The 121896-nt window shown below is 40.6% G+C and overlaps 4 protein-coding genes across 12 annotated transcripts; 1 reads left to right on the top strand and 3 right to left on the bottom strand.

Annotated features, from left to right (window-relative positions):
• Positions 1-3397: 3397 nt before the first annotated feature.
• On the bottom strand, positions 3398-29306 carry SPA17 (sperm autoantigenic protein 17). Of its 3 annotated transcripts, XM_045370831.3 has the most exons (6): positions 29255-29306; positions 27778-27958; positions 21396-21466; positions 11180-11266; positions 7972-8058; positions 3398-7062 (listed from the first exon to the last, which is right to left on the bottom strand). In XM_045370831.3, the coding sequence occupies exons 2-6, from the start codon at positions 27929-27931 to the stop codon at positions 7042-7044; spliced, it is 420 nt and encodes a 139-aa protein (XP_045226766.1). In that variant the 5' UTR covers positions 27932-27958; positions 29255-29306; the 3' UTR covers positions 3398-7041. The 3 variants fall into 3 exon arrangements, with proteins under 3 accessions (XP_045226766.1, XP_065385233.1, XP_045226765.1); XM_065529161.2 differs by lacking the exon at positions 3398-7062 and having other exon boundaries at positions 7787-8058; positions 29106-29306; XM_045370830.3 differs by lacking the exon at positions 3398-7062 and having other exon boundaries at positions 7787-8058.
• Positions 27803-67533, top strand: SIAE (sialic acid acetylesterase). Of its 6 annotated transcripts, XM_045370827.3 has the most exons (11): positions 29493-29590; positions 30364-30591; positions 33768-33929; positions 42591-42766; positions 48524-48662; positions 53524-53701; positions 55099-55208; positions 55775-55908; positions 63362-63519; positions 64495-64690; positions 66075-67533. In XM_045370827.3, exons 3-11 carry the CDS (start codon positions 33806-33808, stop codon positions 66324-66326), a joined length of 1467 nt encoding a protein of 488 aa, XP_045226762.2. In that variant the 5' UTR covers positions 29493-29590; positions 30364-30591; positions 33768-33805; the 3' UTR covers positions 66327-67533. The 6 variants fall into 6 exon arrangements, 5 of the variants coding, with proteins under 5 accessions (XP_045226761.2, XP_045226762.2, XP_045226760.2 ...); XM_045370826.3 differs by lacking the exons at positions 29493-29590; positions 30364-30591 and adding an exon at positions 27803-27938; XM_045370825.3 differs by lacking the exon at positions 30364-30591.
• Positions 67534-71194: 3661 nt separating this feature from the next.
• On the bottom strand, positions 71195-80693 carry TBRG1 (transforming growth factor beta regulator 1). Of its 2 annotated transcripts, XM_005580027.4 has the most exons (9): positions 80329-80693; positions 78585-78655; positions 77688-77920; positions 76987-77123; positions 76546-76692; positions 73141-73238; positions 72776-72886; positions 72217-72359; positions 71195-71534 (listed from the first exon to the last, which is right to left on the bottom strand). In XM_005580027.4, exons 1-9 carry the CDS (start codon positions 80476-80478, stop codon positions 71389-71391), a joined length of 1236 nt encoding a protein of 411 aa, XP_005580084.3. In that variant the 5' UTR covers positions 80479-80693; the 3' UTR covers positions 71195-71388. The 2 variants fall into 2 exon arrangements, with proteins under 2 accessions (XP_005580084.3, XP_073871619.1); XM_074015518.1 differs by lacking the exon at positions 76987-77123.
• A 2043-nt stretch (positions 80694-82736) lies between these two features.
• PANX3 (pannexin 3) lies at positions 82737-90647 on the bottom strand. Its single transcript, XM_005580026.5, has 4 exons — positions 90379-90647; positions 89018-89160; positions 87003-87217; positions 82737-85197 (listed from the first exon to the last, which is right to left on the bottom strand). Exons 1-4 carry the CDS (start codon positions 90557-90559, stop codon positions 84558-84560), a joined length of 1179 nt encoding a protein of 392 aa, XP_005580083.1. The 5' UTR covers positions 90560-90647; the 3' UTR covers positions 82737-84557.
• Between the last annotated feature and the right edge of the window lie 31249 nt (positions 90648-121896).

Raw genomic sequence — 121896 nt, 5'->3', positions numbered from 1 at the left:
CGAGTAGCTATATTTGTAAAAAGCACTTCAGATTGGAAATGAGTTTATCAACATCATAAATTGATACAAAATGGATTATATGTTCATTACAGATAGCAGGAAAGGGAAAATAGGAATAAAAGTAGAGTCCTAGTCCTGTTTATAATGCACTCTAGAAATATCCTCAAGCCAAGAAACCTACAGGTAGGGAATTAGTACCTAGTTTCTGTATTACCCCCACCCCCAGGCTGCCCACCCAATAAAACAAGAACATTGGAATAATTTTACAGGGGAAAATCCAAGTTTGAAGATTATATGGCATCTGCTGAAATATTTCCAAATGTTAGAAAGCTCAAGTGGAATACCTAGGAATTCATCTAACCAAGGTCAGAGATCTCTACAAGGAGAACTACAAAACACTGCTGAAAGAAATCAGAGACAAGGCCAGGTGCAGTGGCTCATGCCTGGAATCCCACCACTTCGGGAGGCTGAGGTGGGAGAATCACTTGAGCCCAGAAGTTTGAGACCAACCTAGGCAACATAGGAAGATCCTATCTCTACAAAAATAAAAATAAAAAAATTAGCCAGATGTGGTGGCATGAGCCTGTGGTCCCAGCTACTTGGGAGGCTGAGGTGGGAGGATGGCTGCGGTGAGCCATGATAGTGCCACTGTACTCCAACATGGGCAACAGAGAAAGACCCTGTCTCAAAAACAAACAAACAAACAAACCCAAACAAAAAACAAATTAACAAGCAAATAATCCAATTTAAAATGGGCAAAGGACATGAACAGACACTTTTCAAAAGATGATGTACAATACAAGCAGCCAATAAACATATGAAAAAAATGTTCAACATCACTAATCATCAGAAAAATGCAAATCAAAACCACAGTGAGATAGATCTCACACTGATTAGAATGGCAATGATTACAAAGTCAAAAAAGAACAGATGCTGGTGAGGCTGAGGAGAAAAGGAAATGCTTATACACTCTTGGTGGGCATGCAAACTAGTTCATCCACTGTGGAAAGCATTTGGATATTTCTCAAAGAACTTAAAACAGGACTACCATTCACTCAGCAATCCCACTACTGGGTATATACCAAAGGAAAAGTATTCATTCCATCAAAAAGACATACAGTCATATATTCAAAACAAAGACATGGAATCAACCTAGATGCCCTTCAACAGTGGATTAGATAAAGAAAATGTGGTACATATATACCATGGAATACTACATAGCCACAAAAAAGAATGCAATAATGTCCTTTGTAGCAAAATGGATGGAGCTGGAGGCCCTTTTCCTAAGCAAATTAACATAAGAACAGAAAACCAAATACTGCACGTTTTCACTTATAAGTGGGAGCTAAACACTGAATACACATAGACATAAAGATGCGGAACAACAGACACTGGAGGCTACTAGACGGGAGGGAAAGAGCGGGGAGTGAGCTGAAAATCAACTATTGCGTACTATGCTTACTACCTGGGTGACAGGATCATTCGTAGACCAAACCTCAGTGTCACACAATATACCCATGTAACAAACCTGCACATGTTCCCCTTAATCTATAATAAAAGTTGAAATTATATAAAAAAGGGAAAGCTCAAGTCGTTTTGAGGTATAGAAACTATTGGGTTAATTTTATTGTGGAATTGGGGAAATTACTGTTTAGTTTGCTTTAGAACAAAGAAAGTGAATGATGTAATAGTTTAGAGGCAGAATGACAGCGACAATTCAAGACCTTATTGTGGGTTCATCTCGGAATCACAGAGACATTGTTTGACTGAGCTTCATATCACAGTAGAACAGAGAAAAATTCCCTCCAAATTATGCTGGGTTTGTGTCTATTAAAAAGAACTGCTTGATGATGTCGACGGAAGACTCCTTTTCCATAGGTACAGCGTTCATAAGAATGTTTTATGAAAAATTCATGTTGACAAACTCTCACACTTAGCTTCCCACAGAGAAAAATTTTGCATATATTTCTAAAACAGTTCAAGTTCTCTCTTTCTCTCCCTCTCTCATGATTTTTCATACTCTCCTACACCCAAAGCTCTTTCTATACAGCCTATAGTCCTCTGTTCTACCAGCTGAGCTATCAAAGGGTGCACCCAAAGCTCTTTCTTTTGGGAGAGTCTCCTTTTTGCATTGCATGGTTCCAAGAAGCACCATTAGCATTGCAATTTATGTGGCAGGCTACCCAAATTTCCACATTCCCATGTCTTGTTAACTCCTCCTATGCTGTTTCATTTTTCTTCCTTTTATTCTTGATACTTCTCTAATCTTTGGTTTTGATGAATAATTCACAAATGCAGTGTAGTGAGAAGCCAGGTGGTGATTGTGGTGGATATTTGTTATTTGACAACATTCCTCTATTCCTCTATTTCCTATAGGAGACTTCAAATTTCCTCCACTTTCAGGAAAAATATTTTTGGGCAAAACTGACCTACTCCAGGGACAGGTTTTGATAGTCAAATGCATACATTTATTAGCATATTCCTTTCCCCTGGCCTCAATAATCAATTCAAGGATAGATGTATTACCCAATCAAAGCTAATTAGATGGAAGGAGATTTGCTAGGACTCCTTCAACTTCTGTATGAGCCACTAGAGGTGATTCACTCCTTCCCACTGTATGTAAAAAAGGCACTAGGCAGTGAACAGAATAACAAATCTTTATCTTCATGGAGCATAGATTTTACTGACGGAAGCAGGCTGTAAACAAGATATATTAGATGGTATCTAGAACTAAGGAGATACATAACAAGGAGAAAAACAAGTGCTTTTTTTAAAAGCTGTTTTTGGTAGGGGGTGGTTCAGGGAAGGTCTCATTGACTTTTGCTCATTGACTAAAGACGTGAAGGAATGGGGCAATGTTTGGGGAAAAGCATTCCAGGCAGAGGGAATAACATATGCAAAATTCCTGAGACAGTAGCATGCCTGGAATGTCTGAGGAAGAGCTCTGAGGCCAGAGTGGCTGGAGCCAAGTGAACAAGTGATATGGGGGTCAGAGGTAACAGGAGGAAAGATCTGCACAGGGTTTTGTAGACTATAAGGAAGAATTTTACTGAGTGAAATGAGGAGCCATTGGGGGTTTAAAGCAGAGGAGTGACATGATGTGACTTAAATTATAATAGGATACTCTGGCTGATGTGTTGAAAGGGGAAAAGGGTGTGTGATGGTTCATTTTTTTGTGACAACTTGACTGGTTAAGGGATGCTCAGATAGCTGATAAAATGTTTCTGGAAGAGAGTAGCATTTGAATTGGTAGACTAAGTAAAGAAGGTCTGCCCTCACCAATGTGGGCAGATTGACATTGAGGACCTACGTAGAATGAAAAGGCAGAGGAAGGGTAAATTCTCTTGGGAAGGTGCACCACACTTTTGGCACATGGAGTTGACTGTAGTCAAATTCATAGGAAGTCCACAAAGTTTAAAAAAGAACTTTATTGGCAAAAGTACCAGTACCAACTAAAAGGCAGAGGAAGGACAAATTCTCTTTTGGAGCTGGGACATCCATTTTTCTCTGCCCTTGGACACCAGAGGTGCTGGTTCTTGGGCCTTGGGACTTCAGGACTCACACCAGCAGCTCCCCTGGTTCTCAGGGCTTTTGCCTTGGACTGAGAGCTACACCACTGGCTTCCACAGTACTCAGGCCTTCGGACTCAGACTGAATCACACCACTGGCTTCTCTGGTTCTCTGCTTACACACAGCATATTGTGGGCTCTCTAAGCCTCCATAAGTGCATGAGCCAATTCCCATAACAAATTTCTAGTCATATATCTATATATATCCTATCGGCTCTGTTTCTCTGGAAACCCTGAGTAACATGGTGGAAGCTGGGAGAAGAAGGGATAGTGAATGCTCGGCAATTATGATAGAAGTCTTTATATATTGAAATATTGGTGCCAATTTTTCACTCTTAATAGAATTGGAAACAGAGAGAGATAAAGGGAGGCAAATCTTGAAAGAAATTGTGGGCTCACCACACCTTTTGACATGTGGAGGTGACTATAGTCAAATTCATAGGAAGTTCACAAAGCTTAAAAAAGAACTTTATTGACAAAAGTACCAGTGCCAGCTAAAAGAGATTGACATTCTACAAGGTACAAACAGATTATTTGTCTCTAGTTTTCTACAGGCAGAAAGCAGGTTGAAGAACCCATTTTTCCACCAAAAAAGGCATATTCCCTAATGTCCTTTGCAAGTGACTAAGGAAGATGAGGGAAAAAGAATGATTCCCTAGAGTGCAGAACCAAGAGCTATGGAAGATAGACTGGAAGGTCATTCTTAGGGAGTAGAAACAGTGTGTAATCATGAAACATAATTCCCTCCAATAGAGGAACCTGACAAGCATTGTCCAATGAGGTTTCCTAATTGCTATGGACCAGTGGCTGTCACCTGCTTCCATTTCTACCCTTTGTGAATAAGAGTATTTTTTGTGATTATTGTCTCTATTCCATCATTTGTTGTATGTGATAAAAGGATACTTGCTCTTTTAATTCACAGGTCTCTATATCAAGAAGGACTATATCAGGACCTGATGTAGATCATGAGATCCTGGACTTCAAAGATGTGATGGAACTTTTAGGGGTTTTGGGATAGGAGTGGGTCTATTTTTACATGTGGTAAATATATAATTATAATCAAGAAAGCAGATTGTGGTAGATTAAATTACTGGTCCCAATTCTTCACTACCCTGTAGTAGCATTATGCACACATGAGCCTTTGCTATGGCTGCATGGTGAACAGTGTACTTCCTCATCCTCCTCACTTTGGGCTTCATTAGATGACTTTCTTTTGTATATGGGATGTCAGTGGAAGTGATATGAGCAAAAGCTTGAAATACTCTTGCATGCTGGGTTTTCCTGCTTGTCTGCTGTGACCAGCACGAAAAAAGCTTGTCCTGGATAACGTCTTTCAGCAGGGGCTCAGAATAGGACACGTGAAGTAGAGGCACTGTGCTGCAGCTGACCCTTGGGCCCACAGCCTGAAGCAGACCTTCCTCTGTCAACCCACAAACGCACAGCTTAGAGCTGACCTGAACCTAACCTTGCGGTTGTAGTCCAGCCTAGCTCAGCTACATTACCACTGACCTACAGACCCAGGAGAAAAGATAATTGTCTTAAACCACTGACTTTGGAATGGGTTGTGCAGCAGTAGTGAGATAATCACTGACCAATATAAGTTATTGCAATAATTCGCAAGGCTATCATGGGAACTAGGACCAAGGTGGTAACAATGGAAGTGGTGAGAAGTAGGCAGATTCTGAGTATCTTTCATGGGTACAGCCCACAGGTTTTGCTGATAGATGGTATATGGGGTGTGAAAGAAAGTGATGCATTAAAGACGAATTCAAGGTTTTTGGCCTGAGCAAATGGAAGAATGGAGCAGCCATTTTTGAATGGAAGAACTTGGGTGTGGGGGAAGTTTCAGATTTGGGGGCAATATCAGGAATCATTTTTCATATGTTACTTTTGAGATGCCTACAGACATCCAAATAGGGATGTTATGTAGGCAGCTGAATATAGAAGTTCGCAGGTAGAGGAGAGAAAGGTCTGGGAGTAATCATTAAGAAGATTGGATTTTAAAGCTACGAAACTGCAGGAAATCAAGTGAGTGTAGAAATGGGGTCAAAAGACTGAGCCTAAGGGCACATAGCATTTAGTGGTTGGGGAGTTGAAGAGTTACCAGTAAAGGGAATTGAGAAGGAACAGCCAGAGAGACAAGAGGAAAACCAGATAAGTTCTAATAAAGTGTCATTCATACGTGTTGTTCTCGTAATATCACATCCATTGCTCGCCTTTTCCTTTTCCTCCTTCACTACAAGTATCACCACCACTAGATCTGTGTGTGTGTGTGTGTGTGTGTGTGTGTGTGTGTGTGTGTGTATGGAATGCACAGTGTTAGTCACTTTATGTGTGTAACAAGAGAATTTACTGAAAAGGCTAACTCATCTCTTTTTTTTTCCTGCTATATACTCAATAGGGAAAAAAATCCCTTTTTTTCTCTTCTGGTCTCCTCTACAGGTCAGGGAATCTAAGTCTTTGCATAAATTCTGGGTCCTCCCTTGACAATTCTCTAAGCAGCATGGCTCTGTCTGAGAGGGGAAGGTGTTAGAAGCTGGTGCTTTCAGTGGAATGGGAGGGACGAACAGCTGGAATCCTGGAGGAGAACTGATTTCTTTTACTCTGTAAGCCTGGAGGAAAGGGGTTAAGGAGGGGAGGAAGGGGGATATTAGAGACTTGTGTTTAGCTAGCATGAAACTCTCTATAGTGGCAGCAAGATTTTGGAAGGAGAAAGGCTGCCTGTATGAGTGGACATTAGAGAATGAATGCCACAACCTTGGAAGCGTTGGTGTGAATCAACTGTGTTTGAGTGGCGATCACTTGGGGGAACCTCTGTTGCAGAGTCTGATAAAGGCTCAGTGCCAGGGAAGGGCAGTGAGGCACCTGAAACAAAACTGCTTTGCAGAAAGAACATGTCTAAGCCTAGGACAAGGATCAAAGTATTTGTAGGAGAGTATTTGTTGTGACAACATATACCTGGTTTTAGAAGCTCCTCAGGACTGAGCCATCCTGGCTTGTTTTTGAGTTTTGGGGGAAGACTGACTTTGTGACTATAAACCAAGAGAGATGTAATCCTGGAACTAAATCATGGGTCATCCACTGTGGTGCAGGCAGGATTGGAACCAGCCAGAGAATCGCCTTAGTCTGCTGGACTATACTACAACATTATGGTAGAAGGCAACAGCGTTAACTAAATGGTAAGACTCCACTTTCCACCCTTAGTATTGGGAAGAGAACTGCACCCTTTGGTCTAAGACATGAACTCTCAGTTTCTTCGACAATCAAGGGTGGAGAGGCCTCAAAAAGGAGAGACTGAACTTTCTAAAAATAAGGCGCTGGGGATTTGAATGGTTCATTGAAAACATAAAAGAGATAAAGCCTCTGAGTTTGTGAAACAGGCATTACCATTTGTATACTTAAAAACTTGGGAAGTTTTAACTGAAGAAGTCAGCATGATATGATAGCTTTTGCTTTTTCCAATATGATGTTATTAGTCTTGTTCTGTGTGGTTCTGGAGAGCAAAACAATAAAGAATTGTAAATTGCATGAGTGTAAGAACAAATATTCACTATTAATTCCCAGCACATGAATAGTGCTCAATACATTTTCAATAAATGATTGAATACATGTATGAAAAATGAAAGCCAGTGGGTTAAACTTACAAGGAGGCAGGGTTTCTTTCTTTTCTTTTCTTTTTTTTTTGAGATGGAGTCTTGCTCTGTCGCCCAGGCTGGAGTGCAGTGGTGCAATCTCAGTTCACTGCAACCTCCACTTCCCAGGTTCAAGCAATTCTCCTGCCTCAGCCTCCCAAGTAGCTGGGATTACAGGTGTGCGCCACCATGCCTGGCAAATTTTTGTATTTTTAGTAGACATGGGGTTTCACCATGTGGGCCAGGCTGAAGGAGGCAGATTTTTGTCCCAGCTTATCTTTCTAAAAATTCCAAAAGAAAATAGACTATCATTAAGAAGCAGTGAAATTTTTTATCACTAGGAGTGAAACAGGAGCTAAAGAACATTTTTGGGGGATGTGATAGAGAGGATTTATTCATTTGATAATGGTTAAAACACATAACCTCTGAGATCTCTGTAATCTCAGATGCTTTTGTTCTGTAATTCTAAATCCAAGGGTCTCTATAGATAGGCTTGAGACAAGTGTAAACAAACTCATGATCTCAGAGAAATCTTCAAGTGGCATGTTTCAATGGTATGCTTATTAAACAAATGCTCATGACAGATTTTCACAACAGCAACGAATGTTATTTCACAACATCAAATCTTCCTTCCTCAGGAAAAAATGACATTAACAAGAAGGTTGATGGATTTGGATTATTTTTCATGTGTCCTGGAGGTAAAACCAGTGTCCTCACTTGTTTTCCTCTTTTTCCTCATTTTGAAGACTATCTGTTTTCATTTTCTTTACCTCCTCTCTGGCTACGTGTCCCCGGAAGGCAGCTTGGATTTTGACAGCAGCAACCTCTTCTTTTTCCTTATCTTCCTCAGAAGAGTCCTTCATCGAAAGGAGAAAAAGTAAGAGACTCTTTAAACATGCCGTATTTTTGATGCCATAAAAATAATGCAACAAATTTAATCAATTTAGGGATGCAACTATCTGAGAGTTGTTGCTTCCTGAGGGAATTTCATATATTGTCACATTGTATATGTACCAAATAGCAAATGCCAAAATAGCAGACATTTTGTTCGCCTGAGACACAAAAAGGAACTCGGAAGTTTGAACTTCGACATTGTAGAGAGTGAGTTCTTCTTTCTATGAGGACTAGTCCACAAGAGTCTGGAGTATGAAGAATACAGATAGATATTAGAAGACATATCTTTTAATATGTCTCTGCAATGAAAGATCATTGCCAACTTTCTTTCCCCCAAAATAGTGTCTATTTAAGTTTCCTGAGCAATAATATTTTTTGGGGGGTTTGGGGGGACAAGAAAGAATCTTTGAGGCATAGTAAAAATGTTAAGGAGAAAGAATAGTAAATGTTATGTTTCAAAATAATCACAATGATATATAATGAATTAGAATAACTTCTCAATTTCTCAATGATTAGCTAATCATAGTCATACATTTAAAGTGAGGTGCCAAAGAGAAATCCATTTAGTCCAATAATGTCAGTTTTAACATGGTTGGTTGAACTATGGCACATACCCTCTTTTAAAAAAAATTGGGTATAAATTTTTAGCTCTAAATTTACAGACAGTAAAATGCATGAATCTTCAGAGTACAATTGAATATATAGCTTTTAATATATCTTTTAAAATTATAGAAATGACATGTATACACTTTAAAAAACTCAAATGTCACTGGCAGTGATAATTTTCTCCCTCTATCCAAATCCTGCTCCTGGGAGATACCCATTATTATGAGTTGAGTATCTACATCCTTCCAAAATTTCTCTATATGCAAATATATTCATATGGGTATATATATATATGTGCCTTTTTATTTTAAAAATGAGATCATGCTAATCACAGAGTTCTGCAGCTACTTTTTCCATGTAACGATATATCTTGGTTCTCTTTTTCTGTGTTATTAGTCAGTGTATAACTCTGCTCATTCTTTTTTTATGACATCATTATATTATACTGATGTACTTTTATTTAATATTTACTCAATCTCATATTAATGGACCTTTGGGTTGCTCAAGCCTCCTATCCCCCCATTATAAACAATGAGACAAATCTAGCTCTTAAACTTTTAAATGCAAACAGAATGGTACAAAATTCTTTGAGACGACATCCTAATATAGGCAAACAAATACACTCAAGTTTGAAATCAATGAGATCCCTACTCAAACTCAAACTCATGAAAACCTGTGTAAGAGCACCTATGAAAGATGTAAGGAAATAAAACTCCCTTCTTGCTTGACTTCCTGTTACATCTTAATGTTAATCTTCCTGTTATATCTTAATGTTATTTCAGTACAACCTAATAGTAAATAAATAAAATCCATTTAGTCCAATAATGTCAGTTTTAACATGGTTGGTTGAACTTTGGCACATACCCTCTTTTAAAAAAAATTGGTTATAAGTTTGTAGCTATAAATTTACAGACAGTAAAATGCATGAATCTTCAGAGTACAATTGAATATAATTGAATACAATGGAAATTGAATATAATTGAATATAACAGAAAACAATACAATTGAATAACCTGTACATCTTTTTTTTTTTCTTTTTTGAAACTGAGTCTTGCTCTGTCGCCCAGGCTGGAGCGCAGTGGCCTGATCTCAGCTCACTGCAAGCTCCGCCTCCTGGGTTTATGCCATTCTCCTGCCTCAGCCTCCTGAGTAGCTGGGACTACAGGTGCCCGCCGCCTCGCCTGGCTAGTTTTTTGTATTTTTTAGTAGAGACGGGGTTTCACCAAGTTAGCCAGGATGGTCTCGATCTCCTGACCTCGTGATCTGCCTGTCTCGGCCTCCCAAAGTGCTGGGATTACAGGCTTGAGCCACCGCGCCCGGCCACCTGTAAATCCTATAAGGAAAAGCAATGCATCACTAGGTAGGAAGTAGGGTATTCCTTGAGGGGATATCCATTCTGGCTGCCAGTTCTTGGGCAACTACCTGGGACCTAAGACATAAAAAGGAACTCAGAAGTTTGAACTTCGACGTTGTAGAGAGTGAGTTCTTCTTTCTTATGAGGCCTAGTCCACAAGAGTCTGGAGTATGAAGAATACAGACAATGGTGTACTGGTAAGTGTTCTAACAACTGGCTCTCCAGAAGAAACAAAACCCTGATTTGCAGTGTTTGCCATGGTCTTAATATTCTCACTGTTGCTGACTTCAAGTTATTAAAGTGACATTACCGAACATAGGCCTTTTGGTATGTCCTTTTTTTTTTTTTTTTTTTTTTTTTGAGGAGTCTTGCACTGTTGCCCAGGCTGGAGTGCAGTGGTGTGACCTTGGCTCACTACAACCTCCGCCTCCTGAGTTCACGTCATTCTCCTGCCTCAGCCTCCCAAGTAGCTGGAACTACAGGCGCCCGCCTCCACAGTCGGCTAATTTTTTTGTATTTTTAGTAGAGATGGGGTTTCACCGTGATCTGCCCGCCTTGGCCTCCCAAAGTGCTGGGATTACAGGCGTGAGCCACCGCACCTGGCCTCTGCTATGTCTTGACTGCTTGGATGTAGTACATCAGGCACAAAGGCATTTTTGTAGAGGGTTATGCATGGAAGACAAATAAGCCACATTGTTGTAAAGCCATTATTTTGGCTGTATGTAATTCCCTGTGATTTTTCCTTTTGTTATCTCTGAACATTTGCTATTGTGTAGTGGTGACAGCACCAATTAGTGAAAAATTCCCAAAGTGGAAGATGAATCTGAAGGATCATGACTAGGGCTGTGAGTTCTGTCTGCCCTTCCCCATAGGGAGATTTTTCCATCCATTAACAATCTTGAAAAATAAGATTTAATTTTTAAGGGAAAAATGAGTTTGTGATCATAAGAGGCATGGCTGAAAATGATCTACCAGTTAGTTTATCACTGATGTTAATTATCTGGAAAAGTAAAATCATAATTTTGACAATAAAGATAACAGACATTCATATTTAGAGTTCAATTTTAAATTGGGCAATATCATTGTTTGTAGGAATCCAATAGTACATGAAAAATGTTACATACTAAGATGGTGACTGATGCCTCTTCCTCCTTCCCAGGTATCTGAGATTCTTCTTGTTTAGGGTCACTTTTCTCAGGTGGTTCTTGCTCCTGGACAGGTAGAAGAGAGCCAAATCAGCAATGTTTCCAAAATAACAAAATCTGGTATCAAACTGCTTAGAAGTAATGAAATATTACTTTAAATTACTGAGAAATAGGGGGAATTAAATACTACATATTTATCTTTTAATAAGGAAAATACATGGAAACAAGAAGAAATAATAAAAGCTCTTAAGGGAATATGTGTAAACAAATATTAAAGACCAAATAATTGGCAAAAATGTTTGATCTATTGCTTTTGGAATGTGTGTACCACTGTTTTATGTTAAAAATAAACCACTGTCCTATACTAAAAGTTGGTAAGATGATGTAATGAATCCTGAACAAAGTATAAAAAAGAGGTTCCAATAGTTTCTAAAATAGGAATAAATGACATTGTCTTCCAGAATGTGACATCAAATTGACTTTTTAGTGACATTTATGGATTAAAACTAGTCAAAGAAGTAACTTTTGCTGTGGAGTTTTGCTTTATGATTTAAATATAAAAGGAGAAACCACCTCTGCCTATTTTGACGTGGCTATTTAAGTCTTCCTCCATTGCTAATTCACACCTATGGAAAGAGCTTCTTTAACCCATAAAACCAAAATTTAAGTATAAGTTAATCAAATAAAGCCTTTAAAATTAAAAAAAGAAACATCCCAAAATTGCTATGTGACGCAAGGATTTTAACATTTTTCAACATTATTCCTTTGATATCGATAAAACGTGAATACAACTAAAACATGAGCACAGAGAATCTAGTAACATGGAAATAGACAGAACGCGCCCATATCTGCAGGCACAAATGGATGGAACTTCACTTTCAAACTCGCGTACTAAGTGACAACTCCTTCTTCAGGAAATTCCCCAAATCTACTGGAGAACACCACCAAAACCTGAACTTTGTGAATTCTTTTCAATTCTAATATCTGCTGTGCTTTGTGGCTAATAGTACTACCTCAGTTGTCTAGAGCAGTGTTCTCAAATTTTAATGTACCTACGAATTATTCTGGTGATCTCTTAAAAATGTAACTTCTGATTTGTAGACCTGGAGTGGGGCCCAATACTTTGAATTTCTTCTTTTTCTTTTATATTTGTACACATTTATGGAGTACATGTACAATTTTGTTACATGTGTGGATTGGTGATCAAGTCAGGGCTTTTAGGGTGTCAGTCACCCAAATAATGTACATTTTAGCCTTTAACCAATTTCTCATTATTGTCCCTTCTCCCACCGCTCCTCACTCTTCTGAGTCTCCATTATCTATCATTCCACTGTCTATGCCCATTTAAACACATTTTTTCAGCACCCACTTATGAATGAAAACAAGCACTACATGTCTTTCTGTGCCTGGCTTGTTTCACTTAAGATAATGGCCTCCTGTTTCATCCACGTTGCTAGAAAAGACATGACTTCATTCTTTATTATGGCTGAATTGTATTCCATTGTGTATATATCCCATATTTTCCTTATTCATTCATCCATTGGACAGACACTTAGGTTGATTCCATATCTTTGCTGTTGTGAACGGTGTTGCAAACAACATAAAAATGAAGGTATCTTTTGATGTATTGATTTATTTTCCTTTGGGTAGATATCTAGCACAGAGATTGCTGGACTGAATGGTCATTCTATTTTTAGTTATCTGTGAAATCTCCATACTGCTTTCGTTAGAGGCTGTACTAATTTACATTCCTGACAACAGTGTATAAGAGTTCTCCTTTCTCTGCATCCTTGCCAGTATCTGTTATTGTCTTTTTCATAATAGTCATTCTGAGTGGGGTAAGATAATATCTTATTGTAGTTTTGATTTGTACTTCTCTGATGATTAGTGATTTTGAGCATTTTTAAATACACCTGTTGGACACTGTATGTCTTCTTCTAAAAAAATCTCTATTCATATCCTTTTCCAAGTACTTTTTCCTCCCTTCTTCCCTCCTTCCCTCCGTCCCTCCTTTCTTTCTCTCTTTCTTTCTTTTTGAGACAGTGCCTCGCTCTGTTGCCCAGGCTGGAGTGCACTACAGCCTTGGCCTGTGGGCTCAAGTGGTCCTCTCACCTTAGCCTCCCAAGTAGCTGGGGCCTACAGGTGCACACCACCACATCTGGCTAATTTTTTGAAGAGATGGGTTTTGACATGTTGGGCATGCTAATGTCAAGCTCCCGGGCTCAAGCAGTCTTCCTGCCTTGCCTCCCAAAGTGCTGGGATTACAGGCATGAACCACCACTCCCAGCCCTTTGCCCACTTTTTAATGGGATTACTTATTTTTTGTTGTTGTTGAATTGTTGGACTCCCTTGTGTATTTTGGATATTAGTCCCTTGTTGGATTAATAGTTTGCAAATATTTTCTCCCATTCAACAGCTTATGTCTTCACTCTGTTGATTATTTCTTTTACTGTGCAGAAGCTTCTTAGTTTAATTAAGTCCCATTTGTCTATTTTTGTTTTTGTTGCCTGTGCTTTTGTGGTCTTAGTCATACATTCTTTGCCTAGACCAATATCCAGAAAAGTTTCCCCTAGGTTTTCTTCTAGTATTTTTATAGTTTTAGGTCTTATGTTTAAGTCTTTAATCCATGATGAGTTGATTTTTGTGTACAATGGGAGATAGGGGTCCAGTTTCATTTTTCTACATATGGCTCTCCAATTTTGCCAGCACTATTTATTGAAGAGGATGATATCCTTTCCACAGTATATGTTCTTATCAGCTTTGCTAAAGATCAGTTGGCTATATGTACATGGCTTTATTTCTGGCTCCTCTCCTCTATTCCGTTGATCTATGTATCTGTTTTTATACCAATTCTGTGCTGTTTTGGTTACTATAGCCTTGTATTAGGTTGGTGCAAAAGTAATTGGGACTTTTCCACTGAAAGTAATAGCAAAAATGGCAATTACTTTTGCACCAACCTATAATATCATTTGAAGTCAGGTAATGTGATGTTTCCAGTTTTGTTCTTCCTGTTCAGGATTGCTTTGGCTATTTGGACTCTTTTTTGGTTCCATATGAATTTTAGGATTGTTTTTCCCAATTCTGTGAAAAGTGAGTTGGTACTTTGATAGGGATAGCAATGAATCTGTAGATTGTTTTGAGAAGTATGGTCATTTTAAAGTTATTAATTCTTCTGATCCATGAGCCTGTGATGTTTTTCCATTTGTTTGTGTCATCTTCAATTGGTTTCATCAGTGTTCTGTAGTTTTTCTTGTACAGTTTTTTCACCTCCTTGGTTACATTTACTCCTATGTGTTTTTTAAAGGTATTATAAATGGAATTGCCTTCTTGATTCCTTTCTCAGTTAGACTGTTATTAGTGTATGGAAATGCTACTGATTTTTGTGCATTGATTTTGTATCCTGTAATTTTATTGAATTCATTTAACAAATCTAAGAGTTTTATTGTGGAGTCTTTAGATTTTTCTAGATATAAGATTATATTGGGATTCAGGCATGGTGGCTCATGTCTGTAATCCCGGCGCTTTGGGAGGCCAAGACAGGATGATCGCTTGAGGCCAGGAGTTTGAGACCTGCCTGAATATAGCAAAAGCCCGTTTTTACAAAAGACAAAAACATTATTCAGTGTGGTGGCACATGTTTGTAGTCCTAGCAAATTGGGAGGCTAAGATGGGAGGATCCCTTGAGCCCAGGAGGCCAAGGCTACAGTGAGCTATAATTACACCATGGCACTCCAGCCTGGATGACAGAATGAGACCCCATCTCCGAATATATATACATATATATATCAGCAAACAGAGATATGTGACTTCCTGTTTTCCAGTATGGATGCTTTTAATTTCTTTCCCTTACCTCATTGCTCTGGCTAGGACTTCCAGTACTATGTTGAATAGGAAGGGTGAAAATGGGCATCCTTGTCTTGTTCCTGTTCTTTGGGGGATTGCTTTCAACTTTTTCCCATTTGGTATAATATTAGCTGTGGGATTTTTGTATATGGCATTTATTGTTTTGAGGTATGTTCCTTCTCTGCCTAGTTTGTTGAGGTTTTTTATCATGAAGGGATGTCAGATTTTATCAAATGCTTTTTCTGCATATGGTTTTTGTCTTTCATTTTGTTGATGTGATGTATCACATTTATTGATTTGCATATGTTGAACCATCCTTGCATCCCTGGTTTAAAACTGATTTTATCATGGTGTATTACCTTTTTGATGTGCTGTTGGATTCTGTTTGCTAGTATTCTGTTGAAGATTTTTGAATCTATGTTCATCAGGAATATTTGTCTGTAGTTTTCTGTTTTTGTTGGGTCCTTGTCTCGTTTTGGTATTAGGGTGATACTGGCTTCATAGAATGAGTTAGGAAGAATCCGTTCTTCTCAATTTTTTGGAATAGTTTCAGGAGGCTTGGTATTAGTTCTCCTTTGTATGCACAACTGGGTAGAATTTGGCTGTGAATCCATCCAGTCCTAGGCTTTTTTTTGGTGGTGTTGGGGTGGGGGAGATTTTTATTACTGAATCAATCTTGCTACTTGTTATTAGTCTGTTCAGGTTTTCTATTTCTTCCTGGTTCAATCTTGGTAGGTTGTATATTTCCAGGAAATTATCTATTTCCTCTACGTTTTCTAGTTTGTGAGTGTATAATTGTTCATAATGGTCTCTGATGACCATTTGTATTTCTGTGCTATCAGTTGTAATATCTTCTTTTTCATTTCTGATTTTGTTTATTTGGGTCTTCTCTCTTCTTGGTTAGTCTAGCTGGCCATTTATCAATTTTATTTATCTTTTCAATGAACCAAGTTTTTGTTTTGTTAATCCTTTGTATTGTTATTTTAGTCTCTATTTTATTTAGTTTTGCTCTGATCTTTGTTCTCTCTTCTGCTACTGTTTGGTTTGTTCTTGCTTTTCAAGTTGCTTGAGGTTCATCCTTTGATTATTAATTTGTAATCTTTCTGCATTTTTGATGTAGGCATTTATTGCTATCAACTTCTCTCTTAGCACTACTTTTTCTGTATACCATAGATTTGGATATGTTGTGTTTCCAGTTTTCATTTGTTTTAAACAGTTTTTAAAAATTTCTGTCTTAAGGTTTTTTTTAATCCAATAGACATTCAGAGACATGTTGTTTGATTTCCATGTATTTGTATCATTTCCAAAGTTCCTCTTGGTATTGATTTTTAGTTTAATTCCACTGTGGTCTGACAAGATACTTGATATTATTTTGACTTTTTAAAATTTGTTGAGACTTGTTTTGTGCCCTAACATAATATGGTCAATCTTTGACAATGTTCCATGTGCTGATGAAAAGAATACATATTCTGCAGTTGTTGGGTAGAATGTTCTGTAAATGTCTGTTAGGTCCATTTGCTTAAAGTCAGGTTTCAGTCCAATGCTATTGTATCAATCCATTCTCACAGTGCTATGAAGAAATACCTGAGACTGGGTAATTTATAAAGAAAAGAGGTTTAATTGACTCACAGTTCTGCATGGCTGGGGAGACCTCAGGAAACTTACTATCAAGGCGGAAGGCACCTCTTCAAAGGGTGGCAAGAGAGAGAATGAGAGCAGGGCAAAGAGAGAAAAGCCCCTTATTAAACCACCCCCCAACCCATGATTCCATTACCTCCACAAGATCCCGCCCATGATATATGGGAATTATGAGAACTATAATTCAAGATGAGATTTGGGTGAGGACACAGCCAAAGTATATCATTTGGCCCCTGGCCCCTCCCAAATCTCATGCTCTTACATTTCAAAATAGAATCATGCCTTTCCAACAGTCCCCCAAAGTCTTAACTCATTCCAGCATTAACCCAAAAGTTCAAGTTCAAAGTCTTATTTGAGACAAGGCAAGTTCCTTATGCCTATGAGCTTATAAAATCAAAAGCAAGTTAGTTACTTCCAAGATACAATGGGAGTACAGGCATTGGGTAAATACAGCTGCCCCAAATGGGAGAAATTGGCCAAAACGACGGTGCTACAGGCCCCATGTAGGTCTGAAATCCAACAGGGCAGTCATTAAACCTTAAAGTTCCAAGATGATCTTCTTTGAGTCCATGTCTCATATCCATGGTGTGCTGATGCAAGAGGTGGGCTCCCATGGCCTTGGGAAGCTCCACCCCTGTGGCTTTGCAGGGTAAAGCTCCCTTCTTGGCTGCTTTCATGGGCTGGCATTGAGTGTATGCAGCTTTTCCATGCGCACAGTGCAAGCTGTTGGTGGATCTACCATTCTAGGATCTGGAGGACGGTGGCCCTCTTCTCACAGTTCCACCAGGCAGTGCCCCAATGGGGACTCTGTGTGGGCTCCGATCTCACATTTCCCTTCTGCACTACCCTAGTAGAGGTTCTCCATGGGGACTCTGAACCTGCTGCAAACTTCTGCCTGGACATCCAGGTGCATCCGCTGCAATCTAGGTGGAGTTTCCCACACTTCAATTCTTGACTTCTGTGGACCCACAGGCTCAACACCACATGTAAGCCACCAAGGCTTGGAGTTTGCACCCTATGAAGCAATGGCCTGAACTGTACATTGGCCCCTTTGAACCAGGGCTGGAGTTGAAGCAGCTGGGACACAGGGCACCATGTCCCGAGGCTACATAGAGCAGGGGAGCCCTGGGTCTGGCCCAGGAAACCATTTTTCCCTTCTACACCTCCAGGATTGTGATGGGAGGTTGCTGTGAAGGTCTCTGACATACCCTAGAGACATTTTCCCCATTGTCTTGGTGATTAACATTTAGCTTCTCATTACTTATGCAAATTTCTGCAGCCAGCTTGAATTTCTCCCCAGAAAATGGGGTTTGCTTTCTGTTGTGTCATCAGGCTGCAAATTTTCCAAACTTTTATGATCTACTTCCTCTTGAATGCTTTGCTGCTTAGAAATTTCTTCTGCCAGATACCGTAAATTATCTCTCTCAAGTTCAAAGTTCCACAGATCTTTAGGGAAGAGGCAAAATGCTGCCAGTCTCTTTGTATAGTAAGAGTGACCTTTACTCCAGTTTTCAACAAGTTCCTCATCTCCATCTTAGACCACCTTAGCCTAGACTTCGTTGTCCATATCACTATCAGCATTTTGGTCAAAGCTATTCAACAAGTCTTTAGGAAGTTCCAAACTTTCCAACATCTTCCTGTCTTCTGAGCCCTCCAAATGGTTCCAACCTCTGCCTGTTACCCAGTTCCAAAGTTACTTCCACATTTTTGGGTATCTTTATAGCAGTGCCTTACTCTCTGCAGTACCAATTTACTGTATTAGGCTGGGAGCAGTGGTTCATGACTGCAATCCCAGTAATTTGGGAAGCAGAGGTGGATGGATCACTTGAGCCCAGGAGTTTGAGACTAGCCTGGCCAACATGGTGAAAATACAAAATACAAAAATTAGCTGGGCGTGGTGGCACGCACCTGTAATTCCAGGTACTCGGGAGGCTGAAGCAGGACAATCACTTGAACCCAGGAGGTGGGGGTTGCAGTGAGCTGAGATTGTGCCACTGCACTCCAGCCTGGGTGACAGAATGAGACTTTGCCTAAAAAAAAAATCACTATATTAGTCTGTTCTTATGCTGCTATGAAGAAATACCTGAGACTGGGTAATTTATTAAGAAAAGAAGTTTAATTGATTCACAGTTCTGCATGGCTGAGGAGGCCTCAGAAAACTTACAATCATGGTGGAAGGCATCTCTTCATAGGGTGGCAGGAGAGAGAATGAGAGCTGAGCAAAGGGGGGAAAAGCCCCTTATTAAACCATCACCCCCCATGATTCAATTACCTCCCACTGCATCCCTCCCACAACATGTGGGGATTATGGGAACTACAATTCAAGATGAGATTTGGGTGGGGACACAGTCAAATGATATCAGTTACTTTGTTTATTTTCTGTCTAGATAATTTGCCTAATGCTTTCAGTGGGGTGTTGAAGCCTCTCACTATTATTGTATTGTAGTCTACCTCTGTCTTTAGACATAGTAATTTTTTTTTTAATGAATCTGGTTGTTCCAGTGCTGGGTGTATATATATTTACAATTGTTATATTCTCTTACTGAATTGATCCCTTTATCATTATAAAATAAACTTGTTTGTTGTTGTTTTTTACTGTTTTTGACTTAAAGTCTGTTTTACCTAATATAATTATAGCTATGTCTGCTTGCTTTTGGTTTCTGTTGGCATGGAATATCTTTTTCTACCTCTTTACTTTCAGTCAATATGTTTTTACAGGTAAGGTGAGTTTCTTATTAGCAGCATTTAGTTGAATCATTTTGGTTTTTTTTAAAGAAATCCATTCAGTCAGTCTATAGCTTTTATGTTGAACATTTAATCCATATATGTTTAAAGTTATTATTGATATGTAGAGTTTTGTTCCTTTTGTCATATTGTTAATTGCTTTCTGGTTATTTTATACATTATTTGTTTCTTTTTCTCTTACTGTTTGTCACTGTGGATTGGTGGAATTCTGTAGTGGTGCTATTTGATTCATTTCTGTTCCTCCTTTGTGTGATCGCTTTAACAGTGAATTTCATACTTTCATGTGTTTTCATGATGCTAAATGCCATCTTTTTGCTTCCAAGTTTAGGATTTCCTCGAAGACTTCTTGTAGGGTCAGCCTCGTACAGACAAATGCCCTCAGCATTTGCTTGTTTGGGAAATACTTTATTTCTCCTTCATTTATGAAGGCTAATTTTGCTGGATATAGAATTCTTGGCTGATGGTTGTTTTCTTCCAGCTCTTTGGCCTGTCAGCTTTCTGCTGAGAAGTATGGTTATTAGTCTGATTGGGTTTCCCTCACAGTTGATGAGATGTTTTTCTCTTGCTGTTTTTAGAATTCACTCTTTGACTTTAGATAGTTTGATTCTAATGTGCTGTGGTGAAAACTTTTTTTTTTGCATTGTATTTGTTTGGGGAATCACTGCACCTCCTATATCTAGATGTTTAAATCTCTTGCTAAACTTGCGATGCCTTCATCTATTATTGCATTAAACAGGTTTTCTAAGCCTTCTGATCTTTTTGTCCTTGGGGATACCAATAATTCAAATATTCAGCTGATTTATGTTGTCCCAAATGTCTTAAAGGCTTTGTTTATTCTTTTTTATTTTTGTCTTACTGGATTGTTTCAGACATGTAATCAAGTTCTAAAAATTTTTTTTTCTACCTAGTCTAGTCTATTATTAAAGCTTTTGAATGTATTTTATATTTCCTTCAATAAATTCTTCAATTCCAGAACTTATGTTAGGGTTTTTTTAAAAATAAAAATCTATCCCCTTGTAAAATTTTTCATTCATATCCTGAATTGTTTCACGGAGTTCTCTGTATTGGTTTTCAGATTTATCTTGCACCTCACTGACCATATTTAAAAATCAGTATTTTGACTTCCTTATCTGAGACTTTAAGAATTTCATTCCAGTTACGATCTATTGCTGGAGAATTGTTGTGTTCATTCTGGGGTGTCATATTTCCTTGTTTATCATGTTTCCTGTGAGACTCTGAATTTCTATCAAGTTTCCAGTTGATGCCAATAATGCTGATACCACACAGCCTTTCTCAACCAGCATTCATTATCTGAACCATGGAACACAGAGAATATTTTGAGTGGCTCTTTTCTCAATTCTCCCAAGGATGGTACCTAACCAGAACCATTCTAGATACAAAGCAGGACACCGATTCCTTACATGCAATTAGTGCCTTTGGTTTAGGCCTTAATTTTTTTGAGGAAACTTGGTTGAGAAAGCTGTCTTTGTAAAGCTGCTGAAGAGAAAGATAGGCTCAGACTCTGAAAAAACTATACCATTGCCATCTTTAATTCTAACCAGTCTATTGTATCAATGATATAATATCAATGATAATGAAATAATTGGACTAATAGTGTTTTGGTCTATGAAATATCATCTATTAATTCAGTAATTATTTGTGGAGTACCTGCTATTTAGCACTGTGATGCTGAAAACATTTGAAGAATAAATGATGAAATAATTATTCATAACTTTTAAGCAACTTCTTCCTGGTGTTCATTGTTAAACTTAAGTGAAATATCTGTACATGACTCAGATACTTTAGAAAAATATTCTCATCAAAAAATCCCAGCACAATTAAAAAGATTTAATAAGGTATTTGTGATGCCTCCTCACATAATTCTCACAATTCTGGGGATAGCCTAATAATCACTAGCTGTTGACAGAGAGAAGAAATAGCCAAATCCAATAGCTTCAAAGGACCATACCTCGAATGCATGATTGTTATAGAAGCGGTCTTCTACCTTACTCCCCCATTCTGCTGGATCAAAGTTGGTTTCTAAATAATAAAAATATAGTAACTTCAGATTTACTTGATTTCATTAAGGTAAATGTAGAATTAGTAACACAAATATAAGTTTCTCGTTTCAAATTATAGGTTCTTTACTGACAGTCCAAAATCTTATTGACATTGTACATAGCCTAGCACTGCAGACATTACCCGTGATTATTAAATATATAATAACCAACTGAACATTGGATAAGCCTTTGGGGATATTTAGAAAAGCACTAAAAACATAATTTCTGCCTTCATAGAATTTATAATAAAAAGGGAAAAAGAACAAATGCCAGTACTTAAATATAAATGTAGACACTTAGAACATGTATTAGTAAACACAGAAAAATGTATAAAACTAAATGCTAAGTTGTCAGAAAGTTTGGAAAAGTGAAGGATGGGAGAAATTTTTTTTAATGAAGTATATTAGGTAGACAGTTGACATAGACAAGGAGAGGTATTTATTTTTAAATAATTTTTTCTTTAATTTTATGTTATGAAAAATTTCAAAGCTAAAAAGTAGATAACAAACTCCCATAAGCATATTGTCTAGATTCAATGATCAACCCATGATTTATTTTATCTATAACCTTTTCTTCTAATTATTTTTCTGCACTTTCTTCTGATTATTTTTAACCCAACCCCTCCCTTGCATCCTGTTATTTTATCTACAATTATTTATTTCACAATGTATCTCAATATATACTCTCTTAAAATATAACCACAACACCATTATCATACTTCAAAATACTAAAAATATTAACAATTCCCTAATATCCTCAACTATTCAGTCAACTATCCAAATTTCTTCCATTGTCTGTTTATTTGTTGGTTCAAATCAGGACCCTGAAAATGGGCATGCACAACCCTTTGTATGTCTTTTAAATTTCTTTTAAAGGAAGATCCCCCAGTCCCTATTCTTTCCTTGCAATTTATTTGTTGATGAAATTAGGTCATTTTCTCTTTGGAGTTTTTCACAGTTCAGATGTTTCTGATTATCCCCATGGTGGCTTTTAACAAGTTCTTCTGCCTTTGAATTTCCTGTAGACTGGCAGCTAGATGTATAGATTTGATCTGATTCAGGTTTGATGGTTTGATTTTTTTTCTGCAAGTATACTTGATTGGTAGTGCTGTGTAATTCTGTCATAAAATTTATAATGTCTGGTTACTCTTTTTATAATTTTTATCGGCCCCCTGATGATCTTTGCTTAGATCAATTTCTTTAGGGGATGTGAAATGGTAAAGCTCTAATTTGATCAATACTTTTTTATTTTCTGGAGTACTCATTAAAGAAAACTTTTTCTCATCAACTGTTTGGTTACTCTGAAGAACAGTTCTTACAGAAAAGAAAGGTTAAAGGTTTAGTTCTTTCCTTTTATTTATCAGTTTTCAGAATAATCAGTTGGATTCCTAGGATCCTCTCAAGATGACCAATGAGTTTTTTCTTTAACCATCACAAATTCATGAATGTTTAGGAAAATGGATTCATTTCAATCCAATGCACATATTATTCTTATTGATGCTCTAATTATTAAACATTTGTCTAGTGGTAGCTTATTCAGGTGCTCAAATGTTCCTGAGTCCTTTGGAAACACCTCTAGCAACCTTTGATAGCTTCCTTGTTTTCTGGTATGGCAAGACGTTCAGCCTAATCTTGTATGTTTCCTGCCAAGTTCATGAAATTAGCTTGTTCTCCAAGAAGCCCTCATTCCTGGGAATGGTATTTAGAGATGACAACCTAGAAGCTGAGTGCTCACTGGTACTAGGTTGGTCATTCTTTTGAGGCCTTTAATGTACAGAGCTAGAAAATACTTCTTTCATTTTTTAAAGAGAAAACATGAGGTTACACTGATATTTTTCAACTCAAATTTAAGATTACAGGATTTTATTAACCTCTTTCATCTTCATAATTATATGTTATTTTTCCTACACCAAAAATCTTATTCCTAATAACACTAGCTTAGTTCCTTACTTGCTTTGTTCTACAATACATAAATTCAATATATAATTTCAGAATAACCATACCATAATATGATTAACAATGATTACTGAAAGCAGCTTAAGGGTTTTTTTTTTTTAAAGTTCATTTTGTTTTTAGGATATATGCACTAGGCACGTACAGTCAAATTGCTCCATTTTAATATCACTTGAAATAATTCCTTTCTGTGTGGTTATGTCACCCAATCTATACTAGTTAGGCTCATATGTTTCACATTTTAGAAACTGCTTTTCTTGGCCGGTGTGGTGGCTCACGACTGTAATCCCAGCACTTTAGGAGGCCGAGGGGGGCGGATCACGAGGTCAGGAGATCGAGACCATCCTGTCTAACATGCTGAAAACCCGTAACATGCTGAAAACCCGTCTCTACTAAAAATACAAAAAAAAAAAAAAAAATTGCTGGGCGTGGTGACAGGTGCCTGTAGTCCCAGCTACTCGGGAGGCTGAGGCAGGAGAATGGCGTGAATCCAGGAGGCAGAGCTTGCAGTGAGCCGAGATCGGGCCATTGTACTCCAGCCTGGGTGACAGAGGGAGACTCTGTCTCAAAATAAATAAAAATTAAAAACTACTTTTTTTTTTTTTCAATTTTTATTTTGAGACGGAGTCTTGCTCTGTCGCCAAGCTGGAGTGCTGTGGTGCGATCTCGGCCCACTGGAACCTCTGCCTCCCGGGTTCAAGCCATTCCCCTGCCTCAGCCTCCTGAGTAGCTTAACAATTTTAAATTTAAAATTATAACTATGTAAACTTTTATGATTCCAAAATCAAGATATTTTCTATAATGTTCTCTCTAATCTACCCTGTTCACTTTCTCCTAAAGGTAAATGTTAAGTTTTTAAAGATTTACTTTTCCATTTAAAAATAAAAACAAAGCTGGGCATGGTGCTTCATGCCTGTAATCCCAGCACTTTAGGAGGCAGAGGCTGGCAGATGCTTGAGCTCAGGAGTTCAAGACCAGCCTGGGCAACATGGCAAAACCCTGTCTCTACCAAAAAAACAAAAAACAAAAAACAAAAAACAAAAAACAAAAATTAGCCCAGCGCGTCTGTGCATGCCTGTAGTTCCAGCTACTTGGGAGGATGAAGTGGGACGACTGCTTGAGCCTGGGAGGTTGCAGTGGAGCCACGATCCACAATTATACCACTGCACTCCAGCCTGGGCGACAGAGCCAGAGCCAAACCCTGTGGCAAATACACACACACACACACAGATATATATATTTATATCAATCTCTTTTGTTAAATGATAGCACACTGGCCAGGTGTTGTTTCTCACAGCTGTTATGCCAGCACTTTGGGAGGCTGAGGCAGGAGGATCATCACTTGAGCCCAGGAGTTTGAGGCCAGCCTGGACAACACTGTGAGACCCCCCGTTTGTATCAAAAAAATGGTAGCACACTAAGCACACTTTTCCCCATCTTGCTGTTTTCACTGAATATATCCTGAAAATCACTCTACAGTATCATCCATAGTATTATCGAGAGGTCTTTCTCATTTTTGAAAACAGCTATATATATAACTCAGTTGTGTAGATGTATTATAGTTTGTTCACTCAACCTCCTATGGATATTTGGGTTGTTTCTACAAAGAATGATGCACTGAAAAGTGTAGAAGTGGCACTTCTGGGTCAAAGGTTTAATACATATATAATTTTGGTAGGTATTGCTAAGTTCCCCTCCTGGAAGTTATGGCATTTTGCTTATCTACCAGCAATGTATATAAATGCATATTATCCCACAGCCTACAGAGTATGTTGGCTCTTTGCCAATGTAATGGAGGGGTTGTTATTGGTAGCTCAGTGTAGTTTTGATCTGGACTTCTGTTACTATGGATGTTTGAATATCTTTTCATAAGTGCCATTTATGTTCATTTTTGTGTGAATTGTTTGCTCATATCTCTTGCCAATATTTTCTATTGGGTTCTATAAGCCTATAACATACTGTTTTTACAAACTATTTATTTATTAGGGCTATTAACCCATTGGGATGTAAATTGCAAATATTTTTTGTCTTTTGTAGTTTTGTTTTCCTCACAGTGCTTTTTCTCATGTAAAAGTTTAATTTTATGTTGTCAATTTATAACAATCTTTTCTCTAATTGCTTCCAAATTTTGAAGCAATTAAAGCAATTTAGCTAGCAAAATTTTTTCTTCTCATAGAGAAATTCATCCATGTTTTCTTCTAGTATCTGTATGGTTTCTTTTAAAAAACATTTATATACTCGACTAATTTGGAATTTGTCCTTGTATATGATATAAGAAATTGATCCAATTTTATCTTTTTCCTTCTTTATCTTAAAATAATAAAAAGTCCACCTTTTTCCTAGTGACCTGAAATACCATTTAAATCATATACTAACATGTTTCCTGTCACACAAATAAAAATTAAGAGTAGTAACCACCTATGATGAATGCTGGCAAGGGAATTCTTGCATTGTGTGGGGACTGAGCCAGAAGTCCATAGTGATTATTTTTTTTTCCTTTTTGAAGAGACTGAATTCTGATACTTACATCTTCTGGATAATTTGCCTTTGGTTGACATGGGTGGAATTGGGTGTGGTGCTTACAATTTTTTCAAATGGTTTTACTCATTGTTTATTAGAGAGCTAGTGTCCTAAGACCATTAATCTGAATCATTATTTGCTTTAATTATTGTGATCCAGTAACAATGACGCAAATGTTTTTATAATGGAATGTTTCTGAGTTCTAAAATTAAATAAATGACTAAAGACTTTTACTGCATGAATTTGTAGTTAATCTTATAATAAAATTAATGTTCATTACAATTCACCTCTTTTCCCAAATAATTTTTTTCCCCTTCCAACTTTTATTTTAGGTTCAAGGGACACATGTGCAGATTTGTTACATGGTTAAATTCTGTGTTAAGGGGCTTTGGTGTAGAGACAATTTTGTCACCAAGGTAATCAGCATAATGCCTGATAGGTAGCTTTTCAATCCTCACTCTCCTCCTACCTCTGCCCTCAAATAGGCCCCCAAGTCTATTGCCAAATGATTTCTCTTAATAACTTTCCTCTTCTACATATAGTTTATCAAATGTGCTCAGTGGAAAATATTTAACATTTCAGATTGTGCAACAAATATTCCCACTGACCGGATATGGAAAAGACCAGCAACATTCAGGAAACTGGCAGAGATTTTGAGCTCTGTGAGGGCAGGGCATAAAAAGCAAGGGGTGGAGCTATGCAGTGTGTATGGGAGTTGTTTTAATTCCACCCTTGTACCAGGTTTTCTTCCACTATAAAATTATTACAATTGAATGTTTGTTTGCTTGTGCCTGTTTCTAGTCACCTTTACCACTCCGTTGGAATACTGTAATAAAAAGTAATGATGACAAGAATTTACACAAAATGGATATTCTAATCAAGAATGGCTTTCCGGGGGTTGGGGCGGGGGTCACAGGAGTGGGGAAGGGGACTCACTGTGTTGCCCAGGATGGAGTGCAGTGGCTATTCACAGGTTTACTCATAGCTCACTACTGTCTTGAATCCCTGGGCTCAAGTGATCCTCTTGCTTCAGCCCCTGAGTAGCTGGTACTAAAGGTGCGCACCACCATGCCTGGCTAAGGATAGGTTTTTAGTACCAAACTGGTAAAGTCCTGACAGTCATAAACCTTCAAGGTTGGGGATTTATAAATTTTATTATGGGAGTAAAGGAATTTTGCTTTGGCTTTCAACCAAAGAGTTATTGTTAGTGGGGATCTGGGTCTCTGTGCAGGATGGAATTTAGCATAAAGAATATAAATTACGTTTCCAAGCTGGTAGTTCGCCTTTCAAAGCAGGTTGTCTGTGCCGTTATTGCAGAACAGTTTCATATACCCCAGTGAATATCAGTTTATTTAAGGAGTGCAGAATTCTTTTTGCAGCACTTATAATACTTACAAATGGAAGGAATCAAAATTGAAAGGAAACTACAGATACTCATTTCAGGAATAATAGTCAGCTGCCAGGGATGCACAAGAACAGTGTGCTGGAACGTGACGAGGGTAGACTATATGATCTTTTTTCCCCCACTGATTTCTCCCAAGAAATGTATGTTCTTTTGCAGTTACCGTCCACACTGCATGCCCATGAGAAATACAATGAAGATGGTCTGAATAATGAACTGGTAATTTTCGATAATACGGAACGAATTTAAGAAAACATATCAAAGAGGTACATACTGTTTCAAAGAGCAAGAACTGTTAACGGAAACTCCCTGCCTCATAAAGGCTTTCTGCAGAATGGAGATGGTCTTAAGCAAGTTTTACTATAAACAAATGCTTAGTTTCTTATTTTAAAAAATGACTAATTTTAGAAAGCTTACTCTCTCTTTTCTCTAGAAGGCTCTCAAAATAGGCTGCTGCAAAAGCTGGTATATTGTCCGGTTGCTCTCTCAGAATCTCGCGTGTCAGCCCTTCAAGAAGATTCCCAAATCCTTGTGGAATTCGGTAGTGGGTGTTGGAGAATGGAATTGACATCTTCTTGGTAAGAACTGCCTATGGAACCTAAAGATTCATTAAAGAATACTGTCTTTAAATTTATCTGATTTTACTTTTATAATCACAACTATGCCAACAAATTATTTCTGAGACCCACATTTTTTTAACTTGAATTCTTTTTTCTCTAACACAACCCAAGTCCATCTATTTCTTCCAAAGGGTTTTGAAATCTCCATTATGGATTAGAAAAATACAAATACAGACCCATTCACTAGGCCAAATCATTTTTTTTAAACCCTACAAAAAACCCATAATTTTCAATATGACTTTTTCTCTTTACCCTTTGTATTCTCAAAAGGTAAGGGTAATTTTTGCTATCACACAGGAATTTAGAGAGAATGATTGTTAAAAACTTAAATTGAATTCATTATCAATTGCTGAGAAGACCCTCTTTGAGGTCTATTTTTTTTTTTAAAGAGTAGAAATTAGTCCTGGTTCTAGAAATTAATTTGTTGAATGAAGAAATTGCACAACCTTTCCCTTTGCTGCCACTTCTGAAGCATGGCCCACAATGCTTCGAACACCTTTGTACTGTGGAATGGGGTTGTGCCTGCATGTGTGTGAGGGAGGGGAGGGATGGGATGGGATGGGGCTGTGTGCCATGATTTTGAAATCCCAGCCTCTAAAGTTTTAGAATTCTTATATTTTCCGGTTTCTTCTTGACTAGGCTGTCTCTCTCTGTCTTGCAATACAAGGGCCAGATTAAGGGTAGCTGCTAAGCAGTGGGCTGAGCTGCTGAGTATGAAAAGACCTGGCCTGTTAACCTGGCTGAGTATGAAAAGACCTGGCCTGTTAACGTGAGAGTGTGCGTCAATGCGGAATAGAGGTGGAAGCCGTGGTAGGGGTGCAGGTTGGGAGAACTAGGCGGTTTGATGAGACTATGGAGGGTTCTCGTTTCATCGCTTTTTTCTTTTTTTCCTTTGAGACGGTGTCTCTGGCCTGGAACTCCTGGGCTCCAGCGATGCTCCCGCCTCAGCCTCCCGAGCAGTTGGGATTACAGGCGCGCGCCACCACGCCTGACTCCTCTCTTTTGCTTTTTCTGAGGGAGCAGTAGATAGAGGTATCGAACCATTCTAGGGTGGTGAAAAGGGCTGGCGAGATTCTGAACCAATGTGGGCAGAGGAGGGCTGGCGGGGGGGCAGACGTTGAGGACCTGGGATTTCAGATTCGTGCAGAATGGGCTGCCTCGGCTCCAAACGGCCCAGGGCTCCGAGGATGTGTCTGGGATGCAGAGAGAGTACAAGAGACGAAGGGAAAAGGCTAGGTCTCGGTGTCGGAGAGGAAGTGGGGAAGCGGCCTCACCTCCTTTCTCTCCAAGCAGGTGCCACCGGTTCCGGTTGTTTTTCTCGTTGCTGGGTAACCGTTTTTACTTAAAAAAAAAAAAAAAAAAACAAAACTACGGCGGCCGAGAAGGGGAGCGCACGGCCCAGTCCTGAGGTCGCGGGAGGCTCCGAGGACTGCAAAAGGGTGGAGCCGGCCTCACCCCCGCCCAGGCCCCGCCCCTGCCCAGGCCCCGCCCCCGCCGGGAGCCCACCTTCCCAGTCCCGAGCGGCGGGCGGATCCTTGCAAGCATGGTGGCGCCGGGGCTTGTACTCGGGCTGGTGCTGCCATTAATCCTGTGGGCCGATCGAAGTGCAGGTGAGGCGGCCCGGCTCGGCCGGACCCCTGCCCCTCAGCCTGTGCGGGCTCCGAGACCCCGTGTCCCCTGGGGGACACGGATCCGCGCCCCTTTCTCAAGGTCGACGAAGGAACCTAGCTAGGCTAGGTGCTCGCGTCTCTGACCTAGGCCCGGTCTGCAGGGGTCTGCTGGGTTGGACCCCGGCCTCTCCACTTTCTCCACCCCCACTCACCATTCCTAACAGGCAGCCTGTGCGCAGGAAGAAAGTGCGGTTTGTCTTAGTGGGGAGGCCCAAATGTGCCCAGAAAGAGGCTTTCGGGGTCCTGGAGTAACTGCAGGGGAGCTCGGAGGAAAGGAGGGGAAGCTAGTTAGATAATATTTGGAAACAGGTGACTGAATCTTCCAAAACATTTCAGCGCTACCCCCTCAGTGGTGCCCTTGGGGAGGGTTTGCTTCAGGCGGGGTTCCTTAGGGGAATTAAATTTTACTCGTTTGAGTGGTTATTAGGGCTAAGAAATACAACCCCCTCACTAGCTCAGACTATTTAAGGCTCAGTTTTGATTTCTGGTGCAGCTTACAGATATTGGTGGTGAGATAATGTGAGTGGCATAAGGGAGGATGCTGGCTCGCTTTGGCTGTTGTGCAGGTCAGATCTTGATCTTGCCATTTGAATACCCTAGGCTGGATACTGGGTCACAGTATGGAGAAAGCAGAAGGTACAATCTGTCTGATAATGCAAACTAAAGTGATAATAATGTTGGATTTCTTCCTTTCTTTTTAAAAACTCTCAAAGCGTGGACCCCAGCGATCCCTGTTAGGAAATGAAAGTTTGGGCAGGAGAACAGCCTGCAGAAAAATGAACGCTGCTCTACCTGACAGCCAGAAAAGTACCTAGCTTCAGACAAACTGCAGGCCATCAATGATTGTTTAGAGTCTAACAAAAGTGCAAAATGCTAGCACTCTGTATGCCATTTCCTGACTCTTATCTCCACTCAGTGACCTTTGAGATCCATCTTATGAGGTAGGGAGAAGATATTTTATTAGATTTTCAGTTAAAGGCTGTTTATTTTAGTGTCAGTATTTTATCCTCCTTTGGGTCGTATTGTTACATCACCTTCATTAACATTGATCACATTTTTCATTCATTAGTACTCTACTTGGTTGCATATTCTGACATTTTTCCTTTAAATCATTCTCCCTGTGCCCATGTTTACCATGTAATACTTGAGATGTACAAAATTATATGTAGCAATAACACAATAAAATGAACACCCATGAGAGCAGCACCCAACTTAGAACTAGAACACTGCCAGTCTATTGAGCCTGGCATTGTGCTCCTTGTCAGTGCCACCGGAACTCCTCACCAGAGGCAACCACTGTCCTAATTGTGTTATTCCACTTTTAATGATTGTCTTTTCCCCATAACACTCATTCCTGTTTTTCTACTCTAGCCCCAAATGAAGGAAAAAACTGAAGACCTAAAAAATCCGAATGTTGGCTCACACCTTTAATCCCAGCACTTTGGGAGGCTGAGGTGGGCAGATCACTTAGAGTCAGGAGTTCAAGACCAGCCTGGCCAACATGGCGAAACCCCATCTCTACTAAAAATACAGAAAAATTGGCCAGGCACAGTGGCTCACACCTGTAATCCCAGCACTTTGGGAGGCCAAAGTGGGCGGATCATGAGGTCAGGAGTTCGAGACCAGCCTGGCCAACATGGTGAAACCCCATCTCTACTAAAGATACAAAAAAAAATTAGCCATGTGTGGTGGCACACGCCTGTAATCCCAGCTACTTGGGAGGCTGAGGCAGGAGAATCGCTTGAACCCTGGAGGCAGAGGTTGTGGTGAGCTGAGATCGTACCACTGCACTCCAGCCTGGGTGACAGAACAAGACTCTGTATCAAACAAACAAACAAACAAACAAAATCAAATGTTAAATGTATATGTCTTGTGTTTGACACAAGGAATGACCAGCCTTGCTCTCTTTCTCGTTCTCTCTCTTTTTTTTTGTCCATTGTACAATTCCTTGATGTTCCACTGTCTAATGAGCTTAGAATTTAAACATTACAAAGACAAGGAATATGATTTTTTCTTTGATTTGCCGCAAGTATCTAACTTAGGCAAAGAAGGAATTTCAAGTTTGGAATCAAGTGACTTGTTTTCTAACTTCGTCATAAACTATGTGACTTGAGACCAAAGGACATTAATGTTTGTGGTGTGTTTAGCACTGTGCCTGCCACAGGTAAAGTCTCTAGTAGAGTGGAAGCTCCCTGCGGGCAAGGATTTTTGTCTGTTATTATTATTATTATTTTGTCATCGTTATATCCCCAGTGCTTAAAATAGTAGGTATCAATAAATATTTGTTGAATTAACTAATGAACATGCAAGCTATTTTAAAAAATTGTTTAATCTGCCTTTGGTCTCAGTTTCTTGATCAGTAATATGATTATGCTTCTTGATCAGTAAGTAACATGTTTATACTACGATTATGAAGATCCTTTCCACCTCTAAAACTCTTTAGCCCAGCACAGAGTCATTCACAAAGATGTTCATTAAGTGTATATTGCTGAAAACAGACAGACTTGGAAAGGTATTTCTCCTAGCCTATGGGCTACTGACTGCACACAAATGTGCAAGCTGCAGCCATTCCCCTACCCCCACCCTCTCTCTACTTAGCTCTTATTTATGTCTGTGGTTTTCCTTTTTTTGGTTCCATATGAAGCACCTACCCAAGACAAGGCCCTCCCACACATGTGCCTCCCCCTTCCCCCCAGCAGGCTGCCAACCTGCTTATGCAATTCTGGGGCGTTGTATTCTTTTCTTAGAGCATTTTGCTCATGGTAGCTGTACATCTCCAACCCAGTAGGCCTTCTGGGTGATCTTTCATTGTCATGTAGGTTTCATGATCACAGTAGGTTTCATGATATTTGAGCTGAATCATATATAGCTCATAAGAGAGAGCTGAAGATTTTTAGTGACTTGCCTGTTATTCCAAGAGCAGGATAAATAGGCCACGGAGCTGTGTAGGCGACTCCATTAGCTGTGCTGCCCTGTTAAGTATAGCCGAAGGGGCCCTCATCATTTGTAGCTTCCAGGGAGGAAAATGTCAGCCTTGTTAATTCTGATTCTCTTTTCTGCCTATCATTTTTGTTTAAAATGCTTAAAAAGATCTTAATTTTGTTAATTATTATCTTTTAGGTAATTTGGGGTCTGTTTTATTCAGCTACATTGGGATATAATTTGTTTTATTTTTTTCCTTGTTAAGTTTTGATGAGGAACACGCTGAGATAATTTGGATGGATGTTTGTTATTAATAAAATACTTCTATATAGGCTGGATGTTAAAAATAGGAACGATCTCGTTAAAGCGAGTTCTTATTCAGTCTTGTTAGTGACTCTCTAGAATAGAATCCAGTTTCTAGTGTGCTTTATCTTGTCCTTTTAGTATAATTTAGCTTGTGGAATGGGTAAAATTGTGACTGAAGACTTTTGTTCAGACATGTTGACCTTCTGTCTCTCACTGACCTTATTTATGTGTCTTGATTTATTTGAATTTACCTGAGAAGGATGCTGACTTGTCATGAATATTTATAAGGGCTTATTTAGAATTTTTGATGCAGTACACTGGTTTGTCAAAAAACTGTGATAAGGGGCATTATTTGAAGGAAATTGGCATTAGTGCCATGGAAAAGGGGAGATAGGGAAGGGGAAAAAGATTAGGGAAGGCTGTTTGGAAAGAGGCATGCTGCTTTATTCCCAGCCATTAGGAGTGGGCGTGGTAATGGAAAACAGGGAAAGGAAGTGGTTTATTTTTCTCATAAACACCATCTATAGGGTGCATGAAAGGAGCATTTTAGTGATTTAGCGGGACAGAGCCCAGCGTTAGGGCCAGGCCTGAGAACAAAGACAAATCAAGAGCTCTGAAGGGGAGGGAAGACTATGGTCTGTTGGTTGCTTTGGGCTCTGGGAATTTTCCTTAGTGGTCATCGTGTACTATGATGCATCTGTTGGAAACTGTTCTTGTTATGTTGCTTGCCTAATTAGGAGGGAGAAGATCCAGTTTTAGACGATTAAAGGGACTTAGTATGTTAAAATTCTCGTGCATAAAGACTGTATGTTCTTTGCTGTTTCACTTGATCCAGTTGGTGTTGTATCTCTCCAATGATGCTCCCCTCAGTGTTTGCTAAATTTTTTAGGTATTGGTTTTCGCTTTGCTTCATACATCAATAATGATATGGTGCTGCAGAAGGAGCCTGCTGGAGCAGTGATATGGGGCTTCGGTACACCTGGAGCCGCAGTGACCGTGACCCTGCACCAAGGTCAGGAAACCATCATGAAGAAAGTGACCAGTGTGAAAGGTAAGGCAGCCCATCTTCTGTTCAGCTATTGCCCGCTTCTGCCACCTGCTGGATTATCTGAAAATGAATGCTAATGCTGTAGCTCACGTTATCCATCCATCCGTCTGTACATCCGTCTGTCCATTCATCCATAAAAGTTATTTGAATTTTGCCATGTGCTGGGCACTGAGGATACAGAGAAAAATAAGACTGAGTCAAAGTTCCTGTTCTCAAGGAACTTACGGAATAATGGGAATAGATACCAAGTTATATAGGACAGTGTGATGAATGCTATGATGAAGGTACATGTGGGGTGTCTTGGGGTACAGAGGAGAAACATTGAACTCAGACTGGGTGGTAAGGGAAAGTTTCCACAGAAGATGATATTTGAGCTGAATCACATATAGAGGACAGGCAGTATGGAGGAGAGGGTAAGAACTCTGGTAGTTCTTGCCCAACAACATTCTTACCTTCTTACATTCTTACCTTAAAAAATCTTTTTTTTTTTTTTTTTTTGAGACAGAGTCTCGCTTAGTCGCCCAGGCTGGAGTGCAGTGGCGCGATCTCGGCTCACTGCAAGCTCCGCCTCCCGGGTTCACGCCATTCTCCTGCCTCAGCCTCCCGAGTAGCTGGGACTACAGGCGCCCGCCGCCTCGCCCGGCTAATTTTTTGCATTTTTAGTAGAGACGGGGTTTCACAGTGTTAGCCAGGATGGTCTCGATCTCCTGACCTTGTGATCCGCCCGCCTCGGCCTCCCAAAGTGCTGGGATTACAGGCGTGAGCCACCGCGCCCGGCAAAAAATCTTAAAACCCAAGACTAGCACCATGTAAATCCCATTTCTTATTTTTAAACCACAGCAATTCTTTGGATTTCTAAGTCAGCATCATTTACTGACAGTGCCATAATGTAAGAATGTAAGACTTCATATTGGTAGTCTAAAGCTCTGGAAGTTACTGCTCTCAGGTCCTGATTCTGTCATTTCTATGGCTGAATAATCTTGGACATGTAATATAACATCTCCGTGTCACAGTTTATACGTAAAATGGAGATCGTCATGATACCTACAGGATTACTGTGAGAATTAAATGAATTAACACTTGTGAGGTACTTGTAACAGTGCCTGGCACACAACTGCAGGGTAAGTTTTAGTAGTCATGATTGTTACTATTACTATTCTTATTTAGTCAGTCATTCAAATATCTGTTGAGAGCCTACCATGTGCTCTCATGATTGAGACATTGTGCTAGGTACTGGGGATACAGTGATAAGTAAAACAGGTATGTCCTCTCCCTTAATGAGGCACGCGGGTTAGACAGGAAGACAGTAAGCAGTTACAATTCAGTGTGATAAGTGTGTTAAGTGTGATAAGTGCCACAGTGAGGAAGAACAAGGTGCTTTGTAGAGAATAGGGATAATTATGTAGTCTGAGGCTCATCTTAAGAGGTGAGCAGGGCACACCAGGTAGTGGGAATAGCCTGGCAAAGGCATGGAGGCCTGAGTGTACCTGGGCCATGGGAGAGATGCCAGGCAGGTTGGGTGGTCTGGAACACTGGGGGTGTAGGACTGGGCAGATGACAGGAGATAGGTTGGAAGGGCAGGGAGGCTTGTCTGTCATTGCTAAGGAGTGTATGTTTTATTCTAAACAGACAGAGTTTTAAACAGCAAAATAATATGATCAGATACTTTAGAAAGCTCACTCTGGCAGCACTGTGGAAGATGGATTGGAGATTAGTAAGATAGAGGTGGTGGGCCCTGTGGGCAGGCTGCTATGATATCCAGGCAAGAGATGATGACGGTTTGACCTCATAGAGTAGCTGTGAGGATGTTCAGGAAGGTGAGAATTTTCAGTTTTCATGAGCAGGGAGATCTTACAAAGGAGTGAGTCTCTGTCTAGAAGAGGTAAAGATGTAGAAGCCGGCGTGGAGGAGATGAAGCTAGAAGTTATGGGATGCAGGAAGGCACGCTCAGGGCTGGATGTTACAGATAGCTCTATAGCTGTGTGATGTGGAGGTGAGAATGAGACATATGAGGAGGCTGCTCAGAGGTGGAGGTGGAGTTCAGGTGCAAAGTGGTGGTTTGAGCAGTGGCTAGCATATATATGTGACAGGGATGCTTGTGGGAATTGCACTGGCCCCCGAAAGCAAGGATTGTCCGGTTAGTTTTATCAGTATACAAAACTGGTGATCCAATCCAGAGTGATCCGGATCCTGATGCAGTCTCTTCAAAATTCATTTCCATTCAGCAAACATTTAAAAATACTATATGCCAGGCATTGACATAAGGTAAGTGCTTCTAATTCTTGGGTTTTAAGACTTTTTAAGGTAAGAATGTTGTTGGGTAAACTAAAAGACTGAAAGGGAAGCTTCAGCTGATTGAGACATGCTTCTCTGTTGGATCTAAATGCTGTCGGTGACTTGCAGGATATCCTGAAAGTGAAGGATTCAAGGGACTCTTCGTGCTTTCTGTTTGTGCTGGGCCACCTTAGAAATGAGGAGCACTGTGTACAAATAATGGCACTCTCAGTAAATGATGCTGACTTAGAAATCTAAAGAACTGCTGTGGTGTAAAAATAAGAAGTGTGATTTACATGGTGCTAACAAGTTACCAATAAATATTTAGGCGACAGAGAAAACACAGTGCTGTAGAGATACATACAGAAAGCGTACAATGTTGTGTAGCATTTCAGTTTAAAAATCCTCGTGCATTGTTTTTAGATTTTTCTCTCTTCATGCCTGTTTCAGAAAACACAGTGCTGTAGAGATACACACGGAAAGCGTACAATGTTGTGTAGCATTTCAGTTTAAAAATCCTCGTGCATTGTTTTTAGATTTTTCTCCCTTCATGCCTGTTTCAGAACTAGTATTTGAGGTGGGCAGAGATGAGGCAGGAGGCTAGGTGGAATGAAAGGTAATAATTAGGGGAGGAGCCTCCCTTTTCCTTTACAGTGATTGCGAAGCTGCTCATTTATCTTGAGTTGAATTTGATAAACACCGAGTGAGGGCTTACTGTGTCTAAAACACTGAGCCAGAAACCCTAGGAAAGTAGAGAGAAGAATACAAATAGTGCCCATCTCTCAAGAACTCACTCCCCCATTCCATCCTTTCACATTTAGTAGTTTAGGCTCAAGTAGTGCTCCAGCTGCTTCACTGCAAGGGGATGTATCATTCGTAGTTAAAAGAACCAGCAGCAAGTTAAGAGAATTGAGTGATTCATGGGTACGAATGATAATTTCACAGGAAAAGGGGTTGATGTTATTGGTGGTGGTGGGGACCTGTTTATTAGACTTTCCACATTTACTTGGTAGAAAAGGGGAAGATATTTGAGTTTAGAGAGATCTGCAAACCTGCTGCAATGGGTATCTTGCTTTGTTCTGCCCGTGAAGCAAAATAGATGAAGTGTTAATTGGAATAAAGGAGGTAGACATGTAAGAAATTTCATAGGCAAAATATGTCTCTCAAAAGACATACCACAGAGAATACTGAAGGGTGGATTTCTGGTTTAGATTTTAATGAGGACTCTGAGATTTTCAGCAACATTACCTGAGTTTGTTGCTTTGTCTACCTCTGGTAATATTTAACTTATTACCCATAGTCCCCTAGAAACCCAGAACAAAGTAAGATATAACAGCATAAAGGTGGTTGTCCAGCAGACTGACACTGAGACTTTGGGAAAATTAACACCTGAGTGATAATTGGGACCATGGTCAGGTACTGGGTTGGTTCCAACGATGTTGTCAAATGAGGTAAGAGGATTCTTTTAGACACGAGGAATACAAGCAGGGAAAACCAGGCATATCCTCTCACTTTGACATACATGGTAGGGGTGTATGTATGTAGGTGATAAAATGGGGGTGTGTCTGTCTATATTTGTCATCATGATTGAGGTAAATAGATATATTTTCTCTACCTTAAAATAATACTAAAGCCTAAAACCCTCCCTGCCCCTGGTTGGCATGCATACCAATTTTCTTTTCTTTTTTTGAGATGGAGTCTTGCTCTGTCACCTAGGCTGGAGTGCAGAGGTGTGATCTCAGCTCACTGCAACCTGTGCCTGCCAGGTTCAAGTGATCCTCCTGCCTCAGCCTCCTGAGTAGCTGGGATTACAGGCACCCGCCACCACGCCTGGCTAATTTGCATACTAGTTTTCTATGCTGCATAATAAATTGCCACAAACTTAGGTGCTTAAAACAACACTCTTTTACTATCTCACAATTCCTGCGGGTCTGAAGTCTGGTTATGGTTTAGCTGGATTCTCTACTCAGGGTCGCACAAGGCTGAAATCAAGGTGTGGGCCAGGCTGTGTTCCCGTTGGAGGTGCGAGTAGAGAGTTACCTGTTTCTAAGCTCCCTTGCGTTGCTGGTAGAATTCATTTAGGTGTTGAGCTCATGGCAGCACCTCTGCTGTTTCAGATCTCTGACCTCTAGATCCTCTTTGAAAGAGCTCACCTTATTATGTATGCCAACCCAGGAAAATCTTGATTTTTATTAAAGTCAAATGATTAGGGACTTTAATCACATCTGCAAAATCCCTTCACCTTTTCCATATAACATTATCTAACACAAGAGTGACATCTCATTCCCTTTGCCATTTTCTGTTGGTTGGAAGCCAGTCACAGATTCTGCCAGCCACACAAGCATGTGACTTTGGGGTGTCACCTTAGGATGTGTCTGCCACCACAGGCTATAGTGTAAGTAACTTGCATGGGCAGTTTTAATGATATAAAAGCACTTAAGCTTTTTTTCCTTTGCATTCATATTTGGTGGTGGAGATGAACTTAAGATTACAACAGAATAAATGTAGTTTGGTGAGGGGCAGTGTAGGCAGTAAGGCCTTCTTGACTTCCAAGCCATTTCCACAAACCACTGAGCCACTTTGCAGCTAGTGAGGAACTAGGGTTCTGTTGGGTGGGGGTTGGGGGGGAAGTGAACGGGGCCTCTTTTTTCATCTCTAGGTTGTTCTCGGGAAGGGAATGGTCATGGATAATTTTCCTTTTTCTCTTCTTGGCATCTGAGATTTTGGCACAATAATAGAACAAAATAATTAACATCTGATATGAGTAGCAAAAAGAAAAAACAAGAAAGCACTTTATGACTATGTCTCTAGACAAATTATTTTCCTTTTTTCCTTTGATCGTGTGCTTGTTCTTCCCATTTTGAGGTGGGAGTGAATTGTGAGGTGGAGAGAAGGTGGAGACAGAGAGTTTTTCACTGCCCTTGGCTGGAATGTGAGAAGAGCAACAATAAGAAATAGGCCACCAGAGGCCAGGTGCGGTGGCTCACGCCTATAATCGCAGCACTTCCAGAGGCTGAAGTGGGTGGATCATGAGGTCAGGAGATCGAGACCATCCTGGCCAACACGGTGAAACCCTGTCTCTACTACAATGCAAAAAAAAAATTTAGCTGAGTGTGGTGGCAGGCGCCTGTAGTCCCAGCTACTTGGGAGGCTGGGGCAGAAGAATTGCTTGAACCCAGGAGGTGGAGCCTGCAGTGAGCCGAGATCGCGCCACTGCACTCCAGCCTGGAGACAGAGTGAGATTCCGTCTCAAAAAAAAAAAAAAAAGGAAATAGTTCACTAGAAATGCTAACCCTTAGACATGAGAATGTAAGGCCCTAGTCAATTTGCATGGCTCTCTTGTCAGTGTAACCCAGGGATGGGGTTTACTACCTACCATTTAATTGATGGAGTACATGGCATACTAAGCACTCTAAGTAGCTGTATAATGAAGGAAGGGAATTAATCTTCCTAGGTGGCACAAGAAAAAATTTAAGGAAGCAGAGATTTGAGTGCACTGAAAATGAAGATTTACAGAAACCTGGGCCTGGCCTGGAATTGCTGATAGCAAGTCATTAGGGCCCAAAAGAAGGATGGAGAGCAACTTGTTCAGAAAGCCGATCCACATCAGTAGAAAAGCAGCTAGATGGTGAACTCTTTGTGGTTAGTGACTCAAGTTTATTATTTGGACTCAAGCTTATGGACTTCATGGGTCACCACTGTTTCTAAAAACTCTTAACCAAACTTGATTGGCCTGTGGTGAGCTCTATTTCAACAAACCAGTCCTGAACTGATAAGCCAAGGGCTAGGCAGTTCTTATGAAACATGGTGGCTTTTTGCCTTTTTAATCCCACCCTTGCTTTTGGTCTAAGAAACAGTCTTCACAGGTGCTGCTGTCCTTTGTATAGACTTACATAGGAGCAAATCCTTATTGTTTTAAATGAACTGTCTCTGAGTTGGTTTAACCATTAGTAACCTCTCTGGAGTGCATCAGGGTTTCCCTGACTTGCCTGGAAGTTAACTGTTCTTAACACTTGTTATTGTCAGAGTTTACTTTACTTTTTTTTTTTTTTTGAGATGGAGTTTTGCTCTTGTTGCCCAGGCTGGAATGCAATGGTGCGATCTCAGCTCATGCAGCCTCCACCTCCTGGATTCAAGTGATTCTCCTGCCTCAGCCTCCTGAGTAGCTGGGATTACAGGCACGTGCCATCACACCCTGCTAATTTTTGTATTTTTAGTAGAGACGGGGTTTCACCATGTGGGCCAGACTGGTCTCAAACTCCTGACCTCAAGTGATCCACCTGCCTTGGCCTCCCAAAGTGCTGGGATTACAGGCATGAGCTGCTGGGCCTTGCCAGAATTTTCTTTTATCAAGTAGGAAAGGAAAAATACTAGAAACTAACATCTTGAGGACTAGCCCAGGAGGAAGTTTTCTGAGGTCTTTGTGGAAGTTGGAAGGCGGTTCCTCTGGGAGGCAGTTCTTGGGAATAAGGCTCAGGTCTTGATGCCTAGTTCTCTCTACTCCTTAGGCCCTAGAGGGAGTCATCCTCTGGTTGTAGTAGGATGGTATTGCCATGTTTTGCCCAAATAGTTTGGCATTGTCTTTTTATTACTAGGTAGCAGAGTTTTTTAGAACCTCTGGTGAAGGTAGTTTTCTTCACCAGCCATGTTGTCTGGGTTGAGGCTAAGTGTAAATACCCAATTAACAGCAGTGAATAGGAATCAATTGTATAGCAATAGAAGGCTAAGAAATAGTCCTAGGTTTTCTGGGGGTTGACCTCACCATCATAAGTGAATAACGTTGGTGGCAGAAGGGCAGAGCTCCAGTAAGATGTGTCAGTACAGGAAGCCTGGAAAGACCTTGGCAAGCCTGGAGTTGGGACAGATTGGAGTGTCTGCCTGCTCAGAAGTGTGAGCCATATGGAACACATCACACCTGTGCGACACAATCTGTCCTAGCTGCCCACTGTTTCCAAAACAGTGATTTTTCTGGTTTAGGTGAATTATACATTTAATACGTTGACGTGTGGCTACTGATGGTATAAAAACAATACCGAACATTTGGTTTTAGATTTAATTAACCACTTAGGGATGGGAGTAGCAAGCTCAGTTGCTTATGCTTTTAAGAGGAGCAAGCATGCACCCTTCCCCTGATGTCTTAGGGCTTTTGGACATTTTCCCCAGGACTCTGAGAAATCCTGTATGAATTGAGTTTTTATTAGTCACCTGTTGTACATTAGGACATCTCATGCTTCTGCTTAGCTCTTGCTGATTGGAAAGAACTTTGCAGTGTCTAGTACATAGTAGGCCCTTGGATGGTATTTTTAGAATTATTATTCCTCGTAAATTGGATGTAATCATTTTAGGATGCTCCATTTCCAGTTCTTATCAGTCTTTCCCTTTGAATTTACTTTGATCTGATGGGTATGAATTATAAATCAGTTCATATTCTTTGGCATAATGCCAAGAGTATTTATTTTAAAATGTTAATTCTCATTTTTTTTTTTCTGTTTTCCCAGTCTTGTTTTATCAACCTTGTTCATGTTGTTTGGTTCTCCTTGGCACAATTTTTGCCATTTTGAAGATATTTTCCTGAAGCTTCTAAGTATGTTGTTGGCAGGGGTGGTCTGGTGAGTGATGAGAGGTAGGAGGGTAATAGGGTGGTTCTAGGGAATATGCTATGAATTTCTGAAATAGGGTCTCAGATAGCTTCTCATCTCCCTAGTTGAGTCCCAAAGCCTTAAGTCTTGTAAATAACTCTGTGAAAATAATTAATTGGGCAAATTGGAATATCTTTTTCACAGAGACATTAATTTATATGCCTCCCACTACTTTTTGATGTGTCAGTTTCTCCACTCAACAGTTTGCTGTTCGGAAAACCCAGACCACTGGTAGTGTTAATCCTTGTTAGCAACACAGGAGGAGGTGGGGAGTGAAGGCACAAGGGTGATACTGTCAAGCCAGGGGAAGTTCCAGATTATCATTGATTTTCTCTACCCTGTGGTCACATTCGATTGAGTAATTGCAAGTTAGTTTGGGGCACTATAAGATGAAATTATGTTAATTTTGACAGCTGGATAGTATAATAAGAATTTCTCTTTTATGTTTTCTATTAAACTCTTGAATTTTAATCTGCATGTATTTTTGTCTATCCTCATTTAGGATTATAACTGGGTAACTTACTTTTTTTGTAAATGCTTCAGTTAAAAGTAAGGAGGGATTGGTACAGATTAAGGATAAAAATGCTGCTGCTCGTGTTAGTTCTATCCTCTTAGCTGAAATTTGGCCAATCTTCATAGCTTTGAATTCAGTTTATTACAGAGGCTGGGAATAGCCACAAATGAGTATAATTGGGGTTTAATTTCATTTTAATTGATTGATTAATTCCTTGGCGTCCTGTTACTATTTCAGCTCACTTTGATACCTGGATGGTGGTACTGGATCCTATGAAGGCTGGAGGACCTTTCGAAGTGATGGCACAACAGACTTTGGAGAAAATGAACTTCACCCTGAGAGTTCATGATGTCCTGTTTGGAGATGTCTGGCTCTGTAGTGGGCAGAGTAACATGCAGATGACTGTGCTACAGGTAATTTGGAGAGTCTCAGCAATAATACATAGTGTTGGTGATGAAGAAGGAAAAGAAGGAGGAATAAGGGGACAACAAGGAGAAACAGGGCTGTTTCTATTTAGTGAGTACCATGAACCAAGATCTGTTCTAAGTGCTTTGAATGAATTCATTACTTTGACTTAACAATCTTAAGAGATAAGTTATTGATTAAATTGGTAGTTATTGATTGGTGTTAATGTATTCTATATAGGTTAAGAACTTAGAGGCAGCATTGTTTTCTCTAGCACTTTCTCCAAAACTGAGGTTCTTCTCAAGTTGATTTTTATTTTCTTGCCTTTTTTTTTTTTTGAGACGGAGTTTCTCTCTTGTTGCCCAGGCTGGAGTGCAATGGCGCAATCTTAGCTCACTGCAACCTCCACCTCCCGGGTTCCCAAGTAGCTGGGATTACAGGCATGCGCCACCATGCCCGGCTAATTTTTGTATTTTTAGTACAGATGGGGTTTCGCCATGTTGGCCAGGTTCATCTCGAACTCCTGACCTCAGGTGATCCACCCGCCTCGGCCTCTCAAAGTGCTGGGATTACAGGCGTGAGCCACTGAGCCTGGCCTGTTTTCTTGCCTTTTAATAATTCCTTTGAGAAATATTAAATTTGAGATGTAAACCTGAGAGTTGAGAACTAGACCATTACTTCAATTCATCTCTTTTAGAAAAATTTATGAAATACAATACGTTCATATACTCTATGATTTATTTTGTTTCTATTTCTTAGTTTTTTCTGTTTTTTTCTTTTTGTAGTCTACTACTACATAATGCTACTAAAATGATCTTGCTCTGAACCTATCTACTTCATTTCATCATTAGTTTTCTGATTTAGAATTTAAATTCTTGCATTGAAGTCTTCCTTATCAACATTTTATTTACTCTTATGTTCTGTCTTACTTGTATATATGGAAGGCCCCCCCCCCCTTTTTTTAAGAGATAAGGTCCTTCTTTGTCACTCAGGCTGAAGTGCAGTGGCATGATCATAGCTCACTGCAGCCTAGAACTCCTGGGCTCAAGGGTTCCTCCTGCCTCAGCCTTCTGGGTAGCTGGGCTTACAGGTGTTAGCCACCATACCCAGCTGATTTTTTATTTTTTATAGAGATAGGGTCTTGCTATGTTACCCATGCTGGGCTTTTTGAATTAAAATGTTTATTAAACTGAACTTTGACTGGACTCTCTTTTATCATAAGAGAGTGGGAGCAAAATCAAAGTTTTATTTCTCGATAGAAAGGATGGTTTTGTATAGAAGCAGAATTGCTGTTAACTCATTAAGGAAAACAGTGTTTTTCTTAATGCTGTAATTGCAGTTCCCTGTTTGCACAGAAAGGCATAGACCAGATCTGTTTGTATCTATATAGTCGCTTTCTCAACAGCAGTCTATGCCAAGGGATCCCATCCCATTTTCTGTCAAGCTAAATCAGATTTTGATTGTTAAGAGTAAACATATTTTTTCTGCCTAGAATTGACCCCTAAGCATCTTCTGTATAAAGCTAGGTCTCCAAGCTCTGGGATATAGGGGAACAGAAAAAAATTCCATCTGAAACATCCAAGTGTTAATATTTATTTTTTATTTTTGTTTAAATCATGCACTTAGTTTGCAAGATAACATTTTAGGTGCTGACAGTACCAAAAGCCAAGTTTCCAGTCTCTTAACAGTCTGTGGAACCTTATTTTTTGATTAAAAGGATGTTCTACATGGTTTCCCCTTTATTCCTTTTGCTCCTTTCCTCCTACAAACCCCCAACACACACATACATCACACACACATATCACACACACACACACACACACACACCCGCGAGTCTTTCTCCTTCCCTCCTTCCATGTGACTTTTCTGAGGAGGTAAGATTTCCACTATAACCTACCACTCTTCACATTCAAATCGAGGAAATGGCAGATTGTATGCCCATCTTGTTGTTAGGGTAAAGTGGAATTTTAAAATTGAGTGTTATTTATAACGCTGAGTGAGATGTTTATAAATGGAGAAGAGTCTAAATGTTCATCTGTCGCCTCCTAAGTCAGGGTAGGTCTTAAGACTTGGATATTTCTAGTTATGCTCAGAAAAAGATGGCCAATATCCATCAGGAAACCCATTTTCCAATATCTCAGAACTCCCCACATTCCTGTTTTACAAACAGAGAAATTAAGATCCAGAAGAGAAGGGCTGGTACCACATTCCAACAAAAGATTCACAGGACTTATGAGGCTGGCTTTTTTTTTTTAATAGTTATCTCCTCAATTTTAGAACTGCTACCATAGTAGAAGGTAAAATAACTTACAGAATTTCCAAATTCTTTTAAGTAAATAAAATTTCTGTCCTTCTGTGTGTGCGCACAGACACACACTCACATGCATGCTTTGCTCCCCCATGCAGACCCCATGCCAAGATTCTCTGAGGAAATAGATTCTTGACGTGTCTTCATTAATTCAAGAATGTGGTATAAAGGTTGCAAAATGAACACCAGTGAGCAGCTGCTTTGATGGTGAACGGTCCAGTCCCTAGAGAGGAAGCAGTGCTCTCTCCCAGCCTCTGTGGCGTTAATGACTTCAAATACCTTGGTATTCATTTACATCCTCATTTAAATACTTGGTAGAAAAATAATTACACTGCGGTGTTTGATGAGATGAAATCTGATCTCAGCAGATGGAGTAAGTCTTCCCCTTTCATCAGCAGGGGAACCAAGTGTCATTTAAATGAAAATCTTCCTGCAATCTCTTTATTCCTAAGTTTGCTGCCCATATCCCCGAGGAAATGCTTTCATCAAAAAGGCCTAGTCATTGGGAAAGGATACCAATTTCTGAAGTAATTGTCATTACATTGTCAGGTACGGAAGGAATGGTCCCCTCCCCCATTTTTGTTGACACTCTCTGTGGCTTTCAAGTTTGGGCTTGAAATTACACGCAAATGTGAATTGGAAAATGGAAGTTTTCCAGTCAATGTTTTGGATCCAGTTCCGTGTGCTGGTATCAATACAGGAGAATGCCAACCATTCTGACTCTATCGGCCTCACAGTACTCTACAGTGTTAGCAACGGGTCTAAAAGACAAGTAGCATGTTCTCCCATGCTGCCTCCCAAGCTGGCGTCTCACTGCGATGAGGCACTTGAGTTCCCAGTCAGTGCGGAAGCTAGTGTGGGTGGAGAGAATGAAAGCAGTTTCATCCACTGTTTCCATGGAAGCAACATAGGATCCTGAGTGCTTAGTGCAGAATTGAATTCCAAAGGAGGTGGCTTTTTACAGGTACTTGCTGCTGAAAAATAATTTCCCTGCCAGATATACTGTGAGTGCATTAACCTGTTCTTACTCCTTCGTGTTTACTTCACATTAACCTGCCAGGTATGATCCTGAACAAACAGGTCTGGATTTCCTATGGAATTTTCTTGAGAATGGGAAGACCAGTAACCCTGATAGCCTAGAGCTGCTGCTACCAAGGGAGCATTTCAGGTTGTGACTCCCACTGTGACCAAAAGAGCTATCTCATTTCCATCTGGCCATCTTATTGGGCACAGCCGGCTCACTGGCAAGTCCAGAGAGATTCAAGGGGCAGCATCTTTCAGTGAAATGCACCATGGGACACTCGGCTGCTTCAGTGTTTCTCTTACGCTGTGGCTGGAGGGCCAGCTGTATTCTCTGCGGTGGGTGGGTGGGGGTGGAAAGCGAGCCAGCTGCACACTCTGTGACCAGTGGCCAATGGAACGTACCCAGCCTCCTGTGCCTCTCACTGCTGTGGCAGCCCCGACTCAGCTGGAGCACCTGCTCCCTGAGGCGAGCGGTAACTGGGCTTCCTGATGCTCCTGTTGGCCCTTTGTTTTGGGAGAAGCTGGGCCGGTCCAGGGGGATAGGAAGGACTCAAGAAGAAACACACAAATAAAAAAACAAAACAAAATATTTCTGATATATTTGTTTTAAAATAAAAAAATAACTGAAAAGTCAGGATGAGAGGAAATAGCACTTGTGCATAAGTTCATAGAGCAATGATGCTTTACTGGACTAACAAAGAAAGAACTGAGGCCAGGCGTGGTGGCTTATACCTGTAATCCCAGCACTTTGGGAGGCCGAGGTGGGTGGATCACGACGTCAGGAGATCGAGACCATCCTGGCTAACACGGTGAAACCCTGTCTCTATTAAAAATACAAAAAATTAGCTGGGCATGGTGGCAGGCGCCTATAGTCCCAGCTACTCAGGAGGCTGAGGCAGGAGAATGGCATGAACCCAGGAGGCAGAGCTTGCAGTGAGCCGAGATCATGCCACTGCACTTCAGCCTGGGCAACAGAGCAAGACTCCAAAACCCTAAGCCACTCCTCTCATACTCCTGACAATTGATGAGGTTTAATAAAGTGATTTGGGAAAACATGATTTATCTTTGGATGGACCCTTTTCTTTAATTCCTTGGGACTGTTCTGAGCTGTTACCCTGAATACCATCTTTCCAGTCTCCATGCCTCCCTTGCTTTTCTTTGGTGAATTACCAAGACCGAGATGAGGATACCGTCAGCCTGTAGTATCCACCAGTTCCACATGTGCAGATTCAACCAGCCATAGATAGAAAATATTTGAAGAATTAAAATTAAAAGTGACACACAACAATAAATAATACACATTGAACAAACAATACATATGGGTTGAGTATCCCTTTTCTGAAGCTGCTTGAGATTGGAAGTGTTTTAGATTTCGGATTTTTTTTTGGATTTTGCAATATTTGCATAGACATAATGAGATATCTTGGGGACAGGACCCGAGTCTAAACCTGAAATTCATTTATGTTTCCTATATACCTTATACGCATAGCCTGAAGGTAATTTTGTACAATATTTTAAAATAATTTTGTGCATGAAACAAAATTTGTGTTATTTATGTGTGGAATTTTCTGCTTGTTGACATCATGTTGGCACACTAAAAATTTTGGATTTGGGGGCATTTTGGATTTTGGATTTTCAGATTAGGGTTGCTTAACATATATAACAAATATTTACATAGCATTTACATTGCATTAGGTATAAGTAACCTAGAGATGATTTAAAGTATACAGGAGGATGTTTGTAGGCTATAAACAAATATGCCATTTTATACAAGGGGCTTGAAAATCCTCAGATTTTGATGTGCTGGGGTTTGGCCGGGGGTGGGAGTGTGTGGTTCCTGGAACCAATGCCATGTGGATACAAAGGATAACTGTATATGCATTTTGAGACTTATTCCAGTATGGTTCAGTTGTTCAACTATGTTTCAGTAGTTCAACAGTCATTTCTCAGCTGTGTTTCTTTTGAGCAGGCTTCTCTTGTGTGGTGTGGATTAGACAAATCTACCTCCTCACGGCCTTTTTGGTTCCACATAGTATCCTAAGCACCATTTTAAAAAGAAGTTAATTGGTCTGGTTTTGTGTTATGAGATACTTTTTCAGAGTAGAAGTATTTAGTTTCAAGGTATCAGAGTGTTGTAAGTGCTGGGCAATATTCTTTAGCCTAAGCTACTTCACAGCTCCTCTTGTCTAACATAGACCTGCTCCTTAAGATCACAGATTTCATTATGTTCCTACCCTCTTTGGGAACATGATTCATCATGGTCTCTTTTGGTAAAAGTGGATCAAGGTGATTCAGTCCAGCCCATTGATTTTGGTTTATTAATATGATCTCAGTATATTGAAGGCTTAGCAGCTCAGAGGATTGACGTTTACTAAGAGGTGTCAGGCTAGTTCACCACCAGCTAGGTTAAATGATGTTTCAATTTCTTTTCCAGGTATTTAATGCTACAAGGGAGTTGTCTAACACTGCTGCCTATCAGTCTGTCCGCATCCTCTCCGTCTCTCCCATTCAAGCAGAGCAGGAGCTGGAGGACCTTGTCGCTGTTGACTTGCAATGGTCTAAGCCCACCTCAGGTATGTGACAGCTTGAACGTGCTGTCTCTTATATAGTGGGTTAGTGCCCTAAGTGGATTCTGTAAGGCTGAATTTGGTTCTTATATGTCTATTTATTATTACTCATGCCTTTTATTCCTTTCTTATTGACTCTTCATCCTTCCTGGTGGTGACTATTTCAGGTTTCTTCCCAAGACTACCAACAAATCTTCCCTCTTGCTGTGGGGAAATGACTCTTCCTTCAACATCTTCAGTGAAAATATCGAGGCCCTTCGGCATGGGCTCTGCCAGCATCTCTCGCCAATGTCTTCACTCCAAATCCACTCCTCTTTCTTCCCTTGTTTCTATGTCTGTAGACAACTGACTGATCTCTTTTCAGGGCTAACTCTGATTTGGGTTCTCCTTTCTCCAGAGCCTTCTTTAATCCCTTAGGCACTGTGGTTTTCCCTTCAGTCCATTCAGCATGAGCTCTCCATTTCTTTCTTTCTTTTTTTTTTTTTTTTGAGACGGAGTCTCAGTCTGTCACCCAGGCTGAAGTGCAGTGGTGAGATCTCAGCTCACCCGCAACCTCCGCCTCCCGGGTTCAAGTGATTCCCCTGTCTCAGCCTCCCCAGTAGCTGGGAGTACAGGCTAAGTTTTGTATTTTTAGTACAGATGGGGTTTCACCATATTGGCCAGGCTGGTCTCGAACTCCTGACCTTGTGATCCACCCACCCCAGCCTCCCAAAGTGCTGGGATTACAGGTGAGAGCCACTGCACCCAGCCACTCTCCATTTCGTGACTGCTTTGTGTCAGGATCTGTGCCAGGCCCCAGGAATACAGCAGTGACCAAACAGACACACAGTCCCTGCTCTCTGAGCTTAGCCTTTCTTTTATTCTCAAAACACAAAACAAAACAACAGTAAACATCGCAAACACCCTTCTCAGATGCTTCATCTTTCTCCTTTGCTTTGTTAAACCTTTCTAGAACATCTTCCGTTTTCATTCTTTTCACTCTCTTTCCCTGTGTTCACTCTTCAGCCTTTGTCACCTGGCTTCTGCTTCCACCCAACAATTTGTTCACCTTGATGTTACTATCCTTCTTTTAATGAGAAAACTGAGACGTCTGCCACATTCGGCACTGCGGACCACCCCCGTTAGAAACTGCATGTCCCTCCTTGCTTGCCTGGTGCTTTCTTTTCCTAATTCTCCTCCTCTGTCGTCTCCGTCCCTTTTTCTTTGCTTCTTCATTCCCTTCCCTCAGAGGTGGTCCCTGTGCTCCCCCTGGACTTTTTCTTTTTCTCCTGTGCATGCTTTCCTTGGTGCTCAGAAGTTCCTACATTTACAAGTAGTAATTCACTTAACAAATATTTGAGTGCCTACTATGTGCTCAACACTGTTCTAAGTGCTGGGGATATCGTAGTGAGTAAAACAGGCCAGAATACCTGACCTTGTGGAGCTTACAGTCTAGTGTAAGGGAATACTGAAAGTGAATCATAAAATAAGTAAATTATAGACAAAGTGTCTGATGCTATCCAGTCTTACACTATCTGAATTCTCTCTATAAAAGAGCTCAGGAACTGAATGGATTCAGGTAAATTTTTGGATGAATCCTTTGCTCTATGAACTCTTACTACATGGTATCCAAAACTCAGGACTCAATCACATTTGGATAATGTATTATGCCTTGCTATCTGAACTTGTTTTCACTTTGTGAAATCAGAAGCTGAATGAATAAATGTGGATATCACAGGATAGGTTAATGGGTGACATGTGCTAATGAGACAAAACAAATAAATATGTGAGGGAAGGGAGGCAATAGGAAGTGTTTGTGCTGGGATGGGGAAAGGCAACATTTCAGTAGCAGCCTGAAAGAGGCGAGGCAATGCAGATATCTAGGAAGGGCACAGAGGATCCATCTCTCCCACTTTGGGAATCTCTCCTGCCTGCTCTTCCCATATATATATATTTTTTTGACAGAGTCTCACTCTGTTACCCAGGCTAGAGTGCAGTGATGTGATCTTGGCTCACTGCAACGTCCACCTCCCAGGTTCGAGTGATTCTTCTGCCTCAGCCTCCCGAGTAGCCGGGATTACAGGTGTGCCCCACCACACCCAGCTAATGTTTGTATTTTTAGTAGAGACGGAGTTTCACTATGTTGGCCAGGCTGGTCTGGAACTCGTAGCTTCAAGTCATCCATGATCTGCCTGCCTCAGACTCCCAAAGTGCTGGGATTACGGGCATGAGCCACTGTGCCCGGCCTCCCACCTCTTCTTCTGTTATCACATCACTGCTGCTGGGAAAGGTTTTCTGATTTTAAGGACTCTTGTAATTAGATTGGAGCCACTTACATGAGCCAGGACACTCTCCCCGTCTCAAGGTCCCTAACCTTAATCATGTCTACAAAGTGCCTTTCACCATGCGAGGTAACACAGCCGCAGGTTCCAGGGATGAGTGTGTGGACGTCTTTGGGATCTATTATTTTTCCTACACCCCACATTCTCATTCTCAAACATTTTCAAGTGGGTTTCCATTTTCTTTACTCCAAGATATGACTCCAACCTCCTCTCCAGTCTTATCTTCCGCTGTTCTCTTTTATAATCTCTGCTCCAGCCAAATACTCTCAGAATATTTCCTATTCTGTGTGGCTTTTCACGTATTTTTCCTTCTGCCTAGAGTGCCAGCTCTGTTTATTAAACTCCTGTTGATGGTTTAAGGCTTCCCCAGCTCTCTTCTTCCCTCCTGTTTACCACTCCCCTCTACCTACTGTCAGTGAAACCACAGCCACTCTCAGTCAGTCAGCAAACACTGACTCTCCATCATGTCCTGGATGCTGGGGATACAGACGTGAATCAGGTGAAGTATCTGCTAATAGTGTAGTGAGCTAAGGGAAACACTGAGCAGATGGTTATTGCAAGGTCTAGTGATGCACAGAGTATTGCGGAAGCGCGGTGCGGGGCGGGGAGGTCAGTCTTTATTAGGCCTTTTAGGGTCTGCCTCTCATTTGGTATTCTTTCTTTGTGTTAAAACTCTTTAATACTTGTTTGTACTTCTTGAGGCACTTACCATCTTTTGCCATATATTTTATTCAACTAAATACTTGTCTTATTCTTTTTTCTTTCTTTCTTTTTTTTTTTTTTTGTTTTTTTTTTTTGAGACAATCTTGCTCTGTCACCCAGGCTGGAATGCAGTGGCGCCATCTTGGCTCACTGCAAGCTCTGCCTCCCAGGTTCAAGCGATTCTCCTGCCTCAGCCTCCTGAGTAGCTGGGATTACAGGCACACACCACCACATTCAGCTAATTTTTTTGTATTTTTAGTAGAGACGGGGTCTCACCATGTTGGTCAGGCTGGTCTCGAACTCCTGACCTCGTGATCCACCTGCCTTAGCCTCCCAAAGTGCTGGGATTACAAGCGTGAGCCACCATGCCCGGCCCTATTTGCCTTATTCTATCAACTATAAGACCTATGAGGAGAGGTTCCATGTGTCTCTGTATCACTTTCCTCACTGTCTCCCATCCATCTAGTAGTTCCTGACACATGGTAGGTGCTCAGTCCATTTTTATTCTTTTGGAATTGATTTGAATCCTCACTATCGCACTGTCTACTTTTGGAGTGCCAGAGACTTAGCCATAGTCGGTCGTTAATAAACCTTGGGCTGAACTGATCCCATGCTGGTGTGCGCATGCATGCCCCCCTCTTCACCAGCTTTCTCCTAACATGAAATTGCTCACTCTTGCCTCTGTTGGTTACTGGGCAGTGTAATTGGATGAATGGGTTAGACTGTGCTGAGAATTTAAACACTGGTTTTGGCTTCTGTTGCTTTCCCTTTGGGCCAAATTTCCCATCACTTATCTGTCCGTGTTTTCTTTACCATAGCTCTTTATTTTTATTTTTTTACTTTTATTTTTTATTTATTTTTTTTGAGATGGAGTTTTACTCTTGTCACCCAGGCTAGAGTGCAATGGCATCATCATGGCTCACCGCAACCTCCGCCTCCCAGGTTCAAGTGATTCTCCTGCCTCAGCCTCCCGAGTAGCTGGGATTACAGTGCCCACCACCACACCCAGCTAATTTTTGTATTTTTAGTAGAGACGGGATTTCATCATATTGGCAGGGCTGGTCTCGAACTCCTGACCTCAGATGATCCACCCACCTCGTTCTCTCAAAGTGCTGGGATTATAGGTATGAGCTACCGCGCCCAGCCTCTTTGCCACAGCTATAAAATTGGATATAAAACCACCCAGAAAAAAAAAAACAAAACACATTTCTTTTTAAGCTGCCCCCTGCTTGCTTTTTCCCTTCCACAGAGCTCAGTGGGAATGAGTGGCTGAGTAAGAGGGGACACATAGAAGAGAGTAGCATGGGGACGTGATGGCCTTCCCACCTCTCACCTATTTGCGGGAGAGCGTTGATTATCCGAGAGTCTGTGGATCCTGTAAGTGATGGGAAGCACAGGGAAGCCTATTGCCTAGCCAGAGAGTTTTAACTTCCATGTTATGTAAGTGAATTATTTATACTCAGACTGAGAGCAAAATCGCTATCATATCTGCCTCTCTCCCAGGCAGAGAGTGCTATCTCCTTGTTATGAGAACAAGCGTTTTGAGCAACTGAAAAAACATGAAGACAGCTAAAAGGAAACTATCACTAAGGTTACGGTTTTCTCCCTTGGAAAAGATTCTCCTTAGGGAAGGTTTGGAAGAGATAATAGTGTTCAGACCAGCATATTGGTCTTGATGCTGTGTCTTCTCTGTGCCTCTCAATCTTATCCTACTTTTGAAAGTCTTAGAAAAGAACAGAAGAATGACCTCTGCCCACCCTTCTCACCTAGACCCACCTAGCAGCTGCAGTTTGTATCCATCGACCTTTCTCTGGCTCTTTTTCTTTAACCGTTTCTCTGCACAGAAAACTTAGGCCACGGATATTTCAAGTACATGTCAGCAGTGTGCTGGCTCTTTGGGCGTCACCTGTATGACACTCTGCAGTACCCCATCGGGCTGATCGCCTCCAGCTGGGGTGGGACACCCATTGAAGCCTGGTCATCTGGACGGTCACTGGAAGCCTGCGGGGTTCCTAAACAAGGGTAAGACAGCATTCTCCAGTCTGAGAAAGAGCCTACCAGGGAATTATGTAAGAGAGAGGGTCATGGTCCTCTGTGGGGAGTTAAGTGTCGAATGTATGTAATTTATTCATGCACAGGGAATGCATTATTCTCACGTCATTGCCACCACAATCGTTTGAGAACATGTAAAAAAATTATCTTTTTCCCTAATAATAGTAATAGCTGGTGGTTACTGAAAGCTTTTTATATGCCAGACACTGTGCTAAGCACTTTATATATATTCATTATTAATATTTTGAATATATATTATTATATATTAACATACTGAAGTATACACATTAGAGACCAAATTTCAGAGAGATTTAGTAACTTGCTCATGGGCGTGACTAGTAAGTGGCAAGTCTGGCTTCAAGGTCTGTGCCCCTCACCATTGTGCTGTATTGCCTAGAAGAATAAACAATCTAACAGGAAGAACAAATGTTGTAAACATGTACTCAAAGAAATGTATCAGTACACTGACTGAACACCCGCTTAGGAAAGGCTGGATCAGGAAGAATACTTGGGGAGGGAAAGGGCTAGCGAATACAAATCCTGATACTAACATCGATGTAGAGATGAGCAGTATGTGACCTGCTTTCCCGGACCGTGTCTCATTCACGCTGGGAAGGCCTGTGGGAGGAGGATGGGTTTGAGCTCTTGGTATAGTTTGGGTAAAAGCTTGCCTGTGGGGGAGTGAAGATATTCAACTTGGAACAGGAAGAATGGCCTGCAGTAGAGTAGGAGTGAGCGTTAGACCAGCTCTCTGGGGGTGGAAGGGATAATCCTGAGGGTGTGGGGATGTGGGCTTCTCACACGCAGCAGCTACAGGATAAATTCATATAAATATTCCACAGAGAAATCTGAGAACGTGTTCAGAGCCTTAAAAAAGATGCCCTTTGCCACAGCAGTTTCATTTCTGGGAATTTGTCTTATGGATATAGTTAAGCATATATGCAATGACTTAGCTATAAGGAAGATACTCCTGGCATTGCTTATAAAAGCAAAAAGTTTAAAACAACCTAAATGTCTGTCCATTAAATGAAGGTTTATTTAAGAAAAGTTAAGTAAATGTATTGCTCCCCCCTCCATGTGAGATACTGAACAATAAAACACTCCTTCTCTGTGGCTTTAATTACCTTAGAAATTACCTTTAATTACCATAGAGAGCTGACTGATACACTTATTTTGGGAATAACCCGGAGGTGAAATTCGGAGAATATTCCCATGTTTTCAAGAGAAGGAGTTTCCATTCAGTTTTAATTCTGTGTCGCTTTCATCAGAAGTTTGCCACAAGTGAAAGTGGATAGATGCCCAGTTAGGGACCCTTAGGTGATCAATCACTGGCTCTCTGGTGACACTTGTGCATCGTATGATTTCAGGTCCGTTCCATATAATTCCGTAACTGGTCCCAGTAAGCACTCTGTCCTCTGGAATGCCATGATCCATCCACTGCGCAATATGACTCTGAAAGGGGTGGTGTGGTACCAGGGTAAGTGTTTAGTGTACTCTTTCTCCATTGTATCAAATAGCGTTTGCTGTGTAACACAGCACCCTAGAACGTAGTGGCTTAAAGCAACAATCACTTTATAATTTTATTCAGCTCACTGTTCTGCGGGTTAGCAGGTAGTTTTTATGTCTGGGCTGCTTCAGCTCATTCCTGCTTGGACCTCGTTTGTGTCTTTGCCCACCTGGCAGATTGTCTGGTGACTGGATAACCTAGGATGGTCTCTCCCTAGATGTATTGTCTGGGGGCTGTTGCAACATCGTTCTGAGGTGGCCTCTTATCCTTTAGCAAGCCAGTATAGACTCATTTGTTGTTCGTATAATAGTCTCAGGATTCCAGGGTCATCAGGAGAGGGCAGAGCCCAAACTTGAAGTACTTTTCAAGCCTCTGCTTGTATCACATTTGCTGATGCCCCATTGGCTGGAAAAAGGCCAGTCCAGAGAGACTGTGGGAAGACCACTACCTCAGGGCATGGATAGAGGGAGGAGAGTAATGTGCGGTCATTTTTGCAGTCTACTCCAAACTCCCCTTGCAATTTGGACTGTTTTTAGGGGAGTCCAATATAAATTATAACACGGACCTGTACAATTGCACATTCCCTGCACTCATCGAAGACTGGCGCGAAACCTTCCACCGTGGTTCCCAGGGGCAGACAGAGCGTTTCTTCCCGTTTGGATTTGTCCAGGTACGATGTGGGTAAAGGCTTCTCTGTCCGTGTCAACACCTGTTCCTGTGTTGAGAGGAAGAGGTTTAGGGGCATTGGTGTGGGGATGTGCTATTTAGATCTCTTTCCTGGAGTTCATCTTCCTTTTTCATCCTCATAACGTGCTGGTCAAGAACTGAATGTAAGGCTTACTTCATCTCAGTTCACTGATAGGACAATTAAATCTTCAAAAAAGTTGTAAGTAACTAATATTTCTTATTAAAAAAGGATTACAGTTTCATTGAGGAAATATTAAAAAGATAAGCAAAAAAGGAGCTAAAAACATTGATAATGTTCCAATCCAGAAATAAGCAGCTCTCTTCTGCTCATTTATTTTTGAAATAGATCTATACTATATCTTGCATTTTTCTCTTTAAGTAATATTTCAATTAGAGATAAGTAGTAAACATTTTTTTCATGTCAATAAATATTAATCTTCAATGCAGTTTGTAATGATTGTAGAGTCTGAAATATGGTTATATTGTAGTTTATTTAACTAGCTCTCTATAGATTGGGCATTTAGGTTGTTTTAAACATTTTGCTTTAATAAGCTTTGGCATGTTTATTTTCCTTGTTGCTCATTGCATGTATGCTTGATTATTTCCATAAGGTAAAGTCCCAGAAATTAAATTTCTGGGTCAAAAGGTACACCTTGATAAGGCTTTGAACATGTCCCCAGATTTCTCTGTAGAAATTCATGAATTTGTATAAATTTACACTCTTAGCAACTGTCTGTGAGAATGTCCACTTCCCCACCCCTTCCCCAGCTTGGTGTTATCCCTTCCACTTCCTGGGATCCACCATGCTCTCTCACTCCCAGGCCATTGCCTTGCTCTTTACCTTCCATACTTTCCTAGTTAACTTTAATCACCCTTTAGGTCTCAGCTTACATATTAGTTAGGAAGCCTTCTGTGACTATCCAGAGTCTGGGTTAGATGTCCCCTTTCTCTCTACTTCCCCTTTTTATTTGCATGAGGTTGCCTATGTGACTACATTTTCCTGGGTCACACTTACATCCCTAGTATGTTTGTAGTTGATTGGCACTCATTAAATAGCGGCTTAACACGTGAATGAAAAAAGATAGCAAGAGAAACCATACATTTAATTAGAGATAACTAGTCAGAAAGATTCTGCTTTCAGCCTTGCATAAAAAGAATAAACATATTTGACCAAGTTCATAATTGCCTAGCCTCCACATGTTCATATGACCTAAACTTTTTAGCAGGGTGGTAGTGCTGGTTTTTCTAGAACATAAGAAATCAAACAAGTAAGGTGATATAAAAACAATGCCCATCTTACAACATGACAACAGAGTAGGCTTTACTGTGTAAATGGGACATCCATGGTCCCAGACACCTACCTCCGCACGCCCCACAGATGCCTTCTCACCATCCTCCCAACTCCCCTACCTTGTCCTTTTCACTGTACCTTTTTTTGAATATTTGTATAGACCTTTTCACTTAAAATACCTTTATGATTATTTTCTTTCTTCTTTCCTACATTTGTCCTGACTTTGAAATGAGATCATTCTGCTCATTATTTTCAAAGTAGCAGCTCCTGTCACCAATTCTGCATCCCTGTTGGTGGAAACTACACTTGGCCCTTGGAAATACTTTTTTCTCGCTTGGCCTGTGCACGTGGTGATTTGAGTATGACTTTAGCCAACTCACACCAAAAGTATGTGTCGAATGCTTATTATATGCTGTGAATCTTGTGAGGTGCTAGAAATATAGCAATCAGGCCGGGCGTGGTGGCTCACGCTTGTAATCCCAGCACTCTGGGAGGCTGAGGCGAGCGGATCACCTGAGGTTGGGAGTTTGAGACCAGCCTGACCAACATGAAGAAGCCCTGTCTCTACTAAAAATACAAAATTAGTCGGGCGTGGTGGCGCATGCCTGTAATCCCAGCTACTCTGGAGGCTGAGGCAGGAGAATCGCTTGAACCCAGGAGGCGGAGGTTGTGGTGAGCACTGCACTCCAGCCTGGGCAATAAGAGCAAAACTCCATCTCAAAAAAAAAAAAAAAAAGAAAGAAAAAAAAGGAAAAAGAAGTATAGCAACCGGAAAGACCTGGTTCTTGTACTTATGCCTTACAATTTAGTGAAAGTCCCTTAATCTCCAGGCTTTCACTTTATTATCACCAACAAAAACATGCTGGTTACTAGTGGAAGTCTGGAAATATAAACATATCCCCTTGAAGGGAAATACCCAGCATGACAACATAATGGTTCGGACTGAGTCTGAGCGAGACTAACTGCATTCCGATGCTAGCTCTGACCCTTCCGGAGCTACGTGTTTTTGAACACGATACTGGACTTTTGTTATTTCAAATATTGAGTGAGTTCATCCATATAAAGCCTGGAACATACCAGGTAATGTTAGTGTTGAATATTGTTGATAGAGAAATCAGAAGATCTGGAGGGACAGTTGGTCTGTAAGGAAAGAGGAACTGGCTTCATAGAAGTGCTAAGAGTGAAATGATAGTTGCAGTGACTAGAATACAGCTAGAGATGGAGGATGTGAGCTCCATGGAGAGACCAGGGCTGGACACGTGTATTCCAGACTGGTTAGTAGAAAGGCCACCTGGAACCTGAGAGAGAAAGAACAGGAGGCCAGGGGCTGGAGTCCCAGGGAGTGTGGTTTTTAAACAGGGATTTCGAGGAACCGTTGAACACACCACAAACTGCAGCATGTTATTTGTGAGCGTGGCCAGCTTTATATTCTCTGGCTGGTCTAGGCCTTTATTAGCCGCAGTATTTCTACCACCCACTGTGGGAGACCGAGTAGTGCCCCACTGTGTCTCAGGTTAGGAAAACCGGAATTTCATTTGGGTGTGGAGTACGCCGGTGCCCCCATGTGGCGAGTTTATAGTAGTGCAGTCAATGAAAGTGAATTGCTGCAAGAATTCTCAGCAAACTGCCATTTTGAGAAAATTCCCTTGGCTTGAGGGGCTGTTGTTAGCATTGCTCCCTGTTGAGCTTCAGGCTAGTTTTTTACCACAGTTCTTTCCTGTGACTTGTTATTGTGATCTTCATTATGACCCTGGCTGGCGCACGTGGTTGCACTTTGTCTTCTGGGTGTTGTGTGGAAGAAGTAGGGTGACTTAGTAGATTTTTAATTCCCATTTTCTAGTCTTCATGAGATTCCACTGTGAGGCTTCAGCGGCACCTTTTATCATTTCCTATGTTAAAGCTGATTTGCCTGAGAGAATTTTAATAAGAGAATTGGAAATGGCCTATTAGTTCCATATCATATCCAAGGCTCCTTTCTGTTATTATTGCAACCTCTCTGTGTTCTCCTGATGATTTTCTCATCTTTCTGGAGCAACTCAGAGAGCAGAAAATATCCTCGATTCAAAGTTGCATTTGGCCACATTCGTAGGGATGATGTCAGGTATTTTCTGGGCTGTGTGAGTAATAAGGCTGGGTGGAACAGTCTGCGTAAAATGCAGTCCTCTGATGGGGTCAGACATTTTGAAATGGAGTCAAAAAAACCAATGTTGTTGCTGGCCCAGACTGCTTCCCAGTTTGTGGTTTGACTTACAGTTAGATCATGGTTTGTAAAAGGGAGATACTAGGTTGATGCCTCTCATTGGCTGGAACTGGTGCTAAGAATAAGATGCTATCTAAATCAAAGGACAGGGTGATCTGAGTAAACATCAGAAAAAGAAGGAAGAAATAGTTGGACTGCATGTATCATAGTAATAGTAAAGATTTTTTCTGGGAGCCTCTGTGTTTTGCAGGAGTAGGAGTATATCAACTTTCCGTTTAGATGAAAACAAATCCTGTTAACTCACTCTGCATTCAGAATCTGACCACTTCTCACTACCTTTACTCTTCCTACGCTAGTCTAAGCCACCATCATCTCTCCCTTGAATTAGTGCCTCCTAACTGGTCTTCTTCCTGCTTCTACCTTTTTTTCTCCTCCTTTAGGATATTCTCAATATATCAAAGTGACCCTCTGAAGTGTAAGTCAGGTCGGAAGGCTGCAGTGGGTCTCCGTGTGCTGAGGTCAGCAAGGCCATACATGACATGCCCACTGCCTGCATTACCCGCCGACCTCACCTCCTAATTCTCTCTGCCTTGCGTATGCCACTCCAGCCACACTAGCTACCTTACTTTTCTTTAAGCACGCTAGGCGTACTACCGTCCTGGGGCCTGCCATTTTCTTTTCCATTCTGCCTGGAAAGTTCTTTTCCCGCTATTTTAGTTTTCTATTGCTGAGCAAGAAATGACTGCGTATTTTACAGCTTAAAACAATACAACACACATTTATTATCTCAGTTTCTGTGGGTGAGATGTCTGGGCCTGCATGGCTTAGCTGGATCTTCTGCTGAGGGTGGAAGTGAAGGTGTCAGACAGAGCTGGGGTCTTATCTGAGGCTTGGAGTTCTCTCCAAGCTCATGTGGTTGTCGGCATAATTCACCTCCTTGAAGCTGTAGAACTCATGGCAGCTTACTTCTTGACGGCCAGCAGGGGAGGGGGCTGGCTTCTAGACCCTCTTTGAATGGACTCACCTGATTAGGTCAGGCTCACCATGATACTCTCCCTTTTGATGAATGTGAAGTCAGCTGACTGGGGACCTTACTTGTAACATCCGCAAAATCCCTTCACTTTTGCCATATATAACATAATCACAGGAGTGATAACCCATTACCTTTGCCATAGCCTATTAGTTAGAATCAAGTTACGAGTTCCCCCTACCACAAAGAGGAGAGGATTGTATAAGGATGTGGCTCCCTGTGAGTCATCTGCATCTCCTTCTAGTCTTTGTTCAACTCTGACACTCTCTCATCCTTCCCTATTATATTTTTCTCCAGTGCACTTGTCACTTTCTCATAGGATATGTAGTTTACAGATCTATCTTGTTATTCGTTATCTCTCTCCACTAGAATATAAGAATGGGAAGGGATTCTTGTGTTTTGTTCACTGCTCTATCTTCTAGGCCGGTATTAGTGCATGACACAGAGTAGGTGCTCAGTAAATATTTGTTAAAAGCATGAATAAATAAATGAGCTGACTGATAATACATGAGCTGTGGATCCTTCACAGGCTCTTTCTGGAACAATATTATTCCCCAGATATTCTGGTGCTACTTGGATGCCTGAGATGCCACACAGTTCATTCAGATGCCGTGGCTTCCGAATGATGGATTTTACCCTTTCTCTTGTGCCCCACATCCAGTTGGTTGCCTGGTTTTTCAGTTATTATTTCTCATCATCCCATTCCACTACTATCTCTGTAGATTAGACCTTTGTTTTTGTGTCTAGAATATTATAATAGCTGTTTAATCAGTCTCTCTGTGTTAAGTCCTTTATTGATGGAGTCTCGCCCTCTTGCCCAGGCTGGAGTGCAGTGGCACAATCTTGGCTCACTGCAACCTCTACCTCCCAGGTTCAAGTGATTCTCCTGCCTCAGCCTCCCAAGTAGCTGGGATTACATGCATCTGCCACCACTCCCGGCTAATTTTTTGTATTTTTAATAGAGATGGGGTTTCACCATGTTGGTCTTGAACTCCTGCCCTCAGGTGATCCACTCGCCCTGGCCTCCCAAAGTGGTGGGATTATGAGCCGCCATGCCTGGCCTTATTTTGTTTTTTGTCAGAGCCATTTGTATGATCACTAGAACAATCTTTTGAAATGGTCCTTTGATCATGTCAATAATTTCAGTGGCTCTGTAATTTCTTAATTGAGGTGAAATTCATGTAACATGCAATTGACCATTTAAAAGTGTTGAGTTCAGTAGCATTTTAGCACATTCACAATGTTTGCTGCTGTCACCTCTACAGTAGTTCCTTATTGCTTAATACGAAAGTATCAACTATACAAACGCTTGCCTTGCTATCTTTCCCACTTTGTCTTTCCTTCACAAATCCTCCAGTCCAGCTGGATTGCCCTTCTCTCAGAACGACCATGCTCCTCCCCACCTTTGCATCTGACATGCTTCTAACATGTGAAGTGTGAGCAGTACTGCCTGGAGTGACTCCTCATATTTTTGGTGCCCATTTCACTTGTTTTTATGAATTCTGAGGCCACGTTTTCCTATAATAATAATCTTTGCCTGTTCTAAATGTTTAGTACTTGCTGTCTGTGGCACTGATTTAACATTTAATCCATAGTATTTTATATGTTTATGAAACATAAACCCATTAAACCCTTATGTTTATTTCTTATGTGTAGGTCTGTCCTCCTCAACAAAGCTGTAAAGTACTTGTACCAGTTAGTTACTGCTGTGTAACCAACTACCTCAAAACCCCCGGCCTAAAATAGCCCTTCTTATATAGGTAGCTCTTGTCTGGGGAGCTGGCGTTTGGGTGATTTGGCTAAGCTGCAGATCCTTAGGCTCTTTCAGACCGCTGTGGGTCGGCAGGGGAGCTCTTGTCCTTCTCCAGAAGCTCTTGTCCTTCTCCAGGGAGCAGCAGGCTAGCCCAGGCATGTCCTTCTTATGGCGATAGCAGCAGTGCAGTGAGCAAGTGAAGCCATGCGGGGTCTCTTGAGGCCTAGGCTAGGAAGTGACACACCATAATTTCTGCTTCTGTCTATTGGTCAAAGCAAACCACATGGCTGAGCTTAGAATCAAGGGGTTGGGAAACATACTTGTCCTGTTAACAGGAGGAACTGCAAAGCCACATGGCAAGAGGGTGTGGATACAGGAAGGCGTAAAGAATTGGAGTCTTGGATGCAATTTAGCACGTGCTCAAGGGTAGATTTTTCTGTGCTTCCCTACAGTGCCTAGCCCTGTATTGTATACAGATATATCAGTTATCTATTGCTTTGTAACAAGCTATCCCAAAACGTAGGGGCGTAAACCATCAGCCATATTTTTTTGCTCATGATTCCTTGGGTTGGCCAGGGTGGGGCTCACCTGAGATGGCTCATTTCTGCCCTGTGTGATATCAGCTAGGTTTGCTTATGTGGCTGCAATTTGAACTGGAGGATCTAGAAATCCATATGACTGGCCCCTTGTCTGTGATTGCTGGAACACTAGAGCCTGTCTTTCTATGATCTTTCAATTTCCAAGGCCCCTCTCACTCCATAATCTCTCCAGCAGGGTAACTGGACAGTGTTTACATGACCAGCTCAGGGTTTCAAGAGAATGAAATCAGAAGGCAAGGCCTCATAAGGCCAAGACTCAGGAGCTGTACAACATCATTTCTCCTGCATTCTATGGGTCAAAGCAAATCCCAGATTCAAAGGGAAGAGAAACAGACCCCGCTGCCGAGGTGTGGCAAAGTTGCATTGCAAGAGGGCACATGGGATGAGAGGGACTGTTGCAGCTGTCTTTGGAAAGACACTGCCACAACAGTAAGAATTTCAGTAAATACCTGTTGAATGAGCATTTAAATGCAATGAGAGAAGCAGAAGCAGAGTCTGCCAGTGAAAAAGACTCCAGTTTGGGATTCTGATGCAATAAAATTAACAATGTCTCTGCTTTCTAGTTATCTTCAGATTTGTCTAAGAAGAGCTCAGACGATGGATTTCCCCAGATCCGTTGGCATCAAACAGCAGACTTTGGCTATGTCCCCAACCCAAAGATGCCCAATACTTTCATGGCCGTAGCTATGGACCTCTGTGATAGAGACTCGCCTTTTGGCAGGTATGATTGCTTCTTGGGCTTTGCATGAACAGTGTGTTTTCTCTGTAGTCTTTCACTCTGATGTTCACAGGTAAGGGGCAGATTAGACTGAGGATTGGCACTTAGAATCATGTATGCTGGGATGTGCTGCAGATGTTTGCTGCAGTAACAACAACAAACATCTCAGTTCTTTGATGCACCAAAAGTTTATTTCTTGCTCACTGTCTATGTGAAAAGAAGGTCAACAGAGACTTTGCTCACTGTAATCATTCACAGGCCCAGAGCAATAGAGGCTCCAAGTTGACCTGTGCTTCCACAGTCATCTTAAAGTCTCATACTAGCAATTCAGTGCTTACACACAAGTCATTTCTGCTCACATTGCACCGGCTGAACCAAGTCATAAGGCTATGGGTAACTTCAGTGACAGCAGAAATGGAATTCCAGCACTCCTCTGGCTGCAGAGGGGGAATACTGGGATATCTGTGAGCAGCCCCAGGGAATACTGCACAGTAACTGTAGGATGTGAGGGGATTTCACATAGGAAATAGAGTCCAACACACAGTGTCTGGATTATAGGAGGAACTTGATTGATTTATTGAATAAATGCATAAAAGCTCTAGGGGACCAAATAATGAACAGTTCATTCAGAAGAAACCTGACTTTTAGTGGTTAGGAACAATCTTATGAGTTAGCTCTCTTAGGTTAGTTCTGGTATCTTTCCTTCCTCCATGTCTCCCTCCCTCCTCGCATCCCTCCCTTTATTCCTTCCTTCCAAGCCATCTATTATTTCAAGGTTTCCAACCTATAGAAGGCCCAGAGCCCCATCTATGGCTACCATTCACCATTTCCCTTAAGTTGACTAGCCACTGATCACGGAGTTCAGTCAGCTTTATTCTTACTTTCATAAAGGGTGCTTTGTATAATCCCCCTTTTTTAAAAAATGTGGTTATTGTTGAGTTTAAACCCAAAGTTCTCTACTTGTTCCTCATCGTGTAGCATCCACCCGCGAGATAAACAGACGGTGGCTTATCGGCTGCACCTGGGGGCCCGTGCTCTGGCTTATGGTGAGAAGAACTTGACCTTTGAAGGACCACTGCCTGAGAAGATAGAACTCTTGGCTCACGAGGGGCTGCTCAATCTCACATATTACCAGCAAATCCAGGTGCAGAAAAGGGACAACAAGATATTTGAGGTGAGAAGAACAGCAGAATAAACAGGGGTTCATTTTGTGGTGGAGTCAGGATTTCCTCCACACCGAGGCCGTCTCTTTTGTTACAACATTACGATGCGGCAGGTCTTGGTTGGTTGGGGCTGAGCGTATTTCAGAGCCGCAAATAAACAGCTGTTAATTCATTAGCTTAGAGGCACTTTTGACAGACAGGACAATCAAGAAAGGGAAAACAAGTCCATATTAAAATGGACTTTAAAAATTTTAAATTTCCTTTTAAATGTTTTCTCCCAAAGCAACCATCTTTGCTAGGGCAGGGCCTGCAGCTTTATTTGTAGGTTACCTGTTGAAAGATCCTTGCTCCAGAAGATTCACCTCATCCTTGGGTGTATTTTTTGTTACACTCTCCTAAATCCTGACATTCTCTGAGTTGAGGTTCTCCTTTGAGAGGCTTATTCTTAGGTATTTGTAACTTAGTGTGACTTATATGAGACTCCTTCTAATACCTAGCAGGGGTCATTCTGCTATGGAATTGGGGCCATTGATGAAAGCGGTTATTTAGGAGTCTCTGATAGTTGAGGGTGGGGGGTGGAGTCATTCCTACGTGGAACATTTAAATGAGTGACTTTGGGAATCATGAGGCCTTAGGTTGGGAAGGGGTGTGTGAAAAGAATGCATTGGAGAAGAGAAAAGAGTATTAAAAGCAAACTTTTAACTACACAGGAGTTTATCTAGGGCTGCTGTTTCTGAAGTCCTAACTATGGTATCCACCTGCCTCAGATGCTTGGTTGGCACTTACCCCACTTAGCTTCTTTCCACACTGGGTTCCAGGTGAACTGAGAAGTCTGCATTCTGAGCTCTCCTCTTTTAGTCAGTTGCTGGTGGTCTACCCATCCTCTGTTCCAGGACAGAATTTAACCTTTGGGTTCTGGATAATTTGTATTCCCGTTTCTGGATTGCCTTCTGGCCTGAGAAAGGCTTCGTATCTAGAGTTCCTTTATGCCCCTTCTTCATTCTGCAGCTCCTTTGGGAGTGCCACAGAGCAGCAGCAGCAGCTGGGCCACTCTGTTCACTTAAATTCCTGCCTGCCTTGCTGTTTGGCAAGAGGGGTCACCCAAAGAATGTTCAGGGGAACCTTCCCTAAATGCCTCATGTGATCATGCTTGTCTCCCCCAGCAAATGTTTTATTTATTAAAATTATTTATTTAATCACATGAACATGTATTATCAACCTGTGGCTGTACTGACTAGATCCAAAGTGGGCTCAGGTTTCTTCTGGTTACTGTAGGAGTAGGTCCTTGGTGATGAGTGTCTCCTTTCCTCCCATCCATTCTGTCTGAAAGAGCAGTGCCGCTTCTTAGAAGACCCTTCTGACCTAATCATTCCTATTTTATGGCTCTCTTATTAGATCTCCTGTTGCAGTGACCATCGATGCAAGTGGCTTCCAGCTTCCATGAACACCTTCTCCACCCAGTCCCTGACGCTGGCGATTGATTCTTGTCAGGGCACCGTGGTTGCTCTCCGCTATGCTTGGACCACATGGCCTTGTGAATATAAGCAGTGTCCCCTATACCACCCCAGCAGTGCCCTGCCAGCCCCTCCCTTCATTGCTTTCATTACAGACCAGGGTTCTGGACATCAGAGCAATGTTGCTAAATGACTGTTTCAATATGATCAGAACTTAGGTATAAGGATGGGTCCTTCAGATTTTAGCATTTAGGAGTTTCAATAATAACCATTGCTTTTAAAGGAAATTAATAGAAAGCCTCATTGAATGGCTTCCAGCTAGCACATGGCTGTTTCTATATTCTGATGAGCCCAGGCTGGTAGGTAACTTGAAATGCTTGCTTTTTTTGTCCCCTAGTTAGTCGAAGGGTCTGTATTGGACTAATTCTGAACTACAGACAAATTGGACCTCAATGTCATTCACTTTCCTCATATTAATGGGAGTGAAATATCTAATACTTTTGCTCCTTGTTATCCAGAGTTGTGGGATCTCAGGATTGGAAGATTGTAAAGGCCGCATAGCCCAGCTAGTGTTCTTGTGTTCTTTTTTTTTTGAGACGCAGTCTCGCTCTGTCGCCCAGGCTGCAGTGCAGTGGCTGGATCTCAGCTCACTACAAGCTCCGCCTCCTGGGTTTACGCCATTCTCCTGCCTGAGCCTCCCGAGTAGCTGGGACTACAGGCGCTGCCACCTCGCCCTCGTGTGTTCTTTACAAAATTTCTGACAGGTGGTTACTGAATCTCTGTATGAACTTTCCATTAAAACTTTCCAAGTTTTTCCTTATGTGGAACTGAAATCTGTCTCCTGTGAAACTACTACTATCGGAGTCTTTCATATAATTGAAGACAGATCTCTTTGTATTCTCTTCAAGCCCAAACCAATTCTGTTCCTTCAATGTAAATAATGATAATATGAATGTTTAAGAAATAGAAAACATGTACAGGCACTTTGGGAGGTGCTAAGTGACTGCCCTAAGGAATGAAAAGCAAGGGCCAGGTGGGAGTAGCCCAGGGAAGGCACTTGGGCTGCCAGGAACAGGAGGGATGGGAAACTCTGGCTTAGGAAAACATGAACATAGGGGCAACAGAAGCAAATGTGTTGTTTGAGTTAAATATAAATCTCAGGCTCTTTAAAGGTAAAAGGTTTAAGGATAATCCATTTGGAAGAAAAGAGAGAGTGAGGCTGAAAGTAAAGCCACATGACAAGCATATAGAAAAATAATGCAGATGATATAAACATGAAAGAGACCTTTTGTGTTTATTATTAAAAATCTTAATGCAGTTTACTGATGGATTAAAAACAGTTAACGGTGCCTGAAAATTATGTTACCTATTAGAAGTTGGAAATAAAAGCATAATCACTAGTGATGTGTATATATTTGTATCCAGTCAAAACTTGCAAATTGTCCTTGAAGCGTGTGAAAAGGAACAAGAATGCTATCTATGGGTAGCTTTCCTCCCCTTAATGTGAAAAATGAGAACTAAAGCAAAAAGCATCACTCACTCTACATATACAATGTATTTTACGTGGTGTAAAAAATATGGTTTAGGTAGTGAATATATTAATGAAATAATATGTAAATTTATTTTTAGTGGCTGAATAATTTAAAACATTATGTGGAATTCACTCTATTTCCCCCAATTTAGGAACTGTTTACTGTTTGAAAATGAAATTTATAATCACTCTGTAGAGTGAATGATGGTTTTTGCTTTGGTTCTACCCCTCTATAGAATTCCAGGGGGTTCTGGTGTAGCTCCAAACAGGAATAACTTTGTCAGTGCCAAGATTTTATTTAGTTAAAAAACAAAAAATCTGCACACTTTACAAGGAACTTTGGCTCCCCTGAGGACTTCCTAGCATTCAATTCATTCAGTTAACTCCTGTTGCCCATGCTTTGACCTCTCGTGCATCTGGCCCCATAGAAACCATGAACCTCGGCCGGATGCGGTGGCTCAAGCCTGTAATCCCAGCACTTTGGGAGGCCGAGAGGGGTGGATCACGAGGTCAGGAGATCGAGACCATCCTGGCTAACACGGTGAAACCCCGTCTCTACTAAAAAATACGAAAAACTAGCCGGGCGAGGTGGTAGTCCCAGCTACTCAGGAGGCTGAGGCAGGAGAATGGCGTAAACCCGGGAGGCGGAGCTTGCAGTGAGCCGAGATCACGCCACTGCACTCCAGCCTGGGTGACAGAGCCAGACTCTGTCTCAAAAAAAAAAAAAAAAAAAAAAAAAAGAAACCATGAACCTCGTAACAGATTGATGCCTGAGGAAAAGTCAATCTACATGTCCACTCCTCCACCCCCAATACACATACCCCCATTGGCTGTTCTAATTCAGGGGCAGCTAGAGGTAGCCAAGAACTCTAAGTCCAGGTTCCTTTCACCTCCAGGAACCTAGAATACATAGTGTGAAAAATATGGTTTAGGCAATGACTATGTTAATGAAGTCATGTACATTTATTTTTAGTGGCAGAATAATTTAAAACATTATGTGGGAATTCACTGTATTTCCCCAAATGTAATAACTTTTTAGTTTTAAAATGAAATTTATAGGCACTGTAGAAAATCTGGACATTAAAGTATAAGCAAGTAAAAATCACCCCCAAATTCATCATTCAGAGAAACTATTTTGCTGAACTGTTCACTTGATTTGAGTTATACACTACGTATTATTTTGTAATCTGTGTTTTTGACTTACTTTACCAAAATAATTTTCTTATGTAAATATAGATTTAGAGTGTTTCAGTTTGTGGAAGCCTCATTTTATTTAACCAATTTCCTATTAATGGACATATGGATTTTTAAATAATTTTCTGCTATTAAAATAATACTGTAATGAATATCACATGCAAACATCATACCACACTCGTCCATACCACATACTATTTCTTAGGGTCCTTAACGTGGAAGGGGATAAATATATATTTAAAATTTTGATACCTACAGCTTAACCCTCCCAAAGGATTAAACAACTTACATTCTCACCAAGGAAGTCCTTTTGTTCCCTGACCTTCATTGACACTGGATGTTGTTAAAATAAAAAAAATCGTTAACAATCTGACAGATGAAAAGATAGTTTAAGTATACTATGGCAGTGTTTTTCTATTTATTTTATTTTATTTTTTTGAGATGGAGTTTTGCTCTGTCGCCCAGGCTGGAGTGCAGTGGTGCGGTCTCGGCTCACTGCAACCTCTGCCTCCCAGGTTCAAGTGAATCTTCTGCCTCAGCCTCCCAAGTAGCTGGGACTACAGGTGCCCACCACCACGTCTGGCTAATTTTTTGTATTTTTAGTAGAGACGGGGTTTCACCGAGTTAGCCAGGATGGTCTCGATCTCCTGACCTTGTGATCCACCTGCCTCGGCCTCCCAAAGTGCTGGTATTACAGGTGTGAGCCACTGTGCCCGGCTTTTCAAGTTTCTTAAATCCATGATCCATAATAAAAACATTTTACACATATCTCCATACAAGTATATGTATATGTGGTGTACGTACACACTATAGTTGTATACGCATTATAGTTGAAAAAACAGTGTCAACCTTTCTCCATGTGATACATTCCAAAAATTGTAAATGTCTGTCTAAAATGAGGCTCTTTTAATATGGGTATTACTCAGGCTGTAATAGTGGGAAAATATTTGTTATATGAAAAAAGCAGCACGTACCATTTCTGTGTTAAGTGCCAGTATGCGCAAGCAATTTATGCAGAGAAAAAAAAAACACATTAACATTTTAAGCAATCCCCTTCCCACCCGATTCACTATGATAGAAATGTTGTTTCTTTTACATTGTAAAATGTGTACAACTTATAAAAAAACTATACTCCAAATCATAAGATACCAGTTAACTTGGCTTCTGAGTTTACACCGGCCAGTGTGGTGTGCTCTCAACACTGCTGCCTGATCCCTCCCTCTGCTGGCAGATTTATTACTATAAAATACCAATCCCATTTGTGTTGTCCTCAGCTGGCAATTATGAATGGTAGTGCATTAACCATTTCATTCTCACCACTCCATCCCCATTCTTCTGGGTCCTTTTGTCCCTCCCTTTCCACACAGCCCTTGGCAACCTGGTGATGGGTACCTAAGGCATCCCACAGGTAGTGCTGAGTTGTTAGGTGATACAGTGAACCTCTACCTTAATGCTATTAACAGGGTCCAAAAATCCAGTTGCATGGAACATGGAGTTATATTACTACATGGCTAATGAAAAGACAGGACTAAGTCTCTTACAGAGGATGGGACTCACCCCCAACTATATGTGAATTTGTGTTATCATATGGTTTCAATGTATTGAGCTTTAAAAAGCACATTCTCTGAGGTGCGATAACGAAGGGTTAAAGAAGGATGTGCAAAATGTGAAGAAAAAGATGAACAGTGGACCTTAGACTGGACTTTCCATCTTGAGTTTACGCAGAAGATTGGATTTTGATGATACTGACGTGAAAATAAAGCAGCAGCCTGGGCTGCAGGGGCTGGGACTTGATATCCCTTGAATTAGGATCAGAATCAAGAGTAGAAGTTTGTCAGAACCTCCCTATCTCCCTCATTAGCTGCTGCTATAGACTTAATGTTTATATCTCCCCCAAATTCATAAGTTAAATCCTAACCCCCAATGTGATGGTATTGGGAGGTGGGGCCTTTGGGAGGTGATTAGGTCATGAGGGCAGACCTTCATGAACGGGCTTAGTGCTCTTATAAAAGAGACCCCGGAGAGCTGCCTTCCCCTTCTACCACGTGAGGACACAGCAGGAAGACGGCTGTCTAAGAACTAGGAAGTGGGGCCTCACCAGACATTGAATCTGCCAGCACCTTGAACTTGGACTTCCCAGCATCCAGAACTGTGAGAAATAAATTCATGTTATTTATAAACCACTCTGTCTATGGTATTTGTTGTAGCAGCCTGAATAGACTAGACAGCAGCTCTCTATCACTCTTGTTTGTAAGAGGCTGAAGTTGACTCTACCTCAGGCACAGCTAAGCAAAAAAGATTATATCCTGATTACAACAAGATGAAAATAAACAGAATTGACAAGAGAAATTTATTACTAAAAATAAAGCAGCTGAAATTTTTCCCAGGGAAAACCGTCACTACAGGACCCTCCATGATGAAATATGTGAATATCTTCTTTACTTCTGAATTGCTGCCTTCTTCCATATACCCAAAATTTCAGTTTAAATTAATCACGATGAAAACGATGTGGCATCTGATCCCTTCTTGTTCACTCTGAAGACTGAATTGGGCTACCCTGTGATGGAGACTTCAAGTGCTGCAGGTGAGTATCTGCCAAGGGTTCATGTGTCAGGTACGTGGGCTGGTAAGAAGACACAAAGGCTGCAGGCTGAAGCTCTGGGAGGTCCAAGGATCCTGGGGAAAACAATTCCTTAAGTTCCACTGCTGCTTGGGAGTCTGAGCAGACTGTTTTGGTCAGACACATACCTGTCCTTTCAATCAATTCCTTAACACCCTTGCATTTGACAGCTCAATTTTGCCTTTGTTACGACAGGACAGATACTTTTACAATGAAAACTGGTTGAAACAGATTAAGTGACTTGCCTAGGGTTATATAGCATATTAGGCAAAGAGTGAGAATTTCAATTCCATTTTTTAACCCAGGGTTTTCCCTATATGACCCCAAAGCCTGAACCCTTGATCACTCCACTCATTTGTGGGAGGAATTCATGGAACACAGGCAGGGCCAAGGCCTTCACCTGACCCCACTGACTTCGCTTGAGATGTTGTTCCCTGCACAGTAAACTTTCCCCTGGTGTTCTGCTCCGCTCTTGCTTAGCTTACAGAATAAGCTACCTTCGTTTCTGGGGTACCCTGCCTTACTATGATCGCAGGTGCCCCCCATGACATCTGTGAGTAACCTCGGAAGCTATGCAGGCCGCAGGTCCCCCTCTGACTCAGCACTCTGCAAGGCTGATTCCATGAAAGCTTTTATCACTCAATGCATAGATATTTAGGGTACTCGGCTATGCATGAAGGTGGGAAGGTAGCCTAAACACAGTCAATTTTCAAACCAGAAAGGTAAAGTTAAAGATACCTGGCAGAAGGGGATCATTCTGATCTTCATCAAAGGTCTGTCTCTGAAAGGCTTCAAAGCTCATAGCTGCATCATTCTCTGGCAGCCCCTCAGGTAGCTGCCCGTCTCCAGGTTTGCACACATCAAATTTCACCCACTGGTAACTGCAGAAGCAAGGGAAATCACCCTTGAGAGTTATCTGCTAGACATAAATACCCATTCCTACCTCCAAAGGGATCAGGTAATTTTTCTTTATATTCCTCCCATATATATCTAAAACACATTAGCTAACAAAAACCTAAAAGAAACAAGCAGGACTCTTTAGTGACAAATCATTCTGCGAGATTTCCCACCCCTTTTGCTGTCATGGTACACACATAAAATAGTCATAATCAGAGAACAGTGGAGTCCTGGCTCTTGCTCACCTGTCCAGAAGGCTAAGGGGCCAATACTGAGCCATACTGGTTGAGAAGCAGGCAGGCCTTGGACACAGCAGGTGAGTGAACAAAGTAGTAACTGCCAGTCCCTGGCCGGCTGATCACTGAGCTTTTCTCAAGGGAATGAATTTGACCACACTTACTTGATGCATTTTCGAGCTCCTGGACAGCTCTGGATCAAGTTTTGGATGGCTGGATGAGAAAACCCAAAAAAGTCAGCTCCAGCTGGAAGCAGGTTAGGCATTAGTTTCCCCCTAAACAGGAGAGGGATAATTTTAGTTTGAGAGCTTAGCGGGAGATGAAGATGGGTTTAAGAACAGAATAGTGGTATGAACAAACAGGATAAGCTTTCTTGACTTTGATAATGTGGAGGCTCTAGTTGGTATGACGTCAGGAGGATCCAGGATAGGTTTCCATAAAATGAGGTATCTCATTCAAAGCAAGAGAAAAGGTTTCACTGTACCAACAGTGATCTTTTAGCCTGTTTTCAAGCTTTTGGTCAACTTACGTAGTAGCACTTATAGTCCTGAGCAGTTCTGCATGACAAGCATCTGCAGAAGAGCTGACGATGGCATTCTGGGGGTCATCTTCAGGAACAATTTCAAACTGAGAAGGACAAACGAGCAATGAGATCAATTCTCACGAAGGAAGGAAAGAGGGCACACTACTCTGTAAATATTTCTTTACTCTGGAACTCGAAGGTGATGTACACCATCTTCAAAAGGGACACACATACTCTCCTACAGGGCTGCTAACAATTTAAACAAATCCAAGCACCTAGAGAAAGTCCTTGGACTGTTTCAGTTCTACCCTTCTTGGTTGATGGCTTTCCAAAAGTAAGCATTTAATTTCTTATATGCCTTTCCAATCCACTTACTTATATCCTTAAGTACAAATACAAATGGTATTTTAAAAACAAATGAGATCACTCTCCATGTAATCTTCTAAGTCAATTTTACAAGATCTAGGAGAAACAGGCTGACTGCAAACTGCCATTTCATTGTATTTGCTTTCATTTTGAATGTTAAAATATCTTGGTTATATTAATAAAAAGAAACTGTTGCATCGAAATTATACTAATTCTGAGGAATTTTTGCCAAGAAAATATTTTTGTAACAAATGTAACAAGTTAACTAGCTGATTTAATTATTTGGCCAATTTTCTATAAAGCTCAATGATTTTTTTGACAGGAAAATATTTCTGTAACAAGTTCTATCTAGCCAGTTAAATTCTTTGACTAGTTATAAAGTTCAGTTAAACAGTTTCTAGTTCTTCAATGTTTACTTCGGTTGAATTATCCTGAACAGGATTAATTTATTTTCTGTATAATTTTTTAGAATGATATTGAGCACTACTGATTGCTAAAAAAAGTCAAACCAATTTTTACTGAGTATAGGTTCTACTACTGTTAGTTTTCTTCTGTGGTTATTATTTCACTGGATTCAATTTCCTGTGTCAAATTTTAGAGATCTGTCAATTTTGTCAGAAATAAATTCTCTCGTGAGTAGTTTCAGTCAATGGTGGTTTTCTTATTTCAACCAATGGCATATCTTGCCAGGTTAAGATTCTAATGTTTTATATTTATTTCTCAGCTAATAAATGAAAACACTCTTTGCAATTAATTTCTTTTTTTTCTTTTCTTCCTTTTTTTTTTTTTTTTTGAGACTGAGTCTTGCTCTGTCGCCCAGGCTGGAGTGCAGTGGTGTGATCTTGGCTCACTGCAAGCTCCGCCTCCCAGGTTTATACCATTCTCGTGCCTCAGCCTCCCCAGCAGCTGGGACTACAGGTGCACGCCGCCAGGCCCGGCTAATTTTGCTGTGAGCAATTAATTTCAAATAGTCCAGGACTGCTCTACTGTTTAGTATCCGTCATGTCAATTTCAATTATTTTTGTACTGAAATTTCTACCTTATTTGAGTAAAGAGCATTAAAGGTAGAAATGTTATACTTTAGTCTTGAAGATACTTCCTTGTTAGTACTAATGTATAAATCTACTTCATTCTTTTAATTGCTGTACATACAAGGGTGGATATATTTTACTTAACCATTTTCTCATGATGGGTATTTAGGCTATTTCTAATTTCTTGCTATTGCAAATACTGCTACAATGTACATTGTTACATGTTACTTGGTTCACATTTGCACATTTCTCTAGGTGCAAATATGTACCTAGTGCAGTCTAGATACTAGACTATCTAGACATATTCTGGGTCAAATGACACACATATTAAAATTGTTGATATTGCCAAGTTGCCCTCCCAAAAGACTACCAATTTTCACTCCTACTAACGAGTACTCGTTTTCCTCCACCTCGGCCAGCACTGGATATTATTAATCCCTCTGATGTGTGCCTATGAGCAAAATAAGATCTCATTTTTGTTTTATTTGCATTTCCCCATTTACTGATGAGGCCCACACTTTACCATCTGCACTGTTTCTGTGAAATGCCTGTGGGTTTTTTTTTTTTTTTTTTTTAATATTGCTGTTTCTTACTCTACAGAGCACTTTATCTGGTATTAATACTTTGTCATACGTTTTCTTCCTGTTTATTGCTTGTGTTTTAACTTTGATCATGGTGTCTTTTGCCATTCAGAAGTGTTTACATTTTTAATAGTTAAATATGTTATTATGTTCCATTATGGTTTCTAAGTTTCATGTCTTACTAATAAAGAAAGCTTTTTCACCTCACCCTAAGATTACAAAAAATTCTTTTACATTTTCCTTTAACATATTTATAGAATATTCAATAAAGCTAAAGTAATAAAAAGTCATATTGACATGTATAGACAAATAGATCAATAAAAAGGAATCATCTGGAAACAGATACAAGAATTACATATATTTAGTGTGTGTGTGTGTGCGTATATATATATGTGTATATATATATATATATATATATAAAACAGCTGCTTGACGTTAGTTGTAACAAAATTTGAAGCTAGATTCCTAGCTCACAAACCTAAAAATAATGTCCAGTTAGGTTAATGACCTAAAAAAGAAAACTAAAAACTCCAGATTCTTCTTTTTCAAAAATGTCTTAGCATTTTGTTTTTCAGAGACAATGAAGAATCAGCTTGTCAATTTCTACTTAGGATTTTGACTAGATTTGCATTGCATTTATAGATGTATTATACATATGGTATACTGTTACAATAATGAGTCTTTCTAAAGAAACTGTTGTATAATGGAGGTCACGTGAGCTCTCAACTATGCCTAACAGTGCTCTGATAGGCGTGATGCAATATTATCTACAAGAAGTCAAGCCGTCTCAGGGTTCTCCCAGCTTCTGCTCAGAGGTTCCTTACCTTGCCTCTACTTCCTTCTACCTTACTTTCTAGGGATCTGTAAGTTCCTCAGTGAAGCTTAGAACTCTGAAAATGGTCTATTTTTTTGTTTTTCCCCAACAATCAGGAGATGATGGTTGGGGAAAATGAACCGTCTCAAATCTTAGCACTGAGAAGGATGAAAAAAGGTATTTAGTAAGACTAGGATTTAAGACTCTCAGGTCCTTAAGAGTATTTGCAGCCAGAAACTAATATGCAACTTCTTTGCTAACTCCATCTTGGTCCAACTTGACATGGCAGTGTATCAAACTAATCTTCCCTCTATTTTGGCCTGTACCTCACATAAGTAGGCTTGATCAAGCCTCACATAGTCACAAAGTCAGCAGCTGAAGTAGCATGGTTCAAGGGAAAAGGGCATCAGTTTTAGAATGAGACAGATAATAGATTCACATCCAAGCTCAACCACTTATTAGCAGAGGTGCGACTTAGGGCCAGCCACTTTTCAGGATCTTGGAATTACCCAAATGGTGATTATACGTATCTACCTTGTAAGGTGTCAGAACAGGTAATACATATCCTGGCATAGAGAAGGTTCGAAAGACAAACAATGGTTATTATTAGAGGGGGTACCTGAGGCTGCACACCACCATCCTTGATCTGACAGGTATATAGACACTTCTGGTCTGGGCACTTCATGCTGGCATATATTCGAGTACTGCAGTAGCCCACAGGGTAGATGGCACTCTTATCATGAAAGCCAGGTCGGTCGGTGATGATCTATAAAAAACATTCCCCCAACCTGGGATTGAGGTCACTGAAGAAATGAGAAGTCCAGTTTCCTGTGGTAGCCTTTAGAACCACTTTGGGGCTGCGAAGAGTGACAAATCACACAAAGACAGAGAGTAGGCTGTGTAGCAGACAACGCTGACCTGGGTTGGCAGGGACTGGAGACATTCTGAGGTTGGTATGGATCAGCAAGGGGCTGCTGCTAATGGGAACAGGGAGGGAAGGCTCAACCCCATTCCCATATTTCTCTGATTCTCCTCTCTAAATATCGCTGGTCTCACTCACCTCCCCCAGGCTATATACTGTTAGACCCCCTAGTCCGATGGGGAACACAGGCCGTCCTGAGGGATCCAGGGCAATGGGCTGAACCAGCTTGCGAGCACCTCCCTCCATTTTCTTTTTCTTGCATGTTTTCTTCAGAACTGAAACGCAAATCTGGGGTCACCCACTTTAGGCCCCTCCCAATGTTGAAGGGAAGGGATAAATTTGCATGTGAATGGTAAGGGTAATAAGCCAATCCTGGTTTTATATACTTACTGAATGGGCACGTGGGGCTTTCGCCCAAAGCCCTGAGTATCTTTCTAACTTGCCCAGATTCGTGCTTAGGAGCTAAAGGCCTTATACTTTTTAAGGCCTCTCATTTCTTTTGTAAGATCAGAAGTTTGCCAAGCCAGCAGTGTGCTCCAAAGGCCACCTAGCCCATTTCCCTGCCTCTAGAAAAGACTAAATGGAATGCAACCTAGAGAGTTGGGGGAAGGGGAGAGTCTCAGTCTGCTCCCCTTGCATTTAACAAAGACTAGCTAGGATTTCTCCACCCAAAGTGGCTCTAATACGTTTGACATTTGTTTCTCAAGGGCTCTTAGGGCTCCTTAAGAACCAGATGAAACTCGAAGTATATCTGTAGCTGTGTCTGTCTGTTAGTACCAGGTCTAACTGTCATTAGTAGGTGAGTCACTGGGACAACTGATATCATCTCCCCAAAGTACCTTCCAGTTTGTTGTTCTCTTTGCCTTTTTCTTTTTTCTCCTTCTTCGATTTCTTCCCAAATGGTTCCTCAGCCCCAGTGCTGGGCCCTGAAATAGGCCCAGCTCCCTGTATAGTTCCCACAGAGCTGGCCACACCATAAGTCAGGGGCAAACTGGAACTGTGGGAAGGAGCTGCAGCCTGTACTTCCCCTTCAGTTAGAGCCTGAAGCTGGAGGAGCTTCTTTAGCAAGTACCTGAGGTCAGGAAGGAAAGGAGCAGAGAAATGAACTTCCATATTGTCTCAATTCAGTATTTTACTCAAGTGCTGGGAAAAGCCAGAACTGTATACAAAGATTACTATGATCATAAAAGAAAGGTTCTTATTAGACCCTATGAATCATAAAGCCCTGGAGGATAATCAATACTTCAAGAGGCCAAGGATAAGAACTGTAGCTTATCTCTTGCATCTGGACGGTTCCTCTACCTTGATGTTGGATGGTGTTAGGCTTCTGAAAGGCACGTTATTTACAGATGTGTATATACCCATTGTGCTTTGCACAGAATAGTATGTACAGAATAAATATTTGTAGAATAAGAGGCAGTTGCTTTTATCACTTGGCTTTTATAATTGGGCCATAAGATTAAATAATCTTAACAAGATTATTTATGAGAATGTGGCAAGACAGCTTTTTCAGAAAGATGAGTAGAAGAGCTGTCTCATCACGTAACTTGAGCTGGCTCAACGTAATTTGGGTGTGCAGGAACCAATGCCATAGGTTAAGTTTCTCTGTACTTGATCAAGTGGCCAAGGGGCTGTGTGATGTGCATAAATCCCACTGGGAAAAAAATCTCCAGAGCAGTAACACCATTATCAATCACCAAAAAGGTGATGCTGAACACAAAATGAAGCCAGCTCACCTTCTTTCTTCTTTTGCTTTAAGAAATTTTTCTTCAAGACGAGCAATTTCATCACAAATAGCAGCATTTTCCTTTAAGTAAAAATTTGAATATAATCATATAAAAATGAATAAACAATCACATTATTATGCTGGGAAGAGGATCCATATTTCAAACCAAAAAAGCTTGTATTACTGAGTGAGGAGGAGGAGCTATTCTACCTTGTGACAAACTATAAATAAATCCATAGGTAAAGGTAGTCAGGTTCTACTATGGGCAGGGTAGCTATGTAATTTATTATCCAATCTGGGACACCTTTGAGTGAAAAGGGGGTACTATTAATGCTTACGTCAGAACAATATGGTAAACCAGGACTGTCCTGGGCAAGCCAAGATTAATGGTCACCCTAATTAGCATAGCCTTTGGCACAGAAAAAGGCATACTGCTTAAATCCACAGATGCTTACATTAAATACTATAAATATGAAGACTATTCTCAAGTGCCTCAACTCTTGAGAAACTTATAAAGCCAGTCTAACCCAAATAGAGAAAAACTGGACAGAACAAATTCAAATTTAGGGTGTAAAATTCTTAAACTTCATAATCTACTTATATGAATTCAGGTATTATCTTTTTTTTTTTTTTTTTTTTTTGGTAACTTATGACTCAGTCTATCTCCCAAGCTCCAATCCTGAAGGGAATGATGAATCTGAATGCTCCATAGGTGGAAACTCAAATTCTCAATGTTCAAAACATCCCTTTTTCTTCACAAAATCTTCTTTATTGATGGAACCAACATCCTTGAAATAACATAAGTTCCAAGCTTTAGGTACTTTGACATATAGGGGATAAAAGACAGGGAACAGTCAATCAGATGCCAAGTTCTCTTAGTTCTACTTTTCTTGTTTCTCTCCAGCGCAAATAGCAAGCAATGCACATAGCGAGTGCTGAATAAGTGTTTTTGGAATGTGTATTCTAATTTCTAAACTTTTCCTTATGCTTCCAAATATGCTGAGAGATGTTCAAGCTTTTGGTAGAGAGATGAACTGTTGACTTGGATGTGGGGGGACATTTGAGGACTCCACCCCTATTTCCAAGCACTGAAGCAAGCCAAAATATTCTAATATACAGTTATGGCTGGCAAGCTATATTAAGTTTATTCATTCAATAAATCCAGTGCTTCTACAATAAAAGAAAGGAAGAAACACTTGGAACACTCAAAGGATAGAGGGGGGAAATTACTGAAAGTTTCATGTACCTCTTTGGGCAAGGGGGCAGTTACGGGGATGTGAGGTGCTCAGAAAATAGTCTGTGTACTGGAAGTCATAAAATGGAATCAGGGTTATTTAAGTTGGAGTCAGGGCTCTGACACAGTAGCCTTGGGCAAATCATCTCTTTCTTCAGTGTTCTCATTTTACAAATAATGCCTCATTCTCAGGGCTGTATCTCAAGAATCAAATACATTTCCTAGAGTTCTGCAGTAATAACGATGACTAAAATTTATTGGCATGTCTTTTAGGCACCAAGCACTTTTCTTTGCTCATTTAATATTCATTATTCTGCAAGGTAGTTACCAGCTCATTTACAGATGAGGACACAGAGAAATCACGTAATTTGTCCAAGGACACAAGGCTAACAAGTAGTAATGTATACGGAAAAGCCAACCCTATATTAATACTGTCATCCTGGGAAGGGGGAACAGCTTGGGGAAAGATTTTGTGAGGGGGTCTCCAGGCGGGGACCGGCTGGACGCGGGTCAGACTCACAAACACAGTGGCCTTGGCCGCTTTGCGCAGCCGCAGGTACTTCAGCCGGTACTTCTCGTTCTGGCTCTTCTTCGGGAGCTTTTTCATCCTGGCCTTGCTGGACTGCAGCAGAGCCCGCGGGGAGGAGGCGAGGCCGTCCAGCAGGCTCATGGTCCAGCCCCGCTACGGGGGCCCCAGGACGCTGCCGGCATCGGATCCTAAGTCGGGGGAGCGGGCGGGAGCGCTGGCTTAGTCTGTTCGGGGCTAGCGGAATCGTGGCTCTAGGAATCTAGCTCTCCGGGACGTTCCCAGGGTTGACCGCAGGGCCAGAGACACCGGCAACCCAACCGGCTCCCTGCGCCTCCCAACACTTCCGTGTCTGTCTTGGAAGTAAACCCTTCCCGGAAGTTACGTCCCGGTGTCGGCAGCGTGTAACTTCCGGGGCAGGGAGAGTAGGGCGGTCTGGGCGGTGCGATCCCGGGGGCCAGGAGGAAAGAGACAGCTGGGGGCGAGTGCTGGATGAGGAAAGGAGGGAGGGCCGGCGGCTGGAATCGAATCCGGGCCTCGGGCGTCTGTGTGCTTAGCTGAAGGGTACTATAGTTGAACTAATGAACTAACAAAAATCTTACCAACGCTAGCTGTCCTTCACGCTCCCCCAGCGGGCCACTGCCTTTCAACACGTTTTTCATGCTTCATGCAGACAGGCTTTCCCAGACTGTCTGGGAAAGAGTCCCAAATGCTGGGACTCTACTTCTTTCCCTGCTTCGTTCCTTTCTGTAGCTCACAGAAATGTGTTTGCAGGGCCTCCTAATGCTATGATCTTCCTAGGAGCTGGGAACACAGTCGTGAATAGGGAGGAAGGCCTTGGCTCTTTCTAGTAGGGAAGATGAGAGATTTAACACGCAGTTTTAATACTGTCTCTAAGTAGGCACTCAGTAGATGTTTGTCTAGTGAAAGCAGAAGTGTATTTGTGTACATAGTATGTACATTTATACGGTTCTAACTTTACAACCGAGGTCTATTAAAATTAAGGAGGATAGAAGAATCTTTAGGGTGCGGTATTGGTGAATGACCCAGGCTGGATGGCAGAAGGCTTGCATCTTCTTCCAGCGATGCCAATAACTAGTTCAGTAACTCTGTAGTTTTTTTCTCTCGGAACTAAACATAGTCTTTAGATTGTAAACTTTATAATAGTGGAGATGAATGGGATTTCTACATTGTAAAGTACTCTACTGATATATAATGACTGTTATATGTTCAAAATGTAGACTTTTTTTTTTTTTGAGACGGAGTCTGGCCCTGCTGCCCAGGCTGGAGTGCAGTGGCGCGATCTCGGCTCACTTCAACCTCTGACTCGCGGGTTGAAGCGGTTCTCCTGCCTCAGCCTCCCGAGTAGCTCGGATTACAGGCGCCCGCCAACACACCCAGCTAATTTTTGTGTCTTTAGTAGAGATGTGGTTTTACGATGTTGGGCAGGCTGGTGTCAAACTCCTGACCTCAGGTAATCTGCCCGCCTTGGATTACAGGGTGAGCCACAGTGCCTGGCCGAAAATACTGACTTTTAGAGTTGTGGAAATTCAGGAAATATGTTACATAGTTAAAACAATAAGTTCACTGAACTATTGGAGAAAAATATAACACTATAGTAAGTAATGTGTAGTCAGAATAAAAAACAGGTTCGGAACTGATGACCCAGGTACTTAATTTCTGAAAACAGTAAAAACAGTGACAGGGTCTTGGCAAAATCATTTTAATACAGACGAAAGCTTATGGAATTCTTGTTTTGATCATATATATTGTAAAGTGCTCTTGTTTGACCTGAGTGAGTTTTTAATAGAGCAGCTCTTCAGGATGCCAGTGTTTCACAAACATACTTAAGGCAGCCATATATATTCAGTTTTGGAAAATACCAGGATTATTTTTAGCGCTTATAAAACCCACACTAATGCCTTTGGTAATATAGACTGGTTCTTTACCTTGGAACTTCAAAGTAGTGCCAGTAATAGGAAGAGACTTTTCTTTCCTTTTTTTTAAAAGTCTTGTTTGCTAATTGCCTGATTTATTTGCTGTTGTGCTGTATTTTGTCCTTGCAGGCTTTGGGGTCTGACTTTATTTGTATTATTTATTTTCATATACATGTATCACATCTAGTGGGAAGAAAAGTGCTATCCTTTGTCCTAGTTTGCAGGCTGTTTTGGCCAATGGACTTCAGTGGGATTTGCATGAAGATATTTTTTGTTTCTTCTTCATTGGAAACATTTCCATACACTTATAAAACATTTCATTTGAACCTTTGAAATTCAGAAAATATAGTACAGGAAAGGTTTAAAAATCCATAATGCTACCACTTGGAATGAACTACTTTTAACATGTTAGTATATGTGTCTAATATTTTATGCATTTTTATATAGGTTAGGTAATACTGAAAATAAAGTTTCCTTTTTGTTTATTTACCATTATATCATTTCAATTTCACAGATGTTAGTATAGCTTCTTTATAAGCATAATTTTAAGTGGCTGGTTAATATTCCAGTTATGGCTATATTATATTTTGCAAAATTATTTCCATGTTCTTTGACTTTTTGGTCAATTCCATTAAAAGCACATCTTTGTGTCCAAAGCTGTTTCCATATAGGACAGTTTAGAGGCTAGATTTGTGTGCTCCACAAAGGTGATGCCACTGAGCAACTCATTCAGTCCTTACTTGTTTAGAAGAATATTTACCTAGTGCCTACTATGAGACCACCTTTAAGAACTTTAAGAGAGGAAGACAGACAAGTAAATTGGCAATGTTAATATGGTATGATAAGTTTATTTCAGAGGTAGGTTTTATTTTATTTGGCAGCACCCAGTCAGGGAAGGAGGGAGGAGATAGGAAAGGTTTCTTGAAGGAGATATATATGGGCAGACTCTGAAGGAGAGGTAGTGGTTGGTTGGCCCAGTGAAGAACAAAGGAGGGCATGCTGGGTGGTGGAGACAGCATCTTCAAAGGCTCAGCATTGTGAGCAGCATGGGAACTGCAAGTAGTTGATTGGTGTGAAAGTTGTGTGTAGAGAGAAGCAAGAGGAGAGACTGAAGCAGTAAGTAGGGTTTGGGTCATGAAAAGTCTTGTGTACCAACTGAAGAGTTGGACTTTGACCTAGTGACAGTAGGAAATCATCTATCAGCTCTTTGCTTGTGTTAGGTAAACTTACCTGAATTTGTCAGAAGCAACATAACTTTTCTACATAACTGTACAAAGAAGGGTCTAAATGGTCTATGCAAAAATTCTCTAAAGAAATGCATAATGTGTAGCTCTAAAAAGAAATATAAAATGGCAGACAGCATGATATTGTGTGTGAGTCTTTGAAGTCAGATCAAAGTTCCATTAACTACAGGCATAGAAATGGGAGTTAGAAGATAAAACAGGGTGATAAATCAGAAGAGAAAGAAGTTCAATAGCATTTTACTGTCTAGCCATTTCTAAGTGCTTGCTATTCAGTGATTAGCTGTAAGGGAAGGCATAGTATCCTCTGGAGTATTAAAAGCATACCTGGCCCTATTAAAAGTTGTGAAGGAGTCTGTAGCCCATAATCCCAGCCCCTGGTGAAATGAGTTCCTGGTTTAGATGGTGAAAACTGTATCTGGGCACCTGAAGGCCCCACTTATGGCTGAGACATAGCCCTGGCCTTGTTCTACTATGTCCTTACATTCTAAGAGCAGATTACAAATTGAAGCCATCATCTCCCAGCACTTTGGAGGCTACAGAGGACTTGGACAAGGTTGATAACTTCTACAAAGCAAGCTGGGTAAATTCCTAGGATTTCAGGCCACACTAAAGGGTTTCAAGGGGTTTACATCTTTATTAATCTCTTGCCAGATTGCCTCACTTGCTCTCTGGGGTAAGCTGAATGTGCGTCCAAGAAAGGATATGAAATTGTCTCCATAAATGGCCTTTAGAATCTTCTTTCCTTGCAGCATGTCTAGACTTTATTTCTTTTTATTTATACTGTCCTCATAGAATGTTCTAGACTTAATTTTTTAGCTCTTTGACTCTTCAGCTCCAGCTTTCACATTTATTTCCATGTCTTGATTATGTCTTCTCACTTTTAGGATAACATGATAAAAGATATATGATTCAGTTAAGTCCAAGCTTAGCAATTTTAAAGTGTGTATTTTTTTGTGTGTGTGTGTATATGTGTATTAGTGTGCATGTCTTATGAGGAAGGAGAGAGACTTTCCACAAAATTTCTGGCTCCATGGTTTCTTAACTATGGGTGTTCATCACATGCCGGGTTGGTGAGATGTTTGGGTTTTGAGGGTTCTAAGCCAGCCAATAAAGTCATAAAATCAACTACTGTGTCAATATTGTGCTTCTGGGTGGTCGTATCCTTTAACACACATAAGACACTCAGCCAGCTAAAAGAGATGAGCTCAGAGACGTTAGCTCGGAGAAAAAGAAGGATCACATTGAGGTCATTGATGGGACATCCTAGCATCTTTCTGCTGAGGAGATCGAAAGCTGGGAGCATCTCATAGACAGATAAGAGTCGTTTGTCCCACCGACATAGCCGTGTGAGGTTGTATATGATCACTGGAACCAATATGGTGTATATTGCTACACTGGAGAGGCTAACAATCCGGAAAATGGACAGTGATGTCAGCCTGCATGTGATGAGGCTGGGGACATGGGTCTCATCACTTAGCAGCCCTGCCTTGATGGAGCAGCTGAATTCTTCCTGGAAGAAGACATCCAGATGGAAATGACCAAGGTATAGGTAAGTTGCGGAGGTGAAGAGGAGCAAGAGGGAGTTCCTCAGGAGGTAGGTAGCCACTAGTGAATGTGAACGCTGCTTACATGCCAGGTACCGCTCTAGCAAAGGGAATTCAAAGTATCGTTCTTTCCGAGCCCTGGGCAGTGGAAGAAAGGAGGCAAGGTTAGTAGTGACCGTTTAGAACCATACTCCAAGAGAGGCATGTGACAAACTAACAGATCTGTTTTCAACATGGCATTCTTGGCTCCCATGAAAATCTGCCTTCCCGGAGCATAACCATCCTTCTCCCCAAAACAGAGACATATGAGTGTATCTTGATTCTCCAAGTACTGACTGCCATGTGAAAAACCCAGTGAATGATCAGTGAGTAATGATTTATTACACTGGATTTCTGCCAAGCAAGGCAGACTAAAGTTCTAAGCTGAAGTAGGATCTTTAGGTAGCAACAGGCTTATGAAATTAGCACTGGATTGGGGGTCTAGCTGAGTGCATTCTGGGCCGGGCATGGTGGCTCATGCCTATAATCCTAGCACTTTGGGAGGCTGAGGTGGAAGGGTCCCATAAACCCAGGAGTTTGAGACCACCCTGGGAAACATAGCGAGACCTCATCTCTATGAAAAAATACAAAAATTAGCTAGGTGTAGTAGTGTACACCTATGGTCCCAGCTACTTGGGAGGCTGAGGAGGGAGGATTGTTTGTGTCCAGGAGATTGAGGCTGCAAGAAGCCAGGATTGTGCCACTGCACTCCAGCCTGGGCAACAGAGTGAGACCCTGTCTCCCCCACCAAAAAAAAAAAAAAAAAAAAAAAGAAAAGAAAAAAAGTACATTCTGGTTCTTGGCCTGTGTACTCTGTGTATGATCTTTGGGCCAATTCATTCATCTCATGTAAATAATTTGGCTCACAAATGTTTGTTGAGAGCTGTGGTGTTCAGGTACATGCAAGCCAGTCTGTGCTCTGAAGAAGCTTAGAGCCTGGCTTGTGGGGAAGGGGCAGATAAGACATGCAAATATGGAATAAAAATAGCGCTTGGTTTGTTGCTAAAATCGTGGACACAAACCACAATGGCTGTAAAAGTTAGGAGAGGTAGGCAACAGTGTGGCCTTCAATGTTCAGAAACCTTTATGGAAAATATTGGCTGAAATCTGGGCTTCAAAACATAGGATTTTTTTTCCAAAGATAGAGTATGTGCATAAATATGGGACAATATGATTCAAATGTTAGCGCAATTGTCCCCTTGGGCCATCTAGCCTGGCCACTGTCTGTAAAACTACACCACTCTCCATCCCTCCAGCTTCCTTCTGCCCCCACTTTTTCTTTTCTTCATACCACTTATTATCTCAGAACATAGATTGCACTCCCACGTTCTGTTTGTCTGTTTCCTTAATAGAATGTAAGCCCCACAGGGATAGGTACAGCTTTGTCTCTCCTGCCCCCGTCCCCCAACACATACACGTGAATGTGTCAGAAGCACCCAGGACAGTGCCTGTAGGCAGGTGGAGGAATAATGACATAGATAAGTGATTTGTTCAGGGGAAAAGGAGGAGGCTGCCTGGGTGCAGTGGAAGGTTTCTGTCACCTGGTAGTTAGAAGTTTGAAAAAGTAGTTGGTGACAGTGTGTTGAGGGCCTTGCACACATATCTGGGAAAGTTTGAGTATTTTTTGGTAGGCATGAAGGAAGCTATTTAAGGTTTCGAAAGGGAGTAGTGTATGAAAGTGGAATTCTAGAGAGATGAATCCCTTTGTGGGCTCAGTGTACACTACAGGAAGAGTCCTTTCTCTCTCCCTTTACAGAAACAATAGAAAGTTAATGAGATGATGTGTTAAGCACTTTGCCCTCTTGAGACGAATGGCATGGAAGATCATTTAAAGATGACTATGCAAAGATATCATTTAAATTCCTGACTGAATTTCTCAGAAAAAGGTGGTAGAGACAACTCACTTCTCCAGCTCATCCCAGAACACATAGGGGTCAGAGCTCTTCTGCCGGATCTTCAGCATGTGCTGCACCAGGCGGATGGAGCGATTATAGGATTTGTCCAGTTCGCTGATGATGAACAGCAGATCGGAGCTGAGGGCTGGCACAGCTGCATACTGCCACAGCAGCACCGGCAGGTACATGAGCAAGGCCAGGGCCAGCAGGGAGTAGGGGAGGGCCTGCAGGGCGAGAGCAGCTGAGGAGGGAGGCCGGGGCTGCCGAGACCCTGAGTGACAGCGCTGAGTGAAGGGCTCTCCTTTCCCCTGTTCCTGCCTCAGCAGGGGAAGGCTGTGTGGGGAATGGGCTAGCCCAGGCCCAGCCCCCGAGGCACCCTACTGACCTGGCTGAGTATAGGGAGGCCTGCTTGAGAAGGAATGTGCACCTTCATGCTCCCCTGGTTCGCTTTTCTGATCCAGGGTCTGTGTGGGTTCCCAGGGAGAAGAGAGAGTGAGAAGAGAGAGAGGAAGGGAGGGGAGGAGAGGAGAGGAGAGAGAAAAGGAGAGAGAGAGTGATCTGCCTACCTCCCTCAAAGTGGTCTGTGCAGCTAGCTAGCTAGGGGTCACGGCCAGCAGAGGCCATGTCATCCTAAGGGAGAGAAAATCCCATTTCCTCCCTGTCGCCTTCCTGGACTCGTCTGATGCACAGTGGCCTTTTCCAATTTTTGGATTCTTGGTAATGCCAAACTACACCATCAGACACTGTCTTGGGATTCTTTGGGGGCTCTTTCAGCTATGTAAATCTATAAGCTGACTTTCACGAATTCATAAGCCTTGTCTCCTCAATGACTGCATCGTTAGCTACCTGCAATAAGGGACTGATATGGGTTGAATTGTGTCCATGTCCTCCCTCCATTCATACATTGAAGTCTTAATTCTTGGTACCTCAGAATGAAACCTTATTTGGAAATGGGGTTGTTGTGGATGCAATTAGTTAATTTAAAATGAGGTCATACTGGAATAGGGTGGACCTCAAATTCATTATGATTGATTTTTTTTTTTTTTTTTTTAAAAAGCCAGGTAAAGAAGCAGACATGCACAAAGGGAGACTGCCCAGGGCACTGTATCTACAAGCTAAGGAGTGGGACCTGGCAGACCTTTCCCTCGCAGCCCTCAGAGGAGCCAATACTGATGGCACCTTGGTCTTGGACTTCCGGTCTCCAGAACCCTGAGATGATAATTTTGATTGTTGAAGCCACCCAGTTGGTGGTGCTTTGTTTCAGCAGCCCTAGCAAATTAACATAGGGACTTTTCCTTAGGTTTCCTCATCACACTTACCACACCTAGCAGGGTTGGGCCCTGTAAAGTAAAATCTCTACTTGTAAATATTTTCATTTATTTATTTATTTATTTATTTATTTGTTTATTTATTTAATTTATTTTTTGAGATGGAGTCTCGCTCTGTTGCCCAGGCTGGAGTGCAGTGGTGGAATCTCAGTTCACTGCAACCTCTGCCTCCTGGGTTCAAGCAATTCTCCTGCCTCAGCCTCCTGAGTAGCTGGGATTATAGGTGCTCACTACCACACCCGGCTAATTTTTGTGTTTTTAGTAGAGACGGGGTTTCACCATGTTGGCCAGGCTGGTCTTGAATTCCTGACCTCAAGTAGGCAGGCTTAATTCCAACGGCACCCCGCCCTTCCCCACAAATTAAGGTCTGAATGACTCTTGTAGGAGGAAACTGATGAGCCCAGGAAAAAGGACTACAGAGTCAATATTTCAGAAACTAATGAAATAGACCAAAGGGATCACCTTAAACCGAAGTCTGCCTGTTTATGTGCCTCACCCTCAGGCACAAAGCTTCCAATTAGATACAAGTGGGTCACCAAAGATCACCACATTCAGAGAATGCCTGAAACGTGAAAGCAAGTGACTAAAATAAATGGGTTAGGGGTGGTGGGGATAGAGGCAAGAAGGAGTAGAATGAAGTGGTTCTGCCCCACTCCACTCAACCGTGAAGCTGGCCTTACAGAGAGTTTGCTTTACCTTGTGGGGCCAGAGAGATTTCATCTTGTCCTGACCAGGCCCGTCCTGCTCATGGTGAACCAGTGAGTCCCAGCAGGAGCTGTCCACGTAGGCTGCCTGCCGGATGCTGAAGTTACTGGGAGAGAAGCAACTGATCGGAGACCCTGCAACAGGAACACAGCTTTGAGGCCGCCTGAGTTGGAGTGGAGGAGTGGGGACTCAGGGGCAATCGTCTAACTCTTCCTGTTTCTGTTTCTGGCAGGGACTGTCTTCTTCCCACACCTTAGTTTTCTGGGTTGAGCACTGCCACGTCACGGTAGGACAGGGCACTCCTGGACGCATCCCACTGTATGGCCAGGGCTTGCCAGTGCTGACTCAGCCTTTTGGGTCTGGCGGTTCTTTGCTCTCAGAGTACCCCCTGGGCTTTTTGTGCTCCTGTAGTCTGGTACCAGAAGGCTTGTGGTTTGATGGTGATATCTCTTTCCTGAAATAACTGACATCCTTTAGGCTCTAAAATGTTGAGGATTAATTGCCTGGGCTTCTGAGCCTACATGAAGAGAAAGGGTGGGCAAATTATGCCGGAAGGAAAGTGGGCTTGGAGGAGAGTTCCTGCCTTTTTGTTTTCATGTCAGTCTGCAGAAAGAGGCAGAAGTGGGAGCCATTTCTTCTCCCTTGGTTGTGGATGAATGAAGAGGTGGTGGGAGGCTGGCACACCTGTTTGGGAAATGTAGTAAGCTAATGGCACTGCTGGAAAGGAAAGCCAGAAAGAAGTCTCAGTTCTCAGGAAGTCCACATTCTCTTTAACAAAGGTGGCGGATTTGCTGAGTGAATCCAGCACCTGAAGCCCTAGATGTATGTGTATGCTAATGTCTGTGTGTGTGGCTGGGGTTCGCAGACAGGAAGCAATGGGTTTATCCAGCATCTCCAATGTGCCTGGCTCTCAGGCCCTTAATACATATTCTCAAGTCAATAACCCTGGAGTTGGGGGGTTGGGGTGGGAAGAGGGCCCAGAGCAAATAAGAGACTTGGCCCAGCTAAGATGAAGAGGTCTAAAGTCCTAAAAACATTACCAGGGGTGTCAACTTCTTTCATTCATAATGAAAACCAAAATAAAGGTTTGATCATTTGAAATGACATAAAATATATGAATACTAAAATTACAACTTTTTTTTAACTGTAACATTTTGCAGATGACTTTCAAAATTTTTTGGTGCCTCTGCTTTGCTGGCCTGAACTCATGCATCATCTGCCTTTTGGATAATCCAGCCCAGCCCAAAGCCATGGAATCCCATCACTGTGCGCACCATCTCACTTCAGAGCCCATGCACAGAGTGACATGAAGGGGAGTCTCTCTTGCGCACTGGGCCTTGGAAGCAACTTACCAGAGGAGAACTCCTGGGCGAATGCCAGGGACATCAGCAACAAGGGGGAGCCCACAGCTACGAACTTGACTATCCGGTCCAGGGGCAGTTCCAGGCGCAGTCCTTTGAGGCGGGGGCCCCTGCGGTCAGGCAGCAGGGCATCCGAGAGCATGTACTCTGCAGCTGTGTGTGCGAGTGACATGATGCTGCTGAGCTTGGGAGTGCCGAGGTGGCAGGAGGGGTCCTGGGATGGTGGAATGAGGAGATGGCAGCTTCAGGCAGCTGGCTTTGAGCAGACAGTGCCTGCTGCCCCAGCCTTATGGATATCTATGCTGGGAGCAGGCGATGGTTCTCTAAATAACTGCCCAGGCCTTGAGCCAGGCCCTGCTAATTAGAGGGAGGCACAGCCTTAGCGGGTCCTTGCTGGAGGAGGATCGGGCCTCACCTGGGGCTGGTGCCCTACTGTTGTCTGGATTATCCTAGAGCAGATGGAGTTCTGTGGCTTTATGCTGCCCTGTCATTAATAAAGTATTTTCAGCCGGGCGGTGGAGAGAAGGAGGGCTGTGGAACCAAGCCCCCCCATGTAATTGGTGTGGAATTTGGAGGAGGATTGCTTAAATGTTTTGAAGGCACTCATTTTGTGGTTTGGGGTGGGAGTCGAGCCCCCGCGACCCAGCTGGGATTGCTACCCTACACAGTAGTCTTTGTCCCAGTGATGGTTTTTGCTCTGGGCCCAGACTCTTTCCCAGAAACTTTTCTGTGTTTGGTGTTAGATTTCCTTCCCTGACTCTGGTCTTTTTTCCAGAATGTTTCAACTACATATTTACAATTTCCAATTCCTTTTTAGCCCATGGGTTCTTTACAAAGCTAGGGGATGCATGGCAGTGTTGAGTCATGGAAAGAGCATAACCTTTGAAATTTGGAGGGAAAACTCCTCCACTGGAGACCTAGGAGTACCCAGGTTTTAACTGTGTGACTTCAGGCCAGTCACTTTTAGCTCAGTTTTCCCATCTCTCAAATGGTAGTATGTAACAAGCTTACAAGATTGGGGGGATTGATTAAGAGTATTGTTTGTGAAGGTACTTTGTAAACTGGAAAGTGTAGCAGAAGTGTCAGCTCTTATTTCAATTTGGTGGGGGTGGGTGAGTGGAGAATAGGGCACTCTTGTCTCTAGTGTTGCCCTTAAACTGGCAATAGAGGCTCTTAACTTTATCCTCTTTGGTTGTGCCCTTCTCATCAGGCAACGAGTACATGGGCTCAGATGGATGTGTCCATTCAGAGTGTGTGCAGCCAGCTAGAAACCACTCTGTAAGGTCCTGCCCAAATGGCCCAGCCTACTTCCCAGACCTGTATGGGCCTTTTTTTCAGGGGTAACCTCCCAAGGGAAGATTGTGCTGCTGGTGTGCACTTCTAGGCCCAAGGAATGGCTGGCTGTCGGGGTTTGGATGCAATTTATAAGTCTTGGGGTGTCCACACGTGCAGTTGTGAGGTTTTTTGCAATGTGGGCGTTAGCTGGGTTGGGAAGAGAAGATTGGGCCAGGGACCTGGGAGAGTCTGAGGATTCTAAATTTGAACCTGGCATTCCTGATCATTATGAAGCTGGGGTGTGTGTGTCTATATATGTCAAGCAAGGATAACATATTTTATTCAACAGTTTGTTAACTTGGTTTATAACTTTTAATATTTTAGATATATGGTATGTGGACCTCTATTTGAACTTTTTTTTCCTAGGCCACAAATGTTTGGGCTGGGTTTACCTCTCTCCCACCCCACAGGCTAGAGGCCCATTTGGATTCAGAGCTGCCCTGCGTGTGCTAACTGGAGTGTATGAGTCATGGGGCAGCAGGAGGGATCCTTTATTTCTCTTCCCCATTTCCCTCCCCACACCACATTTCTGTATCTTTGAATTAGCCATGTTTTTGACAAATGTTTATTATTAGTTTGTATGCATGTATGTCCTTTTACTTTTTAAAAATACATTTTTATTGAGAAATAATATACACACCTTAATACTGTGTCTAGCGTACACTACTTGTGTGATGGGTGCACTAAAATCTCAGACTTCTCCGCTATACAATTTATCCATGTAACCAAAAATGATTTGTACCCCAAAAGCAACTGAAATAAAAAATTTAAAAAACCAAAAACCAGAGAAAAATTCATATACCATAAGGATGCAGTTTAATAAATATTCATCTGATCAAGAAACAGAACATTACGAGCACCCCGGACACCACCTCTGTGCTCCTTTCTTCTAGCTTTTCCAAACGGTAAACGTTATATACACTTCTAATTGATTAGTTTTGCCTTTTTATACGTTATGTAAATGGAATCATGTGCATGTGTTTATGTGTCTGGATTCTCTGCTCAGCGTATTTTTGAGATTCACCATGTTGTTGTATGTACCAGAAATGCATTTCCTCTGGGTAGATATATAACAATTTGTTTATCCATTCATAAGCTGACAGATATTTGGGTTTTCAGGTTCTGGATGTTAGAAGATACTGTTGCTGTGAACATTCTAACATGTGTCTCCTGGTGAATACATGTACGCATTTATGCTGGGTACATAGCGAGGGGTGGAATTGCTAGGTCGTAATGCTATGCATATGTTTATCTCTATAGTTTTTCAAGAGGTTGTATCAGTTTACACTTTCACCAACAGCTTATGAAAATCCTAGTTGCTGCACATCCTTGACATTACACCTTTGGAATTAAAAAATTATTAAAGCCATTTTGGAAGGTGTGTAGTAGTAGTACACTGTGGTTTTAACTTGAATATCTCTGTCGACTAATGAAGTTGGCTACTTTGGCCGTTTGGATATTTTCTTTTGTGAGTGTATGTTTGAGTCTTTTGCCTTCTTTAATGTTGGGTTGTCTATCTTTTGCTTATTGATTTGTAGTACTTTTTCAAATATTCTGAATATGAAACCATTGCTAGCTACATGTTTTATTTATATCTTCTTCCACTCCACTGGTTGCCTTTTCATTCTCTTAATGGTGTCTTTTGATGACCAGAAGTTCTAATTTTAATACAGTCCATGTATTATTTTTTTTTCTATGGATAGTGCTATATGTATTCTGTTTAACGAACCATTGGTTATTAATTACAATGCCTTGAAAAATGTTTCTGACGTCTTCTCCAAAATATTTTTGTGTTATGTTTCTCATTTGAGTCTGCAGTTCATCTATAATTTTTTGTAACATGTGGTATGAGATAGAGGTCAAGAAATACTATTTTCCATATGGCTATCCAACTGACTCAGCACCATTTATTGTAAGACCAGTCTTTTCTCATTGCAGTGCAGTGTTGTCATGGTCATAAATCAGGTGACTCTGTTCCAGCTGACAATTTGTCTTTTTTTTTTTTTTTTTTCCCCACACTACACTATCTTAGCTAGTACAGCTTTATAACAGGTCTTGGCACCCGCAGTGTAGATCTTCCAGTTTTATTGTTCTTCCGGATTGCTCTGGTTATTTTTGATCTTTTGCATTTCTACATGAATTTTACAATCAGTTTTTGAATTTCAGCAGGAAAAAAACCCGCTAGAATTTTTTGATTGTGACTTTAATTTACAGTTTAATTTGGGAAACATTGCCCTCTTTATAGCATTTAGTTTTCAAATCTATGAACATGGTATATCCTTCCATTTGTTTAAGACTTATTTCTGAAGCTGGGCACGGTGACTCACACCTGTAATTCCAGCATTTTGGGAGGCCGAGGCAGGTGGATTACCTGAGGTCAGGAGTTCGAGACCAGCCTGGCCAACATGATTAAACCCCATCTCTACTAAAAATACAAAACATTAGCTGGATGTGGTGACAGGCACCTGTAATCCCAGCTACTTGGGAGGCTGAGGCAGAGGAATTGCTTGAACCCGGGAGGCGGAGGTTGCAGTGAGCTGAGATCGTGCCACTGCACTCCCGCCTGGGCAGCAAGAGTGAAACTCTGTCTCAAAACAAACAAATAAATAAATAAATCATAAAGACTTCTTTCTGTGCATAGCAACTTTTGGTTTTAAGTGTGGGTGTTTTACACATCTATCGCTGGATTTATTCCTAGGTATTTGATGTTTCTTGATGCTATTGCTAACCATGTATTTTTTAGAAAATTTATTTTCTAATTGTTTGTTGCTCATATATGGAAATACAACTGATTTTTGTACACTGATCTTGTGTATGTCAATCTTATTGAATTCATTTATTGATTCTAATAGTTTGTAGATTAATTTAGATTTTTAAAAATCTATACAACCATATCATTTATGAAAAATCAGTTTTCTTTCTTTCTTTCTTTCTTTCTTTCTTTCTTTCTTTCTTTCTTTCTTTCTTTCTTTCTTTCTTTCTTTCTTTCTTTCATCTTCATGCCTTTTATTTATTTTCTTGCCCTATTACACTGGTTAGGCCATCCAGTATAATATTGAATATGAGTAGTGATAATGGGTATCCCTGCCTTGTTCCTTCTCTCAGAGGGAAAGTTTTCAGTGTTATTATTGAGCAGGATGTTCATTGTAGGTTTTTTTCCTTTTTTTTTTATTGGTAGGCATTCTTTTTCACATTAAAGAAGTTCTCCTTTATTCCTAGCTTGCTAAGTGTGTTGGATATGAGTGAATATTGCATTTTTAAAAATATATTTCTTGCATACTTTGAGATGCTCATATGATTAACTTTATGTGTATTATTGCGATGAAATATATTGATCAATTTTTGAATGTTAAATTACTCTTGCATCTGTGAAGTAAATCTCACTTGGTTTCAGTTTGCTAATATTTTGTTAAGGATTTTTACATTTCTATTTTAAAAGGAGAAAGAACTTGATTTAATTTTCCTTCTTAATAAGGTCTTTGGCAGGTTATGCTGGCCATACCAAAAGAGTTAGGAAGTCTTTCTTCTTTATCTGCTTCCTCTTGTAAGAGTTTGTGCAATATTGGTATTATTTCTTCACTAAATATTTGGAAGAATTTGCAGGTGAAACCATCCAGTCTTGGGATTTTCTTTGTGTGGAGTTTTAGTAATGGATTTAATTTCCTTAGTCAATATTTGACTGTTCAGATTTTCTTTTTTTAACTTTTACTTTATTTTATTTTTTTTTGATATGATATACGAAGTCTCACCCTGTTGCCCAGGCTGGAGTGCAATGGCGCGATCTCGGCTCACTGCAACCTCCGCCTCCCAGGTTCAAGTGATTCTCCCACCTCAGCTTCTGGAGTAGCTGGATTATAGGCGTGTGCCACCATGCCCAGCTAAGTTTTGTGTTTTTAGTAGAGATGGGGTTTCACCATGTTGGCCAGGCTGGTCTGGAACTCCCGACCTCAGGTGATCCCCCTGCCTCAGCCTCCCAAAGTGCTGGGATTACGGGCGTGAGCCACCACGCCCGGCCTGATTAATCAAATTTTCTAGTTTCTCTTATCACAGCTTAAATGCACTAGTTTTTTATTGTTGCATAAAAAATTACCCCAAAATGTAGGGATTAAAACAAAAAAAGTTATTATCTCAAATATTGTATAGATCAGAAATTTGGGAGGGGCTTAGCTAGGTTGTTCTGGCTCAGGGTCTAGTGAAGGTGTTGACTGGGGCTGCAGACATCGAAGGGCTTGACTAGCGGCAGGATCTGCTTCCATACTCACTGAGTGGTTACTGGCTGGGAGTCTCAGTTTCTTGTTGAGTGTTAGCAGTAGACCTCAGTTCCTTACTGCACAGGCCTCTCCTTAGGGTGACATGGGTGCTGGTTTTCCTAGAGCAGATGATCCAAGAGAGAAAGCAAACAGGAAGCGACAGTGCCTTGCATGACCTAATCTCGGAAGTTGCAACTGCTATTTCTGCTTTTTACTATTCACTAGAAGGAAGTCATTAAGTCCCCATACCCACAGAGAAAGGAATTAAGCTACACAGTTTAAACGAGTGTCAAAGAATTTGCGAACTATTTTAAACCATTATATTAATAAGTTAAAAATTTGAGAAAATTGTCCATTTTCCATTCGAACTGTCAAATTTGTTGGCATACTAGTAATCATAATATCCTCTTATATCAAATTGTATTATGTAATTTTATATATATAGCCAAGTTGAAAGAATTTTATAGTGAATGCTTGCAATCCTTAATTCTATCCTTAGCACTTCACATGGTTTGCTTTGTTATGCATCTATCCAGCCCCCGTGCACCCATTAATTAATCTTTTTTTGGATGAATTTCAGAGTAACTTGCAGACATTGATACTCTCTTCTGTAAACATTTCAGCATGCACATCAACTATACCTCAATGTTTATTTACAGGTTTTTGTTTGCTTGTTTGTTTTCTGAGACGGAGTTTTGCTCTTATTACCCAGGCTGGAGTGCAGTGGCGCGATCTCGGCTCACTGCAAGCTCTGCCTCCCGGGTTCAAGCGATTCTCCTGCTTCAGCCTCCCGAGTAGCTGGGATTACAGGCACCCGCCATTACGCTCAGCTAATTTTTGTATTTTTAGTAGGGATGGGGTTTCACCATGTTGGTCGGGGTGGTCTTGAACTCCTGACCTCAGGTAATTCACTCACCTTGGCCTCCCAAGGTGCTGGGATTACAGGCGTGAGCCACCGCATCTGGCCTATTTACAGTTTTTTTAGAGGTAAAATTTACATACAATGAAATGAACAAAGTTGAGGTGTATATACATGGAGTTTGACAAATGCATACATCTGTGTAATTCACACCCCATTACAATTAGAACATTATCATCACTCCAGAAAATTCTGCTTGATTATTTTGTAAAGATCCTAGTTTTCTGGCAGAAATATCCATAACTTTCTTTTCTTTTCTTTCTTTCTTTCTTTTTTTTTTTTTGAGACAGAGTCTCGCTCTGTCTCCCAGGCTGGAGTGCAGTGGCACGATCTTGGCTCACTGCAACCTCTGCCTCCCGGGTTCATGCCATTCTCCTGCCTCAGCCTCCTGAGCAGCTGGGATTACAGGCGCCTGCCACTACACCCAGCTAATTTTTTGTATTTTTGGTAGATATGGGGTTTCACCATGTTGGCCAGGCTGGTCTCGAACTCCTGACCTCCTGATTCACCTGCCTCAGCCTCCCAAAGTGCTGGAATTACAGACATGAGCCACTGCGCCCAGCCCATAACTTTTATCTATTTCATCCATCTTATATTTTCTTGATCATGCTAATCAGAGTTATTTTAAAATTCCTATGGTTAACTCCAGAATCTGGGTAGTCTGTGGATCTGCTTTTACTGTCTACTTTCTGTCTTCTTTATTGGTCATATGGTCTCATCTCCTTGTATGTCTAGTAGTTTCACATTGTATGCTGAAGACCGTGTATACAAAACCATAAGAACCATACATGTTCCAGATGACGCTATCGTTCACTAAAGATGGCTCACTCTTCTATTAGGTAAATAGGGTGAGAAGGTGATTACAATTCTACCAGGAACTGAGCATTGTTAGGCCTGTGTTGGAATTTTAGTAAGGTTCTGTCTACATTTATTTTTCCCCGTTCCTAAGCTTGACCGTTCCGGGTTTTTGACTGAGAACCTGTTGGGTGTTTTAAGATTGAGAGGTTCTATCATCCTCTTTAGAAGATTGAGAGGTTCTATCTTTAGAAGATTCTATCTTTAGAAGTTCTATCTTTAGAAGATTGAGAGGTTCTATCATCCTCTTTAGAAGATTTCCATTTAGCACGTTAGCCTCCTACTTCTTCAAAATCTGGCAAATGTTAGACACTGGCTCAGTGAGTTTGGATCAGTGAGTTCAGTGCAGACCCCGTCCCTCTGGAGGGTCTTTGTTTTCTAATCATCACAGAGTGTAGCAGTTTTCACTTTGTATTTTAGAAACTTCTTTTCTGGTCTTCAGTCCACCTGACTCCAGCGCTCAGTCCATGTCCTCTGGGGAAAACTGGCCATGTGTGTGAAGTCCCTCAAGTTTCTGATTGTCACTCCATTTGGTAATAATCATTAAAAGCTTTGATGGTTTATTTTTTTCCTCAACAGAGGCCCTTTGCTTGGGCAAAGTCTCCTAGAAACAGAAAGAACTTGTTATCTTACTGCAAAATGGTTCTATCTCCTCTGGAATTTCAATTCATCTCATTCTCATTTCTTTCATAGCTTCCAGATATCCATAAAACATACTTTTTGTTATTAATGCAGCTTTTTCTATTTGTTGCTCCAGGAGCATTCACCTGCCATGCCATAACATATTGCACCTTACCTGAAAGTTTGCGCTTGGTAATTTTAATATGCATAAGTGATATTCCATATTATATTTCATTCTGTTTCTTATTTTTAAAAACACTCAGGCCAGGTGTGGTGGCTCACGCCTGTAATCCCAGCACTTTGGGTGGCCAAGGTGGGCAGATCACGAGGTCAGGAGATGGAGACCATCCTGGCTAACATGGTGAAACCCCATCTGTACTAAAAATACAAAAAAATTAGCCGAGTATGGTGGCGGGTGCCTGTAGTCCCAGCTACTCGGGAGGCTGAGTCAGGAGAATGGTGTGAACCCAGGAGGCGGAGCTTACAGTGAGCCGAGATTGCGCCACTGCACTCCAGCCTGGGCGACAGAGCAAGACTCCGTCTCAAATAAATAAAAAATAAATACTCAGCACTGTGCCTTTAAAGTCAATCTATGTTGTTATGTCCACAGCGAATCTGTTTCCACTACTGCAAAATACTTTACCTACTCACTTGCCTACTGATAGAGACTCATTTTGCTTCCACAAATAACTTACATTTCCCCTAATGGTCCTAAAGGAAAATTCAGTTGGGATACATGTCCAGGTCTAGAATTTCTAGGTCCTCTAGGGCTACTGGTGTAAAATGATATCTTGTTACTTTAATTGGCTTTTCTCCTGATGACTAATGACTTTGAGCTCTTCATATGTGCACTAACTATTTCTGAGTAACAAATTACTTTAAAAATTAGCATCTTAAGGCTGGGTGTGGTGGCTCATGCCTGTAATCCCAGCACTTTGGGAGGCCAAGGTGGGTGGATCACGAGGTCCAGAGTTCAAGACCAGCCTGGCCAAGATGGTGAAACCCAGTCTCTACTAAAAATACAAAAAATTAGCCGGGCATGGTGGCAGGTACCTGTAATCCCAGCTACTTGGGAGGCTGAGGCAGAGAATTCCTTGAACCCAGGAGGCAGAAGTTGCAGTAAGCCAAGATTGTGCCACTGCACTCCAGCCTGGGTGACAGAGTGAGACTCTATCTCAAAAAAAAAAAAAAAAAAAAAAAAAAAAAAAAATTAGCCTCTTAAAACGACAAGCATTTATTGTTTCCCAGGTTCTGCAGGTCGGGCATTTGGTAGCATCTTAGCTGGGTTGCTGTGGCTCAGAGTTGCTCAAAGGTTACAGTCAAGATGTCTCAGTTGGGGTTGGAAGAGTCACATCCTGGGTGGCTCACTCATGTGGCTTTTGGCAGAAGGCTTCAGTGTGACAGGAGGCCTCAGTTTCTCACCACATGGCCCTTTCCATAGGGCTGATTGAACGTTCTCACTACACGGCACCTGCCTTTCCCTGGAGCAAGCAATCCAAGAGAGGACAAGGCAACAGCATGAATGCTGACCCATGTCAGACCCATGGAAAAATCCCAGAGCTTGCCCTGTGTGAAGCTGATGTGGAGGATGCTGGAGAGAAAAGGAGTAGGAAACAAGAACCATTAATCTAGTGACTACAATATTGCATCAAGTAAAAAAGAAAATTGTCCTATCAATATCATACGTGCTAGCACATGAGGGAAGTATGACTGATGAATAACTCACACTAGTACTGTTTTAATACAAGGCAAAATATCTATTGTTGTACCAGTCAACTCCATATAAACACTACAACTACCAGCAGGGAGCTGACTTTATGAAATGTGATGACAGCAGTTGCTGGTCCGCATGTTACACTTGGCCATGACTATATAAGCACATCCTCATAGGAGATGATGGTCTTCTCTAACACAAACTTCATCAGTGTTTTAGGAGCACTAATAGAGGAACTGCAGTGATCCATAAATGATAAGTTTCTGATGAAGCAGTACATGGGAGGGTGAAGCTGAGAATTAAGGAAAACCAGAATGATGAAGATGAGGGCCCCCACTATGGTGCTCAAACAGATCCCTAGAAGAGGGGGAGCTGGAACCCTCACTGGCTTTTTCCTGAGAATGAACTCTGTCACCGCAGAGTGACTTCCTCCTGGCATTTTCCTGGTGGAGCTAGGTATAAGCATCTCCCCTGAATGAGCTGTTTCCTGCATTTTACTCATGCCGTTACTACTAATGTTCTCCAGGAATCACATCAGCCAGAGGATGTTCCAGAGATCAAATTAGTTAGAATAAATGGGTTAGACCTGGAGTTTTCACTGCCTATAAGCTTTTCATATATTTGAAGATGAAAATTTTTATGTTTTACTTCTTGGGTTTGGATGCTTACTTTGCTTCTGAAATTTAATCTCCCTTTTTGTATAGGTAATCCCAAAATATTCACTAGACTTTCATAATATAAAACGAACACTATTCCAAATCTAGAGCGTACAGTGTAGTGTGGTTATAGTTAAACTACTTACCGAGTGACAAGTCATTTCCTTATCCATAAAATGAAGAGTAACGCTGTCAACTCGCAAGGCATGTATGTTGTAAGCATAAAGGGGGATAATGTGCATGAAAATGTTATTCAAATGCTTAGTTGCTATAGAAATGTAAGTTGCCCTCAAGCATCTGTAAGTCATCCTTAGTTTTTCTCTGGACTTGAAGCTCTGTGACCTAACACAGCAGGTGTCCTTCCACTTTGGGGAGGTTGGTTAGCAGCGAAATCAGAGGGAAGTCGATAGGGTGAAAATGTCATGTGGTGGTTCCTGAGAAATCATTTCAAAAAGGAGTACAGTCTGCACCCTGACAGGCCATGCGTATCAGCATTAATGGAGCTCAACAAGTTGAATTTTAATGCACACAGATGTAAAAGTCAGAAGACCATGAAGAAACATTGATGTTGATGTCTGCTTGTGCCATGTCTGTGGTATTGGCACAATGTCACCAAAGAAGAAAGAAAAGAATAAAGAATTTTATACATTCACAAAAGCATGCATATTATCACAGTTATATATTTGTGAAAAATTGCATATATATTTGTGGGTATATGTATTGAAAATGAAAGAAAATATGAAAAGAAGTAGGATATGCCACTTTGTGTATTTATGCCAATAAGTAGGTTTGCTTTGCATATGAAATTGAATCCAATAAATTTGTACTTGGGCTTAAGCCATGTGGTTGTGGAAAAGCCAGCATCTATGACTCTAGGCAGGAGGTTGTATTCTGCTACAGAAGGAATAGTTAATGTCAACTGAGAATGTTGTTGTTTATTTGGGCAAACTAGACTTGGAATGTAGTTTATCCTGAGAAAAATAAAGGAACGAAGAAAAATAGATAAGATCTATTGCCTCCTTCTATGCTCAGAGGAGCTCAGGAAAATTCAGGTTAGGTCAGGGTTAGAAGTAGGTGGAACTAGAAATAGAATATAACATGCTCACAAATCAAAAGCAAAGTAATTTGAATGGGGAACTGGATTCTCTTCCTCTGTGTGCCCTTTACATTGAGGTCCCAGAAAGTCTTTGTGTCCTTGACTTCTTCTTTCCATGTCACATTTTGCCCCTGAAAAATCTCAACAGCTCTCATTGCTTCACCATTTTTCTATTTTTTAGCTTTGATTCCCAAATCACTGTTTATTGGTTTTCCACTTTTAGGGTCAGCCCATGGTCAGGGCAGAAAGGCATGTAGCTGATGATAATTGTATGTTGCTGCCCAAGAGGCCTGCTAGAGGAATGCTGGAACATTTAAGACGAAAAGGCAGATTAAAGTTTGGTCTTCAAAAAGCAATTGCTTTTAAATACTATCAAGAAAGTGAAAAGGCAACCTATAAAATGGGAGAAAATATTTGGAAGTTATATATCTGATAAGAGTCTAGAATCCAGAATATATAAATAACTTTTAAAATTCAACAACAAAAGACAAACAATTCAATTAAATGGGGAAATGACTTGACCAAATATTTCTCCAAAGAAAATACATAAATGGCCAACATGCACATGGAAAGGTGCTCAACATCATTAGCCATCAAGGAACACAAATTAAACCTACAATGAGATGTCACTTTACATCTGTAGGATAACTATAATGAAAAGGTGGACAATTGTTGCTGAGGATGTGGATAAATTGGAATGCATTATACAATGGTGCAGCCACTGTGGAAAATTTTGGCAGTCACTCAACAAATTAAACATGTGACCCAGTGAGTCCATTCCTGAGTATATACCCAAGAGTATTAAAACATAAGTTTACACAAGAACACAAATATTGCTGGTAGCATTATTCATATTAGTCACAGAGTGCAAACAGTCTAAATATCCATTAACTGATGAATTAATCAACAAAATATAGTATATCCATGCAATGGAATATTATTCAACCATAAAAAGTAATGAAGTACTGATACATACAACAACACAGAAAACATTATGTTAAGTGAAATAAGCCAGTTGCAAAAGGCTGTGTGTGTGTATGATTCCACTGACATGAAATGATCCAAATATGCAAATTTACAGAGAAGGAAAGTAGATCAGTGTTTGTCAGAAGCTGGGGAAAGAGAGGAAGTGGAGTGATTGCTAATGGGCACAGGGCACAGGGTTTCTTTTTGGGATGGTGAAAATGTTCTGAATTAGATAGTGGTAAAAGTCACACAACCTTATGAATATACTAAAAAGTACTGAATTGTACACATTAAAATGATGAGTTTCATAGTATGTGAATTATGTCTCCATTTTTAAAAAAGCAATTGCTATCACTGTATCACTGGATTTTACACCCTATTCTGACACACACACACACACACACACACACACATTTATTTATTTATTTATTTGCTATTCAGGAAAAAGCTGTAGAAGGCATGCATAACTTGTAAGAGCAAATAGGACCTTTCTTTTGAGAAAGTCGTTCACTGTAAGTGATTGGATTATTCCTACAGAGACGTGATTCTCAACAGGGGATGATTTTGCCCCTAAGGGACTCTTGGGAATGTCTGGAGACATTTTTATCTGGGCGTGGCAGCATATTACTGGCATCTAGGGGCCAGACATGCTGCTAAATATCTTACAATGCACAAGACATCCCTTCAAAACAAAGAATTCTCGGCTCTCAAATGTTAATAGTGCCAAGGTTGAGATTTTAAGCTAGTCCCATGATCCCTGCCTTTTGGTAGTCACACCTTAGTGTCATCCCCTCCTCTTGAGTGTGGGTGGGCTTGTGACTTGAGGTTCATGCCAATAGAATGCAAAGGTGATGGTATGCATGTGATTCTGGGTGCATGATTGTGTAAGAGCGTTAGTTCCCATCTTTCTGGAGTCTGTCTCTGTTGCTGGCTTTGAAGAAGCAAGCTTCTGTGATTCTTACAGCCACAAGAAACAGAATGCTGCCAACAACATGAGTGGGCTTGGGAGAAGATCCTTCCCTAGTCAAGCCTCTAGATGAGAACCAGTCCTGGCAATCCCTTGACTGCAGCCTGGTGAGACCTGAACAGAAGACCCAGCTAAGCTGTGCTTGAATCCCTGACCCATAGGAGTTATGAGATTACGAATGTCTGTTGTTTCAAGCTCCTAAATTTGTGTAATTTGTTACCTCAAAGTGGATAACTCAGAAAGAGTCCTAGACAAGATGGGTGGTTGGATGATTGGACAAAATGACTCTATATCTCTCCAATCCTCTGATTTTGTGATGCTGAGATATGGGTGAGGAAAGAAAGGTTCAATGTGGGTGAAAAAGCGATTTTCTCTCAAGTCTGAAGGATTATATAATACAACAATTCAGAATAGTTAAAGGTAGTGAGTGAAGTAACCTAGTTACAAGGTATTAGTATTTCTGGGAATCTTTCTTTAATATTTATATCAAAAAGCTCCCTTGTTATGTGCATATAATAGGAACAGAATGATATGAAAAATAAACAGTCTATATAAAGAGGACATTTTTTGAAAACAAAAATATGACAGGCAAAGTTCTAATTCCAATAGAAAGCCTACAAAGTGAAGTTGATAAAAGTCTCTTAGGGAAATGAACAAACATTTTTAAAAATGGAAACTAGGAGGGGAGGTTCAACCTGTCAAGAATGAGGATTCCAGAAAGAGAAAGAAACAGAAATAGTGAATGGGAAGAAAATAATAATTAAGAAAATTTCCTAGGGCTGAAAGATTTTCCCCCAAAATAAGAACTCACTGAATATACTGCACAATAAGGAAGAAAAAGAGATATATACATCACTGCAAAATTTTAGAACACTCTGTAGAAGAGAATATATTGAAAGCTTCCAGAGAGAGAGAAAAATACTACTTACAAATAGAGTTTCCAGATCAAATACAGGGTACCCAATTAAATTCATTGTTTAAATAAACATGAATAAATTTTAGTATATCCCAAATATTGCCTGGGACATATTTATACTAATAATATTTTGTTACCTGAAAGCCAAATTTAACTGAGTGTTATGTAGTTTTATTTGTTAGATATGACAGCCCTGCACATAAGAGAAATGAGGATGGAATTCAAAATCTGAATGGCAATAGTGGTTACTGTAATAAAAGACAACAGAGGAATCCTTTCACTATTCCATGGCAAAAATTATTCTTAATGTTTTCAAGTATCAGGGTTAGAACTAAAGATATGTTCAGAAATAAGAACTGAAAAAATTATCCCCACCTTCCTTCTCTGCATCCTCCTCCTCCTCCTTTTTTTCTTTTAGGGAACTTTTGAATAAAGTGTTCTAGCAAAACAAAGCTCTGACTCTAAACCAAGACCTGGAATCCAGAAAAGAGCAGACCCAACCCAAGAGAAGAGTGCAGCAAAAGGAAGTTTCAGGATCACAGCCATGCTTCAAGCCTGGAGAGTAATCCAGGTGGGAATAGGAGAAGGGAGTCCACCAGAAGAAAATGAAATCGACTTATTGTCGCGTATGTTTGTGCTTTTGGGAAATAATATTGTTGGGTACTTGACAGTTACAATGGAGTATGTGGAAATACTAAGAAGAAGCACATAGAAAGCTATGAGGACAGTATTTACTCTGGGAAAAACAAAATAGAACAAGTGAAAAAAAAAAACCCCAAGTATAGTAGACATTTAGTGTTGAGAAATGAATATTGTGATTTATCTATATAGGGAAGATAGGAGAGAAAGATTAGGGATGGGGAACATAAGAGAACTAAATTCCAGTCAAATCTAATTGGTAGCAATTTCCTTAGCAAAAAATTATTGAAGGCCAGGCGCAGTGGTTCATGCCTATAATCCTGGCACTTTGGGAGGCTGAGGCCAGCGGATCACTTGAGGTCAGGAGTTCGAGACCAGCCTGGGCAATGTGGTGAAACCCCATGTTTACTAAAAATCCAAAATTAGGCTGGGCGTGGTGGCAGGAGCTACTCGGGAGGCTGAGGCGGGAGGGTTGCTTGAATCTGGGAGGTGAGGGTTGCAGTGAGCCAAGATTGTGCAACTGCACTCCAGCCTGGGTGACAGAGTGAGACTCCATCTAACTAAACTAAACTAAACTAAACTAAACTAAACTAAACTAAACTAAACTATTGAATAATTATTATGAGTTACCTACTATTCTGGGCCCTGGATCAATCAATCATATCTAAATGAGATGAATCAGCAAATAACACTGTAAGCATATTATTTAGAAACCCTGCTTCTGATCTTTTGTGTGTGAGCCTGAGAAAGGTAATTGACCATTTGAAGCCCAAGCTTTCTTAAGCTACACATTTTGAATTATTACAAGTGGCTTCCTCATAGGATTGTGAGGTTTAAATTCAGTACTGTGCCTAGTAAATAGGAAACATTCAATATATTTTAACTCTTGTGATTATTATTGTTATCGTTCACATGTTCACATCATGGTGTCTAACCAAGTACTAATAGTAGCAAAGTACTCACATTTCGGACATGTTTTCTAGAGCATGGATCTTCACCGTTGGGTTCCTAATATGGAAATAATGTAAATTCTAGCTATGATAGTTGCTTAACTCATGTAATTAATGATATTTGCATAATTCAGTAGAATTTGTGCATTCCTTTCACAAGTTTAAATCATTTAATGCTCATAAGTGTCTTGGGGACAGGTGATACTTATTAGCAGGAATTATGATATTCTTTTTATTGGTGAAGAAGTTGAATCACAGATTAAGAGATTTGCCCAAGGTCACAGAGCTAATGGAGGTGACTTGGAACTTGAACCTGAAGCACCTGAGCTTGTTGCTTTGCCTCTGGTTCAGTGGTTCTCAACGTGTGGTCCTCAGACTAGCACCATTAGCACTGCCTGGGAACTTGTTATATAAATCCTTGAGCTCTACCCACAGACCTACTGAATCAAAACCTCTGCAGATGGGGTCAAGAAATCTGAGTTTTAACAACTTTTCTAGGCAATTCTAATGCATATTAACATTTGAGAACTACTTCTCTAGTTTGCAGCCTCTCATATCCGTGCACCTATGTCTCTTAGGCATTGTGACTGCACCAGTTTTACTATTTTAAAAATATTATTATTATTTTTAGTACACTTGGAAGAGGGCCCACCTGGTGACTCAAAAGACAAGGTGCTTCTACTCTTGATACTCTTGATTGTCTTAACAGCATAGCATAGGGAAAAAGAAGAATCCTGTATTATTTATTATTATTATTATTATTATTTTGCATTTTCTAGGGGCTGAGGTGGGAGAATCCCTTGAACCCAGGAGGCTGAAACTGCAGTGAACCAAGACTGTGCCATTGCACTGTGGTGTAGGTGAAAGAGTGAGACTTTGTGTCAAAACAAAAACAAAAACAAAACAACAACAACAACAACAACAACAAAAACGGCCGGGCGCTGTGGCTCATGCCTGTAATCCCAGCACTTTGGAAGGCCGAGGCGGGCAGATCACGAGGTCAGGAGATTGAGACCATCCTGGCTCACACTGTGAAACCGTCTCTACTAAAAATACAAAAAAATTAGCCGGGCGTGGTGGTGGCACCTGAGTAGTCCCAGCTACTCAGGAGGCTGAGGAAGGAGAACAGCTTGAACCCGGGAGGCGGAGCCTATAGTGAGCCAAGATGGGACCACTGCACTCCAGCCTGGGTGACAGAGTGAGACTCTGTCTCAAAAAAAACGAAAACAAACAAAAAAAAAGACAAGAAATAAAACACATAGTTTTATTTTATTTCACTTATCCTCCCTAACTCCACACCCAATAACAATACCTACCCTATGTTCCTTCTTAGGTGTGGGAAAAAGTCTATAAACTTCATGTTGCAGTAGTAAAAACAGGGAAAGCACATTACATCATAAGCTCTATACCTCAATTTATGGTGTCAGAAATGGCATCATTTATTCGTAACTGTAACTCTTTGAGTTTAGGCATTATTATCCTTATTTTAAGTTAAGGGATTTGAAGTCCAGAGAGAGGTTAAACAAATTTATCACTGTCATTCAGCTAGGATGTGGCAGAGCCAGCATTTTTACTGATATCAGTCTGATTCCAGTTTATTGCCTGAATACTTAGTAGGACCATATAATTTGTCATTTAAGTGGGTTACAAAGGGGGTTGATTTTAGAGAGATGTCAGCAAGAATGGCAGAGCAGGGAACTCCAAAACTCTTTTTTGCACCCACAAAAGCAACAAATAAACTGGTAAAAAACTTTCAGAATCAACTTGCTTAGAACTATGAATACTAGTAAAAAAACCAAAAAACAAACAAAACAAACAAACCAAAAACATGCAGCAACTAAGGCAACACTTAAAGAAAAAGAGCTGGATCTAATAAGAGAGCTTTGTGGCATTTTAACTTATTCTAGGAGTTTCTCCTGCTCTTACCTAGTTGGCAACAGCCTTGAAGACAGTAGCCCACATTCCTGGCACAAGTACCCAGTACCTGAGGGAGCATAACAGATCTTATTTTCAAAAAATTGAGATTTTAAAAAAAATTGGAGAAATTTAAGGTGTGCAATATGATTTTGATATACATAGCATAGTGAAATAATTACTATAGTAACCAATTTAATATGTCCATGATCTCACATACATACCTTTGTGTGTGTGTGTGGTAAGAGCACCTAAAATCCTCTCTTTTAGAAAATTTTCCAGTATACAATATTATTAACTACAGTTCTCATGCTATAGAGAACTAGATTTATTAGATCTCTAGATTATTCATGGTACATAACTGCAACTTTTTACTTTTTGACAAACATTTTTCCACTGTACCGCACCTGCCGCTGGTAACCATTATTCTTTTTTGCTTCTATATGTTTGACATTTTTAGATTCTACATATAAGAGAGATTGTGTGCAATATTTTTCCTTCTGCATCTAGCTTATTTCACTTAGCATAACGCCCTCTAGATTAGTGTTCATCCATGTTTCCACAAAGGGCAGAATCTCCTTTTTAAAAGCCAAATAATACTCACTCGTGTGTGTGTGTGTGTGTGTGTATTGCAGTTTCTTTATCCACTATTCTATCCATGGATGATTAAAAAAAAATTGATGTTTATTTTGGCTTCCCTGGTGATTCTCTGAAAGATCAACTCAAAGGATTTGCCTGTCTCTTGCCTAACCTGGGACTCTCCCACGGCTAAGGTGACTTTGTAGGGTGCCGGATGGGAGTACGGAGGTGGGGCTTGTTATAAGTATGCAAAGGCAAATGTAATAGATACAGTCAGAAGCAAGAGATAACAATTGGGGCAAAAAAACAGTTTAACCAAAAGCCTGATATGGTAGACTGAGAATGAGATGCTTTGGGAAATACGAACTCTGAAAAGCCCCCATGTATTCCTGGGGACCTAGAAGGTCAGATGCATGCTTAGGGCTGAACGCTACTCAGAAAAAACCTGAGAATGCTCTAACTCTAAGATCTCACCTTCGGCTGACCTTCAGGTAGTATTATTTATAATCGCCAAAAATGGAAACAATCTAAATGACCATTAACTGATGAAAGGGTAAATAAAATGTATATACACAGAATAGAATATTATTCAGCCATAAAAATGAATGACATAGGCCAGGCTCGGTGGCTGACACCTGTAATCCCAGCACTTCGAAAGGTCGAGGTGGGCAGATCACGAGTTCAGGAGTTTGAGACCAGCCTGGCCAACATGGTGAAACCCCATCTCTACTAAAAATATAAAAATTAGCCAGGTGTGGTGGTGGGTGCCTGTAATCCCAGCTACTCGGGAGGCTGAGACAAGAGAATTGCTTGAACCCAGGAAGTGGAGGTTGCAGTGAGCCGAGATCAAGCCACTGCACTCCAGCCTGGGTGACAGAGCAAGACTCCAGATCGAAAAAAAAAAAAAAAAAAAAGAATGACATACTGATATATGCTACAACCTGGATGAACCTTGGAAACATTATGCTAAGTGAAAGAAGCCAGGCACAAAAGAACACATATCGTATTAATGTATTTATATGAAATGTCCTGAATGGCCACAGCAGTACAGATAGAAAGCCAATTAGTGGTGTCCAGGGGCTGGAGGTAAAAAGGAATAGGGGTGACTGCTAGGTGTGAGGTTTCTGCTTGGGGGTTATAAAATATTCTGGAACTAATAAGTGTTGATGGTTGCACAGCATTGTGAATGTACTAAAAGCCGCTGTATGCACACTTTAAAAGGCTTAAAATGGTGAATTTTATCTCAACAAAAATAAAAAAATAAAAATAAAATAAACAAAAAGGCAACACTCTAATTTTGAGATGCATTTGAAATGAAGCCTCCATTGTAACAGTCTCTGAAGTGACATCAACTCGGAGGGACTTGCCCTGGTGTTGCCTCATCCAGGCAAGAACCCTCAAAGGTTCTTAGAGAAAAGTCAACTTTTAATGAATCCCTGAGGTCTTATTTGCTCTTGAGTCTCAAGGAGGTTCTGCCTTACGGGGTTTATTTGAAGTTCATTCTAATGAATTGTTTTTCTCTAGTTGTAAATTTTGTGCAGTGGGATTGAGAACAAGGAATGGGATTTATTAGTAACACTGAAGGATGTGGCAACATTCTCATTGAAAATCTACACATGAGGCACTGTTACTGCTGAACCTTGGTTGAATATGGCCCATGGAGGAAGATAGGCAATTATTGATAAGTTTGTGCATATACTCATAACCATGAATAGGCCTTGCTAGGAAGAACACGGGCTTTGGCCTTTGTGTTATGATTTTTTTTTTTTTTTTTTTTGAGACGGAATCTCTCTCTGTCGCCCAGGCTGGAGTGCAGAGGCGCGATCTCCGCTCACTGCAAGCTCTGCCTCCCAGGTTCATGCCATTCTCCTGCCTCAGCCTCCCGAGTAGCTGGGACTACAGGCACCTGTCACCACGCTCCGCTAATTTTTTGTACTTTTAGTACAGATGGGGTTTCACTGTGTTAGCCAGGATGGTCTCGATCTCCTGACCTTGTGATCTGCCCACCTCAGCCTCCCAAAGTGCTGGGATTACAGGCGTGAACCATCACGCCCGGCCTTTGTGTTATGACTTTATAACCTCTCCATGAGGACTCTAGCCGTTAACTCTGACTGGAAACATGTATAACCCATCTGCTAATTGAGGCTTCAATTTCTCCAAATAGAAATTTATTGCTTTGGCTAAAATGCTTGTCCTCATTAAAATATAAATTATTTAAAATATAAATATAATATTAATATACTATACATTCCTAATACAAAAAAATAAGGAATGTGGACTACAGGTGGTCACATACCAGCTTTATTAGTCCTTGAAAGAATGAGTTTTATGAGCTTTCTTTCTGAAGCTGAGTACCCATGGTTGGAATTTAGGGCAGCCATGGTTGGGTATCTGGAGAACAGAATTGGGTGTTCACAATTACCTTCATTAGATGAATTGTGATTTCTTAAAATGCTCAGATCTTTTGCTCTTCTAAACTCTCAGTATGTCCAAGTTTTTCTCCCTTTAGATCCAGTGCTTTGGATTAAGATATAGTTACTAAAATGTCTGATAAAATTTTTTGCCTGAGACAGATATTTCATTTAGCCATGATTATTCAACAGTACATTAGGGTAGCTAATATTACTGCACAAAAGTCTGATCATCTTTTACAAGTCTTTGAACAAATATCACCTTCACAATGAGGCCTAACCTCACTACTTGATTTAAAACTGCAGCCAATGTCCCTGCTCTTTCTATCATTTTTCCTTGATTTATTTTTAAGGATATTAAAAATTGAGAAAAATATTTTTTATATTTTCCCCCACACCATTTCAAGTGCTCTTTGAGTTTACGTTTATGTCATATCTCTCAAGTTACATTTTGCAATTTCAGGAGCTCTCCCTGCTTCCAAGTAGTGCTGCTTCCAACTAGTATCTTTTTTCTTTTTCCTACAGAACTTCTTGTAACATCTCTTGTAGTGCAGTTGTTACTGAGCAAAGGGGGCTCGCTGCCCGCTATGCTAGAAGCCAATACTATGACACCAGATTTTTAAGAAAAGAAAAGCTTTGTATTGCAAGTTGACTCACAAGGAGACAGGAGTGTCAAGCTCAAATCTGTCTCCCCACGCTGACTTCAAGGTAGCATTTTTATTAGAAAAGGTACAGGGGGTGGATTTTGAGATTAGTAGATGATGGGTGGAAGGAAAGGGGAGGTCTGGAAAGCCCTTGGGTATGTGCAATTATTTTTTCTTGATATCTCACGGGTCACATGTGCAAATTTGTGGGGAGTTAGTATGAAACATGTGGTAGAAATCCAGGCCGTGATGTCAGCAAACTCATTCTGCAAAAACTCCAGTCGGCCATATTGGTTCCAATTAATTTCAGCCAGTTTTTTCATCCCAGAGGGAGATGAAAGAGGGAGTTTCAGTGTTTCAGGAAGTTGTTTCTTTTCTTAACTGCTGTCTGCCAAACTCAAGAATTTCTGTTAGTGGTTTCTTTAACTCTTTGGGGGCATGGTTTCACTTTTACTTATATTAAGAAGTATTTATTTCGCCTTTAATTTTGAAATATATTCCACTGAATATAGAATTTCAGATTGACAATTTTTTTCTTTTTGCCCGTTAAAAATTTCAAAAGAATGAAATCCTGTCATTTGCAACAACATGGATGGAACCGGAGGACATTATGTTATGTGAAATAAACCAGGCACAAGAAGACAAATAGCACATGTTCTCACTCATATGTGGGAGCTAAAAAAAATTTAATCTCATGGAAATAAAGAGTAGATTGATGATTATCAGAGGCCGGAAAGGGGAATAGGGAGTGGGGGATAAAGACGGGTTCGTTAATAGGTACAAAAATACAGTTAGATGGAAGGAATAAGAGCTAGTGTTTGGTGGGGTGACTATAATTTACAATAATTTAACGTGTATTTCAAAATAACTAGAAGAGTGGAATTGAATATCCTAAACACAAAGAAACATTAAATGTTTGAGATGGTAGGTATCCCAGTTACCTTGATCATTACACATAATAAGCTTCTATCAAAATATCACATGTACTTCATAAATATGTGCAACTATTATATACAAAAATTAAAAATAGAAAATACTATTACAATATGATTTTTCATTATCTTCTTGTATGCATCACTTCTGGTGAGAAATCTGTAGTAATTCTTACCTTTGTTCCTTTGGTATATAATGCGCTCTCCTGCATTCCATTTCCCCAGGCTGCTTTTAAAATTTTCTCTTTCTAATTGATATTCAGAAATTTAATTATGATGCACCTTTGCATGGTTTTATTTGTGTTTATTTTGCTGACAGATTCATTGAGCTTCTTGGATCTGTGGACATACAGTTTTTAGCTAATTTGAGACATTTCAGCCATTACTTATTTATATAGTTTTCTTCCCCCCTTTCTCCTACTGGAACTCCAATTACAACTATGTTAAACTGCTTGATATAGATATTGTTCCATAGGTCACTGAGGTTCTATTCAATCTTTTTTTTTTTTTTTGAGACGGAGTCTCACTCTGTTGCCCAGGCTGGAGTGCAGTGGCGCTGAGGCTCTATTCAATTTTTATGTCAGTCTTTTTTCTCTCTGTGTTTCAATTTGGATAATTTCTATCACTGTGTATTCAAGTGCATTGATATTTTCTTCTGCAGCATCTGATGTGAATACAATCAAGTCATTATTTTTCTTTACAGATATTATATATGTTTTAATCTCTAGATGTTCCATTTGGTTATTTTTGGTATCTTCCATTTCTCTCAGCATCATGTTTACTTTAAAAAAATTATTGACTCTATTGAACATATAATAGTTAATTTTAAAGCTCAGTTTGCCAGTTCCATCATCTCTGTCATTTCTGGGATGTTTTTGCTGAGAAATTTCTTCTGGCTACAGGTCATATTTTTATGTTTCTTCCATATCTAGTAATTTTCAATCAGGCGTGGACATAATAGATTTTATGTGGTTGAGTGCTAAATTTTGTTATATTCCTTTAAAGTGTGTTGGGAATTCTTTTGGAAGGCTTTTAAGCATCTTGAGGGTCAATTTGATCTTTTTGAAGTTTATTTTTAAGCTTAACTTAGGTATTAAGCCAAAGTCTCAAGTAGACCTCTATGCAGATTTGTGGGGTTTTTTTTTGCAGAGCTCCCTCTTCTCACTTTCTGCCCCACAGATTCTTGCTGCTCTGGCCTCCCTGAACACGTCTGTCTCTTCAGTTCGGTGAGACTACCAAGCCCTTTTTGCTTCCTGATCTCTGCATTCCTGAAATTGCCTCTAAGCAGAAATTCTCATTCGTTTTTCCCTTTTCTCCCTCTGGAATAACAATCTTCTGCTACGTTTTGTCAATGTCTGAAGACAGTTGTTTTCATACTTTTTTTCTGGTTTTCTAATGATTTAGGGTAGGGGACAAGTCAGGACTCTGTTACTCCATCATGATTAGGAGAGAAAGTCTCAACCCCCCCTTTTTCTTGAAGCATCTTTCCTATAGTTTTAATGTGCATTTCTTGTATGAGAAAAGTTGAATATCTTTTTATATGTTCAAGAGCCATTAATATATCTATTTTCTCTGAAATCTCTATTTATGTCTTTTGCTCATTTTTGTCTTGGGTTGTAGGTCTTTTTATTTTCAAATACTAGAAGCTCATTATATTAAATATATTAGCTTTTTGTCTGAGATATAAATTCCATATAGATTTTTCTCATTTTTTATCTTGTGACTTTTCTTACAATTTTTTTTTCCAGGCAAAAAGCGCTTTATAGAATACAGTCACATTTATTAAAATTTTATTTATAGGCTCTGGGTTTTGAATAATTGTCTGCCAAGTATTCTCTACTTTCAGGTTATAAATAACTTCATCTATGCTTCATTCTCCTTTCCAGAACTTGTATGAATTTAATTTTTACATTTGGATGTATTTGAAATTTATACTGTTTGTGGTGTGAGAAATAGATCTAATTTTATTATTTTTCATAAGGCTATCCAGTTATACCCTCACCATTAAAAAAATGATAACCTATCCTTTCCCCTATTGATTCTAGTTACTACCTCCATTAAATATTAAACTAAATTCCTATTTGTTTTATATTCTGTTCCAGTGGACTACCATCCTATTCATGTGCTAATATTTTGTTTTAATTATGGAAGCTTTATATTGTTTTCATATATGTTAGGGTTAGCTTCTACAAGTCGTGATCCCTCATGTCCCCAGGATTTTCCATGGTATTCTTGCCTATTTATTCTTTCAGATGAACTTCATTATCAGTTTGTCTTTCTCCAGACAAAAAAAAACCCCTCCTACTATATTTATCAAGATCATGTTACATTTACAAACTTAGAACTAACTGATACATTCTGGAGTCTGACAATGGGAGACCACGGTATGTCTTTCTGTTAGATATGCTTTTGTGTCCTTTAGGTATGTGTATACTTTTAGTCATGTAGGTTTTGTACATTTTTTAAACTAGATTTTTGCTTAGACATTTTATTTTCTATTGTAATGAGATCCATTGTGACATGTTCTACCAGGTTATTGTTTGTATACGAAGTATATTGATTTCTAATTTTATTCCTGCAATTTAACTGGTATTGTTTTTAGTATTTTTCATGGATTCTTTTGGAATTTCCAAAAAATTAATAATAGCATCTGCCCATACTTCTTGTACTTCTTCCTTTATGATTCTTTTGCCTTTAATTGCTTTCTCTTGTCTAATTGCATTGGTTCCCTACTTTACAATATTAATTAATAGAAGAGATAGTAGACATATTGGTCTAGTTCAGGTTTTAATGGGAATGTATCTAATATTTTTACCATAAGGATGTTTTCACATTTACTTTTAGAGTGTGTCTATTGATTCCTATTTCACGGAATATTTAAAAATAACGATATTGAATTTGATCAAATGCCCTTTCATGTGCTCTTAGTGCCACCCCTACCATCCCAAGTATTTCAAATCCTCAAATTTTCTTTCTTTTTTTAAAAATTTTTCATTTCCATGGGTTTTTTGGGAACAGGTGGCATTTGGTTACATGAGTAAGTTCTTTAGTGGTAATTTGTGAGATTTTGGTGCACCCATCACTCAAGCAGTACACACTGAACCCAATTTGTAGTCTCTTATCATTCACCCTCCTCCCACCCTTTCCCTCGAGTCCCCAAGGTCCATTGTATCATTCTTATGTCTTTGCATCCTCATGGTTTAGCTCCCACTTAGTGAGAACATACAATGTTTGGTTTTCCATTTCTGAGTTATTTCACTTAGAATAATGGTCTCCAATTGCATCTAGGCTGTTGCAAATGTTATTATTTCATTCTGTTTTATGGCTGAGTCATATTCCATGGTGTGTGTGTGTGTGTGTATGTATATATATACACATGTATCTATATATATGTCAGATATATATATCTCTCACAATTTCTTTATCTATTCGTTGATTGATGGGCATTTGGGATGGTTCCATACTTTTGCAATTGCAAATTGCTCTGCTATAACCATGTGCGTGCAAATATCTTTTTTCATATAATGACTTATGTTTCTATGTAGATACCCAGTAGTGGGATTGCTGGATCAAATGGTAGTTCTACTTTTAGTTATTTAAGGAATCTCTGCATTGTTTTCCATAATGGTTTACTAGTTTACATTCCCACCAGCAGTACAGAAATGTTCCCTTTTCACTACATCCATACCAATATCTTTTTTTCTTTTTGATTTATTGCTGATGGCCATTCTTGCAGGAGTAAGGTGGTATCACATTGTGATTTTGATTTGCATTTCCCTGATCATTAGTGATGTTGAGCATTTTTTTCATATGTTTGTGAGTCATTTGTGTATTTTCTTTTGAGAATTGTCTATTCATCACTTTTTGGTGGGATTGTTTTTTTTTCTTGCTAATTTGAGTTCCTTGTAGATTCTGGATATTAGTCTTGGTTGAATGTATAGATTGTGAAGATTTTCTCCCACTCTGTGAGTTGTCTGTTTACTTTGATGACTGTTCCTTTGGCTGTGCAGAAGCTCTTTAGTTTAATTAAGTTCCATCTATTTATCTTTGTTTTTGTTGCATTTGCTTTTGGGTTCTTGGTCATGAAGTCTTTGCCTAAGTCAATGTCTAGAAGGGGTTTTCCAATGTTATCTTTTAGAATTTTCATAGTTTCAGGTCTTAGATTTAAGTCATCAATCGATCTTGAGTTGATTTTTGTGTAAGGTGAGAGATGAGGATCCCGTTTCATTCTCCTACATGTGGCTTGCCAGTTTTCCCAGCACTATTTTTTCAATAGGGTATCCTTTCCCCACTTTATGTTTTTGTTTGCTTTGTTGAAGATCAGCTGGCTGTAAGTGTTGGGCTTTATTTCTGGGTTCTCTATTCTATTCCATTGGTGTGAGCCACCATGCCTGGCTTCTCTCTATTGTAAAAAATTTTTAAATGTTTTGTGTATTTCTCTTCCTGTCAACATTCAAGTGCTGGTGCTAACTTTTCACTGTTATACCATTTTTCCTCTCTCTTCATATGCAGTGCAACTTCCCTGTACAGATGTACTTGGATCTCAGATCTAGGGTTTCTATGATTTAGAACTTGCTGTATAATTGTCAGGTTTTCCCTGGGCCAGAGGGAGCTACTGAGAATGTTACTCTCCTTGAGTTTTAGGCAAGCTGCCACCAGATGGCAGCAGCAGAAAAAGTCATTCTGTCTGAACGTCAGTTAAATATGTTTAGGCCTATGCTGATTTTTAAATACCATCTTCTCTTTTTATGGGAAGAAAAGAAAAAAAAATATATATATATGTTACTTTTGGGATACATATTTTTAAATATTCCCCAAAGTAATTAAGAAACCTTAAGACACAGTTTCTTACAAAGACTTTTTTACTTAATAAGGGGAATATATTTACACACATATACATAGTATACAAATATATTTATATATAATGTATATATTTATTTTAAGAAGTAAATTCTAGCAAGCACTAAGGCATTATTCAATAAATGTATATTCTAAAAAAACTTAAAAAAATAAGTGAGTATTATTTATTCTTTATTTCCTATTTTACTTAGAATTGCTGAGAGTACGAGGGCATTAAATGTTTTCTGACTAAAAGGATGATGCATTCATGTAGACAGCTTCTGCCTTTCTGAAAATAACAGTGAGTGTATGCCGCAATTTGAACCTCTGAAAACAAGAATAATGTCACATGTTTATGGTGTGACTCTTCCCTGCTGTCTTCAAGGGCACAATACTGCTCCCCAGAACCAATAACAAATGAAGAGTTTTTCCTCTCTACTCCATATAAACTGATTTTAAGCTCTCTCAAGGCATTACCTGCCATTACTTAAGAAAACAGAGATCTTAGTAGCTTTGAATAATTTTATATAATTTAATTGAAGATGGCGATATCAAAAGGGCTTTGTCATGTGCAGAATGTAAAAACCCTGCCTAATTGCCAGCTCCACAAGTTGTGTTACTGAATTTCGGCCATTTTTGTAGAGCACTAGCCTGGGAATTCCCACGTAGCATCAACCCTGGGCCCCAGAACCAAATGGGGGAGGGAGACAGGGTAGGCACCTCCTTTCATTGCTTTCAGTGTTGAAGCAAAATCGAACATGGAGGTTGTTAAAGTTGCTACATGTGTCAACTCAAAGGACAAAATTTCTTGTTTTCTATAGTAACTCTAGGAAGTAACTGAGGGAGCCTTCTCTGGATTTTTACTGAGGCCTCTGAAATATGTAAAAGAAAACTCAGGCTGTTAGGTTGAGAGGTCTCTGGTTGCTCTTGACTTGAGACACACTTTGTGTATTTACCCTCCAATTGCACTTGGGCTTCCAGAAGCAGATCCAAACTTCGACTAGCAGAGAGAAACAGCTACACTAAAGGGGAAAACAAGTAGAAGCGTGTCTTAAAGTTTCTTAGTTACTTTTGAGAGTATTAAAAAAATTAATACGTCTCAGAAGTAACATAGCACAGTACTGAACTACAGCAGAACTTGACGAGCAAGTATTTTACATGTCACAAGAAGGAAACTTGCTGTAGGGAAATGATTGCCCTGTCTGTGACTGAACCCAAAGCAGATCAGCCTGTATAATGGGATACCTATGTGCCTTCTGTGCCTCAGGAAGATAAAGAGCGGGAGGAGCCCTTTCTTTTTTCCTTCTCCCCACTAGACTCACCCCCAGAAAGAACAGTGACTCCTGCCTCTTGAGGCTGGAAAACAGCACTGGTTCAGGACGGCTGAGCCCCCTGAGCATTCTCTTTGTAGGACAGCCTTGTCCTCAGGAGTCTCTTTCTTCCTCTTCTGAGTGCTCTCCTTTCGTAGAGAAGAGCTGCAGTTGCCATCTCAGCTTGTGTCTAGGTTGGTAGAATTAATCTAGGGAAGCAGAGAGGGATTAGGGAGTCCTTTTGTGGCTGTAGCTCTAAGCTATGCCCTTCTATGAACTTCATCAGTGTTTATGCTGTCTTCATCTCTTTCTATGTGGCTTCTTTCTCAATTCTCAGAGTGTGGAGGGGAGGATGATTAATTATCACCTGTAACCTCTTGTGTCTGTCTGGATTCTCCAGAGAAACAGAACCCTACCTATATCTGGATATCTATATCTATCTCTAGATATCTACATCTATCTCTATATCTATCTCTAGATATCTGTATCTATCTATATATCTATGCAGATATACTGTGTAGATAGATGGTATGTCTGCAGGGAGCTGTGTTTTATGGAATTGGCTCACATGATTGTGGGGACTGGGAAATATGGAATTTGTCAGGCAGGCACAGCCTGGAAGAATTGATGTTGTAGTTTGGAATCTCAAATTCACAGGGCAGGCCAGCAGGCTAGAAACTCAGGTGGGTTTCTGTGTTACAGTCTCCAGGCACAACTCCTTCTCTGGAAACTCTTCTGCCCTTTGGTCTTCAATGGATTGGATGAAGCCTGCTACATTATATTCTGCTGTAATCTGCTTTACTTAAAGTCAACTGACTGTAAATGTTAATCACAGATACAATTCACATCCACAGCAACATCTAGACTAATGTTTGCTCAAACAGCTGGATTCCATAGCCCAGCCAAGCTGATACATAAAATTAACCATCACAGTTTAGCCCTTGTTTACTCAGCATCCATACACATTTTCTTGCACTTAATGTCCAGGTAAAGGAAATAACAAAGCCGTTCTTCCATCTAACATGATACAGTCAAAGTGACACACAAAATTAACAGTTGTGCCACTGTTCCCCAAAGCTCTCCTATTTCACTCTTCCACACATGCAGTGATTTAACCACAATATCACCAACCCTTCCCTAAATATACATAGATACATGGGTTTTTTTGTGCCTCCGTATCTTTTTTTCATGTTGTCTTCTCTGCCTACAAAACCCTCATCCATTCTTTTCTGGTCATCTTCTATTCATCATTCAGGATTCATAGCAATGAGTTTTTCGTGTATCATAAATTTGATCATGTATTTCTATAGTTACAGTGTTAAAAAATAGGACATGGTTTCTGAATAAAGATTGAATAGAAAATAAATAAAGATATGGCCAGTTACCTGTCATAAAAACAAAGCTATAATTATTTAAAAACAAAGTACCGTAAAATAAATCTTGTAAAAATGAACAATGAGCTACTCTTGTATTGGTTCCATAAGGAACTTTAACAGACAAGGTGTATGGTATCTGTGTGTGTGCCTGTGTGTCACATAGAGATAGTCCTCTGCTAGCACAGTGAATGTTTAAAATACAAATGCTAACCATACCACATGTGTAACATTTAAATAGTAATTATGTCATTCACTTTGTTAGATTTCAGTAATAATTTTGGGAATACACTACATTATTTTAAGAATCTTAGTAAAATTCGAACTGATACAAATATAGATATCTAGATTGGAAGCATGTGTGTTTATAGTTGTTTTGCTGACATTAGGGCATTGATAGTTGGGTTAGTCACTTGAAATGTAGTTCTCATAAGACAAATTGACTGCGGACTTCCCCACACTCTTTACCAAGGATGTTGGTCTCTGGAATATGGTCTGTTCGTACATTTTTTTTTTTTCTTTCTTGCTTTCTTTCATTTTCTTTCTCTCTCTCTCTCTCTTTTTTTTTTTTTTCGCCTTACTATGCCAACAAAAGGCGTCTGGAAGAGAAAAACAAGAATAAACACAGCGTGAGTATGATGCAGAAGAGTAAGGTAAAGGCTGTTTCCACTTTACCAGGAGGAGGGTGGGGGTTGATGAGCAGCCACAGGCGTCTGAGAGGGCTGCTGTGCTGCGGGGCACTTTCCTCACTCCCTATCATTTCCCTCAGATGCGCCATCTGGCCAGCTTCTATTATAACCAGCGATGGCTCTTAGCTGTGAAAAAATAGAATCTGACTCTGGTGAACTCCAGCAGGAAAGGAATGCGTTGAAAAGAGATAGGGCAACTAGACTATTAGAGAAGTCTGGGAAACCAGATCTGGGAATAATTAGGATCCAGGGGAGTCAGGCGGCCAGAATCCCAGCTGAGGCCATAAGTGAGGCCTGCATTGGTTTAAGTAGCCCTGGCCTCTGGTCACCTGATAGCACCACACAACACAGCTGGTTGCTAGTGGTTGCCATCTTTGTGTTTTCCATTATGGACCTGTATCTTAGTCCATTTTGTGTTGCTGTAACACAAATGGATAATCATACCTGAGACTGGATCACTGACACAGAACAGAGGTTTACTTAGCTCACAGCTCTGCGGGCTAGGCAGTATGGGATGCATGGCCCTGGCATCTGCTTAGATTCTGGTGAGGGCTTTTCGTGCTAGGTCATAGCATGGCAGAGAAGGTCAAAGGGGAAGCAGACAAAGGCAAAGAGGCAAACCTCAAGGGCCGTCCTGGCTTATAACAACCCACTTTTGAGGGAACAAATTCATTCCTTTGAGAACAAATCCAGTCTCACCAGAGCAAGAACTCACTCACTGCTGCAGAAGGACACCGAGCCACTCATGAGGGATCTGCCCCTGTGACCCAAACACCTCCCACCCCACAGCCCAGCCCCACCGCAATGGGAATCAAACTTCAACACGCGTATTGGTGGGGACAAACAAACCACAGCAACCTGAAATTATCTTTGTTTCTCTGCACTGCTTGCTCCAGAAGTAAAGTCCTGAGCGGGAGCATCTAGTTAGCTGAGG

Source organism: Macaca fascicularis, chromosome 14 (genome assembly GCF_037993035.2).
Source record: "Macaca fascicularis isolate 582-1 chromosome 14, T2T-MFA8v1.1".
NCBI classification, from domain to species: Eukaryota; Metazoa; Chordata; class Mammalia; order Primates; family Cercopithecidae; genus Macaca; species Macaca fascicularis.
This window is presented reverse-complemented; position numbering and strand designations above follow the sequence as displayed.

Bases quoted from the DNA above. Each gene is read 5' to 3' on its own strand.
- SPA17 (XM_065529161.2), bottom strand. From the start codon at position 27,931: ATGTCAATTCCATTCTCCAACACCCACTACCGAATTCCACAAGGATTT. The intron at 21,467-27,777 runs GTAAGCTTTCTA...TTTATTATTTAG, and splicing joins CCTTCTAGAGAAAAGAGAGA to AAACCAACTTTGATCCAGCA. The intron at 8,059-11,179 runs GTATGTAACATT...CTTTCGATGAAG, and splicing joins AGGCATCAGTCACCATCTTA to GACTCTTCTGAGGAAGATAA.
- SIAE (XM_045370825.3), top strand. From the start codon at position 29,524: ATGGTGGCGCCGGGGCTTGTACTCGGGCTGGTGCTGCCATTAATCCTG. The intron at 55,209-55,774 runs GTAAGTGTTTAG...GACTGTTTTTAG, and splicing joins AGGGGTGGTGTGGTACCAGG to GGGAGTCCAATATAAATTAT. The intron at 63,520-64,494 runs GTATGATTGCTT...CTCATCGTGTAG, and splicing joins AGAGACTCGCCTTTTGGCAG to CATCCACCCGCGAGATAAAC.
- TBRG1 (XM_005580027.4), bottom strand. From the start codon at position 80,478: ATGAGCCTGCTGGACGGCCTCGCCTCCTCCCCGCGGGCTCTGCTGCAG. The intron at 76,693-76,986 runs GTGAGTGAGACC...TGTTTTTTATAG, and splicing joins CAGTATATAGCCTGGGGGAG to ATCATCACCGACCGACCTGG. The intron at 73,239-76,545 runs GTACCCCCTCTA...TGTCCTTCTCAG, and splicing joins ATGGTGGTGTGCAGCCTCAG to TTTGAAATTGTTCCTGAAGA.
- PANX3 (XM_005580026.5), bottom strand. From the start codon at position 90,559: ATGTCACTCGCACACACAGCTGCAGAGTACATGCTCTCGGATGCCCTG. The intron at 89,161-90,378 runs GTAAGTTGCTTC...TTCCTGTTGCAG, and splicing joins CGCCCAGGAGTTCTCCTCTG to GGTCTCCGATCAGTTGCTTC. The intron at 87,218-89,017 runs GTAAAGCAAACT...CTCGCCCTGCAG, and splicing joins AATCTCTCTGGCCCCACAAG to GCCCTCCCCTACTCCCTGCT.